Here is a 141,887-nt window from a genome sequence, read left to right as displayed (position 1 = left end):
CTTTCATTTTAACCCCTTCTGCTTTTTTTTCCCCCCTTTAAGGGTTTTGCAATCTAAGTAAGCATCCTTAACAACCATCATTTTGTTTCTTGTCTTCCTGAACTTCGTTCAGTGGAGCCATATAGGCTTTATTCTTTTGGGTCCGGCTGCTCACACTTGGCCCTGCTTGTGAGATTCGACTGCTTCATTGTGTATAAGTGTAGTTTGCTTTCGTGGCTATATAATATTCCAACTTACAAATATAAATATAAATATAAATACACCACTATCTACTGAACTGTTTCACTGTTCATGGACATTTGGGCTCTTTCTAGTTGGGGGATATCACTGGGAGTAGTCCTGCTCGGAAATTCTGGTTCATGCCTTCTGGTGAACAGGCTTGCCTATCCATCTGTAAGGCATACTCCTAAGAAAGGAATCGTTGAGTCCTCATGTAATAGTTTATGGTCAGCTTCAGGGGATGGTTTTCCTTAGTGGTTGTACCCATTGCCACTCTAACAAGCAAGGTAGATTTCTCTTCTCTTTCTCCTCCCACTCTATCTCCCTCTTCCTTCCCTCTATTCCCTTATCCATCCAAGCCACACAGCCTCTGGGTGAGGCCCTGGGTAGGTATTTCATGGTGAAAAGAAGTCAAAGAGTGTGGCTCCTCTTCTCCCCCAGTTCAGTAGGCAGATGGATGAGAACCTCTCAGCACCACCCCGGGCCTCAGAAGGTCGGAGGTAGCACCCAAACCCTCCCTCCTGGGAAGCCAAGTGGCAGGGCTTCTGGGGGTGCCTACCCTCCCTCCCCCGATACTTGAGAAAGGGCCCTGCTCCCATACCAAGGGAGGCTTACTCCCGCCCCCACCCCCAGGAGCCAGCAGGTTAAATGTCTGACCGCAAGGGGTGGCCGCCCTGTATTTTTAGGCACCTTATTTTGATCGTAGTTGCAGTTTCGCTCCCTTCCTTCTGATAGGCCCTGGAGGTGGGGGGGGGGGGGGGGGGAGGACGGCCACAAGGAGGCCTCCTTCCGCCCCTTTGGGTCCGCGTGCTGCAGCAAGAGGATGCGGGAGCAGAAAAGGGAAGTGAGGTCCTGAACCCCAAGTGAGGGTCCTTGGTGGGGGGGGGGGGGCGAGGGGGACGGGTGGCAGAAAAGGAGGCAACGAAACGTCAGCGTCTTCCCAGCAAAACTTTCTTCTTAGTATTATTTCAAACCCCTTCGAACGGTTTTTCAAAGACTCCCCCCCGCCCGCCCCCCTCCGCCCCGCCCCTTTGGGAGAAATGCTCAATTTCCCTTCGGTTTCGTTCCTCCAGCGCTGCGCGGAAGCTCCCGGAGCCGCCGGTGTGGCAGCGCCATCTGCTGGCCGCTTCTTAAATTGCGGGATGAGATCCCGCCTCGGTCCCGCCTCCCTCCAGAAGTGCCCGATGCAAGGGGGGGGAAAGAACATTTCAATAACCTTCAGTACAACGAGAGTGACCAATAAGCCTATGACAAATGTTCATACTAACACCAGGGAAATGCACATTAAGCCGTGGATACCACTTCTCATCGTTCACACTGGAAATAGTTTAAAAGAGCTACCGTCCCAGTGCTATGGAAGGTTCACGGAAACGGGCATCTCTCATACTCAGCTGGTAGAGGAGTGAGTTAGCACAGACTCTCTGGAGAGAAATTAACATTACCAAAACCATGGAAAGTGCTTATGATTCAGAGACACCACAGTTAGAAATTGCCTCGAGAGTGTACCAATACAAAAAGACACTGCATCCAGGGCTTTGTTGTGGTGTTGCCTGTAATGAGGAAAATTACATTACAAGACGGTTAAAATAAATAAAAAACACCATGGAAAATGTTATATATTATAGTAAAGTGCTCATGATATATAAATAAAATTTAATCATACTCTAATCATACTTTAATTTTATTGTATGCGGTATGATACCATAAGGGTGGATACATGTCAGTGGGTGTTACATTCGTCCAAACCCACAGAAAGTGCAACACCAAGAGTGAGCCCTAATGGAAACTATGGACTCTGGGTGATAATGACGTGTCTGTGCAGGTTCATCAGTTGTAACAAATGTATCACGCTGGTGAAAGATGTGATCATGGGGGAGGCTATGTGTGTGTGGGGATTGGGTCTATGTGGGAAATCTCCATACCTTCCACTCAATTTTGCTGTGAACTGGAGACTGATCTAAAAAAACAACAACAACCACAAAGTCTATTTTAAAATTTGAAAAGCAGCTTACAAAACAATATGTTAAGACTTATTTCTGTTGAAGGCTGGGCAAGCTCACTGTGGTTGCCGGACTTGGGGGCAGGATCTGCCCTGCCTGGCCCCTCAGGAAAGGACATGAGGGTGTTTGGTATATATCCTGCAGATGAGGGGTTTCACAAGGCCTTGGAGGGGGAGCCACTGGGGTTGCCAAGAAGGGAGCCTAGGAGCCTGCTGTTGCTACAGCTATCTTGTCACCAGGAGGAGAGCTTGTCGAGAGAAAGAGGCAAAGCAGGGAAGCAGAACAGAGAAAGACAGAAAGTGAAAGTTAGAGACCAGATGACAAGGTTTGATTCTTTGGATCCAACTTGGCTTGAAGCTCGTCTATTCCTAGACTCTTCTGATAATAAATTCCTCCCCTGGCTTTCTGTTGCTTGTAACCAAAAGGGTCTGTGCTCCCTAAACACAAGCTCCCAGCTTGCTCACTTTGCAACGAGCCAGTCACTGGAGATGGATGATGGCACACATGTGGCTTGCCAGGCGTTATTTGGCAGCACTTGGAACCCTTCCTTGCAGTGGGTACCGTCAGCGTGACACATCGGGGAAGGGGCATCCTGGGCCTGCCCCCTTTCTGGGCCCGGGGCCTCAACTAAGGGTCCCCAGGGACAGAGGAGGCTCCTGCTTAGGGGTGCTTCTGCTTTACCTCTGCTTAAAATTCTCCCCTCCCCATGCTGCAGTGTCTGCCTCCTTAGCCTTCTCTGTGGCTTCCTTAAACACCTCCTCTTCTGAGAAGCCTTCCTTGACTACCTGGCTGAGGGAGACCATTCTGTCAAACAGAGCTTCTGTTTGCTCTGTGAGTGACTCCCTTCTAACCTCGATAAGGTCAGCACAGGGGCTGTGCCATTCACCGCTGTGTCCCCAGATCTTGGCAGAGTCTAGCAAAACAGTGGGAGTGTCATCAATCACTGTTTACCGAGAAAATGAGAATATGCACAGATAGATGGATACGGCTGGCAAGAGCCTATTCTGGGTGCAGACCATGAGAGTAGGGCTCTGTGCAGGGCCTCTTTGGGGGAGCAGTATTTTCTTGTTCATACCAGGGGCGCACAGTGACACCAACCAGAGGACATACTGCAGCTTCAGGTTTTGACTGAGACAGAATTTTCCTTCCAGTTGGGGGGTCTGACCTGAAATCAGGTATGAAGCCAGGAGCTGGAGCCTAGGTATCGCCTTCCAAGTGGGGTGTTGAAAGCCGAGGATGTCAGGGCGCCTGGGTGGCTCAGTCAGTTAAGTGTCTGCCTTTGGCTCAGGTCATGATCCCAGAGTCCTGGGATCGAGCCCCGCATTGGGCTCCCAGCTCAAGGGAGAGCCTGCTTCTCCCTCTCCCTCTGCTGCTCCCCCTGCTTATGCTGGCGCGCGCTCTCTCTCTCTTTGTCAAATAAATAAATAAAATCTTAAAAAGAAGAAAGAAAGAAAGAAAGCCGAGAATGTTAACAAAAGTCAAAATCAGGCCCACAACTGAGGAGCTGGAGAGCCAGCAGGGCTGAATACAGGGCTGGGGGTGGGGGACCAGGGCCACGGGCCCAGCAGCAGGGAGCAAGACCCAGATGGTAGGGGATAATGCACAGACAACATCGAACGATCCAGTCCACATGGTCAGAAACTTCTTTCCTCTTGCAGTATTGTCCAGTCCTTCTGAGTAAATCGAAGACAAGTCTCAACTTGGTGATGACGGGTCCTTAACACCTGTCTCTCTGTCTCTTTGAACAAAGAACCTCTGGCGGCCTCACCTTCAAGGCCTGTCGCAAAGGCCTGTGAGGTGTACTAACGGCAATAGGTTTCATTGTGAGGATTTTTAGAGCTACCTTCCTAATTATAGCAAGTGATTCTGATTCTGATTTTCCATCTAGAGCGGTAATCGGAAGTTTCTTTTTCAAAGAAATTTACATAAGCGAAAGGGGGACTGCTGAAAGGAAAATGGCAAGTGGATGATGGAACAGGTGGTGGCATTGTGGGGCCCCAAGGGGAGGGGGTGTGTGGCTGAGTGGGAGGATGCCAGGAAGGCAGCGCTTTGCTGAGTTGCTGCAGGAGGGACAGGAAGCATCTGGAGAGCCCCTGAGCAAGTACCCCTCCCCCACCAGCAGGTGGGATTGCAGCTCCCGGGCAGAGTTACAGCCAAGGGAACTTCCAGAGCGAGGGGCATGCTGGGGAGAGCCCACCCTGAACTGAGCCTCCTGGCTGGCCCTGGCCCAAGCTTCCAGACTGATACTGCGCCCCCAGGTCTTGCTGGGTGACCCCCAATGACCTCTTGGAATTCCAGCCCGGGATCATTCTGTCTGCCCTGCCTGCCAGACCGCGTCACTTGGATGTGGACACCCCAGGCCTGGTCCTAGAGCTGTCCCTGTCTCCCTGGGTGACCTTGAGGGAGTTCCTTCTCCAGGCCTGTTTCCCACCTAGAAACAGAGATGAGAGAAATGATCTTTAAGGGCCCTTTAAAGATGAGAGGACCAGGGACATATCCCTACCGCCTCCTCTCCTCTCTCCCCTCCAAAGTCGGGCTCAGTGGGAAAGGCACAGGCTGGGGGTCACACCGGCCTGAGTTTAATTTCCTGCTCTACCCATTGTGAGCTGTGGGACCTCGGGCAAGTCACTTCAGCCATCAGGGTGTCTGTGTCCTCATCGGTAAGATAGGATAAGAATATCTCCTGAGCAGAGCTGGGCCGGCAGTGATGAGGAAAGCCCGGGACACACAGCTGGGCTCCAATAGTGCTGGGGAGCTCTGGGTTTTCACACGCAGTGCCATCCTCCCATCCTGGCTTGGGGTCAGGCAAGAGACCCGCATCCCAGGCACATGGGCTCACCAGGTAACTTGACCCCAGCTAACAGGAGGCCTTCATGGGAACAAGCCCCCTCAGGCTTAGGGCCTGAGTGCCCAGAAGGGGGTTCCTGGACCTGGGTGAGGCTGGCACGGTGCTCCCACCTGGCGCTCCCTGGGTCCTGGATGGGGGCACGCGGACAGGAGGAAGCCTGGGAAGGGAGAAGACACCTCTCTGCTTGAAGTACTGTGCACCACACTGTATGTGTTCAGACCCCAAACCTTGCAGTTCGGATTTGAGGAGGAGATTCCCGCCCCTCACCTCGTGCCAAATTTGATTCCCGCCTTTCTTGATTGTCCCTTTCTCTGAAGCTGGTTTCTCCCACATCGACCCTTACGTGGAGAGCTACCTCTTTGCTCTCCCAGCTTCTTGCTGGAAACTCCTATTAAACTTCCCGGATTGGGCATTTTTTTCCTTCTGAGTGACTATTTGGGGCACCTGAGAGTCGAGGTGGCATTTTACATTTGATGAAATGACTTACACAATCAGGAAGGTCTTCTTTACCATTGCAAATAGAGTCACGGCCTTTTATTTTTCCACTGAACACTTTAATTTTCTCTATGCCCAGATTTTCAAGAGGTCCAACGTCTCGCACTCAAAGTGTCCTTCTCCTGCAGTAAATTGAGAGACCTGAGGCTTTCTTTGTCCCAAAGTGTCAGGCTGTTTCTCGCCTCCAGAGCAGAGCCTGATTGGGCCACTCCAGCTGCTGCCACACGGTGTCGCTGTTGAACACATTCTGGTGCAGTTTGGTGAAGGCCCCTTCCCTGCTACAGGGATCCCTTTGCTGAGCCTGGATCCCTGCAGGGGCCAAACTGGTGCCCCGCATGAGGATGCCAAGTTACAGGCTCTTTATTTCACCCTGATAAGCTCAGCCAGATGGTTTAGGTCTTCAGGGACTTCCAGCCTCAAGCACATATTGCCCCAAACCAGCCTGGACCATCGGCTTCAGGCCCGGTGTTGAACCTAGGTTATAGGTCCAGGCTCCCCCTCCACTCTGGGCTCCTGGTGTCCTTTCCTGATAGCAGACTTCAGTCAAGGGCATCCCAACCCATCAGAGGGGTTCCAAGAACATTGCTCCTCAAATGGGAAGGTGTTAAGCATTCAATCTCTGTTCTTCCCAGAGGCTGCACTGGGTATCATCCCCCACCTCCTTTGGGGGCTATGTCTATATAACTCAGGGAGCCTCGTCAAGGGCCAGGTGCCTTATAAATGAAAACCCACCTGGACACTGAGTTATAGCATCCTACCAGAGAATTGTTGGCAACTTCCTTTCCTAAAAATGCCTTGTTTCACAGAATCTTATGACAGGATGACGTTCTAGCCCAGTATCCTCCCACCTTTGAAAGGGTAACATACACCCCACCCCGGTGACAAGCTGGCCTTGAGGAGCCATGGGTGAGCTTTTGTTTTGCTGAGCCGGGTCTACAGGCTAAGAGAGAAGAGCTAGAAGAGTTAGGATGATGGTGGGGATCTTTGCAGGCAATGCCCAGGGAGGAGGAGCAGAGAGGAAAGACAGACAGCTGGTGGGGAGAGCTGCCTGGAGGAAGTGGGTTAAGCTTTGTCCAGGCCGTGCAATGTAAACCTCCCCTCCAGTGACGCCCCAAAGCATCAGGAAGCTGGATCTTACTGTCCGGCATTTTGGCAGCTGGGTTTGTGGTTTCCAGACGAGGTGAGCCTGGCATCAAAGGGACCCACGACGCAAGCAGAGGCTTCCGAGGAGCCCCGGGGAGCACCTCCGATCCACACAGATGGGGATGCGGAGGACCAGAGGAGGGGCTTGTCCGAGGTCACCCAGCAAGTTAGAGCCTCAAGTGGCTCCTCCCACTAAACACGACCCCCCCCCCCCAACAGCGCCGCGAGCCGCGGCCATCCGCAGTCTCTGGCCCGCCCGCCAGAGGGGCTCAGTACAGATATTCCCGGACCGTGAGCTCCTTCAGCGTGAAGCCCCAGGGGCTGGGCTTGCGGAGCTGGCTCTCCTGCAGCTTTTCCTGCAGAGACACGAAGTCCTTGCCCAGCGCGTAGGCCAGGCGGAGCATGGCGTCCAGCAGCGGGGCGTAGTAGCGGTGACCCTCCCGGGCCTGCAGGCACTGGAGCGCCCTCTCCCCGGCCGCGAACGCCTCGGCCGGCCGCTCCAGGTCCCGGTGGCAAACGAGCATGGCGCACAGCGCCGGGACCAGCATCACGGGGCAGTGGGCCGTCAGCTTCTCCTGCAGGGGCACCACGCGCACCAGGATGTCCAGGGCCCGGCCGTACTGCCCCCCGCGCAGGCAGCCGAACGCCTCCCGGAGCTCGGGGCGCGTGAGGAAGTCGATGAACTCGCGGGAGCGCCGCACGCAGCGGATGGCGTAGAGCAGGCTCAGGTACTCCTGGAAGGCCAGCTTGCGCTCGGAGATCATCTCCTCGGTGAAGTTGCCCATCAGGTGCTTCTTGGGGAAGACGATGTCTTCGATCTCTTCCCTGAACGTCTTGAGGAGGCTTTTCTGGAGCATCTCAAAGTCTGAATAGCGCCGTTCCAGCACGGCTTTGTTGCTGTCAAAACTCCCTGTCTGGATGACGACGATTTGGTACATCTGCAGTGGAGAGAGAGAGAGAGAGAGAGAGAGAGAGAGAGAGAGAGAGAGAGCGTTGACTACATCCTAATGGAAGGTTTTCCCCGGCAGATAAAAATAATGATGATGATCATTTAAAGCGGAGCCCGAAAATGGGTTACCGTTCCATGCAATTCCTTTTTTTTTTTTTTTAAAGATTTTATTTATTTATTTGACAGATAGAGAGCACAAGTAGGCAGAGAGGCAAGCAGAAGGAGAGGGAGAAGCAGACTCCCCGCTGAGCAGGGAGCCCGACGCGGGGCTCGATCCCGGGACTCCAGGATCATGACCCGAGCCAAAGGCAGTCGCTTAACCGACTGAGCCACCCAGGCGCCCCCCCCGTTCCATGCAATTCTGTTGTAAATTGCTACCAGCATTGGCTGAGCTGTACAAGCGATTGGTGACAAGAGGCCACGCGAGAGTAACAAACACAGCGGCACGGAGGCGGCTCGTGGGACTAGGAGCACAGAAGCAGGTGACGCAGGGCGCCTGGGGGTGCTCCGGACTTTCATCGTCAAAACTGGGCCTCGGGTTCCTGAACTGGGGAGCTTGGGTTCGGTCTGCGTTTCCCGAGCCGGCCACACGGGAGAGGTGGTTTTGGGTGGTATGCTCGCGGTGAAGGTCAATGGTAAGGAGATGATTGCTTTTCAGTTCTCTTGCAGTTAGAGAATACTAATGAGGGCTCAGGCTCCTTGGGTTATAATTCCAGCCCCGCCACGGTCTAGCTGTGTGGTCTTAGGTGGGTACTTGAACAGCAAGGGGCCTCAGTTTTCCCGTCCAGGAAATGAGGATAGTAATAGTACCCCCCTCGCTGGGTGAGGATGAAATGAGTTAACGCTCTGCAACCACGGGGGACTGGATTCAACTTGCAGTCAGCACTTAGCCCCCACTATTGCTATCCTGGTCCCAGTTAAGGGGCCAGGAGGGGAAAAAGGTTGAGCGTGGCTCCTACTTGGACCTGCACACCCCCACCGCCAAGGGCTCAAATTCCATTTTAACAGAGAGCAGCCCCCCAAGCCCAGAGCTTGCCGCCAGCCATGGCGTAACCAGCTAGAATCTAATGACAGCATTTAGCTTTCCTTGCCACTTATTTACTTTCAAGATTACCTTTTCTTTATGCTATGTGATACTGGTTTCCCTTTGAAAGATAGTGATTTTGTGTTTTTAAAAAAGCAATCAGATTTAAAGAAAAAGAGGTTAATTATTATCTATCATTATTTTATGCAATATATAATTATTATTAATAATATAAATGAGTGGGGATACCAAAAACTGTGGCGAAGGGACACAGCTGGCTAGTTCTGGCTGCCGTGGAATTCATCTGGGCTAGTTCCTTCTCAGGATCAGGGACCGTGACTCACTCCTCTCCAATTCGCACAGTGCTTAACACAATGCCCAGCGCAAAATCTTGCTTTCTGACCGTTGTCTCTGTTAGAACTCTGTCAGTCAAGCTGCGTCGGCCCATTTCATAGTGGGGCAAGTTGAGGCCCAGGGCCGGGAAGGAAGTGGTGAAAGGCTCGCCCTCCCTGTCTGATCTCAGCTTACCACAAACTTGGAGACTTTTCTCTCCTCGATGCGGGCGGACACGACCTCAAAGAGCAGCTTGACGCGTCTCCAGCAGCGCTTCTCCTTCCGCCAGTACTCCTGCAGCTCCCCGGTGGTCATGCTGGAGTTGGGGCTGGGGCCGCCGTGAGCGTCTGGAGGGACGGCACCCGTCAGCACTTGCACCAGGCCAGTGCACTTTGGGGACAAGGGTCTGGGGAGATGGCTGGGTCTGTTGGGGATGGGAAGTCCGAATCTGGAAGGGCCATGCCTTTCCCGCTCCCCGGCCCCGCCCACCCAGACTCCTGCGCCCCAAACCCCACTGCAGCCATCCCACCACCCGCAACCTGAAATAGCCCCGCATCCCCCAGCAAGTTTCTCCATCGGGAAATGCCGCACGTGTGTGTCGCACCAGCCACCTCCGGCCTGCAGACTGGCCACTGTGAGACCCATGCTCCTGAGAAGCAGGGATGGTGACTGTTCCTTTCTATACTCCCTAGGGCACTGACACGGTGTCCTCGCCCGGTGGGGGGGGGGGGGGGGGGGCGGGAGCCTGAGCACAGGCCTCAGCGACCAGTGGAGGGAGCCATTGAGGATGTTGGGCTCCAGGCTCAGCCTGGTGGGCCCCTCCCCACTGTCTCATCTCCTTTCCCACGTTCCCTGCTTTTGTTTGCACGTGCTACGCCTTCTGCCTTAAATGCAACTCTCCTATTTCCCTACCTGGAAAACTCACAGCGTCTCTTAGCCCTCAGGTGCCCCGGGGGCCATTCTGATCATCTCGGGAAAGATTAGAATCCTTCCCCACCAAAATGCACCAATCATTGTGCATTTTATTTCAAAGGATGTGGGGCCCCCCGGGGGGGCGGGGTGTCCCTTCTCCGTGGTGTCTTTCAAGACCCAGCACACATGTCACTTCGACTGTCCCCTCGCATTAGAGTGAGAGCCTCCCACCTTTTCCCTACAGCCTTTCTGGTGACATCTCGAATTATTTTTCACAGATCTGTTTCCCCACCAACCTTGAGGGCCAGCAGTGTTGGATTGGTTCCTGTTTCCCCCCGGGGCCAAGGACAGAGCAGGCATAGGCTCGGACTGAACCACCGCATGAATGAGCAAATTTTGCTCCAGGAGATGGCGCTGGGGTGCACACAGCGGGGGGCTGGGCTGCTTTGCACTCAGTGCTCTGCAATGTGTCGTCCCCCCCCACCCCCCCCCCCCCCCCCGGCTTCCTACTAGAGGCACCTAGGGCTCTCACACAGGGGGCTTTCTTGAGCTAAAGCAGCCTGTTCTGGAGCTGGATGAAGGATGGGACTGGCGGGCTGGTGGGTAGTAGCCTGGCCTCCTGGCCTCCTGGATGGGACAACTCTGAGATACGTTCCTACGGCTTGCAGAAGACCCCCGCTGGGACTGAGCCCAGTTGCCCGCAGCAGTAATCAACACCTTACTGGCTTCCTGCCCTTTCTTTCCTCGATGTACCCTTATGATTCCTGGGACCTTCTCCCAGAAAAACAACAGGCACCAAGTTCTTGTGCCAAGTTGAGAAAGCTACCCCCTCTCCCATGGCACCTGTTGAAGTACCCAATGTTTGGATTCTGAATATCTTCAAACCTCTATCTCTGACCAAGCCCCAAACCCACCTAAGTGCCCTTCGGGTCCTGGACACGGGAGGTCTCGGCCAGCGGCTGATGCTTCCTGCTTGGTCCCAGCCGTGCACTTGGCTATGGGTCCCGTCCATCCAGGGCACCCCGGGTGCTTGGGACTTGCCATGCTCCAAGGCTGCCAGGGGGGCAAGAGACAACAGTGATTTCCCGCTCACGTTGGGGTTCCTGGTGGGTCCTGGGGTGCTAGGATCTGTGTCATAGTCCCCATGGCTGAGCCCTCCCCTGCCCACCTAGCTGTCCGCCCAGCTGTCACATGCGAGGCTTGGGTCTGCTGCCCCTTGGCTGGATTGATCAGTCCGAGGCCTTCTCTTATTGTTACAATGCTTCTATGATCAAGTTCTCTGAATTTTAAATGCCGTGATTTCAAGCCAAGGTAGTGGCTTTCAGGATTACTTGGGAGAAAGATGCCGGCTTGTCCTGAAGAACATTCCAATACTCCATTTATGTTCCACGTGTAAATAAAATCTCAGTGCCCAAAGTAGGGGTCCAGGGATGTATCCTTCCCATCTCTCTCTCCCTCTCTAAGCAAACACTTACTGACGACTTGTGGAACACACTTCATAGACACCTAGGTTCTTCACATCCACTTATTTCAGGCCCACAAAAATCTTTCGTGACTCCCAATCACAGAAGAGGAAACTGAGGTTTAGCTCACGGTGACGTGGCTGGTGAGCCTGGCCCACAAGCAAAGCCGAATGTCTGTGACGGGTCAGTTTGTACGCTCTGCCTTCAACACCCACTCGCTCACGTAACTGACTCCATGTGCAGAAGGAGTCTTACCTCCATCTTACGATAAAGGAACCAAGACTTGGGGCTACCCATGATCCGAAGGCTAGTAGGTGAAGCACAAGGATGCAGGTGGAACCCCTCCTCGGGGCCAGGGGAGGGCAAGCAGCAGGAGGGCCGGGGCTATTTTATGCAGTAACTCTGTGACCCAGATCCGTGAACGAGAGGACCTGGTGCCTGCAATTCTCTGTGCCTCAGTTTCCCATAAGATGGGTATAAGAACGGAACCTGCCTTCACGGGGCTGGCGTGACGGTTCCAAGTTGGGGAGACCGTGCTCAGGGCTCTGCACACACCAGGCGCTGTATAATAGTCTCTGCTATTGATATTGGACACCTGATAATACTTGGAGAAATATTTGAAAATCAGTGATTCTAAATTAAGGTGTAAATTGGAATAGACAAATTAGAAACGGGATGATGAGAATATTAGCTCAGATGGAGCGAGTAGCTGGAGCACCCCTTTGGCACAGAAATCTGCAATCAGAAGGGTGCAAGCGATCTTACGTCCTTCTTCACTCGATCCGAGGGAGGAGCTGCAAGGGGCACACGGGGCAGAGCTGGGACGCGAACTCTGGTCTGCCGGGTCTGCTGCATTCCCGGCCCCGTGTCTGAACCCTTCTGCTGACTATGGCCTAGAGGGTGTGGGATTACTGCTGCCGTAACAGAGTCCCAGCTCTGTCCCTGGGTGTGACTGAGCCCATCCCACCTCCAGGGCTGAGGGGTCCCCTGGACAGGCCTGGCTTGGGGAGAGCTGAGGTCAGCGGGGGCCAGGGTGCCTCCTTCGGGGGGCAGCTCTTGCTGGCTCAGGTGAAAGGAACCCTGGGCCATTCTCCAGGTGGTTCTGTGCCATTGCCCAGCGCGTGTCTCCCCGGGAACCTCCGTCCAACCTTACTTTATATAGATGGGGAAACTGAGGCACAGAGCAAGGGCATGGCTGGCCCAGGGCTGCACACACTTGAGCCCGCTAGAGCCTGCACACCTCGTTTCTGCTTCTCTCCTTAAGAAGTCAGGCCTTCCATCCTGACCAACTGTGGGTCCGTATGCAAGTTATTTAGTATCTCCAGGCCTTGGTGTCCCCACCTGAGAAGTGTGGTCTCAAGCTCTGTCCTGCCGACAAGACAGTGGTTGGTAGGGGACAAGTTCTCTATATCCTGATAGGTGCCCTGGCAAGGTGGTGAGTGGTCTGCATGCTCTATTACATAGTGGACTCTGGGTGGCCAGGGTTCTTGGAAGCCCAGTGTTTCCTGTGGGCACTCCTATGTCCCTGCCTCAGTTAGCTCATCTGTAGAATGGGTGATGGCAAGCCTCAGTTGTCCCAGCCCTTCCAGCTCTGCTGTCCTGTTCAGGCGGCTGGTGCCAGGTCAGAAGCAGGGCACAGTTCTCCCAGAGACCCTGTGAGACCCCAGGAATCATGGCCTTGGCTGGATGTACCAGTAAAGACCTGGGAGAGCTGAGTATGAACCCAGGGCTTTGAATAAAAATCAAATTCAGCAGCCAAAGCCAGTTCCCTTATGTTTTCTCCTACAGGGTTGTTTGGGAGTCACCATGAGGGGAGTGAAAAGGAGAAAGTCATGCACTGGTGCCTGCATGGAGACTTGGCCATCTTCCTGTTCCTCTCTAGGCCTCAGTCTCCTCATCTGTGAAATGGGGAAAACAGCCTGTCACTCCAAAAGCTCTTCGGGGATAATGACACATGGGGTTCCATGGGTACTTCTCTCCCCTCCCATACCCTGTATAGCAAAGATTTCTAGATTTGACAAGAAAATCCTGCAAATGTTGGTGCTCTTGGGTGCGGGTCCTGTGCTCAGCCCAGGAGACAGAGCAGCTTCCCAGCCCCCTCCCCATCCAGCCCAGCCCCCTCCCCCTCCAGCTGTGTGTGTGTGCAAACATTCTGCTCCTTCCCCTCCCAGGCCCTGAGCACCACTCTTCCCTCTGAGGGCTGCCCCCCATGGCCAGGCCTTCTGATGGCTACACTGGGCTACATTCTGAGCCCATGCTATCTTCCTGAGGGGGCTGCAGAGGACTTTCCATCGGACTGAGACACTGGGTGGGCACACTCACATTTGGGAATCCCCCAGGGGGATGGGGGTGCTGGGAGATTGTAACAAGCAGGTTTCCTGGCTCTTGACATCAGAGAGTGCCATCTGGCAGGTCTGGGGATGGGCCCTGGATTCTGCCTGTTGCACTGGTCCCCCGGAGCTATACTGACACTGGAGTTCTCTGGCACCAATTTTTGAGAAATACCGGTGTGATGACTTATTCCCCAGCCTCAAGAGGGGTCGTCGAAGTATCTCAAAAGAATTGAGGTGATGGAGGGTCAGGAAGCTGCTTCCTGCTCTACCCCAATGAGCTAAGGAGAGCCCTACACTTAGAGGCTGTCACCAACCCTTCCCTACCCCGCCCTGCCCCCAACAGGTAGTGAGGGAGGGCCACAGGGAGAGGGGACTCAGACCACGGGGTGGGGGCGGGCAGAGACTCACTGAGGTTGGGATCAAACACTGACCTGAAGCTTCTCTGGCCCTGTGTGGGTCCAGGGGTCCCGGAAGAGTATCACATGGCCGTCTTCAGCTCCCCTCTGTTCCAGGCTCCAGCGAGCTGCAGCTTCTAAGTTCCCCGTTTGAAAACAGGAAATAGGCTGTGTGACCCGCTCTTGGTGCCCCAGCCCATTGGCTGATGACAGACAGTACGTTGAACCCTGCTGACGGGGTCCCACAGGGCAGGGGCAGGGCAGAACAGGGCAAGGCAGGACCAGGCCCCGAGAGCCCTAGTTCTGAGGGATCCAGTTGGGCCTCACACAGCCTTGCAGCTAGCTTGGCTGTCCCTCAGAGTCCCAGATAATCTCTGGCATCCCAACAGTATCCCCCATCCCTCTTTAACATTCATTATTCTCCCCTATGAGCTAGGCCTGATGGGGGCCCTCATGCTTCACTGACAAGTGGGGAAACTGAGGTTTGGAGTACAGAGCCAGTGCCTCACGTGGAAGGGAAATGGGGTAAGCTCTCAGTTCCATTTGGTGCCTTTCTCTGAGCAAAACTGCATCCAGTTCTCCCAACAGAAAGTACCGGGGAAGTCAGACCTCTGGGCTGTGATGTGATTCATGGCCACTAGTATTTGTGACCTTGAGGACAGGAGACTGGGACAAAACAACAAAAAAAATAGATAGCCCCCAAGAAGGCCACCATGTGTCTCTTCTCAGCTATGATCCCCTTCTTCCCCATTAGAGGCAGTCCCACTCCGAATTCTGACTGGGGTCACTTCTCTGCTTTTCTTTGTAAATTTACGATCTTTGAATAGACCCCGAAACAATAGAGCTTAATTTTCCCTATCTTGGAATTTTATAAAATTGAACCACGCATAGTGTTTGTATGCTTTGGTGTCTTGCTTCCTTTGTTCAACATTTCTGTGTATAAGATTCATCAATTTGTATGTGTGTGTAGCTAGAGTTTTTTCATTTTTGTTGTTGTGTTGCTACATTATTTGAATACATCATTATTTCTCCTTTTTTCTTTTTTTTTTTGGTCTGTGAATGCACTTTTGGGTTGTTTCTAGTTTGGGCCATTGTGATCAATGCTGCTGGGAATATTCTTCTACGTTTATCCAAGTGCACATGTTTATGTAAGGTGAAATCCCTGGGTCTTAGAGTATGAATTGCTGAATAGCTTTCAACTCTCCTGGATTATGGCAAAGGTTTCCTCCCGTGGCTGTGTTTCTGTGCTCCCACCCACCGCCACAGTGCCTGTGAGTTCTAGGTGTTCCACAACCCCACCTACACTGGATGTGGTCAGTATTTTTTTATTGTAGTCATTCTAGTGGGTGTGTAGTGACGTCTCATTATGGTTTTAAGTTGCATTTCCCTAATAAGGAGTGATGTAGAGTATCTTTTCATGGGCTTAGTTTCAATCTTTATATCCTCTGTTCAAGTCCATTGCTCATTTTTATTTTTTTTATTTTTTTTATTTTTTATTGTTATGTTAATCACCATACATTAGATCATTAGTTTTAGATATAGTGTTCCATGATTCATTGTTTGCGCATAACACCCAGTGCTCCATGCAGAACGTGCCCTCTTTAATACCCATCACCAGGCTAACCCATCCTCCCACCCCCCTCCCCTCTAGAACCCTCAGTCTGTTTTTCAGAGTCCATCGTCTCTCATGGTTCGTCTCCCCCTCCGATTTCCCCCCTTCATTCTTCCCCTCCTGCCATCTTCTTCTTCTTCTTCTTTTTTTTTTTCCACTTGGGTCTTTTTTTTTCTTAACATATACTGCACTATTTGCTTCAGAGGTACAGATCTGAGATTCAACAGTCTTCCACAATTCACTGCGCTTACGAGAGCACATACCCTCCCCAGTGTCTATCACCCAGTCACCCCATCCCTCCCACCCCACCCCCCACTCCAGCAACCCTCAGTTTGTTTCCTGAGATTAAGAATTCCTCATATCAGTGAGGTCATATGATACATGTCTTTCTCTGATTGACTTATTTCGCTCAACATAATACCCTCCAGTTCCATCCACGTCGTTGCAAATGGCAAGATCTCATTCCTTTTAATGGCTGCATAATATTCCATTGTATATATATATATACCATATCTTCTTTATCCATTCATCTGTCGATGGACATCTTGGCTCTTTCCACAGTTTGGCTATTGTGGTAAATCCATTGCTCATTTTTTAAAAATATCTAAATGATTAATTAATTTAGGGGAGTGGGGCAGAGGGAGAGAGAGAGAATCTCAAGCAGACTCCATGCTGAGTGTAGAGCCTGATGCAGGGCTGGATCTCACAACCCTGAGATCATGCCCTGAGCTGAAACCAAGAGTGGGACTCTTCACCAACTGAGCGCCCCCCTCCCCTTGCTCATTGCTTATTTTCTTCATGGTTTGTAAGGTCTTTGTGGTTTTCAGTATTCTTTCCCATCCTGTGGTTTGCATTGCACTCTCTAAATAGGGTCTTTGGATGAATAGAAATTGCCAACTTGAAAGTATTCAACCATATCAGTCTTGACTTTCACAGCCCATGTCATACCTTAAGAGAGAGATTAAGGAGAGATTTCTCTTCTTTTGTTCTTTCTCGTTGCTTCTGCAACCACTTGGCAAGCCACTGAGTGGCTTCTGCTGAGTCACAATGTGCAAAGCCCTTAGAACAATGCTGGTCCCTAGCAAGCACTGAAAAAGGTGCTGGCAATTCCTGCTGTTTCTCAACACCTTTCTAGTGTGCCTTTCTCATTTGGGGTTCTCCAATGCCTGTAGAGTAGATGTTCGTGTATGGCGTGAGGTAGGGAGGCCCAGTGCTTTTCCCTCCACGTTTACCGGCCTTGTTTACTGAAATGGCCATCCAATCCCACAGCTCGGCAGTGTGGTCGCTGTGAGAAGGGTATCGGCGTATGTCAGGGTCTGGGGTGTCCAGGGGGAGTGGCCTGAACGGTGTGCCTCTGGCCCGCAAGCCCGTGTGCAGGGACCGACCCTCACTCACCTCTGCCCCCCACCGCCCCACAGAGGGCCTGGCATGGCCGGGGTGGGGGGGGGTGCTGGGGGGTGGGGGTGGGGAACGCTTCCTCTGTGTCGAGCGTCGCTGGAAGTCCTTCTCCCATCTGCCTGGGCCTAGAGTCTTCGAGCCTCTCATGAGGCAGCCAGCGGATAGGGGGAGGGGTGTGTGGAAGCTACTGCTTCCTCTTCTGGGTGAAGGAGGTGTTCTCTGGAAAGTCCCCAACACGCAAGGGTGTCTGGCTGCCGTGGAAGGGACCTAGCTGGACCAGAGTGGCCATGGCGGGCCCCTTACCGGGTGTCGGCTCTTCTGTGCTGCACAGAGCTGTGTGTTTTAGGTAAAGGGCAGGCGAGGCCCCGCTGACATGGGGGGCACAGACTGGGTGTCCCCCCACTGCTGGGCTGACCCCAGAGCCTGAGGAGTGGGCACCAAAGGGAAATGCTGGTGTCTCAGAGTCTGGGTGTCTCTTCTAGAATTCAGACGGCTTGGACCTTTCAGTGACTTCCTCCCTCAGGCAGAGTAGGTTCAACCTCTGTCCGGAGGCCTCCGGACCTGCCCCTTGCTGGTTTCCTGACCTCGTCTCGCCCGGTGCCACTCCCAGACTTGCCACACGCCAGCCCGCCCGGACCGCGCTCTCCCCGCAGCCTGCCTCGTGGCCTGTCCTCGCGGTCCCTTCAGCCAGCAACGGCCCTCTCCTGGTTCTTTCCACAACTGGCTCTTTCTCATCCCACAGCTCGGTTGTCTCTCCCTGGCGTGGCCCTCCGTGACCCCTCTGTTAAGACCTACCATTGTTTTGCTTCTTTGTTTACTTGTTTATTGCCAGTCTCAAAGGCCATGATGACGGGGTCTTTCCTGTGTCAGCATTCTGTCCCCAGTGCCGACCCCAGCGCCTGCCACGTAGTGGGTGTTCGGCAATTGTGTGAGGCACGAGTGAGTGGGTGGGTGAGGAGCAGGGGCGATTGGATCCATGACTCAGCCGTGTGACCTCGGCAGGCCACCGCCCCTCTCTGAATCTGCTTTCCCTAATTGCAACGTGAGACTAACTGAAGGATCCTTCTAGTATCACTGGGCAAGTAACTGAGTGTTGGCCAATGCCGCTCACCACTGAAACCTCTGGGTATCTGACGAGCTCGAGACTCCAACACTGACATACCCCCTTCGATAGAGGTGTGTCCGCACAAGTGTGGCAAAGAAAACCCAAACAGATGAGGTGTTCATAGGTGATGTAAAATCTGGTCATGTCAATCTTGTTTTTCCACAGCTGGGTGGACACACATAAACCTTTTAAAACTCTCAAAGGTTCTGGGGCGCCTGGGTGGCTCAGTCGGTTGAGCATCCGACTCTTGGTTTCAGCTCAGGTCGTGATCTCAGGGTCGTGAGATTGAGCACCATGTCAGGCTCTGCACTCAGCTCAGGGTCTGTTTGAAATTCTCTCTCCCTCTCCTTCTCCCCCACCCCCCATTCACACGGGCTCTCTCTCTAAAAAAAAAAAAAAAAAAAAAACTCTCAAAGTTTCTACTACCATATGATCCAGCAATTCCACTTCTGGGTATTTATCTGAAGACAATGAAAACACGAATTTGACAAAAGATCTGCATCCCATGTTCATTGTAGCATTATTTACCACAGCCAAGACATGGAAACAACCTAACTGTCTGTGGATGGAGGAATGGGTAAAGAAAATGTGGGATCTGGATACAATGCAATATTATTCAGCCACAAAAAAGAATGAGATATTGCTATTTGCAACAACATGAGTGGACCTTTCACATGCTATGTGGAAAAGATCAGGCAAACACTGGGCGATCTCTTATATGTGAAATTAATACTGGAAAAAAAGCTCATAGATACAGAGAATGGATTGGTGGGGGTGTGTGTGAAATTGGTGAAGGGGGTCAAAAGGTACAAATTTCCAGTTATAAAATAAATAAAGCATGAGGATATAAAGTACAGCATGATGACTGCAGTTAATAATACTATATCATACACTGGGAAGTTGTTAAGAGAGTAGATCTTAAAAGTTCTCATCACAAGAAAAACAATTCTTTCACTATGTTCTATGATTAGACTTATTGTCATCATCATTTCATAATACATACAAACACTGAGTCATTATGTTGTGCACCTGAACCTAATATTGTTATAAAAATTTTTTTTTCAAAAAAAAAAAAAACCCCTTCAAAGGGGCTTAATACTGTGGAATTTTTGAAGTTTATTTATTTATTTTAGTAATCTCTACACCCAATGTGGGGCTCGAACTCGTGACCGGGAGATCAAGAGTCAGTGCTCCTCAGACTGAATCAGCCAATACTGTGGGATTAAAATTGGGGCCAGAGACTGGAGGGGGGTGGGCACTGCTATGGTTATACTGAGACATGACAGGTCATGAAGATTCACACCTATACCTACTTCTACGAGTTTTTTGTTTTAGCTCTTACATTTAGGTCTTTGATCCACTTTGAATTAATTTTTGCAGATATGAGGCGGGGGACCAAATTCATTCTTGTGCACGTGGCAAATGGTGCAATTTTCCCAGCACCATTTGTTGAAAAGACTACTTTCCCCCCTTCGCTTGTCTTGGTGTTCCTGTTGAAAAGCAACCTACTTTTTAAATTTAGCCGAATATCATGATGTCTCACCATGCTAAAAAGCATACCTCTGTAGCGTCTTTTAAAAATAAATTTCTATTGAAATACAACAAGCGTAAGGGAAAATGCAAATACCATAAGTGTTTAGCTTGATCAGTTTTCACAAGGTATTCACACCCATGTAACTGCCACTCAGATAAAAAAAAAATAGAACATATTAGCACCCCAGAAATCCCCTTTGTACCCCTTCCTGGTCACTACCTCTGACCTCTTCCCCTGTTGTAACCTCTATCCTGGCTCCTATCACTGTAACTTGTTTTTCCTGCTTTTGAACTTTATATAAATGATACCAGACAGTATTATGTTTTTGCATCTGGATTCTTTCACCCAACATGATGTTTATGAGGCTGCGACCCTTGTGGGCTATAGTATCATCCACTTTCCTTGGTTATTAGAATAGAGCATCATTGTTGGTACATTCACTTAAATATTTATTGCATGCCAGGTCCTGTTCCAGGCCCCGAGATAACACAGGGACCAAGACAGAAAGGTTTCTGTTACCTTGCAGCTCATGTTCTTTTGGGTGAGAGACTAACATCAAAGACAATAAATAAGGAAATATATACAGTGTGTTGTATACAGATAAGTGCGCTTGAGATGGGAGAAAAATACAAAATAAAGCAGGGAGAGGGTTGCCGGGGGAGGGGTTGCCGTTGTACATAGGATGGTCAGGCTTGAAGACCTCACTGAGAAAGTCACATATAAGCAAAGGCCTGAAAGAGGTGAAGGAGGGAGTCATGTAGATTTCCAGAGGACAAGCATTCCAGGCAGAAGGAACAGCAAATGCAAAGGCCCAGTGGTGGCAGCAGGCCTGGCATATTCCAGGAACAGCCAAGAGACCAGTGTGGCTCGAGCAGAATGAATGAGGGGGTAGTTCAGAGAGGTCCCTGGGGGCAAACAGTAATTATAAGGACCTCCACTGTCTTTTACTCTGAGATGGAACTCAACGGAGGGGTTTCAGTGATATCATTTCACTCTTTTTTTTTTTAACCGGCTCACTGCAGCTGCTGTGTTGAAGAAAGACTGTAGGTGGAATCATGGACAATAGCCGGGAGCTCCTGCCAAAACCAGGTGAGAGACGTCAGAGATTTGAACCCAGGTGGTCATGGTGGATATGGTAAGAAGTGGCTGCATTCTGAGTCTATTTTGAAGGTCAAGCTGGAAAAAGTGCTCCCAGGTTGGACATTGGGTAGGAGAGAAGATGAGTCAGTTCAGCTGGAGGTTCAGTTGCTCTGTCAGTGTTCTTAAGTAATCTGCTATTATCCAGCTTTTCACTGTTGTAGATAAGAGGGTGGTGAACATTCCTGTAGATAGATCTGTGCACTATCCGGAATGATTTCCCTGGGCTAGAGGCAGTCCTTCTAACTCAGCATTCCCCAACCAAGGCCACTGCATGCCACCTGTGCAGGGATTTACCTGGAGGCAATGTGGGGTAGTGGTCAGAGCCAGAACTTTGGTGACAGGGGGGCAAATCTTGGCTCTGCTGTCTCTACTTGGATAGGTTAATTAACGTTTCTGTGCCTCAGTTTCTTCATCTATAAGTTTTAAATAATGATAGCCAACACCCCGTAGCTGAGATTAATTGGGTTAATGTAGGTAAAGCCTGCCATATAATAAGCACCACGTAAAAATGTCAGATATTTTGCTTTACATGAGAAAATTTCCAAATACGAGTGTTTTAAAAGGAACGTTTTAATACCTTCAATGGAAAACCAGTGTCAGTTGCTCGGAAGAATTGGAAACCATAAACTGAAATAAATTTAATTTGATGGAAACAAAACAGTGCTGTTAAATTCTAGTTAGATGTTGTAGAAGAGCCAAGTAGACCAGGCAGTGTTAGAGAGAGGCTCAAGCCCCATTCGTTCCAAACAGAGAGGGCTTGCTTCAACTTAAACAGAAGGCTTGCAGGAGAAAGGAAAAAAAGAGGAACTTGAAGTGCCCCGTCCGCTCTCACCTCACATGTAACCCGTCACACTCTGGAAAACACTGTTCTGGGACTTCACAATATTAAGGCCTCAGATGACTATGGACTTACTGGCTGCCAAAGAGTGCTTTGGTTAATACTGGCTCCCACAGCTTTCCTAGCCTTTCCTTCCACAGGATGTCTGGGGCGTGTGTCTCGGGAGGGGGCCTCTGGTTCCCTCTAGTAGAAAGGTGGCTCACTAAGTGGGACACACTTGGCCCCGGGTCCAGTTGACGGGCTGTCCAGGCCTGTTCCTGTTACCCTCCTGCCCAGTCTCGGGAGACCTCTGGGTGGCCCAGGGGTGGCCGCGGGGCGTGGTGCCAGGACGGGGGGCGGGGGGGCCGGAGGGGGTGTGGCCCGCCGGGCAGGATGGGTGGGCTCAGCGCGGGGCGGGGCGCCCGGACCGGAGGGGTGTGGCCCGCGGCGCAGGGTGGGTGGGCAGAGCGCTAGGGCGGGGCGCCCGGACAGAAGGGGCGGGGCCTGAGCGGCGCAGGAATGGGAGTCCGAGCCTTGAGTTTTGCGCCCAGACCGCAGGGAGGAATTGGGGCGCGGGTGACTGTGCGGTGAGTGCTCCTCTACCCAGCACGGGAGCGCGGGGAGGGGCTGGGCGCCGAGGGGAGCTGTCCCCGGGTCCCGGACACTTGGCTTTTGAGCCGTCCCGGCCGTCGGGCTTGGGGGAAGGGGATGCCCTGGTTTTCCCTTCGGCAGTCCCGGGGTCTAAATGGAGGTTAGAAGGAAAGGGGGAGTCTCGAGGTAGCGGAGCCCCCTGGCGGGCAGCGGCTACAGAGACTGAGTAGGCTTGGGGGCGTGAGCAGAACTTCCAGGCCCCTTGAGCCTTTGAGGTCTGGAGAGAGGCTGTGTATGGCGATCCTGACGGGTTTGAAGGGAGAACCCGCAGAATGAGAAGTCCCGAGGCACGGGGCTGGCCTGGGAATGAGATTTCAGTTCTTAGAGGAAGCCTCCTCAACTCTCAGTCGAGACTCCTCCTCTCTCTGGGCCTCAGTTTCCCCATCTTCATCATGCCTGTGAATGGGTGGGTATAGGTGAGAGAGTGCCTGGATGATATCTAACCCTGCCTGTGGCCTTGTAACTCTTAGGGGAGCCTCCTGCCTCCTTCCCTCCCTTGGTGGGTGTGGAGACCCTCCTCATTCCCATCCCTTCCTGCATGGACCCACACCAGGGCCTGCAAAGCCTTGCATTCTCTGTGCCTTCTGCCCTGTCCTTTGGTCCTCATGTTGGGGAGCAGCCATCTGGTCTTACTTGCTTTCCAGCAGACTAAAAAGCATCCCCAAATCTCCTCCCACAGTTGGATGACTGTTTGTCTGCTCTTGCTTCTCTCCCTCTTTCTGAGCCCATAGGATTCTCCCTCGTGTGGCCTTGATCTCCCCATGGGCTGTTCTTGTCTGCCATGTCACCTGTCCCCTTGGCAAAGACCAGAGTGACACTCCCATTGCCTCTGCTCTCCTGTCCCAATCGCTCTGGCCCTAGGTTTGTTGGTTACTCAGATCCCTTTTGCCAGTCTGGGACCTGAGGCTGGAGGGGACCCCTATTTAGCCCACCCACCTCCCACCTGCTGCATCATCCCTAGTGATGATGACTTATGGGGTGCCTGTTCATTGTCCTGCAGCTCTCATTACACTGAGCTAAAATCGATGGCTTGCAGGTTTCCACCGCTCCGTTCCACTTCTGCCTCCTGGAGCCATGCAGAGTCAATTCATTCTTTTACTCATTCAAATGATCTTTATTGATACACTGGGTGAGACCCTGGGCTATAGCAATAAGAAAAAAAAAATCGGGCAAAACTCCCTGCGTTAATGGAGTTCGTATTCTAGAAAGGAGTAGGACAGCAATCAAGTACATACATGATCTGCCAGGCAGGGAGAAGTGCTATGGAGAAAAACAAAGCAGGCAAGAGGGGGTGAGGGCTGGGCTTGGGTTTGCAGTTTTATAAAGCATAGGCAGGGAGGGCCTCTCCGAGGTGGTGACAACCTGAACAAAGCCTTGAAGGAGATGAAGGGTGAGCTATGTGAATATCTGAGGGGAAGGACAGTGCACCCGTGGAGGGAAGAGCACAGAGCATGTGCAAAGGCCCTCAGGCAGAGGCGTGCCTGGTGGGAGCAGGTCCAGCTTGTTCCAGGAACGAGGGGAGAGGGAAGGGGTGGGGAAGTGGGGGTCCATTGCCTGGGGCCTTGAAGGCCACTTTGGTTTTTACTGGGAGTACAGTGAGAGCCATTGGAGGACTTTGAAGAGAAGAGTCACCTGCTCTGACTCAGGAGTCAGCAGACTAAGACTGTAGGGAGGTGAGGGCAGAAGGTGTGTGTGTGGGGGGGAAGCAGGGAGGGGACCACTGTCATCATTCTGGGGAGAGACCCTGGGGGCAGAGAGGCTGTGGGAAAATATCCGATTTTCCGATTTGGGGTCAGGAGGGTTTGGATGTGAGAGAAAGGTGGAGTCAGGGATGACTCGAAGGTGTTTGGCCTGAGAGTCCGGAAGCTTGGAGCTGCTGAGGTGGGAGCTGTTTAGGGGGAAGAGCCGGAGCGCTGGTTTGTGCTTGTTATGCTCGAGATGCTCATTAGGCGTCCACTGGGAAGATGCCCAGTGGGGGGCTTGCGGGGGCTCTGGAGCTGGAAATAAAATTTGGGGCTGGCATTTAGAGCTGTAAGAGCAGGTGGGCTCAGTTAGGGAGAGAGTGGTATGGAGGAGAGAGACCCAGCCCGGGAGCGCTGGGGCTCCCAGCATCAGGAGCCAGCCAAGAAGGAACGGCCAGCAGGCTGGGAGGAGAAGTCAGAGTTGGGGTGAGGGGGGTGCTGCAAGGAGAGGGAGAGCCATTCTGATAGACGCCTTTGGCCAAGCCAGCTGGTCCAGGGCTGAGAACCCAGCTGAGACAAGAACAGTCTGGGGGGCCCAGGGGGATGCGCCTGGAAGACAGCAGTACAGACCACAGACAGGAGTCCTGCTGTGGAGGGGGTCAGAGAATTGGGGTTCGAGCTGTCTGAGGAAGAGAGGGCTCTACTCTCCTGATGGAGACACTACAGTCTGGGTGCTGGTGGGAAATGGTCCCCCAGAGAGAAGCTCAGGGAAGGGGGTGGAACGGAAGAGGGGCTACAGGAGGGGCAGGGATGGGTCCAGTGCCCCGGGGAAGGCTTGGCCCCAGCTGAGAGTCAGGACAGTTGAGAAACCAAGCTCCCCTGGGCCTCCCTCCTTCTCTTGTCTGCAGGGATCCAGTGGGCTGAGATTTCAGCCCTTAAGCCAATCAGCTGGTTCAGAGCTCCAGAGAAAGTCGGCTGGCTGTGGTCTCAGGAAGGAAGGAGGTGTGTCAGGGCTTCGGCCTAGACCTGGGTTTAGGGGTAAGGGAGGGCCCACGTGGGTTGTCCCTTCCACTTGACTCTGTTTCATGCCTCTTTCTTGGCCTGGGCCTCACCTTCCTCAAGGAAAGACTGTTAAGGACTCCAAAGTTGTAGTAACTCAAGTAAAGAAAAGGCAGTAGAGATAGACTGATTTAGTTAGACTGAAGAGGGGAAGTCTGAACGGGTGATTCGGGGGCCAGAAGCTGGATTTTTAGGGACAATTTTCATGAAATAGGGGATGATTGGTCATCTGTTTTCTCTCACTCCCAATTGAAGCTAAAGCAGGAGAAACTTAAGTTAGACATGATGAAGAACTTCCTGAGCTGGTTATTTGAGGACTGTAGCAAGGCCAGGTCCTCCCCCTGCCTGTTTACAGTAAGAAAGGACAATGTCTGCTCAGAGACAGGGGTCCAACCAAATGGGTCCTTGGGGATTCTTCCTGCTCTGAGGTTTCTGGAAGGAAGCCAGGGAAAAGTTGGGACTTTCCAGCTGCTGGTGAGCATCAGCCTTTAGGGCTCAGGCCTGCTTCTCCTTCCTGGTGTCCACAGATCCTCGATGTTACCAGTTGGGTGTGTGTGGCTCAAGCATTTGTCAGCTGCTGCGGACTTGGTGTGTTTGGGAAGGGCCCCTGCTTACTCCCAGCTTGTCCCCTTGGGGGTGAGCACAACTGTGGGTCTCTCAGTGCAGGTCATGGTGGATGCACAGAATGTTCCAGGGCTTTACACCAGAACTGATGAGAATTACCTAGTTCTGCACAGTGGCTTGGCCACCTCTGGCTTCCAGACCATCCTTTCGGGATTTTCCGGGGAGGTGGGGTCTGTAGGTGAATCTAGACCTGGCAGTCCTGTGCCACTCAGCCTTTGCCTTCCTGCTCAAGGCCGTGCCCGCTCCACCAAGCCTAGTAATCTTTGCAGGGGGAGAGTGTGGTCTAGGTTCTCCTGATGCCGACGAGGGGGCAGCTCTCCGTCCTCAGGCATCCTGTGGATAAAAGGAGCAGGTGTTGCCTGGTCTCATGTTAACCTTGCAACATCTTTAATTCCTGGCTGCACACATGCCATCCAGGCATGGGGTCAGAGAGGGAGGGCCCACCCCATGTTTGGGCTCTTCCCAGAGGGAGGGGCGGGTGGTTCTTTTCCCCAGGTCCTGGACAGGGGTGGCAGTGGGGCTGGGCTTTCCACAGCCGAGAGCCATGCCAGGGCCAAGCCCAGAGCTTTTCCTACCTGTCCTGTTCTCTCCTCTCCCCCCTCCCATGTCTACCCTCCTGACTCCTCTGCCTGGCAGTGGGCACAGGGTGGAGGCCTGCTTGGCCAGAGAGAACTGCCCTAGAGCAATCTCTGCGTGGGGAATGCCCTCCCGAGCTGCCAGACACGCAGGCAACCTCTGCCATGCCTTTGTCTCCTCACCTGGCCAGCCCAAGGCTTCCATCCTGAGTGCTAGCAACAGTCTGAGTTGGAGACATCTCCTTTCACTTCCCTTGGCTGGCATGAGGGCAGGCACAGAATGTTCCAGGCCCTCCTCTTCCTCGGTGGATTTTTGATTCATGAGCATTCCCATCATGCCTCCCCGAAGCCCAGCCCTGTGCCAAGCTTAGGGAGGCCAGGATGAGTAAGACCCAGGCTTCTACTCAGGCCAAGAAGGGGGAAAGACACATAAACAGCAAATAGGAGAGATGCAAAATCTCCAAGCACCTTGGCGTCTGCTCCCTTGAGTATCTCAGAATGTCCCTGTTTTGTAAAAAGAAGGAAGTGTTCCTCTTCTTTTTCCCTTTTGCTTTCACTTTCTCTGGGCACTGTACCCGTCCACGTCCCTGGTCCCTGTGACAATCGCGGAATGGCTCCCACTGAGAGATCTTCTCTGCTGCTTGGGGACGCTCCCGGGGCCTGAAACTCAGAGAAATCACTTCCTCTCAAATTTCCAGAGCCCAGAGTCTGAAGGCTGAGCCCAGAGTAAGCCCCCCGACAGAGATGACAGCATTTAATGTGTGGTGGCGAGGGAGTGGGAGGGAAGGGAGGGCCTGGGGGCAGTTGGGAAGGAGGCAGTGACAATTGGGGTCCGTGCTCCCCTGAGCTTTGAAATGACTTAGTGTGCGCTCTGATTTTTGCTTCACCTGGGCTGAGTTCTTTATAGCAATGTTCTGGTCTGCCCTCTGGGGTCGCAGCAGGTTACCCTAGCAGGCATGGGTTCAGGGGCACCCCTGTGGTGGAACCCAAATATGGGGGAATTAAGGGCATGCATTCTGGAATCACACTGCTTGGGTTCAAACCCCAGCTCCACCTCACCTGACGGGGAACCCTTGTACAAGTCACTTGGCCTCTCTGTACCTCGGTTTCTTCATCTGTAAAATGGGGCTGATCATAGCAGCTCCTTCAGAGTGCTTGGGAGGGTTGAATGAATTCCCATGCGGAAGCGCTTAGACTGACTGACAGCACTCTGCATGTGCTTAGTAAATATCAGCTGTTACTGGAGAGAGCAGAGCCGTCAGCCTGAATCCAACCAGCAGGGGGGAGCCCTCTCATAAGGTCCCAAAGAGAGTTAATTTCCAAATCCCTTGGGAGTCATTGCTCGACTATCAGCTCAAGACTTACTAAGGCTTCTTAAGCCAGGGATGAAGTGCAGATATGGAAACCAGGAGCCGTGATTGAACTCTCTGTGGGACCTCGAGCCAATTTATTGCCTTTTCTGGGCCTCAGTCTGTACATCCGCACAAGGGGGAGCTTGGATTGGGTAATGTCCTAGTAGATCCATGGCCTCCTCGGATTGGGGTGGGGCTGACTTGTCCTCCTCCCCTCACCCCACTGCCCCCTGCCTGCTTTCAGAGGAGTCCTGACCTCACTGTCCTCCCCAGGTTATGAAATGTGCACGCAGGAGGACTTCCAGGCTCAGAGGAGTCAGCTGGTGGGGCTGTTGGTCTCAGGGTCCCTGGAGGGCTTCGAGAGCATCCTGGACTGGCTCCTTTCCTGGGAAGTCCTTTCCTGGGAAGACTACGAGGGACTCAGCCTCCTGGGCCAGCCCCTCTCGCACTTGGCCAGGCGCCTCCTGGACACTGTCCGGAATAAGGGCGCTTGGGGCTGTGAACAGCTTGTCGCGGCCATCCGGGAGGCCCAGACCGACTGCCAGGCCCCAGAGCTTTCTGGCTGCTGGGATCCCCACTCGCCCCACCCAGCCCGTGACCTGCAAAGTCACCGGCCAGCCATCGTCAGGAGACTCTACAACCATGTGGAGGGCGTGCTGGATCTGGCGTGGGAGCACGGTTTCATCAGCCGGTACGAATGTGATGAAATCAGGTTGCCCATCTTCACATCCTCCCAGCGGGTAAGGCACTTCTGTCTTGGGTAATCAGAATTCACAGGAAAAGGGTGCTTAGTCACCAGGACGGGTTTGTCTTTAGGGAGTCAGCCCCGTGGGGAGACAAAGGTGCTGGCCTTCCCCCTTACAAGGTCACCAGGCAGGTAGAAGTCGTTCAGGGCCTGTTCTCTGTGATGCTGGGGCTTCTCTGTGGAAACTCTCCCTCCTTAATCTCCCCTGTCTCTTCTCCTCGTCTGTGAAATGTCAGTAAGGTTCTCAGGAAAAGTCAGTGAGTTGATTCATGTAACCCTTCGAACAGTGTCTAGCGCATTGTAACCACTCGTTAACATTCCCATTGGCCACCATTTGTTGTGTTATTGGTGATATTCTGTACTTGCATGCTTTTTGGCTGTCTTAAATTAACAGCTTAACATCATCAAAATTCATTAAGTTGTCTTTGTATTTCATAGTTAATTATTACATTGTATTTAATAGATACTTTAACATTTAATTACTAATCGTTAATAATTAGCACACTATGGACCACCGTTGTTCACATGTCTACATTGGATTTCTGATACGAACTTGCAATGGCTCATAGACGTTCAGAGTTGGGGTGTAACTCCCTCTGAAAACGCATTCCATTAGACCAGAAAAGTGTCTGTTGGGTAGTTTTGAAATTCCTTCTTCATTTTACCCCAAATAGCAACCCTCTGGGCTCTTGTGATACAGATGGAACCATCACTGACATGCCCCTTTATATATTGGAGAACTGATGCCCAGAACAGTAGTTTGATGGCATGGAAGTGCCGTGCTGGACCTGGTACCTTGACTCGCTTGTTCATTGTTCATTCATTCATTTATTCAGCCAGAATCTATTTATTTATTTTTTAAAGATTTATTTATTTATTTATCTGAGAGAGAGAGAGAGAGAGAGAGCACAAGTGGGGAGAGGGCAGAGGGACAGGGAGAAGCAGGCTCCCTGCTGAGCAGGGAGCCCGATGTGGGGTTCAATCCCAGGACCCTGAGATCATGACCTGAGCCAAGGTAGACGCTTGGCTGACGGAGCCACCCAGGCGCCCCATTGGCCAGAATTTATTTAGATGCTTAATATGTGCTGGGCTCTTAAAGCTTCTTGTCCTCAGTAAATAGGCACTCAATAAATACTTGTTGATGAAACACCTCAGTTATTGAATGAATGAATAAATGAACTGGAATTAAATGGCAGTGTTAGGATGGGCCAAATTGGGGGGTTTTCTAGTCTTTATTCTAGTCTTTTTTCTATTTAAAAAAAGGTCTGGTGATTAGGTGAGTCTAGGTTGAGACTGATGGGATAAGCCAGTGCATCCTTAAGGCTGGCTTAAAGTGGCTGCGTATTTACAGAGCACGCGTGGTGTGGGCCCCTCCCGTTACTCACTAGTGCACATGAAACCTACAATTCTACCCTGAGCACCAGCTCCTTGAGCCTGGCCCTGTGGGGATTACAGAAAACATGTTCGTTGTTGCACCTACCCTGGTGTCTTTGTGATCTGTTGTGGAGATCGAATCAGCCCATACGGGAAGTGAAAGGATTGTGTCTTGTCATCTTTGATCAAGTGTTCAACAGTGTGGTAGTGTGGTCCAGCCTGGATGCTCTGAGCAGTTTAGAGAAGGCAGCCTTGGGCCTAGAGGAGACAGGGCATGCATAGAGGAAGTATTTGGATTGACGAAAAAAGAAAGTAGGGTAACTCATGGGCCAAAGAAGAAATCGTAATGGAAATCAGAAAATAATTCAGAACCAAACAGTAATGAGAATCTGACTTATAAAAATTTATGGGGTACAGCTAGAGTGGAACATAGAGGGAAATGTATAACCTTAAATGCTAGTATTAGGAAAGAAGAAAGGCTGCATTTTAATGAGCTAAGACTACATCTTAAGAAAAGGCCAGGTGGACAGCAGAAGCACCCATCACTGGCACTGTGCAGAGAATGTGGCCGACAAGACCTCTGAGGGTCGTAGGAGTTTCCCGAGGGACTGGGCGGCCTGAGGTTTACATTTTTGGAGTCCAGCTCTCTCTGAGCCTTCTTTGAGGTCTGGCATCCTTTGGTTCTCTAACTTGGTGGCTTGCCTTCAGTGGTTGAATTTCTGATTCAGGGTGGGTGGCACTGTGGTATGTCCAACCAACATATCCTCCCAATCCAGGACTGCCTTGTTTACTCTTGTAGCTGACCTTGTAATTTCCTATAAAGAGGCAGGTGTCATGGATTGCAGGTTGGGCACCCAAAAATGCTGTGGAATGAAACAAAATGCAAGTTGAAGAACTAGATCCCTAAAAGACCCACTGCTACTATTTACTGAGTGAGTGCCAGGCATGGTCCATAGCCCTCGACGGTTGTGATCTCTAAGCCACACTGTGACCTTCTCAGGGTGTCGTGTTGGCTCTGCTGTTTTTTAACAGTGGAGAAACTGCCCAAACCACCCGTCTGGGAAGTGGCCCAGCTACAGTTTGAATCCAGGCCTGATTGCCCCCAGAGCGAATGATCTTCTCTTTCTGACCTGAAATCTGGGGCTTCATGTGGTGACCTCGCACAGTCGGGTATAACATTGCTAGCAGACCTGAGGCTATAAAGCCAGCTCTCCATCTGACTCATGCACCTGCTAAAGTTGCTAGGGCCAGAGTGTCAGACTGAAATGCTTGACTCTTTTATGACATTAACTCCAACACCTTTAACTTGGGCAATGTAGCATGCCTGCAGAAAAGTGTATAATTTCATATGTTGTGGTATAAACACATTCCCATCACCCACATGAAGACAGAATGTTACTAGTACTTTCCTCCATTGCTACCCCTAGCCTGACTTTTGTGTGAAGTCATTTCTTTGCTTTTCTTCATAGTTTTAACACCTTACGCAATAATTCTCCAAACAATGTGTTTTGTTTTAAAAAAGTTCTAGCAAGCACAAGCATAGCGGTGTCAGGGAAGGGTAGTCCTGCCTCTCCTTCTTGGAGGCAGGCTCCCAGGAGCACAGAAGCTGAACAGGGCCTCAGGGACTTGGTCTTGGCTTTACCATTTGGAGGCTTTCTAAGGGCTCCTGCTGGGAAGTCAGTGGGCAAGGTCATTGAGTGAGTCCCGAGAAACAGAGCATTCACTACAGCTGGAGGATCTGGTAGGGCAGGTCTGAGTCAGAGCCAGATGTCCAGGGATAGTCAGAGGAAGTGGGCTGCTCTGTAGGGTCAGTTGTAAGCTTGTCCAAGGCTCTTCCGGCTCCCAGGAATAGGGCCAGGCCAAACACTTCTGCGGGGTGAAATGAGTGTCCTCCACTGACCCAGGCCACAGGGGTGGAGAGAAAGAATGATATTAGCCTGCGGTGCAGACAAGCCAAGTATAGATAAGGATTAGAGCCAGGCCTGCCTGGACATCTAGGAAATAATTGTCCTGGTCCTGTGTGAGTCTTGAGTCACGTTGCTCCAGTCTGCCTCAACTGGTGGCCCTTTGCTTATGGTAAATCCATCATCCTGAGATTTCCCTTGATAGTCCTCTTGTGTTGGTTTTCCTCTATCCTGAGTAATCTGTCTTCCTTTTTCTTGGTTTGTTCTATTTTGGGAGATCGTATCTCCCCCACACTGTAAAATGAGTATATGGGAGTTAAATTTTAAGCTCTTATATAGCTACAAGTTTCCTCGTATTTGGTCAATAATTTGGCTGGGTATAAAATTCTGGGTTGGTCATCATTTTCCTTCAGAATTTTGAGATTATTACTCTCTTATCTGCTCTCTTCCAGAGAAGAATTGCTAAAATTCCAAAACTCTTTTATAACTCTTTCTGGACGCGTGTGGAATTTTCTTTTGGCCCCCTAACATTGTGAAATGTCACAGTGATGTGCCATAGTGTTTTTCCATTGTGCTGGGCACTCAAGGGGTGCTTTGAATCTGAAAACTCAGTTTCTTTTATGTTCTGGAAGATTTTCTTGATTACTTTATTGATGATTTCTTTCTCTTTTTTCTTTTCTCTCTTTATGGAACTACTCTTTGAATTTTAGGACTCCTAGACTGATCTCCTAATTTTCTTCTCTTTCTTGCCCATTTTCTATCTCTGTGTCCTTTTTTATCACTTCCTCTATAATATCTTCCACTTAATCTTTAAACCCTTGTGCCCTTGTGTTTTTCATTTTTGTGATCACTTTTAATTTCTAAGAGCTATTTTAAAATGTTTCTTATTATAGCATCCTATTCTTGTTTCATGGATGCAATTTCTTGTCTCACTTAAGGACCATAATGATACGTGGTTTTTTTGTTTGTCTTGTTTTGTTTTTGGTGGAGGGCAGATTTTTTCCCACCCTGCGTAACCTTTTTATCCCACAAGTTGCTTTCCCCTTCCCCACTTATTTGGCCTCAATCTCCCATATGAGATACTTTCTTTGGGCATGTGGTGATCCTTAGTTGACCGCTCATGACTGAAATATACTCCCTGAATCTTACTCTGGAAACTCAGAGCCTACAGGTGAAACTTGTCTGCCTCAAGTTTCACTGTAGACATTTTGGGAAGTGATGGTATTTGTATCTTTAGACCTTTCCTCCTAGGTTGGTCAAGTTACCAGCCTGGAGGTAAAGGTCTGACTTCCAGAGTTGTGAGAACCCAGTGAGTAAGAGGGCTGGGTGGTGATAGTGGTGGGGAGAGGTCTCTGCATTCAGCACTCATTTTGCACATGGTCATTTAAACCTGCTTTGGGGGCATGATGCCCATCTCCTTTATTGTGCCTGGTACCTCCCAGTCCAGGGACCCTGTTTTAGCCTTTCCAGAATATAAATCTCCACACTTTGCCATGGCAGGGCAGGAAAAGTTGTTGTTGGCTTGGAGTGGGTCAGGGGAACCAGAGATCTGTTTTATAAACCATGTTGACTCAACCCTCCTTACTTTAATCATTTCCTTTGATTATGGAGGTACCTGATGCTCTTAATTCCAGAGATCTTTATAGAGTCTGAGATGCACATTGTGTGGTTTTCAACCCACTGTTGGCTTAGGATCTGGCTTTCTGGGCTCTTCTAAGAATATTACTATTCATTCCTTTGGCAAGTCCTTGAATGCATGCTCTGTGCCAGGCACTCTTCTAGGTGTTGAGGATACAGCAATGAGCAAAATAGACAAAAATCCTTGTCCTGGAGATGCTCATGTTCCAGTGCAGGGAGATGGATAATAAGCAAAAGGAAGCAAGTGACAGGGCATGCTGGAAGGTGATGGATGTGCTATAGAGAATAGCAGAGTGGGTCTGGGGGTTGAAAGTTACAGGGGGTGGAGGTAGTGATTGCAATTTTAAGTAGAGTGGTCAGGGAGTTCTCAAGAAGGTGATATTTGAGCAAAGGCTTAAAGGAGGTGAAGGAAGGAGTCATGTGGACAGCTGGAAAAAGGGCATTCCAGGCAGAGAGGACAGCCCCAGCAAAGGCCCAGAGGTGGGAGCATGCTTGATGTTTCCAGAAAACCCGAGGCTGGTGTTCTGAGCGGAATGAGCAGGGGGAAGATCAATAAGAGGTGAAGTGAGAGACGTTAAGCAGGATCCTGAGGGTCACAGACAGCACTTTGGTCTGTTTAGAGCCTTGTAGGTTACTGTTGAACTTGGGCTTTTACTCTGAGAAAATGAGGGAAGTGCTGGGACATTTGTAACAGGAGAGGTATGATCTGACTTTTATTTTTAAAGAATGACACTCTGCCTGCGATGTTGAGAATAGATTCTGGGGACAGGGATGGAAGCAGGGACACAAGTTAGGCAGACTTTGCTGTTTTCCAGGTGAACAATGATAGTGGCTTAGACGGTGGCATAGAGGAGGGGACAAAAAGGGGCAGGGCTCTCCAGCTGTGCATCCAGTGGGGTAGACACTGGCCACATGTGGCTATTGAGCACTTGAAATGTGGCTGGTCTGCAGTGGCATTCTGTTCTGGAGAACGAATGTAAAATAGCTTAGTAATTTTTTATATTGATTACATGTGGAAATGGTGATATTCCGGCTATCTTGGGCTAAATAAAATATATGATTGAAATGGATTTCATTTATTTTTACTTTAAAAAAATATGGCTACTGGAGGACTCAACATGACAAATACGTCTCGCATTTGTGTCTACCCTCTGGGCAGCGAGCATTATACTTCTACTGTGCTGTTCTGGATATGTGGTCAAGCCAACAGGGTTTGTTGGTGGATTGCAGAGGAGAAGTTTCCAGGGTGATTCTAGAAGTTTGGGGCTAAGCAACTGGAAGGGTAGAGTTGACATTAGCTGGAAGGAGGAAGGCTGCAGGTTTGGGGGCGGGTGTAGACCAGGAGTTTAGTTGTGGATATGTTAAGTCGGAGGTATTTAGGGGACATGGTGGGCAGGCAGTTTTGGGTGTGTGTGTCCAAGGTTCAGGGGAGCAGTTCAGGTTGGAGATGAAAATGTGGGGGTTGTGCTCAGTGATGGTATTCCAAGCCTTGGGGCTCCATGGAATCACCTGTCTTCCAAATGATTTCTTGCTTCCAGAGTTGTTTTTCCTATCCTTGCAGGTTTATGGATTTATGTCCTTTTCTCCTTTTTAAGTGATTCCCTCTTTTAGTGAGAGACAGATCGGGTGCGTGTTTTCCAGTGCTCGCTTCACCACGCAGCACCTAGTAATGTCTTCTTCAAACTCCTCTTGCTTTGGGGTGTTTTTCTGGCCTCTTATTGTGGTGGAAGGGAGATGCCTAAGAAACTGTAGTGATCGGTAGAAACCTTCCCATACCGTCTCCATCCACCTTTCTGGAAAGATACTGACTTTTGCTCTCCCCATAGGCAAGGAGGCTCCTCGATCTTGCCACAGTGAAGGTGAATGGGTTGGCTGCCTTTCTTCTACGTCATGTTCAGGAATTGCCAGTCCCGTTGGCCCTGCCTTTCGAAGGTATATACTTATATGTTCTTCTCAGTTCATCAGAAAGGGAAAGAAAGGCTGTACGGATTCCTGGTTAAGGGCAGAACTCCAGAGCAAGACTTGTCCTAAGTTAGAATTCCACCTACTGGCCCTACGGGCCTCCCTACGGCTCAGTTTCCTGATTTCAAGGATAACACCACCACCACTGACTCACTGGGCTATTGGGAGGATTGAGAGGCTTACCATGTGTAATATTAGGGTTATCTTTTGTTAATTCCCAAGCTGCACCATGATAACTGGAGCCTACTGTGCCATGAAGCTAAGACAGGTCTTCCTCACCAGCCAAACTCTTACTATCTGTCCTGAAAGGGATACACTTTTGAGATAGGGCTGTTACCTCTTGATTTCTGCAATTTAACTACTCACTATGAGAAACTCTGGGACCAAATGGATTTAGATAACGTGGTAGCTCTCTCGTTGCACATGGCCACCAACCCAACCCAGGGACGGGAGGGGCTCGGATCCCACAGTTGGCACGTGGTAGGCATCCTTGCAAAGGCTTTATTTACCATATCTGTCCTTTGCAGCAACCTTGAGAAATCCGTGTCATTTTTTCCATTTTACGGATGTGAAAACTGGGGCAAGGAGAGCGGGGGTCGAGGTGAGGAGGATGTGTCTGGTTTTAAACCGTCTCCACCGTCGCTTCCCCTTTTCTTGGGAGGTGAGATCATTAGTTGTAAAGAGAGGGCGTGAGCCTTGTATGTCTTGTTCCACCATCACCATAGGGATTGCTCATTGGCAGTGAGGGCCCCTGACCTGTGGGTGGTGCTAGCGGATAGATTTACCACCCTGGGCTCTACCCTCAGGGCAGGGAGCATGCCTGCAGGAGGGATGGCTAGAAGCTTGTGCTTCGTACCTTGGTGTGCACCATCTCCCTGAGAACAGGGCACAGACATCAGTGTCCAACAGGGGCTGCTCATCACAGAGCACTGTGCCCGGGTTGGGCCTTGGTTAATGACTGCTGTTGATACCATCAAGCCCAGCTGGCTTTCATGCATTGTAACTCTGTGACATGGGGTCAGATTCCCCAGAGTGACCAATCCAAAATGGACGACTGACCTGTGTTTGTTTTTCAAATGAGAGATACCTGTTTTTCTGGAGAATTTTTTATTGGTGGGTCGTGTCTGGAAAACCTGCATTAGAACTCAGGGAATTAGAAAGGCAGGTGTATATTTTATGGTATCTACATTCAGTGCTCCTGGTATATCCAGATTTAAGAGCAATGATGACCATCAGCTCTGGGAACAGAAGACGGAACACAAATACGGGGCAACTGCTTTGGATGACCATAAACATAGCTTCGGTATGCTAAGTATGCTCTGTGAGAATTACTTGTTAGCTTTTGAGGTGAGGACAAGGGGGCTGGTCTTTGGTTGGGAGCAGCGAAATCATGATGCTCGAGTGTCCCCCCACCCTGGGGGCTCTGGACTACCACTTCCCCATTCCCTGAAAGAGGAACTAACCCCTGATACAGGAAGTAGTTTGCTCACATTGGTTATTAGGATGGTAAAGGAAAAGCAGTTGCCTTGTGGACACACCCTACGTGCAAGAGGGTTGCCGAGGGTTATGTGAAGAGGATGGGGAAGTGAATAGTGACCAAGGACTCTTGTCCAAGTGCTTGACCCAGGCACCCCGCTGCCCCTGAGACCAAAGAGTGCTAGGTCCACCTGGATCACCCAGGATATGTCCCTATCTCTTTAGTTTAATCACATTTATCTAGTCCCTTTTTTGTAAGTAAGGTGATATATTCACAGATCCTGAGGATTAGGACATGGTGCTACTGTTATGCCTACCAAACCCACCAGTATCGCGATAATAAATACCATCTTTCAAGAGTTTACCATATGTCAGACATTCCTCTAAAGTTTATCTTATCTCATTTCCTCCTGTAACAATCCTTCATGGTGTGGATTGTCCCTGATTTTGGAGATAAGTATACCGAGGTTGAGTGGCTTGCGCAAGCTAATGATGGAGCCAACTTTCAAACCCAGGCGTATCTGACTTCAGAAACTGGGCTGTCAGGCTCATACACCTTGTATTTTTCTTTAGAAAGACGCAGCCGAGATTGAGTGGTGAAGAGGCTTCTCGGAGGCCATCTAACCAATATGGTGGGACAGGCATCGGAGTGCAGGTCCTCTGATCCCAGCCCAGTGCTCCTTCTAAACTACAGCTCTTCCTGATGTCAGTAGTAATAATACCACTAGTTAATATCTTTTGAGCTCTGTGTGGGATGCTGAATGAAGCACTTGACATGAATTATCTTAATTGCTCCATGTAAACCCTATAAGGTAGGGACCACCATTTTCCCACTTCCCAAGGTAGGGGGGAGGGGGTGGAATTCCCAGGCTTAGGAAGGTTACATGACTGTCATCAAAGCCCACAACCTGAAAGTGGAGAAGCCAGGGCTGGCACGTGCTGGCTCTTCTTTCATGCATAACATCACACTCCCCCATGCAGCCCCCTCTCTGTCAGATCCCATCCTCCCCACCGTCCTACCTCATTCGCCTCTTCTTCGGTCTTCCAGATGCCGCATGTAAGAAGTACATGTCCAAGCTGAGGACCACGATATCTGCTCAGTCTCGCTTCCTGAGCACCTATGACGGGGCTGAGAATCTTTGCCTGGAGGAAATATACACAGAGAATGTTCTGGAGATCTGGACAGAGGTGGGACTGGCCGGAGCCCCGCAGAAGAGCCCTGTGACCCTGGGCCTGGAGGATCTCTTCAGCACCCGTGGCCACCTCAATGAAGATGCAGACACTGTGCTGGTGGTGGGCGAGGCGGGCAGTGGCAAGACCACGCTGCTGCAGCAGATGCACCTGCTGTGGGCTGCAGGGCGCGACTTCCAGGAATTTCTCTTCGTCTTCCCATTCAGCTGCCGGCAGCTGCAGTGTGTGGTCAAGCCGCTGTCTGTGCAGATGCTGCTCTTTGAACACTGCTGTTGGCCTGACGTTGGCCAACAGGACGTCTTCCAGTTCCTCCTCGACCACCCCAACCGTGTCCTCTTAACCTTCGATGGCTTTGACGAGTTCAGGTTCAGGTTCTCGGATCGCGAGCGTCACTGCTCTCCCACCGACCCCACCTCTGTCCAGAATCTGCTGTTCAACCTTCTGCAGGGCAACCTGCTCAAGAATGCCCGCAAGGTGCTGACCAGCCGACCTGATGCGGTGTCCGCATTCCTCAGGAAGTACCTGCGCTTGGAACTCCACCTCAAGGGCTTCTCCGAAGAGGGCATCGAGCTGTACCTGAGGAAGCGCCATCGTGATCCGGGGGTGGCCGACCGCCTCATCCGCCTGCTCAAAGGGACCTCGGCCCTGCATGGTTTGTGCCACCTTCCTGTTGTCTCCTGGATGGTGTCCAGATGCCACCAGGAACTGTTGTTGCATGGCGGGGGCTCCCCAAAGACCACCACGGATCTGTACCTGCTGATCCTGCAGCATTTTCTGCTGCATGCCTCCCCCCCAGACTTGGTGCCCCGCGGTCTGGGATCCGGCCTGCTTCGAGGCAGACTCCCCACCCTCCTGCGCCTGGGCCGGCTGGCTGTCTCAGGCCTGGGCACGTGCTGCTACCTGTTCTCAGCCAAGCAGCTCCAGGCGGCACACATCGACAGGGAGGACATTTCCCTTGGCTTCCTGGTGCACGCCAAGAGCGTTGTGCCCGGGGGCGCCGCCTCCCTGGAATTCCTGCACATCACCTTCCAGTGTTTTTTTGCAGCCTTGTACCTCGTGCTCAGCGCTGACCTGTCACCGTCCTTGCTCAGACAGCTCTTCAATTGTCACCGGCCGCGCAGCTCGCTGCTGGCCCGGCTGCTGCCCCCCATGTGCGTGCCGCGCTCAGAGGGCCAGGAGGGCGGCACGGCCGCCTTGCTGCGGGAGGCCGAGCCGCACAACCTCCGGATCACGGCAGCCTTCCTGGCGGGGCTGCTGTCCCGGGAGCACGGCGGCCTGCTGGCCGAGGGCCAGGCGTCCGAGAAGGCCCTGCTCCAGCTCCAGGCCTGCACCCGCGGCTGCCTGTCCCGCAGCCTCCACGAGCACTTCCACTCCATCCCCCAGGCCGTGCCAGGGGAGGCCAAGAGCATGCACGCCATGCCCGGGTTCATGTGGCTCATCCGGAGCCTGTACGAGATGCAGGAGGAGCAGCTGGCCCGGCAGGCCGTGCGGGGGCTCAAGGTCGGGCACCTGAAGCTGACGTTTTGCGGCGTGGGCCCTGCGGAGTGTGCCGCCCTGGCGTTCGTCCTGCGGCACCTCGGGCGGCCCGTGGCCCTGCAGCTGGACCACAACTCTGTAGGGGACCTCGGTGTGGAGCAGCTGCTGCCCTGCCTGGACGTCTGCAAGGCTCTGTAGTGAGTGCGGGGCGACGCAGGCTGGGTGTGGCGCTCGGTGCCTTGTGGGAGGTGGGCGGGGCGCGGGGGGGAGGGGCCGGGTGGCCAGCCCCCCGCCACCCCTCCGGGGCAACCCCAGCCCCGCCCCTTCCCCGCTGGGGGGGGGTGGGGGCGGGGCTTAGTTTCCTGGTGATGATGACAGCCATGCGTATGGAGTGTCCCGCGTGTCAGGCGCTGTGTTACACGCTTCCTGCAATTAATTCCTTTCATCTCGGTGAACACCCGGGGCCGTCTCCCCGTTATCCTCCGTTTGAGGCCCAGAGAAGCAGAGTCACTGGTCTGGTGGGACACGGGAGATGGCAGAGCTGGGTTGAACAGATCACATCTTTCCTGTGACAAGTCCTTGCTCCCCACAAGCAGCCTGCCCGTGGACAGGTTTCGGGGCTCCACGGGAACCTTGAAGTGACACGCAAAGTTCTGTGTCATATGTGTGTGTTATTAGGAACCCCCCACAATTTAGAGGTGACTTAGGCCCCATGAGAGATTTTAAAATCCCAATGAGATGCGAATTTCAGGATCCAAGAGCTGGAAAGTGGCTGCAAAGTTGCACCGCATGCCCCCCACTTTTTTTTTTTAAAGATTTTATTTTTCATTTGAGAGAGAGAGAGATCAGGAGCGGGGGGGGGGAGCTGCAGAGGGAGAAGCAGACTCCCCGCTGAGCAGGGAGCGCAATGTGGGGCTCGATCCCAGGACCCTGGGGTCATGACCTGAGCCAAAGGCAGATGCTCAACTGACTGAGCCACCCAGGCGCCCTGCACCTGCCCTTTCATCCTGCATGCAGTGCGGCACCCATGAGGGTATGCTGTCACCCATACTGCTTCCGGACCCCCGTCTGGAGGTGTGAGGTTTCCTTCCCCCTTTGGAACGTCCGTTCCCGCACCCACAGGGCCTCTCTCCACGTCTAGGGCCAGGTGAGAGCAGAGGGCATGGCCGGGTCTGGCAGCCAGCTGGCTGCAGGCTCCCCCACTTTCCTCCCTGCCTTGAAAGGGCATGTCCTGCTCCCTATTTAAAACCTCCGAGAAAGCAGAAGTGGTAGCTTAACATTAAAATCTACTCACAGCTTTCTGGGGCTTTTGGTCTATCCCAGATGACCTTATTTGACTCTAAGCAAGGGACAAGCCTCTCCTTGAATCTATTAAGATGACACACCTTCTCTGGGCCAGAGCAGCAAGATTTTTTTTTCCTCTGGAGCAAACATATGCCTATCTATTAGAAACTTGGTGGCCTGTGTTATCCCTTACATAGGGTCCATGTCATAAGTTTATAAATGTAAAGTAATAATAATAATATGTAGCATATTTTATATAGTTAACATGTATATTATAGATAATATATGTTATGAATATATCAAGAGGATATAGTGTTGACACATTTAAATTGGGTCATTTGCAGAGAGTTTAATAAAGGGAGTGTTTACAGAGGCTTGGGCAGCAGTTAGGAAGAGCCAGAAGGGACAGGGCAGGGTCCTGGGGCCAGTGATGGTGGGGTGGGGACGGGGCTGTCACCCTCCGCAGGCCTGGAGAGGCAGGGCTGGGGGGCAGGTGTGGAGAAGGCTGCCTGGTAGGAGCTGAGACTACAGAAAGCTGGGAGAGTGGGGGTCCTGGCCTTTCCTCCCCTTCCCACTCTTGCCTTGACCAACCAACCGGGAGTTAGCTCAGGGTACCTGCTGCTGTCATCCGTGGGCATCAGCCCCTCAGGACCGAGAGCCAGGCAGAGAGGGGAAAGTGGATCTGGCCAGGCAAATGGAAGATGGCCAGCACCATACTCTATTTCCCCAGGAAGGAGGAATCCCCATATTTTCACTCAGGAAGTCTGAGACCTGTCTGTGGAAGTCATTTTCTTGATAAAATATGAACGTGCATTTTTCTGAATAGTGGACCCGTCATCCTCAAAGGGGTCCTCGAGTCCCAAGAGGTCGGGAACCACTGGCCTGGATGATCCTTATAGACCAGTCCATCCTTAGAATGAACGGACCCCCTCTCCTCAGTTAAGGAAAGCCCACGTCACTCCCAGGATGTGTCAAAGGGCTGAGGGGAGGCTCGAGGTCTGTTTTTATTCTCAGAAGAAGGTTCCAGTGCTCTGCTCGTAGGTGAAAAGGAGCTTGTGGAAATGCAGATTCGAGGGCCCATCCGCAGTGGTTCTCATTCCCTAGGTCGGGTGGTTTGTGGGAACCAGCTTCATTTTCCATGAGCCGTAAAAGACCTTGACCAAGTCCCACTTCTCTACTCTCTGTACCGAAATTGCCAGTGCTGTGTGGGAGGGGAAAGGACCTGGAGGTTGCTGCTTGGGCATTTCCTGTGTGTGTGTGTGTGTGCGCGTGTGTGTGAGACAGAGACAGAGAGACAGAGAGACAGAGACAGAGGCTAGTGGACAGCGGGAGGACTCCTCTCCCCCACAGCCATACTGCCTCTCTCCCACTTGAATTGTTTCCATGCCAACAGAAATGCGCAGCCTCCAGGAAACCTGTCTACAGAGTGTCCCCATCTAGGTTTCTTTAGATGCTGGCTCTGACTCTAGGCTGCTGGCTTTCACAGTTTTTGGGCTGTGGCCCACCGTGAGAGAGAAGTTACAAGCAGGCACACAGGCATCTAAGACTGAAACAAAAACTTCACAAAATGACTTTCCGGTGTAAACTCGGATGCATTCTGCCCTCTTCTGTTCTTTCTCCCTTTTCAAAATGCTGCTGGGCTCTTCAGAGTTGATTTCATGACCCACCAGCGGGTCACGACCTGCAGCCTGAAAATCACGGCTCTAGGAGCCCCTAGAAGGCCTGGGGGGAGAGGCAGGGGATGTCATGCTCAGGGGTGGGGTTCGGAGCCAGACCTCCCTGGTCCAGATGCTTTAGGCGCTGTGCAACCTTGGTGCTGTCACTCCACTTGTCTGTGCCTCAATTTCCTTCCCCTTAATAGACATCATGGTAGTACCTACGTGGTGAGCTTTTGTGAGGATTAAATACCTTTACTTTTGGGAAGTGCTTAGGTGAGCACTCCATGCACGCGAGCGGTCATGATTATAGGGAGCTTCTACCCATTCCAGGTGCTCACAGGGCTTTATGTGCACTGTCTCTTTAAATCTTACTCTACAGCCAGGTGGGGCTGGGAATACCATCCCCCGCTTTTTACTGAGGAAGGGAGCAGCAAATAACTAGTAAGTGGCTGCTAAGGATCCGAATTTCCACTGAGGGATTCCAGAGCCCACGTTGTTAACCTTTAAGTTAGGGTGTCCCCGATCTGCCTGAACAAGGGGATCATGGGCACAGTTGTTAACATACACAGATCCCTGGGCCCCGCCGCCCCACACATACAGAATCACCAGCTCCAGGGGAGGGGCCTGAGAGTCTGTATTCTAGAGAGGCTTTCTGAAGATCTCGTGGCATCAGGTGAGTTTGGGGGATGCTGCCCTCCAGTGCCCACCATCACCTCCTGCGGGGGAGGGGGCTGGCTAATTCCCACCACATCCACCCACCTCGGGAACCTTCTGTGAGGCCGCTATGAAGATCATTTCTGTGTTACAAAGCTGGAAACCGTTCCTTGGACTAGGCCAGTGACCCTGAGGATTCCAGTGTTCTTTAGCAGGAGCTCTGGGTCCCCGCTTGCTGAGCTGTCCCCCACCTAGGGCATGGCGTTGGCACCCAGACCAGGGATGGGGGCATCTCCTCTGTTCTGGGGTGCTCAGTGCTTTGCGGTGTTTTCCAGAAGCCCAGACGATGGCACTTTGGGCACGCGTGCAAATCTCTCCGGGAGTCTTGTTTATTTGATTTTTCTCTCGTCAGCTCCATTTTCAAATTTATTTGTTTTGTCTTCTGTTCAGCTTGCGAGATAACAATATCTCCGACCGAGGTGTCTGCAAGCTCGTGGAGCATGCGCTGCAGAGCGAGCAGCTGCAGAAGTTAGCGTAAGTCGGGCTTGGGCTGCGGACGTGGGGCCTCGTGCCCCCAGCCATGCTCCAGGCCGTGCCACCGGGGCCGTGAGCCGGGCCAGGGGAGGTCTGCCTGGTCGGAGGGTGCGGGCGGCTCCTGTGCTGAGGGAACCGGCTACCCGGCTACCCGGGGCTTGGGGTGGTCACTGACTGCCGTGCTTGGTTTCCATGGCTCCTCCCTTTTGGAACTTTCCAGGCTTTTCAACAACAAACTGACCGATGGCTGTGCACAACCCATGGCCAGGCTCCTTGCATGCAAGGGGAACTTCTTGGCATTAAGGTGAGGGCTGCCTTTCTGCTGCACAGCTGAGTCCGCTTGGTCTGGCCTTGGCCCTGGCCTTGGCCCTGGCTCGGCCTCTGCTGGGCCGCTGATCTCCTGGCTGCTTTACAGGGCCAGCGTTGCCTTGGAGCAGGGTTTCGCCAATGCTCTGACCTCCCCAGCAAACTCTGGACCGGCTCTGCTCGGCTGAGGGCTTCCCGCCTTTTGACCTTTAGCCCCAGGGCTGAAGAGGGTTTCCAGGGCCTTTTCCTTCCCTGTGTCTAAGAGTGTCACGAGCTCTCTGGGGTTTCCCAGCTCACTGATGCATGTTGAGCACAGGCTGTGGGCAGAGGTGCGCATCAGTCCCCTGTCCCCACGGCGGTGGCAGCCAGTCGCCGAAAAGCTCTCAGAAGGTCCTTTCAGTGCTTGGCAGGTCCGGCTTTGTACTCCAGTCTGTGAAGTCTGCGATTCTGCTGCTCTTGGCCCTCCTGGCTCAACTGGAGTCTCTCTCCTGACACCATTAAATCACCTCTCCTGCTGGCCCCTGGCTTGGCCTGGCTTCTCTCTCTCTCTCTCTCTCTGGGAATGTCTTGCCTCCTGGATTTCTGTGGATGAACAATTGCTATTGTCCATTCTTTCTACCTGCTGGGCTGGGTTTGGGGATGGGAGCCTCCATTTTTAAATTGCTAACCATGTAGCTCAGTCTCAGGCAGGGCTGCTGAGGCCAACCCCAGAGGTGCCTTTCTGTACAAAGGACTCTGTTCTGCCACCACCACCTGCTCCCCCAGACTCAGAATCCTGAGAACCGCTGTGGCCAGGGGGAGGGCCATGTGGTGTAGCGGGAAGGTGCTACACTCGAACCTGAGGCCTGGGTTCTGGGCTAGAATAGCACGATAGTTGAAAGCATGGGGCTCTGGGGATCAGACCGACTGAGGTTTGGGTCCAGGATCCCTGAGATTTGAATCCTCATTTGCTGTGTGACCTTGGGTCAGCCCAGTGTCTCTGTGACTCTGTTTCCCCTTCCGTAAAATGTGGATAATAATTACAGCTTCCTCCTAGGTCGTTGGGATGACTAGATGAGTTAACATATGCAGAGACCCGACACAATAAGTCGGTGCTTTAAGCAGTGAGCTCAGTGGCTAAAAGATGGCGAATAATCCCGAAAGTTCTCAGTATGTTTGTCCAGTAGTTCAGGCCTCTGAGGAGGGATTAGATGTGCAAGAAATTTGTTGGGGAAAATGCCAATGAGGGGCAGAGAGGGAAGGCGCTGGGGGAGGCTGGGCAAGTCAAGTCTGACCCTGAGTGAGGGGGAGAGGGAAGGAAGAGGGCTGGGAGGAAGTGTCCTGGCCTTCAGTGCAGTTCTGAGAGCACAGACGGTGGCGGCCAGTCCTCCAGCCAAGTGTGCCCAGCTGGGTCTTGTGTCTCCCTTGTGTCACTGGCTGGGAGCCGCCTGTGGGAAGCGGGCCTCGGTACAGAGGCGCCCTTGGGTTTCCCAGCCCAGCAGCAGGGGCCCTTAATCACAGGGCCTGTGGTCAGAGGTGTGAGAGGCCACCACACTCCTTCTGGAAGGGGATCACAGTGCCTGCCTTGCAGCATTATGAGCTAGAGTGGTGTCAAGGGCCTGAAAGTTCTCTAAAAAGAGGAAAGTGTACTATTAATTCCAGGAAGCCTGGGGTTGTGGGTGAGAGTTCTGGGGACCTCCCTGAAACTCTCTGAGGTACCTGGATGTGGCTGAAGCCTCCCCCCTCCAGTCCCTGCTCAGCAGGATCCCCTTCCCTCTCCCAGCGGCCAGGGCCTGCCCTCTTTCCAGAACAGGTGAATGCTCCTTGCAGCAACAGTGGACCCAGGAGAGCTGCAGGGGGGCATGGAGTCTAGCACCAGCCAGTGGCTGACGCAGGAGGAAAAGGTGTGATAGTGAGTCACCCTCCCTCCCCTGGGGAAGCCACCTCCTCGGACACCTGCCTATTGTGCATTCTGCCCGTACCTGTCACACTGCTTTGCAAAACAGGTTTCCCCCACTTCTTTCCCTTTGCAGCTGGGAAATGAAGTAGTGGGAGTCCTTACTAAGTTCCCCCAAACAGGAATAGAAAAGCACATACGCTCACTGTTGGGCAGGCAGGAGCTAGAGGACAGGCTCCTGCGTCCTGCAGAGAGCTCCTCAAAGCTTTTCTCCATGTTTCTGTGTCTGGGACACACTTTTCCCAGCAGGCCCGGGCTTTCTGGGCACTCACATCTCCCTGTCCCGCACACTCTTAGCCTCCCTGCCTTCCCTTCCAGGCTGGGGAATAACCATATCACTGCCGCAGGAGCCCAGGTGCTGGCCGAGGGGCTCAGAGCCAACGCTTCCTTGCAGTTCTTGGGGTAGGTTGGATTCTGGGGCAGAGGGACCGCGTGGGGGTGGGTTGGGGGACTTAGAGGTAGGTGACACATTTCGGCCAGAAGGCCCCAGAGGCAGTGGGAGAGAGTGGGTGGCCCTTGGCTGCTTTGGTGTTTGTCTTTCACTCAATAAACAGGAAGCTCAGGAAGAGCCTGTGGTGGCAGGAAGCTCTCTGGTCCTTGCTGGATCCAGGGCTGTGCCTTTCGCCCTCGTGAGTCCATCAGAACCCCTTGGGAGCTTCTGAAGAATGCCTGGGCCCCACCCTAGACTAATTAAATGAAGCGCCCGGTGCAGGGCTTAGGAATCAGTCATTTAAAAAAAAAAAGCTTGGCAGAGGTTGTGCGGCCAGGGGTGAGAAGCAGGGTAAGAGATGGAGGTGGACAAGGCTGGAGACTGGCCCCAGGATGGGAGGGGGCTTTGCCGGGTTCTTCAGAGCGCGTGTTGCTGTGGGGTCAGGCCAGGCCTTCCAGGGAGGGCAGAAGAGTCAGACGCGGGCTGGGAGGGCAGTCCCACAGACCACAGGTCCCCACAGAGTGTTGCGGGGGGCGGGGGGAGGAGGGGGGCATCCTCTGGTTGCGGGGCAGAGTGACCACCCCCCAGGATGGCATCCTTGCAGTCCCCCCCTCCCGTCCTGCCTCCCCTGGTGTGACCTAGGGTCCCTTGGACGAGAAATGCGGGTTTGAGGACCCAAGACTGTAGGAAGAGAGACTAAAACCTTAGGGCCCAACCCATTTCATAGGCAGGCAAGCTGCCCACACGCTTGGGAGATCAGCACCTTTCCAAGCCGCGTGCCTAGCCCCACAGAGTCCAGCACAAGCGCGGCCCAAGCCCTACCAAGCTCTCTCCTGCTCGGGGTCGCAACTAGTGGATTGGGGCCGTTCTCTTTCAACACATATTTATTAAGGCACCTGTCTGGACCAGGCACTGTGCTCAGACCTCCAGATGCTATCCTCTGGTACAAACTGTTCTGAATATTGGTTTTTTCTTGCTTAACAATATATCTTTCATACCCTAATGACCTCATTTTTGAAAGACAAGCCGCTTAGTATTCCATGGGCTGGATGGCTGTAATCTCTTTAACCCAGCTCCTTTTGAGACACATTGAGGTTGTTCCAGGTTTTTTGCTGGTTGTTTGCACTCTCCCCGGGGCACAGAGCTGTGCTGGTGCAGAGCCGGGGCTCAGTAAATATTTACCTGATGAATGAAAGCGCAGTGAACCTCTTAGTTAGGCCACCTTTGCTCACGTGTGCCCAGCCAGGTCCGGGCTCACTTCCCGTGTGTAAAACAGCCAGGTCACACCGTCTGAGCCAGGCCCCACCTTTGAAAAGGGAAACATCCATCCAAACTGCAGGAGGTCTCGGAGGATGACCCCGGGGGTGAAGGAGTTTGACACCATGAAGGAACGGGGATGCTAGGGAGGAACAAGAATGACCCCGGGGTGAAGGAGTTTGACACCATGAAGGAACGGGGGACGCTAGGGAGGAGCAAGAGAGAGAGAGCTGGCTTGTGGGAAAAGAGTGAGACTTGTTTTGGGTGGTCCTGGAGGATAGTTGAGGGCTAGGGGGTAGCAGTCCCTGGGAAGAAGGGTCAGGAAAAATGTTAACCCTGTGACTTGTCACTGAGAGGGAGTTCCCTGTCCCGGAGGGCATGTGCTAGGTGGGCCTCTATTGTTCTGTAAATCTGACTGAAAAATGCGAGTGTGGTTTGGCCATCGCTCTAAAAAGGTAGAGGTAGGACCACTTTGCTGGGACCTAGGAGCCCCACTGAGACCATTCTGGAATTGGGTGGTCGTAGCCCCTCCAGCCGGGGATGTAGAGAGGAAGGGCAGGCTTCATGCATGTCTAGAACACACAGCAGTTACTCACTGACCGACTGACAGAATCTGTTGGCTTTTTTAGGTTGTGGGGCAACAAGGTGGGTGATGAGGGGGCCCAGGCTTTGGCTGAAGCCTTGGGGGATCACCAGAGCTTGAGGTGGCTCAGGTAAGCTTCGGGGTCTGCATGGCCGTGGGGAGCGGGCATGAGGAGGGAGGAGCCTGGGCCAGTAACTCCTTCCTTTGCTTGAACTTTGTTTTACATCCCCCCCACCTCCCATGTTAGGCAGTGGGATGAGAAAAAAAAGACCCTTGGATTTGGAGTCAGGACATTTGAGTCTTTCTGGGTGACTTTGGAGTATCCCTTCTTCTCTCAAGGGTCTTGATTCTCAGAGGCAACTAGGTGGCTCAGTCCCTTAAGCATCCAGCTCTTGATTTCGGCTTAGGTCATGATTTCAGGGTCGTGAGATCGAGCCCCGCGTCCAGCTCTGCGCTCAGCACGGAGCCTACTTAAGATTCTCTTCCCCTCTCCCTCTGCCCCTCCCCATTCTCTCTCTCTCTTTCTCTTACTAAGAAATATTAAAAAAAAATATTCTAAAGTGGGTCTTGATTCCCTATCTATAAATTGAAGATTTGGGGCTGCATCAGATATATTTTATCTCAAGAACCAACTCCAGTCCATTAATAGTGACTACCCAGGACATCATGTCGGGAGGGAGTCTAAGGCTGCTTCCTAGGCTTCATGGAAAAGAGCACTGTAATCAATCAGTCATGTCCGAAATGAAGCCGACTAGGAAGCTGGGCCATAGGTGTCGTGCATTTTGCCCTTCTTGGCTTAGCTTCTCCCTGAGGCCCCTCCCTGCCCTGACACGTCGTTGTTCTTTGATTCCATTCAGCCTGGTGGGCAACAACATCGGCAGCATGGGGGCTCAAGCCTTAGCATTAATGTTGGAAAAGAACATGGCACTGGAAGAACTCTGGTGAGATCGGCGGGTCCCCTGCTCTGGGGGGCAGATAACAGCCTTTCTTCATTCCTGGGCCTCCTCCGTGGAAGCGGATAAAACTGAGCTGGATAATCAAGCGGTTGGGCTTTTGGGTTTGTTTTTCTCTATGACCCGGGTGGTGTGAAGCGTAGAGAGCCTGGCCTGTAGGTGCTGATTCTTTTTTTTTTTTTTAATTAATTAATTAATTATTTATTTATTATTTATTTATTTATTCTTATGTTAATCCCCATACGGTGCTGATTCTTTTTATTAATTATATTTATGGGTTTGTATACTACCTCCATGTGGCATAATGGTTGAGAGCAGAGACTCTGGAATCCAGCTGGCTGAGCTTCCAGGCCTGCTGTGATCTCAGGCAAGTCATCTAATAATCTCTGCATCCCAGGTTTCTTACCTGTAAAATGAGGGCATGACTGCTTCCAATGGTAAAGCATATGTTATCATTCTCATAATGTTTTGTTATTTCTAAGTCGAGTGCCTAAGAACACCGGAGAGTAGAGTGAGGGTCACCTTAGAAGGTGGAGTGGGGTTTGGAGCAAGTTCAAAGGTGACCCATAAATTGTACTCGCATTGTTGACCTGAAACTGATTCTAAGTTTCCCGTCCTTTCGATGCCACTAGTCTGGTCTTCGTATGACACGTTCTGGGAAGTCCCTGATTATATCAGGGAGATCGAACGCTGCTTTCTCCAAGAAGTGGAAGGGCATTGAAACCTCTGATCATTGTCACAAAATGGATATTGTGGTGGCCTTGTCCCATTGATTATACCCCGACTGGACTGTACCACTCGGAAATTCTCGTTAGAGGCAGGTCTCACCCTTGGATGTATCAGTTATGACTACACGATTAGGCTGCAGGGGAGGGAAAAACTCCATGTCCAGTGGCTCAAACCAGTAAAGGATTTATTTTTTTCACGTCCGACCAGTCTGGAGGTCGGCGGCATGGGGCCGGCGTAATGGCTCCACCAGGCCAGCAGGGGTCGGAGACTCTGTCTCTCTGTCGCTTCAGATCCTCAGTCTGTGGCTTCGCTGTCAAGGTTGGGTGCCGCATGGTCACCAGAGGGCTGCTGTACCTGCACTACTATTTCTGTGTCTCCAGATTCAGTCTGTATATCCAGGAAGGGCAGGAGGCACAGGCCAGTGAGGTCTCTCTCTTTGAAAGAGCATGTCCAGGAGCCCCATCTGCCGGGTTCCCCTTGTGTGTTAATGGCCATGTGGATGTCACCGGCCAACCCCGGCCATAGTGGAGAGTGGGAAATGCAGCTTTTTTTTTTTTTTTTTTTAAATCAAGCACAGGGTTGCCCAAATGGAATGAGGCTTCTGTTAATAAGGAAGGGAAAATGGCTATTAGGTCACCGGGACATGAGGAAGCCTGGGGTGAATTCTCTCCCAGAGACACCCCTGGGATTGAAGACCCTCACACCCGACTCTCCCGGTTCTCACTTTATCTGTAAATGTAGATTTTCAGAAGTTGGCTTCTCTAACTGGGGGGCAAGCAGGTTAATCCGTACTGACATCCTCTTCTATAATAAATGTTACCATATCAACCGGATTTTCTCTCTTGTTCTTGCCAGCCTGGAGGAGAACCATCTCCAGGATGAAGGTGTGTGTTCTCTTGCCAAAGGACTTGAGAGGAATTCAAGTTTGAAAGTTCTGAAGTAAGGAACCCGTAAGCGGGAGCCGGGATGATAATGACTGGCCCGGTGGGGGGGTCGGCGGGGGGTGTCTCTGGGCAGCTTCCCACCTGGCTAACTCACCCAGGGTGACCTGGCAGAAATCGGCTGGTAGGGTCAGGGATCCCCCAGACACAGATGGGGATTCAGTGCAAGTTGTTTACCGGGGAGGTGGTCCCAGCACGCACTGGTGAGAGGTCAGTGAAATGATGTGGGGGAGGACAGGGATCCAGTAACAAGTATGTCATCAAGCAGTTATCACCCCGCTTATCACCGAGCCCAACAGCGGCTCAGACCTGCTGGGGAGCTCCAGGAGCCCCTACCCAACCGAGGAGCGAGGCAGCAGGGGTATTTAGCTTGTCCTTCATTGGTGTGCTTGTGGGGATATGAATTTTCCAGCACTTCCAGTTTGCCCTGCACGTGGCCGAGCATGCTCCGGGGCGTCCGTAGAAAGGCCTCAGGCAGAGAGTGGAGGTCTTCCCAGCAAGCAGCCCTCAGAGTTAGAGGGGAAAACTGAGGGCATATGGGTGGGTTGCCAATGGCATCTGCTATGGGGCTTACAGGACATGCCCCCTCTCCAGGGGCCATCTCTAGCTCTGGCAGATGTCTTCTTCCATCATCTCTGGTGGGTTCTCTTAGGTTATACAGGTAGGCGTGCTTGCATTTATTCATGTGTGCATTCATTCATTTCTTTGTTGTATATCCATGCCTACATTCATCCATTTATGTTTTGATGCAAGAAATATTTCCGGAGCGCTCACTGTGCCAGGCGCTATTGGAGGCCCCGAGGATAGAGTGGTGGAAAGAACAGAGCAGGCCTCAGCCCCCTTAGCTCTTAGATTCTAATGGGAGAGGCAGATAATGAACAAGTAAGCAAATACACAAGATTATTTATAATAAAGGCTCTAAAGAGAAGAGAATTCAAGGGAAAGATGTGTCAGGGAGTGTCTGGAGAGGCAGGGTTGCAGCTGCCTGGGAAAGGCCTCTCTGGGAAGGTGGCATGGGAGTTGAAACCTTGAATAATAAGAACAGTTATCGTTCTTATAATGCTGAGGTCTCAGGAATGCACACTCTAGGTGGCCCGAACAGCAAGTGCAAAGGCCCTGTGGCAGAAACAAGCTTGGTGGTTTTGGGAACAGCAGGCAGGGCGTGCATGGTTGGACTGTATATAGGGGTGAGGGGAGGGAGGAAGGGGCAGGGTGAGGAGGCCACATAGGCCTCAGAGCCATGGGAAGGATTTGGAGCTTTATTCTAGGGGCCTTGAGAAGCCTTTGGAGGATTTTAATCTGCGCAGTGACATGATCTGATTTACATCATAACAAGATCATGCTTGCTGCTTTGTGCCGAACAGATGGGGAGGAGGGGTAAGATGGAAGCAGGGAGACCAGTCAGGAGCTCCTGCTGTCTTCCAGGCGGGAGATGAAGCAGAGAGACTTGGATCAGGCTGGTGGCGGAGGAGAAGGCTGGTTGAAGGCGGGTAGGCGCTGGTTGGAGGTCCTGCGGAGGGAGGGTCCGGGAGCCGGAGGGCTGGAGGGCGGCAGTGCCGGCCGGAAGTGGTGGCGAGCCCTGGTGGTGGGCTCAGCGGGCAGGTCCCCACCCACGAGGACCGGGACGGCCGACGTGAGGAGGAGCCCAGCTAGGGATCATCAGGGGCTTGTGCGCGGGCTCTCCGAGGCTGGCGCCGCACCTGCCGGGGTGCCAAAGGTCTCGCTGGAGAGGGACGTCAGGGCATCCTCAGACGGCTCCTTGTGCGACAGGAAGGGTGGCATCTGCCCTGGCAAATGTGGCCCGTGGAACACGCTCGCCTTCAGAGGCGGGCAGACAGCTGCCTCTGGGAGAGTGTCTGCTTTGCTGCCAGCCCGCCAGCCACTCTGGCAACACTTGTTTGTATTGCTTTGCAGGGGCGAGGAAGTTGCCAAATGTTTGGGGAAAACACTTCCGCCCGTCACTTGGGTGAAACCGGGCTGGGAGGCCTGGGGGACGCCAGGACTGTCTAAGTGGGGACGCCAGGCTTTGCACATGGGGGGCCGACGGCATACCTGGTTTAGTAGTAACCAGGTGTGACACGGCACGTTTGTCCTCCGTCGCTGTCACAGACTTAGCCCCGTCTACCCTGAGGGCTGCCAGGTGATGGCAGCAGGGCTTGGCCCACGCTGCCTAGTCCAGAGCCTTAGCATTAAGCACCACTGAATCCATCAGCCCTCGCTGTTTCCCCTTCTTGGGGCGCCTGGGTGGCTCATTCAGTTAAGCATCTGAGTTTGGTTCAGGTCACGGTCTTGGGGTCCTGGGATGGAGCCCTGCATTGGACTCCCCGCTCAGTGGGGAGTCTGCTTGTCCCTCTGCCCCTTCCCCCTGCTTGTACTCTCTCTCTCTCAAATAAATAAATAAAATCTTAAAAAAAAAAAAATGGGGGGAGCTTCTTATGTACCTTAAAAAAAAAAAAAAAAGCCTGCATCCTTCTTTTTCCAGGCAGAGTGGCTGCCAAATGTTGGTTAAGTGTGTGGGCTCTGGCACCTGGCGGGTTGGGTTTGGACCCCAGCTCCAACGTTACCCTCTGTTTCTCCTTGGTTTTGTGCTTCAGTAGCATTGAGTGTAAAGGGAGGTAGTAATGGGACCCTGCTCTTCGGGTTGTGAGCGTCACTGGGGTGACAGAGGTATTGAGCTGGCACATAGTAAGAGTTCAGCAGATATTGGCTGTTATTATTATCAGCGCTGGCTTAGGGTCAGCTTCCTGGGTGGTCCTGAAATCCTGGAGGTGGCAGACACGTCGTGGAGATGTCTCGAAGGCCAAGCTCTGAGCTTAAAAAGAACAGCAGGGGGTGGTGGCTCTTCTCTGCTGTCTCTGACAGTGCGCCTTCTCCCCTCCCAATTGCCAACCTCGTATTTTCTCGAATCCATGTCCCTGTGCCCCCCATCCCCACCCCACATGAAAATATTACTGTTCATTGATTATTTCCCATCAGTAGAGTACGGTGCCAAATGCACCACAGAATATGCCATTCTTTTGTTTAAGTCTTAGACTCCACGAGGTAGGTGCTCTTTAAGTCTGTCTTACAGATGAGGAAGTTGGGATTAATTTGCCTGAGATCAAAAAAGATGCGGTGTAAGTTGGATTGGAACCCAGGGAGTAAAATGCACATACTTAACCCCCATGCCATAGCCCCTTCCTAAGGGAGTAGCTACCTAACTAGATACATGAATCTGGGGAACAGAGGAGAGAGGGGTGCATTTCCTTGTAGGCCTTGAACCTTTGTGGATGAGCTTGTTGGGAATCTCAGACAAGGGAGGGACATGTCAAGGGGGCAGGTGGGCTTCTGTAGGCTGGCCAACTGCCAAAGCCTCCTTTAATTGCACAGGCCCAAGAGGAGAACCAAGCATCCTTGAAGTTCACCTTTCAGTCTTTCTCTCCAGGCTATCCAACAACTGTGTCACCTACCTTGGGGCAGAAGCCCTCCTGTGGGCCCTGGAAAGGAATGATACCATCCTGGAAGTCTGGTAAGGCCCCTGGGCAGGCCTCTTTACCTCTCTGAGCCTCCCTTTTCCAATCTGTAAAATGGGGCCAGGAAAGAGGGGGACCTCATTTTCCCTCTGGGCTCTGACATTCTGTGACATTCTGCATGCAATGGATCTAATTTCTCTCTGGGGAAGATGTTTTCACGTCTCCAAGCATGGATCAGGTGGTTCATTTTTAAACCCTGAGTAGTCAGGAATGTTTCAGTCCAGGTAACAGTGTAGGAGGGGGTGTGGTGGAAGACGGACACGGACACAGGAATTTGGGGGCATTGCACCTGCCTTCCCAGGTTGGGGCTGTTGCCTCTGGGGGAGGTGACATTGGTGGGGGGGGACGGGGAAGGAGGTACTGTTGTACAGTGTTTCCAGGTCTTTATAATTAAAAGCCATGTTCTTTCATGTGTTTGAAAAAAACATTGAGTCACACCTTCAGAGATTTATGCTCCTTCTTTACAGGGATGTATTTATCACTCACAGAGTAAGTATGAAGGTTTCCCCTATACGTGTTTCAGGCACTGGGCTATAAGCCAGTCTTTTAAAACTAGGAGATTCCCCCATGGAAATCTATATTTCTGAGTTTTCTCCCCAAAGTTTCCAACTCTGGGTCTGAACAGAAAATGCCAGGAAGTAAGTAGAGTAGAGTAGGGCTGACCCCACTGAGCTCTTGCCGACTGCACACCTAGCAAGCTTGGCGTCCTGGACCAGGCCCCTTTGACTGCCGTATGTCTCATCCCTGCGAGCTTGTGACCCCTGCTTCGCAAATGCCGACTGACTGGTCCCTCCCTTAAAAATCAAGGCAGCAGCAACAATACGTATTAGATGATGAAGTTAAAAATGAAGACTTGTCGGAGTCTGCCCTGGGAAGAGATTTTTCTTTCTGTATAATTGTGTAATCCCTGTAGGCCATGAGGTCCTCAGGTCCTGGGCAGAGTGTGGGTTTTTGTTTTTGTGTTTGTTTTAAACCATTGCATGGTCATAGGAAATGTCACATTCTGCGTCTGGGGGGGCGGGGGGTGGAGGAAACTAGCATCATGTTGATATTTTAAGGGTTCTGATGTTATTTGCCGCCTGTTGGCAGAGCTTGGGAGGGCATCAGTGTTTGCTCATTGCATTCTTGACGGATTCTGCTGTTGCCTTAAAAAGAATCACCAGCCTTGGGGAGTCGGGGCCGGCTGGGTCCAGGGTGGGTTTTCTCTGCAGAGTCCCAGAGGCTTGCTTCATCACACGCAATGATTCATGAGCCGCCCTGGTGGACCAAGGCTAACACCAGCATGGGAGGGCTGCAGCTGGGCCCCAGGGACCAGGCCATTGAGGCCCAGGTTTAGGAAGTAGCAGCTTCCAATTAAAAGCACCACCCTGGCTCAGCACTCATCCAAACCTCTCTTTGCTTTATCCCCTTTAGGCTCCGAGGCAACACTTTCTCTCCCGAGGAAATTGAGAGGCTCAGCCAGAGGGACACCAGACTCTTGCTCTGAAGCCTGGGGGCCAATGTTTATCTCAGTTTGTTTGCGAACAGGCTGTGGGTTTAGATCCCAGGAGCTGGATTACATCTGGCAGCAGCCCATTCACACAGAGCCGTGTCCTGCCCAGGGAGGGCTGGCGCAATGGGTCATCTTTGTTCCGGCAGAGGAAGGAGCCACGGTGCCCTTCCGAGCAGACTTTTCTGCAGCCGACTTTTGCATCCGGTTCTTCCCACGATTCAGTCCATGGAATGTAGCAGAGGGACAGCTCCTGCCGCCGCCTCCAGCTGATCTGACGTGGGTCAGTGGGGCCCGTGGATGTTACTGCGTGCCCGTCACTGTCGAGACCTGGACCCACAGGAGAGGCCCCTTCCCACCTGCCTCGCAATGAGGAGGGGGACTCAGGAAGCAACTTTCTGCCGGGTTTTAACCCCTGGGTTGTCATCTCTCCAGGCTCTTCCCCACATCTGGTCCCTCCACCCATCCTGGACCCCTGCATGGGGCACTTCCTCTGTGGGGAAGGACCCAGAATACTGGTGTTCTCAGCTTTGATATTTATAGCCTCCCCCACCCCACCCCCCACACATACGCAGGGTGGGAAGGGCTATAATTTACCTGCTGCCCTTCCTGATACTTGACCTTATTGAAAGGGGACATGTGACAGCCATTTAGTTCCTCCAGCCATTCTAGATTTTCACTTGCTCTTAGCCAAAAGGCTGAGAAGCGATTTTCAAGAAAAATAAGACCACATTACAGCTAATATCATACGCATACTTTTATTTCCGATGAAATCAATTAGTCTTCAGTTAAGCCTTTGGAAGCCACTCTCCACCCAAATGCAGTTTTTTACAATCAGTCCGGGCCAGAATTTTGAGCACTCCCACCAGGGCTCTGGTTGATGCCTGGGAGCTGGACTCTGACAGCAGACTTTTCAAATATATTCATAAGAGATGGTTCAGTGTTATGTGATAGAAAGTTATGGATCAAAAGTTTATAGGGGCAAAACCAAAGACTTTTCCTTATAAGGCAGATATTTTTCTGGATTTTTTTTTTTTTTACCAAATGATGCATGTCGAAGCCTCTGTAAATGGTAGGTGCTGTACAAGTGTTATTATTTAAACATTATTATTTGTGAACACTGGTTAATATTTATAAGCCACTTTGTTTTATTCTCCCCAGTTTGTTTTTATAAAAAACACAACCATGGATTTTATGCTGTAAATAGTCACAGAGAAGAAAACTGTGGAGAGGCCCCCAAAGCTGTCTTCACTGTGACCAAATATTTAAAAAAAACATTCCTGAACGTTGCCAGATATTTAAGCACAGTTTTCTACTTGGAGGGGGAAGAATGATGTTTGGACCAGAAAATGTATTGGTTAGGGCAAAAGCAGTTCTTAGAAATAGGCTTGCAAAAAAACTCTCTGGGCTTTGGCTTAGAAAGGTCTAACCCTGCGTGAAGTCTGTGCAGGAGCCTTGTGGTGCCCCTCATGGCTGCAAGGCAAACGTGAGGAGGCCTCTGGGCCTCCCTTGATTCTCTCCCCATGGCTCCAGGAGTCTTTAGCAGGAGAAGGATGGAGAAGGTTCGGGAATAGCTCTCCTCAGCAAGCAGCCTCCTGGGTAGGCCTTGTTGAAATCATTCTCAGCTACATTTATTTATTTATTTATTTATTTATTTATTTATTTATTTATTTATTTATTTATTTATTTTAAAAGATTTTATTTATTTATTTGAGACAGAGAATGAGATAGAGCATGAGAGGGTCAGAGGGAGAAGCAGACTCCCTGCCGAGCAGGGAGTCCGATGCGGGACTCGATCCCGGGACTCCAGGATCATGACCTGAGCCGAAGGCAGTCACTTAACCAACTGAGCCACCCAGGCGCCCTCTCAGCTACATTTAACGAGCAAGAGCTCAGGTAGCTCCTCACCGAAGTGAGATCCTCTTCCTGGGAATGTTTTGTGTGGGCCTGGCTCGTGAAATACTGCGGCATCTCCGTGGGCTCCTGTGTGTGAGCTTGCCTGTGGGCTCTCTGTTGGTGGTGGTAGTTTCTGGCCAGTCCACTGTTCTGATACAGAAGATCAGGAGGAAGGTGGAGATCGATGGGCCTGCTTTCCCTGAGGAGTAAACACAGCAGTCCATGTGTATGGCGGGGACTTGGATTGTAAATTTCGTTTTCCTGAAATTCATTCAGCCATGATTTATGGGCCAGATATGTTAGGACCATCGGTGGATGAACACAACAGACGGGATCCCTGTCCTCAAAGCACTTAGGTTGGGGAGAGGTGGAGAGGTGGGCAGAAAACAAGTGAACTGGAAGATATAGAAAATAAGATCCACTGTGGTAAGTGATAGGAAGGAAATAAACAGGGGCGCCTGGGTGGCTCAGTCGTTAAGCATCCACTTACAGCTCAGGTCATGATCCCAGGGTCCTGGGATTGAGTCCTGCATCAGGCTCCCCGCTCGGTGGGAAGTCTGCTTCTTCTCCCACTCCCCCCAACTCATGCGCCTGTGTGCTCTCTCTCTCTAAAAAAAAAAAAAAGAAAAAAGAAAGGTTCAAGATAGAGGGGAACCTTCAGATTGGGGATTGGGCTGAGACACGTAAGCTGGGACCCTAAGAATGAGAAGGGTCTGGCCTTGCAAGAGTGAGGGGGCTTGTTCACCGAGGACAAGCTGCATGAAGACCCTGTCATGGGGAAGAGCTTGGTACATGTAGTAGGTTGAATAATGGCCCCAAATATTTAGCTCCTCATTCCTTGAGCCTGTGAATGTTGCCTTACGTGGCAAAAGGGACTTTAAAGAAGTGATTAAGGGGCACCTGGGTGGCTCAGTTGGTTAAGCATCCAACTCTTGATTTTGACTCAGGTCATGATCTCAGGGTTGGGAGATCGAGCCCCACATCTGGCTCCGTGCTCAGTGGGGAGTCTGCTTGAGATTCTTCCTCCCTCTCCCTCTGCCACTCCCCCCCGCCCCCCCGCAAGCTCTCTCTCTCTCAAAAAAAAAAAAATGTGATTAAGATGAGGATCTTGGCTGGGGTGCCTGAGTGACTAATTCGGTTAAGCGTCTGCCTTCGGGCTCAGGTCATGATCCCGGGGTCCTGGGATCGAGCCCCACATCGGGCTTCCTGCTTCTCCCTCTTTCTGAACAGAAAAAGGAGAGACCACCTAGGAGCCATTGCAGGTGAGAGGCAGTTGTTTTAACGTGGTGTCAGCAGAGGTGGAGAGAAGAGGATGGATTCCAGAAACGTTCTAGGAGTCGATTCCTGAAGGTTTACAAATGGAATGGATGAGAGAAGAGGGGGAGGGGAGACTCAAGGCTCCTCATTTTTGACTTGAGTAACTGGGGCACACCATCCTGGAGGTCAGGTGGGAAGACAGATGGGAAGCCAGCTTGGAAGTAGGAGGGACTTTGTTTTGGATGGTCAAGTTAGGGACACCTGAGTGATGTCAAGTGGAGACACCAAGTTATGCTGTGAGTCTGGAGCCCGTGGGAGAGGTCATTGCCAGGTTTAACAGCATGGATGTCCTCAGCCTCTAAAGGGGAATGGGGTCATTGGGCCTGGATGTCATAACCCAGGGAGAGATTAGGGAGAAAGAAGAGTTCAAGAGGGCCCAGGGAAGGGTGCCGCCGGGACCTGGATATGTGCTTACCGTCAGAGCTCAGAGTAGAGGCTTCTTACATTTCCAAAGTCCAGCAGATCCACCAAAAGCATTCTGGGGCTGGGCAGGTAACTTGCGAACAAGTTAGCCGACTTTCCAGAAGTCATTTGCAGAACAGGAGCAGACACATTTTAGATTTGTGGCTGAAAATACATAATTCTTATGTGCAGACAAAAAAAAGTACCAGAGCAAGAGAATTTTTTAAAAGAGCTTCAGGCTTTTAATTATATTCACCAACATCCTAGAAGAAAAAAAAAAAAAGTCAATCTGAGTGCTACCCCCCCCCCCCGGCCCCCCCTACATAGCACCAAAATCAGATACTGGAACGAATACACCCCGCAGAAAGTGTGGGAGGTAGAATCACATTCTAAGCAGGCTGAGTTGAGACTACATACAGCATCATTTCACTATTGCACCAACACATCTTCACGCCTCCGTCCCCACTCAGGAGATGGGTGCAGCCCAGCGGGTGAAGCACGCAGCGGTGGGGGCATACACTCTGGTAGTGCCCGCACCCAATGGAACACATAGGCTCGGGCCCTGGGTGGCAGGTTTCAGGTGAGTGACATCAGGGCCATCCTTCAGCTGTGCGGACAGGAAATCCGAGATCGGTGGATTCTCCAAGATTCCTTTTTTTTTTTTTTTTTGCTCTAAATTTAATCCCATCTATCATCACTTCCAGAACAACCCACAGATCCAATCCCCTAGGCATCATCCCTCCCTTATCAGTCACCCTGAAAATCCCTCCCCTCCCTTTTTTTTTTTTTAAGATTTTTTTTATTTATTTATTCATGAGAGACAGAGAGAGAGAGAGAGAGGCAGAGGGAGAAGCAGGCTCCCAAGGAGCAGGGAGCCCGATGTGGGACTCGATCCCAGGACCCTGGGATCATGACCTGAGCCGAAGGCAGACGCTTAACCATCTGAGCCACCCAGGCGCCCCTCCCTTTTTTACTTGGAACAACTTTCTTGACATCTTCAGTTCCTCATGCCCCCCCTCCCCATGTGCTCTACCCCACCCCCAGGAAAGACGGGCCTCCTTAGGGGCCCACCCTTACCTGGATTACTGCATCAGTGTCTTAACTGGCCTGCCTACGGCACCTGACCCACGTCAGCCTGTTAAAAGGTAAGTCTGATGAACCACTGCTCTGATCAAAATGCTCCGGAACTTGCCAATCTAGCCCAGGGTGAAAGTCAAGGTCCCCTCTTGGCCTGGCCCACCCCTGTGTTTTCACAGACCTCCCCTTTGCCACTCCGACTCCCGTTCCCTGCGCTCCAGCCACACGGCTTCTTGGCCGCTCCTTGACAACGCAAACTGCGTCCAGACCTTTGCATTTGCCTATTTTCTCTTACAGGAACACTCTTCCCGAGATAGTGGCCTGGTTGGCTTCCTCATTTACAGCAGGTCTTTGTTCAAGTGTCAGCTCATCAGGGGACTCCTTCCCTGAACCATTTACCTCAAATAGCCATCCCTGACCACTCTCTCCTCCCCAGCCCTGCTTAATAGTGTCTTCCCAGCACACACCACCTGACGTACATGTGTTTCTTCCTTCCCCTAGAATGTCAGATCCATGAGAACAAAAGCCGTGCTTGTTGCAGAGTCCTCCAGGGCTAAAATAGTGCCTAGTGCATAGTCGATGCTCAGATATTTGTTAACCGAATGGAGAATCAACCTGCCTAAAGGAGGCAGAACGTAAGAAGTTGGGGAGGATTATAAAAATGAATCGCCTCTTTCCCAACACCATTGGTATCTCCTTCCTAAGGGAGGAAGGTTTCCTGCCACATGAGATCATTCCTAATGTATTTACTGCCCCAAATGGGATTCCGGAGGTAGCACAAAGGTCCCAACGAAGAGCATTAGACCCCTTTTCTCTGTGGGTGTGTTTTTTAAATCACGCAGAGATCATTTGTCATTGATAACAGCAAATAGCTCAAACGGGAGCATGGATTTATAGTTCAGCAGGATTAGGGGAAAGATGATTAAAGTAATCCCTTTTATCTTATCAAAAAGAGCTTTAGGGTGACCAGAGTAAAAGCCCCCACACAGAATGTTCAGTTGTACCTGCAGATCCACCCCCCCCCCAACCCCCCACCTCTAAGAGACAAGCACATCCTTGGTATGGTGGACTCTCCACTCATCCAGTGATTGAAACACCGTGCTGGGCGGTAGGGAGAAAGCGCCCATGCAGTATCCTTGCCTGTGGGGACGCCTGGTCCAGTTAGCCCCGTGGTTCAGAGCTTATTCATTAGCCCCATGGTTTAGAGCTTATTCTGAATGCCCCTATTCCCAGGAGTGGTGGGGAAATGGCTGGAAGCATGGGAAGCTGGATGAACAGCTAGGAGTTGCCATTTCCTGGGATGGGGAAGGCAGAAGGACTGAGGTGGGAGTGGAGGAGCATCAGGAGTTCACTTTTGGCTGTGTGGGGTGGAGGTGCTGAGCAAGCAGTAGGACCTAAAATACTGAATTTGGTGAGGCTGGAAGTAAGAGGTAGCCTGTGGTAGCCATTTGGGGAGCACGGGGCAGGGTCTAAGAAATGATGGTTACTTGTGCTACTGAGATTTGGTTGGGTCCTGGGTAGGTGTTACTCCAAGTCACAGGTCCCTACCAGGTGACCAGGTTTCCAGCTCTTGGGGGAGAGAGCTCAAATTAATCCAATGGCTTTTTGTTGGGTTCCTGCTGTGTACAAAGAGAGCTATGGGAGACAGTTTAGAATCAGTGTTAACTACCCTATTAAAACCCTTCAGCGGGATCCTGCTCTTAAGCTAAAGACCAAAACTTGACTCCCAAGGCCCTACCTGAAGGGCTCTTTTGTGCTCACATTTACTGTGCTCTGCCTCTTTCAGTTCCTTCAATATGTCATGCACAGTCCTGTTCCCTTTGCCGGAAGTGCTCCCTTTCCCCCTTGGCTGCTAGTCGTCTTTCCTATTTCATCTTATAGGTGACTTCCTCAAACAGGCCTTCCCTCAGTGCCCAACCACATCTTATGTGTGCTCAGCACAGTTCTCCTTCTGGGGCTCACCCTGCCCTCCGTAGTTTAGTAAGTGATCTTGTAGCTAGTCCTTTAAGGTCTGCCCTTCCCTGCCAGAGGGTATGGATGGCATCTCTCTTGGACACCCCTGGGTTTCTTGGTCCCTGCTCGGTAACCCAACCAGGAGTTGTGTGGATCCAGGCCAGGCTGAGTGGAACAGGCTGTGAGGTGGTGAAGAAACAGAGGGGATCAAGCAGGGACTGGAGCCATCTGCAAAGACCCTTGGAAGAGGGTGGACTTTGGTTAGGCCTGAAACAAAGGGAGGATTGGAAAGCAGAGAGGATAGGCATTTCAGTTGGAGAATCTGTTTCAACAGAGCTGGAAAGAGCCCTGACTTGAAATCAGGAGAACCAGAGTCTCAGCTCATCTCCTGGGTGACCTGGGACAAGTTATATTCCCTCTCTGGACCTTAATCTCCTCTCTGTAAAAGGAGAGACTGGCTTAGCAAGGATTGCAAATAATAGCACCATGACACTATTCCCCAATCTTATCCCCTGGCAGACATCTCTTTTCCCTGAGAGCCTGAATACAGTTTTAGAATTGTTTTCAACACAGTGTTCTAGGCAGTCATTACCAATTGATGGGAGATGGTAATTGAGATAAGCCCTGTTTATCGGGCCTGGCTTGGAAGAGTATCTCTTGGATGAAGTCAGGCTTTGACACTGTCTGATTCAAGGAATGGGTCACAGGAGGACTGAGCAAGGCTCTGACAGAAAGCAGCGGGCTCAGCAGCACCAAATACCATCATCAGAAAAGGCTTGAAGATGTCTTCGTCCTGTGGTGGCAAACTGACCTTTGGGGGCCAGTAGAGAACGTAAAGGAGAGAAATATGCCAGGTGAGTAAACTAGGGAATGGTGAGCAGTGTGGAAAGGGAGACTGCCCTGTCTTAAAGGATTCAAACTCTTTCTCTCCCATTCCACTTCCTCTTCTTCCTCCTCCTCACCGTATAGGTCAAGCAAGAATAGTCTTCAGGCTGAATTGCTCGCCCAGACAGCCAGATGGTGACCTCTGAGTCCTCCTGACTTTATTGGAGAATCTAGACCTGGGAGGGAACTGTGTCGCCTAAGGCCACACTGTGAGCCAGGCCTGTTGATTTCCATTTTATTGCTTTCTACGGCACTGTGGCCTTGAAGCTTGAGACACAGGATAGGGAAGAATGAAAGAGACACAAGAGTGGATTGAGGCTTAGGTTTTCAAAAGATGTCCATTTCATCCTGGGTGCTTATGGCAAGGGAGGTGGGTGGCCTGTTTACTAGTACTGTTAGTAATCACTCATGTGACTTCTTTTATGTACTCACTGGTTTAAACTGCCCAGATCTTCAGAAATGTCACTTTCCACTAGGGAAATTTTCCCTCTCATGATTAAATACACACACCCCTCTTCTTTCCTCAGTATTAATCACCTTCTCCTATAATTGGTACTTAAAATGTCAAAGGAGAAGGAATTAATTAACAGGAGTATCCAGTGCAGCAAGGCATGCTATGCGGCAAGGCTCAGGGACTGATTATAAAAAGCACTTCCTTAAATATTTTGAGCACTTTTGGGAATCAGAAACCTCCCTTCTAATTGAAAGATCCTTAACTACACCCCAAGTCCTGGCTGGTGGCCAGGGGTACAGAGCTGAGTGAAGCAGCGAGTGGAAATCCCGTCTTCGCCACCCTAGGGAGACCTCCCTCCAAACTGGGATAGGTGACAGCAGAGGTCCCGGGCCGAATCTGAGGGAGGAGAAGAGATTCAACACGACTGAGCTCCTGCTGTGTATCGGGAACTTTACCTACGGTGTTTGGTGTTTCACAACCGTTCTGTAGGACCCGTGATGACTATCTCCATTTTACAGATGAGGATACTGAGGCTTAGCGTGGTCGTGAGATCCTCACGTCACGAGGCTACTAATTGAAAGCGCAAAGGATTCAAACTTAAGTCCGATTCTAAAGCTTTGCTTTTTCATGGAATCCTGAAATCCTATTCCCAGCTCGTGTCACCCCAGCCCCAAACTCCCCGCAGGAGTTTTGACAGCTAAGCCGAGAGCCAGGACCCGGGCCTGGGAGGTGGAGCGGGGAGCAGCACAGCGCCCCGCCCCGGCTCCGGTATCGGCCAATGGTAACGCGGCACCCGCAGTCTTCTGTCCAATCAGCCAGAGCTCCCCGCCCACCTCCCCCGCTCCACCTCCCCTCCCCTCCGCTTTCCCTTTGGCTCGACCGAGCTTGACGGAGCGGAAAGTCCCTTCAGCCGGCTCCGGGCCGGCAGCCATTGGAGGAAGGTCTGTTACAGGGCTGCCCAATCAGAGCGTGCACAGAAACGCATCTCGGGCTACGATTGGTTAGTGCGGCGGTTGGCCCCTCGCCCCCGCTCTCCCTCTCTCCCCCCGCCGGGCGGCTCGGAGGCGGGGCAGGTGGGGGCGGGCCCAGGTAGCAGGTTCGGCTGCGCCGGGGCCGCGCGTCGGAGGTAAATATTAAGGCGGTGGGTGTGGGGCGCCGGGCCGGAGTGGGACGCGGGCTGGCGACACTGGGGAAGGGGCGCTGCCCCGCCGCCCGAGGTGAGTGAGTGAGCGGGCTACTGAGGCGGCGAGCAGCGGACGGCTGGGTCCCCTCGGGCGTCCCTCCCCGGCCTCGGGGCGCCTCCAGCCGCCGCCGCGGCCGTCGGGCCCTCGCCGCCGGCCCGTTAGTTTCCCTGGCCCGGAGCCGGCAAGGCCTGCGGGGGTGCTGAGCCCGCTGACGTCAGCCCGGGCTTCCCCACCCCCGGAGCTTCCCCCCCACCTCCCCCGCCGCCCGGGCTTCCTGAGAGGGCTCCCGAAACGTGGGAGCGTGGTCGCCGCCGCCGGGACCTCCGGAAGAGAGAGGACTCGGGTGGGAGCCGCGCAGGAGACCGTCTCCCCCGCCGGCCCCCCCATTTACAGATGCGGAAACTGAGGCGCGGGCCGCTGGCCGGCTCCCGACGGCCTCCGTTGGCCTCGAGAGCCCTGGGCTGTAATATCTCCTCCTTCCTAGCCGAGGGGCGTATCGATCGGTCGGTTTGGGGGTGTTTGTGGCTCCTGTCCAGGAAGAGCAGTCGGGGTTCTGGCCTCGTTAATGGCGTGTTCTGCTTTTTCTTTCAGTTTCCCCCTTTCCAGGGTGAGGAGGATGGTCTTCTACAACAACCTGGAGTTCTTTAGTTGAAAGGTGCGCTCTGTCGAAACGAGGTATTCTTTCCCTTCCTTTTGTTTTTCTTTATAATGTTAACGATCTGTGGGGAAATCGGCAAGTCTTGACAGAAGATAGTGTTCCTGAATTTGTTTCTCAGCTGGGTCCGCTGCCCGGTTATTCATGTACTTGGCATCTTTTCTATTCCACCCTGTGGCATTTGCATGTTTCAGGATGGTTGTCATCTTCCAGCCACCAAGCCTTTCAGTCTCTCAGCTCCCACCATCCCTGCCCCCATCCTCTCCCCGGTCTCCCTGGAAAGTTGGATCCTTAGCTCAGCTAAGGAGCATTCCTTACCTTGCTTTTGAATTCGGGCTAATAGAGATCTTAATAAGATTGTTCTTTTTGCAGTCATTGGCTCCCGGAGAAAAACCCAGGCCTTGAGGGAGGGTGTTCATTCAAGTGTTGGTTTTCTGCACACCCCCTCACGCCCCAAGTAGACTGAATGGCCCTGAGGATTAGGCTGCCAATTCCCCACTGGGTAGTGGGTGGATTTGAACTAGAAGTATTAGGAGAAAATGATTTGCTGGGAATTCTTGTGGAAGTTCGTGTACTGTGCATGTTGATATCACCCAGAACATTCTCTTATGTTCTGCTGCAAAATGTTATAGTATTCCTGTGAAGAAGCCTTCCTGTGGACGGTAACTTTTGTGAAGAGCTGATAAAGCCAGGGCACTATTATGTAAAACAAACATTCAACAGCAGTGATTTCTCATGGTCTGGCATGCCTGAACTGTGATTTTGCTTGACTTACGGAAGTCCTTATCATAAGAAGACAGAAAGGATTAATTATCCTATTCATCAAAAGATGAGTATTTTGTTCCTGATTTCCACACATTCTTCTTAAATTTGTCAAGGTATTTTCATTGGCTACACAGAATTTATAGGCATCACACATGATGTGAAGATCTAGGAAACCAGTTTCAAATGAACCTCAAAACAACTTGTTTTGGTAATGGTGAAATTTGTCTTGTTTCTTCTCCTATGTGTAACAATGCAGTGGTGGTAAACATTAACCATGACTTCATTTATTCTGAGAAGTAGTATATATATATATTTTTTCCTTTTTAACCTGGAAGATACGCTTTTAATCACTTAAAACAATTAGGACGGGGAAATGGAATTTTGGCTTTCACTTTTATCACCTGAGTTAACCAAATCATTCATTCATTTCACACGTACTGAATGCCCTTACATGTCAGACAGTGGTTTGGCACTGGAAATACAAAGATGAAGGATATGAGAGGTTCCAGTTTGGAAGTGTAGCGGCCGGGCTTAACTCTACGGAGACTTTGGGGTTCCTTGTTCTTCCGCCGTGAATATACACGCAGATGCAGGAGCCAGACTCTTTTTTAACTTTATAAATCCCGCTTGTTTTAGGGACGGAATACTTGTGCGCTTGGGACACAGTATGTGAGGAAAGATAAAGCTGACTCTCTTTTCTGGTCATGGAATCTGTTTTTCTGTTTTTAGCTGTTTAGTGGTATAACAACTTGTTCTTTTAGTGAGAGAGATTCTTCCTTAAAATGGTGATTATTCTAGCCATCTAGACGCTTTTGGAAAAAGTCCTGTGTGTCTTCTTTCTTTGATATTCATGCTGACCTCCCTGTCTCTTTGCCGCCTTTATAATTAGGAGCAGAATTTTAGAATTGTAAGTTTTATTCTGATTTAGGTAGTCTTGTGTGGTTTTTAAAACAAGTTGGGATATTTGAGAAGATGCAAAAACGTTCTTGAATTAGACCTATCTTTGTTTTCTCTAGTGAGGTTCTATGAGCAGTATAACCTGATAGCCTGAGAATTAAAAAGACATTGTATTTTCTAGACAACCATTGTCAATTGTATGTAGCTAATGCTGTTCATGTGTACTGTATATTATCTTTTAGAATGTGGTAATTCTGACCTTTAATATTTTTGTATAAAACATATTTTTTGACCCATCTTTTCATTGCATTGATAGGAAACTGATAAATATTTGTGTCTTTCAACCTTCATCTTGGTTTAATGGCTTTATTTTAATACAGTTAAACTCTGATTTGTTCAGAATCCAGACCCTCAACAAGCTCAGATAACCAGATGTATTTTCAAGTCTTTGTGACCCTGAACCATTCCCTCATCTCGAATGTCGTCAAAGGAAAGGCCTTTTCTGTTCAGTATGGTTTAGGGTTAAATATGTCATTTCATTCCACCTCTTTGGTAATTTTCGTTCAGTACTTAGAGTAATGATCAGGATATTCATAATCACTCAATTTTCCAGCCTGAAATAAGTGCAGAGGCATTTAGATGAATCATGTGTGATATATTTACACTCAAAGTGAAGTATACTATTAGAGGCAATTTTAAACCAATTAGACCTGAAAGGTAGTAAGAGAACATAAAGTAGGGCAGTTATCGTATCTTAAATCTGCCATACTTCTCAGCATCTAACACTGTGCTGAGTGCACAAAAATACTAAACAAACTAACAAACCTTGACTGATAAAGAACTCATTGACAATGTCATTTAAATCTTTCCCATATCGTCTTTAGTTTTTATTGCTTGGGGTTCTTAAGACTTAATCTAACTGTTGTGCATATCCCAGTGAAAGAAGAACGTTGTCATTCTATTCATTTCTACAGCGGAGGGAAGTCTCTTTATTAACCTATTTCTGCTGTAATGGCAGTATATTGAGATATTCATGGCCATTAAATTTATTATCTTGTATAGCTCTGGAGTCATAAAGTTCCCCATTCACCTTTCTCGAACTGTCAGTTGCAGTGATGAGAATCAGTGTTTAATACGGTAATTCCAAACTTATTCTTTCTTAATGTGTACTTTCTAAAAGAGGAAAGGCCACAGTCTTTTTATTTTTGGATAATGCTTTTTAAATGTTTTATAAACTTTTGCTCTGGTTCTTCTAGTGGCCTAACACGACCCCTGCTTTTGTTGAGGTGAAGCTCACTCCCACTTGTGCTAACGCCTGTCCGAGCAGAGCTGCTCCTGTGTGTTTACTGTAAACTGTGGTTCTTAATAATGATTGTTAAATTGCCTTCCACCTTTTTTATAATCCAAAGGAATTACATTAAATTTTACTGTGGACTGTCTCTTAAATGATTAGCAAATAACACTTCTGTAATCAAATTCATTTAAAATGGTGTGCTAATGCATTACATACAGTAATTTAATTTTGTCTTGGTAATATTTCATTATCCACTGGTGGGCTTTGTTTTAAATCATGACATGACTTGTTAAGCTGGGGAACCAATGGAGTAGAAATCATGGGCATATAATATTAAGATTTAAGGATGTTCTTAATATTTGAAGGTGTAACTTTTAGGAATTTTAAAAAGTAATTTCTTTTCTAAATAGAATTACCATACTTGAAAAGCAATTTTTGGCCAAAAATATTTAAATACATTTAGAAAGAGAACAAAGCAGCTCCCTTTTTTGGAAATTGCTTTGTGACCATCTCCACCTCCTGGGAGTAACCCAAACAAGTCCATGCGGTAAAACTTCTGCACTTCACTCCTAAAAGACTGTTCAGAGTTTACGTATACCTCTTTAGTGATTGTTGTGTTTTTTTTTTTTTAAACACACAAACATATTTCATCCCCTGGCTTCTCAGAACTGATCAGAAGCCGTAAGGTGGAAAGCAACAAGGCCATAAAATGAGTCAAATGCACCCTGGAGGAAACCACAGAAAATGGCTGATTGCAAGGGAAAATCAGGGACTGTAAATCTATAGAAAGCAGACACAGGAACTCAGAAAGCATAACGTCAAGCCTTTTAACAAAGTCACAAACATCTTTGCGTTTTGAGAATCACATGAGAGCTTATATTCATATTGATAATTCGATGATTCAGAAAATAGTATTTCCTTGTTGACATTTGAGAAGAATTTTAGTCAGAAATAACACATACTTCATTTTGGTACTTTAAAGGAATAGAGCCAGTTTAAGGGTTTAGGTCTCTGTCTGGGTAGCCTTCATGAGGGATTTTGTTTATAATGGTGCCAAGATAGGGGTTTCCACAGGTGTCTTATGTAAGTGGCAAATATAAACTGATTCTCTTCCTGCTGAAGTAGACAGTGCCCTCAAGTGGAATTAAGACAAACACATTATAAAGAAAGGAAAAAAAAGAGAGAGAGAGAAAATCACTTTACACCAGCTCTGCCCCCTGCCTTTACTGGATGTTGCACAGATATTTCAATAATGTTGGTTTAAAGGGATGCCAAACTTTTTATCCTGTCTCGGGTAACTTACATGTCTCATTCTGGGTTGTAGAGGGACAGACCTTTAACAAAAACTCAACCAATTCCAGAGTACTTCATTATCTAATGATGCATTCCATGTGTAGATTTGCCAGATTATTTAATCATTATGTTAAATTATTAAACTTAAAATTTGGTTCTTTAGTTTTAGAAGTACTTATTTCTAAATTCCAAGAATAAAATAGACAAATACGATAGTGCTCTCAACTGCTGCTGTGAAATGGAATGGAAATGGATACCTCTACCTCAAAGAAGGATGGAAGGGCTCCTGGGTGGCTCAGTTGGTTAAGCGTCCGACTTTTGATTTCAGCTCAGGTCGTGATCCCAGAGTCCTGGGATCGAGCCCCACGTCTCTGCTCAGTGGGAAGCCTGCTTCACCCTCTCCCACTCCCCCTGCTTGTGTTCCCTCTCTCACTGTCCCTCTCTCTCTCTGTCTAAATAAATAAATAAATAAATAAATAAATAAATAAAATCTTTTAATAATTAAAAAAATAGCCTTCTCAGCCCTACTTTAAATGATGGTTAAAAATGATACAATTTCATCAAATCAAAATAAGATTTAGTTCATTATCTTAATAATTATCTTACTGAAAAAAAGTTCTTATGTATTTTCTGTCACATGAGTGTGGCCATTTGGTTTCTAAATACAGTTACTTATTCCATCCTTCTTTTTGGGGAGGGGCACAGGGAGAGGGAAAGAGAGAGAGAATCTTAAGCAGGCTCCATGCCTAGTGCAGAGCCCAATGCAGGGCTCGACGACTGAGCCACCCAGGCGCCCCGAGAAGGCTATTTTAATTGTGAAAGATTAGTATTGTATAAATTTTAGGTGAAAATTTGAAACTGAAAAAGAAATAATCTTTTTGTATTCGTTTCTAGGATAACATAGTTAAAATTGTGGTATAAAAATTTTTGTATTTGTTACTGTGTTAAAGTTATATTCCTTGTTACATAGTCCAAGTTTTAGTGGCTACAAAATTGATTTTTTTTTTAAAGATTTTATTTATTTATTTGAGAGAGAGACTGAGAGAGAGAGAGCATGAGGGGGGGAGGGTCGGGAGGGTCAGAGGGAGAAGCAAGACTCCCTGCCGAGCAGGGAGCCCGATGCGGGACTCCATCCAGGGACTCCAGGATCATGACCTGAGCCGAAGGCAGTTGCTTAACCAACTGAGCCACCCAGGCACCCTACAAAATTGATTTTTAAAGACCTCTTTACTATAATCAGATTTATATTATCTGAGATTTTGAGAAATTAGATGATGGCTCTGATTAATATGATTAACATTTGCCTAAGGACAAAATGTACATGATGAAGGAGATGAAACTGGATCAGAGAGCAAATAAATGATCCATTATCAAAATATGGAACACAGATAAATGAATCGTGGTTAAAGTTTCAGAATATGATTGATCATTTTTTTTTTTATAAAGGATGTTTATCATAATAATTATGGTGGGTAACTTTTTACTTAAATGGTGTGTACAGAAATAACAGCCTTTTTGATTTATGTGTGTTTTGCCAAAAAGAGCAACTTATTCATTTAAGTTAGGCAGGATCTGTTAAAAATGCTACTTTTTAAAGTTAAAAATATATATATTTAAAAATGTATATAATGTTATCTGTTACTCGAATTTCATTGCCTTGGAAACAAGCATTATTGTATTGTCTTTGAAGACACTTTACAATTGGATCTCCTTAATTAAAGATGCAAAATTACGGTAGCTACAAGTAATGTGTGTCTTTTAACCTTTCTAGGTACTTTTGGAAGTTTCATTTATGTGTGTGTTTTTACTAATCGAATGAGATCTTAAGAAGTCTTTAATCTTAATTTTAGCTCATGTAGAATAAAGTGTAAAGTTTCTTTTTGCTTGTCCTCCAGGCATTTTGCTTTGCTGTCTTTTTACAGCATGGACACCAAATTGCTAAAAACGTGCTTTGGGACTGCCAGTGAATTTATCTTTTGCGGTTTTACTACAAACTTAGTAGTTCCCTTTTTTTTGAGTTAATGTTTTGGAGTTAATGTCACAATGAGTTCAGGCTTATGGAGCCAAGAAAAAGTTACTTCACCCTACTGGGAAGAGCGGATTTTTTATTTGCTTCTTCAAGAATGCAGTGTTACAGACAAACAAACACAAAAGCTCCTTAAAGTACCAAAGGGGAGTATAGGACAGTATATCCAAGATCGTTCTGTGGGGCACTCGAGGATTCCTTCTGCAAAAGGCAAGAAAAATCAGATTGGATTAAAAATTTTAGAGCAACCACACGCAGTTCTCTTTGTTGATGAAAAGGATGTTGTAGAAATAAATGAAAAGTTCACAGAGTTGCTTTTGGCAATTACCAATTGTGAAGAGAGGTTCAGCCTGTTTAAGAACAGAAACAGACTAAGTAAAGGCCTCCAGATAGATGTGGGCTGCCATGTGAAAGTACAGCTGAGATCTGGGGAAGAAAAATTTCCTGGAGTTGTGCGCTTCAGAGGACCCTTATTAGCAGAGAGGACAGTGTCGGGAATATTCTTTGGAGTAGAATTACTGGTAAGTTTGATAAACTGTTTTAGTGGGCTGTGTGTGTGTGTTTCTGTGTATATTTGTATGCCCACATGTATTTTTTTTCCCCTTTAAATATAACCAAAAAGTTTTTCCAGAAATCTTCTGTAATTTTTAATATTCATAATTCTTAGGATTTACTTTCTAATGATAAATTGAGATGATGCAAAGACGATACACTGAAAACTTTTTAATAAACAACCTACTGTGGTAGGAAATACACATAGATCGTGTAATTATTCAAGGCTTTCAAATCTTAGAAATTTTAACATTGTCTATTTTAAAAATGGGGAACTTTACCAGTTATAACTGAATTACTCACCTCACAAATTGTTAATTATCTTGTGACATTAGCATCTGTAGGTTTCTCAGTTTTTCTTAGCGTGTGCTGTTAAGTAATGTAATGTAGCTCTAAGATTTTAGAAAAGTAAGGTGCAGCGATTTAAACGTGCTTTTGGTCGTCCCTCATAATGTATGTGAAAATTGTCTTGGAATTTGTTTCTACTAAAGAGAGAACCAAGAACTCTGTGATACATTTCCAAAATTAATATTAATTCTCAAGAACTTAAATGTCAGTTACATTTTTACATTCTTGCATATAGGATTTCATGCCTTATTTAGTGATTAAAGTTTTTAAAGCAGTGATTGTAAAACAGTTGGAGATTTGAATCCCAGTTATGCTATTTACTAGCTGGGTTGCCGGCTTACTTAACCAAGCCACTTCCCTAAATCTGCTTCCTCATCTGTAAAATAGTGAAACCAGTACATACCTTGAAGTGTTTCTGTGATAGGCTGATTCAAGAGTTAGCGGGGTGGCTGGCCCATAGTAAGTACTCAGTAAATGGAGCTAATGTTATTGTTATTTTAAAGTGAATTTTTCTTTTTACGGCAAAATTATTGTTCAAATCACAGTGTAGGATCTGGCCAGGCTCTCTCACAGTGGAATTATGATTTTTAATTAATTAATTAATTAATTAATTGTATTTCAGCATCACATACAGCTTCTTTATTCTTTTTTAGACACTTGAAATTCAGTAGCGGCTGCTAATAATAATATTTTTTGTATGTGTCATTTAGAATTTTCCCAGTGATTTCCCTGAAATCCCCAGAGTGGATCTTTTTTCTTCTGGATCATCTTTCTCCATCTCTTTATCTATCAATCATTTTTTTTCCCCTCTCATTTGAAAACTAGGAAGAAGGTCGTGGCCAAGGTTTCACTGACGGGATATATCAAGGGAAACAGCTTTTTCAGTGTGATGAAGACTGTGGAGTATTTGTTGCGTTGGACAAGCTAGAAATCCTAGAAGATGATGACAATGGATTGGAAAGTGATTTTGCAGGTCCAGGGGACACAATGCAGATGGAACTTCCCCCTCTGGAAATAAACTCCAGAGTTTCTTTGAAGCTTGGAGAAACTATAGAGTCTGGCACAGTTATATTCTGTGATGTCTTGCCAGGAAAAGAAAGCTTAGGATATTTTGTTGGTGTGGACATGGTAAGAAACTTTTGGAGTATATTATCTTTATGGGTATATCTGTTTTATAAGCAATTTTAGGTACAAATTAAGCACCCCGAATATTTAAAATGGACTAATTTGGAGTAACTTAAAAACATCTTCTAATTTATCTTTGGTAAAGGAACATTGGTATGGGACAGGAGTCTAGATATAGAGTTGCACTTACTCTTTTTTCCAATTTGAATAAGCTGGAATAATGTTTCAGTCCTTAAATTTCCTCTGTGATAGCTGACCAATAAACAGAAAAATAAAAAAAAACAAAAAAACCCCCACCCAAGTGTGTTATCTGAGGTCTTATTTTTCTTTATCTTGCAAAGGTTGTTTTTTTCCCCCCTAATCTGTGATTCTCTTTTTATGGTATTTTGCAAAATCTTATTGGCTGATCTTATTTTAATGAGTAGTGTAAACATCATTTATGGGAAATACGTGCATAGAGGAAGAGCACATTGCTTTAGAGGAAAAGATGATTAGAGTATCTCCTTATTTCTTTTCATTGTGGTTAAATATATGTAACATAACATTTACCATTTTAACCATTTTTAAGCTTATAGTTGCATGGCATTTAATTTCATTCACACTGTTGTGCAACCATCACCCCTATCTCCAGAGCTTTTCATCATCCCAGACTGGAACAATGTCCACATTAAATGCTAACTCCCATGACTCCTCTCAGCTAGTATTCTGCTGGTAGCCAGCATTCCACTTTCTGTCTCTGTGAATTTACCTTTTCTAGGTACCTCATGTAAGTGGAATCCTACAGTATTTGTCCTTTGTTCATTGTTTTGTGTCATTTTTAATGTTACCTTGCAATCATACTTGTTCATAACGGAAACGTTATAATATGACAAGTTGAATGTTACCTGTGGGCATTAAGGGAGGGAGAAGAAAGAGCCTGAGAACATTTTTATTACAGATTGGCACTATGGACAAGAGTTTGTTAGGTAGAAAGAAGTAACTCATACAGAATTATTAAACACTAGAATGAGTTAGGAGAGACCATGACTAATAGACTCTTGTCTCATGATGGGTTTAGTGATTATTTTTATCTACTCAGGCATACTTTTTGGGAGGGTATGAATGCTCTAGCATCAGTTTATCTTGTGCTTGGAAATTCTAGGAAATTCTATTTGATACCCTTTAGTTCGACAAACATTACTATGTTGTTTAGACAAACATTTACTGAACATTTGCCATGTGAAAAGTTAGAGACTTAGGATCACACTATTCTGTGTGGGTCCCTCAGGATAGTTAATGATAAAGCACACCTTTAATATTTACTTAGAGGAGAGATTGTGAGCTGGTTGGAGGGAGGGTTGGAGAAAAAAAGGCCATTGGCCATTGGGGTTAGTGTCTCTTGCTTTGGCATCTGGGCCTCCTACTTGGTAAAAGCCCTGTAGGCCTTCCCCCTTCTTAGATGGCAGTCCTGAGGATCATCTTGTTTACTCGGGGCAGGCTGCCTAGAGCTTTGCCCCACCAGCTTCTCCCCTGCCTCTGTCTGTCCTTCAGTTGGCCTGTGCAAGTGTATATTCCAAACCCCTGTAGTGTGCTCTTTGAAAAGAAAGTTCTGGCAAATGCAGTATTCTTCATCTGCTTCTGTTTCTGATGACAGCATGTTGTACACATTGGTGTTCAGGGCAGTTGTCTGACTGGCCCATCTTTTAATCTAGCTCGGGGAACAGCACTGTACTACTTGGTGTTACATTGGAATATAAAAGAATTGAATGTAAAAATCTATTTCAGAGGGAATTCTTGCATATCCCTACAATGTCAAAAGAACAATAAAAAATAGATTTGCTATGTATAGAACGGCATAGAGGGGTTCAAATGGAATACTTAAGTTAAGCTCAGGGAGTGTAGGAGTGATTAGAACAAGCTAGGCTTAATTGGGGGCAGATTTCTGGGTGAAACAATGTGTTACTAATAAGTCTTCCTGTGCAAATGGGTATTACCGTATAGACTAGCATCTGTTGTCCAGTAAAGCATGACCAATAGTTTCAATTTCTTGCTCATCTATGAGCTTACTATAACTTGATTATTCTTGGATCTCATTTTTACCAAAACAAAAGCAAAAACCAAGTAAACACAAACAAACCAAAAACTATTACTGTGGCCATTATTTCTGATACATTCTTTTCTCTTTTAGGAAAAATAGTTGAAATTGGCCCGTGTAAAATCTTTTGGAAGATCATTTTCTGGAAAATAGAGATTTTCATACTCATGTTTTATTGAGAAGGGTTTACAACTTTATTCTATTACTTAATTTCTAGGATAATCCTATTGGGAATTGGGATGGCAGATTTGACGGAGTGCAGCTTTGTAGTTTTGCAAGTGTTGAAAGTACAATTCTCTTGCACATCAATGATATCATCCCAGGTATGTTTTCTTTGTGTTTTGTATATTATATATTTTATATAAATATAAGGCAGAGTTTCTAGGCTGTATTTTGTTTTGAGGATGTAAATATAAACTTCAAGATGCACTTTTGGAACTTGACTTTTTATGTTATGGAATTGTTATTAAATAAAATATCCTTTCTTACCCCCAAATGAAGACAACACTTACAGATTTTTATTCCAAAAGTCGGTGAGTGTGGCTTGGCATTTATACGTTATCATTAACTTTTCATCACCTGGTTATTCTAAGTGGGAGGAAAAAGCCCTTTCTGATCATTAGAAGGGTCAGATAATACAAGTGAGAAGCTGGTTTTAAACTAGAAGCCTTTAAGCAGAAGTTGGCCATGTAATGTGATCTGATCTACTGTGGAGAGGATTCTTGCTGGATGCCCTATGAGATTTCTCCCAGTTTTGAGATGCTGGAGATTCTCTCTCTCCCCCCCTGTGCCCTCCTGCTCGTGCTCTCTCTCTCTCACTCTCAAATAAGTAAGTAAATCTTAAACAAACAAACAAAAAACAAAAACCCAAACCATCAAGCAACCTTTTATTTTACCTCAAACATGTGGCACCTAACAGCTGCTGTCAACTAATTAATAAATTCCTATTGATGGAGAAATCAACAGCATCTTCCCCCTGCCTTTAGTAGAATTCCATTTACAGGCTAGTCAGCTGATAGCATGTTAATCATGAACTGACAGGCATTCAGAGGTGGCACTTTTTATTGAGCATTATGCAACTATGAGTAAATGTCAGAAAGCCTACATTCAGTAGCCACCAATGTATGAATCCATGAATTAGATGACTTGTACTTCTTTACATTCCTGACAAATTTATAAGGTCTTAATTATTCCCATTTTGCTGATAAAAAACTGGGGCTTAGCTAGGACTAAGATTGGCTAGGATTCAGTAAGTGGTAGAGCCAGAATTCAGATCCAGACCTGTCTGATTATAAAGCTCTGCTCTTTTTAGTACCTCCTCACCCCACATCCTGTGTGTACACTTCGGATGTGAAGACTTGCATAGAAAAGCATACTTCTCAGCCTCAGATGGATACTTGGGAATATTGTTTCCATGGAGATGTATTTTTTCTCTAATTCTATAAAAGCTGAATTTTCCTATAGCAGGGATCATAACCGAACAAAACGATTTTTCTGCTTCCAGTGTTTTTCCCTTCTTCCTAAATTTGACACAGAACACTTTTGCGTTACCCACAGGTCATTCCAGGTCCTCAGTATCTTTTTTGTAAAAATGAAGGGGCTAATGCTAGATGATCCTTAGGATTCCTACTAGCCTGCGCTGTTTGCCCTTCCTGTTCCCTGTTGGCTTGGCAAGTAATAAATGCTTGTTTCGCTGAGTTGGGAAATGCTTTCTACTTTAGCTTTTAGTTTTACAGCAAGAGGACATTAATTTAATTGGGGGTATGGGATTCAAATAACAGCTTTATTTCGATTTTGCTTTGTAAAAGTCTGACATACTTGGCTTTTCTTGAATTTTAAACTGAACATTCCTATACCTACCACCTAGATTAATAAAATGGACATTTTATTGTACATGTGGTGTATATGGGCCAATTTAGTCCCCCCTCGCCCAGATAGTTACCCAGTTGTCCCAACGTCTTTGATTAAAAAGTTCATTTTTGGGGCGCGTGGGTGGCTCAGTCGGTTAAGCGACTGCCTTTGGCTCAGGTCATGATCCCAGAGTCCTGGGATCGAGCCCCACATTGGGCTCCCTGCTTGGTGGGGAGTCTGCTTCTCCCTCTCTCTGCTCGTGCTTTCTCTCTACTTCTCTCTTTCTCAAATAAATAAAATTTTAAAAAATTTCATCTTTTCCTACTCCTTTGAGATGCCACTTTTACCATACTCAATTCCCACATATACTATCATGTATTTCTGGACTTTCTATTCTGTCTGCTCATGCTTCATTCAGTACCCCGTTGTTTTTAATGATTCTTTATAATATGTTTTTGTATGAGCACTAGTCTTGCTTCATTGTTCTTCTGAATTTTCTGCTATTCCACATTGTCTTCTAAAAGGTTAATAGATACATTTAAGTCTATAATCCACCTGGATTTAATTTTGTGTAGGATGTGAAGTACACATACCCAATTTGATCTACCATGCTTGCTGCGTATAAATCCAGTGTCAACGTACTATACATGGATCTCTTTCTGGGCTCTACTCTTTCCCTACACTAAGACCTTTAGGCCTTCATTATCCTAGCTTGACAAGAAGCCTTCTAGCTGTAAGAGTACATTTCTCCTCTTGTTCTTTTTTCATAGTGAGTGTCTTGGCTGTTGTTGGCCCACGCGTCTTCATTGTCAGTTTAACAACCGGCTTCTCAAATGTTATAGGAGAGTTCCATTGGGATTTTGATTGGAACTGTTGAGTCACTTGAGGAGAACTGACATTTTTATCCTGCTGAAATTTCTAATACATGAACATCGCATTACCTTTCATTTACTTAATCTCTTTTTAGTACAATTGTCTAAGTTTCTCCATTTCTTGCATGCATTCTGATACGTTATAAAGTAAAACGTATTTTCTAATAATTTTTTGTGGTATATAGAAATACAGTCAACTTTAAAAAAACAAGTTGTATTGAAATCTAATTCATATACCATATAATTCCTTCATTTAAGTTGTACCGTTCAGTGTATTTTAGTATATTTACAGATACATGGGGTCATCACTATAATCAGTTGTAGAACATTTCCGTCACCTCACAAAGAAACCCTGTACCTTTTACCTGTCCCTCCACTATCCCTTCCTTCTCCTGAGTCCTAACCGACCACTAATCCACTTTCTGTCTCTGTATGTTTATCTATTCTGGACATTTCATAGAAATAGAATCATGTAGCATGTGGTCTTTTGTGACTGGCTTCCTTCACTTCGCCTAATGTTTTCAAGGTTCATCTGTGTTGTAGCACGTGTCAATACTTTATTCCTTTTTATGCCTGCGTCATATCCCATCGTATGGATGTAACACATTTTGTGTATCCGTTTGTTGCTGGACACTTGAATTCCTTCCATCTTTCGCTATATGCAGCGCTGCTACAGCATTCATATACAAGTTTTGTGTGGATGTTTGCTTTTGTTTTTCTGGGCATATATCTGGGAGTGGAATTGCTGGGTCATTTGGTAACTCTGTGTTTAATCATTTGTGGAACTGTCAGACTGTTTTCCAAAGCAGCTGCACGACTTTACATTCTTACCAGCACCGTGTAAGAGTTCTGACTTCGTCACACCCTTGCCAACATTTATTATTATCTGAGTTTTTGGTTCTACCCATCCTAGTGAGCGTGTTATCTCAGTTGACTTGTGTCTGCTGAGTTTTGTTGCAACAGTCTTACTAAAATCTCATTAAATTCTCAGTTTACCCATACATTACTTTTTCAATAATCAGTCATTATCATCTGCAAATACTAATAGTTTAACTCCTCCTTCCAATCCTTGTGTCTTTTATTTTTAAAACATGGTTTCTTATCTTACTGTCCTAGCTCTAAGAACCTTTTAGTACATACTGAATAGAAGTGGTCATATCAGCCATCTTGGTCTTGTTCCTGCTCTCAAAGGGAGTGCTTTCAGCGTTTCAACTATAAAGTGTGATCTTTGCCCTAGGATTTTATTGTTGCAGCCATCATTTATCAGGTTTGAGAGGTTACCTACTGTTCCCTGTTTTCTGAGAGTTTTATCATGAATGGGTGTTGAAGTCTATCAAACTTTTTTGTCTGTTGACATAATCTTGTATTTCTTTTCTTTTAATCTAATTTCTTAATATTAAATCAGCCTTACATTTCTGATGTAAATCTAACTTCATCATATTCATACATTGCTTGGTCCAGTTTGCTAATCTGCATGTGTTTAAAAAATCTTAAAAACAAATTATAAAAATAGTTTGTCTTTAAATTAAAATTATTTATTTATTTATTTATTTATTTATTTATTTATTTATTTATTAAAGATTTTGTTTATTTATTTGACAGAGAGAGACACAGCGAGAGAGGGACACAAGCAGGGGGGAGTGGGAGAGGGAGAAGCAGGCTTCCGGCAGAGCAGGAAGCCCGATGTGGGGCTCGATCCTAGGACTCTGGGATCATGACCTGAGCCGAAGGCAGACGCTTAACAACTGAGCCACCCAGGTGCCCCTAAAATTTTTTTTTTTTAATAGTGGTAAAGTGCACATAACATTTACCATCTTGAACATTTTTAAGTGTACAGTTCAGTGGCATTAAGCACATTCATCTTGCTACCATTCATCTCTGCAATAGTTTTCATCTTGTAAAACTGAAACCCTACACCCATTCAATAATAACTGCCCAGCCCCCATCCTCAGCCTCTGGCAGCTACTTAATCTACTTTTTGTCTCTATGATTTTGACTGTTCTGAGTACCTCATATAAGTGGGATCATACAGTATTTGCCTTTTTATGACTGGCTTTTTTCATTTTGTGTAATGTCCTCAAGGTTCATCCCTGTTGTTACGTGAGTCAGAATTTCCTTCATTTTCATGCTACATAACAGTCCATTATATATGTATATGCCACATTTGTTTATCTGTTTATCTCTTGAGGGACACTTGAGTTTCTTCCATGTTGTAGTTATTGAGAATAGTGCTGTTCTGAACATGGGTGTAAAAATATCTCTTTGAGATCCTGTCTTCAATTCTTTTGGGGATATACCCAGAAGTGGAATTGCTAGATTATATGGTAAATAGATTTTTAATTTTTTGAGGAACTACCACAAGGTTTTCCACAGTGCCTGAACCATTTTGCATTCCCACCAACAATGCACAAGGTTTTCAGTTTCTCCCCATCTTTGCCAACATTTATTTTGTTTTCCTGATAATGGCCATTTTAATTGGTGTGAGGGTGATATCTCATTGTAATTTTGATTTGCATTTTCTTAGTGATTAGTTATGCTGAGCATCTTTTCTGTATTTATTGGGCATTTGTATATCTTCTGTGCTGATAATGTCTGTTCAAGTCCTTTGCCCATTTTTTAACTTTTTTATTTTTTTGCTGTTGTTTTAGGCATTCTCTATATATTCTGTATATTAATCCATTACCAGATATGTAATTTTAAAGTATTTTCTCCCGTTCTTTGGGTTTCCTTTTTGTTCATAGTATTCTCTTATAATCTTTTTTATTTTGGTGGAATCAGTAGTAATGTTACTACTTTCATTTCTGATTTTAGTAATTTGAGTTTTCTCTCTTTTTCCATCTAGCTAAAGTTTTCTCAATTTTGTTGATGATTTAAAAAATCCAACTTTTGGGGCGCCTGGGTGGCTCAGTCGGTTAAGCGACTGCCTTCGGCTCAGGTCATGATCCTGGAGTCTCGGGATCGAGTCCCACATCGGGCTCCCTGCTCAGCAGGGGGTCTGCTTTTCCCTCTGACCCTCCTCCCTCTCGTGCTCTCTGTCTCTCATTCTCTCTCTCAAATAAATAAATAAAATCTTAAAAAAAAAAAAATCCAACTTTTGAGCTCATTGATTTTTCTCTGTTGTTTATTTTGTATTTTGTTAATCTCTGATCTAATCTTTATTTCCTTCTGCTATTTTGTAAAGGTCTTGTAAACTAGCTTGGTAAAGCTAGTTGTAAAGTTAGGTTGTTGATTTGCGATCTCTCTTGTTTTTCAGTGTAAGCATTTATAGCTATAAATTTCCCTCTTAATACTGCTTTCACTGCATCCCCTAAGTTCTAGGATGTTGTGTTTTTCTTTTCATTTATTTCTAAGAATTTTCTAATTTCCTTGAGATTTCTTTGATTCATTGGTTGTTTAAAAGTGTTGTTTAATTCCCACAGATTTCTGGGTTTTCCGATTTTACTTCTGTTGTTGATAATTTCTTCCTCTTGAGAAGATACTTCATATGATATCTGTCTTTTTAAATCTATTGAGAATTTGTGGCCTAACGTATGGTGTATCCTGAAAAATGTTCCAGGTGAACTTGAGAAGAATGTGTATACTGGTGTTGGGTAGAGTGTTTTGTGTTATGTCTGTTATATCTAGTTGGTTTGTTGTGTTGTTTAGGTCCTCCATTAGCTTATTTCTGTCTGGTTCTATCCATTATTGAGAGTGGGGGATTGAAGTCTCCAACTATTATTGTAGAAATATTTTTCCCTTTAATTCTCTCAGTTTTTACTTCATAGATTTTGCTGATTACTTATTAGGTATGTAAATGTTTATAACTGTTGTATCTTCTTGCTGCATTGAACCTTTCATTAACACGTAAATGTTCTTCTTTGTCTCTTGTAATCTTTTTTGACTTAAAGTCTATTTTGTCTGATATCAGTATAGCCATCACTGCTCTCTTTTGCTTACTATTTGCTTTGGATATCTGTATCTGTCCTTTCATTTTTAATCTCTGTGTCTTTGGATCTAAAGTGAGTCTGTTATAGACAACATATAGTTGGATCATGTGTTTTTTTTTTTTTTAAGATTTTATTTATCTGAGAGAGAGAATGGGAGACAGAGAGCATGAGAGGGGAAGGGTCAGAGGGAGAAGCAGACCACCCCCCCGCTGAGCAAGGAGCCCGATGCGGGACTCGATCCCGGGACTCCAGAATCATGACCTGAGCCGAAGGCAGTTGCTTAACCAACTGAGCCACCCAGGCGCCCCGGATCATGTGTTTTTATCCATTCAAATTTGTCTTTTGATTGGAGAGTTTAATCAGTTTATACTTAAAGTAATTACTGATAAGGAGGAACTTATTTGCATCATTTTGCTATTTGTTTTCTACATGCCTTCTAGTTTTTTTTCACCCTTATTTCCTGCATTACTACTGTCTTTTGTGTTTAGTTGATTTTTGTAGTGAAATGTTCCTTTTTCATTTCTTTTTCTGTATATTATAGCTATTTTCTTTGTGTTCACCACAAGACTATATTTAACATCATAAATTTTTAACACTCAGGTTTAAATTTGTACCAGCTTAACTTCAACAACATACAAATAAACTCTTTTCCTTTACAGCTCTACCTCACTTCTGAAGGACAGTTTTGCCAGATATAGGATTCTTGGTTCACAGTATTTTTCTTTTAGCCCTTTGAATACATTGGCTCACTGTCTACTGGCCTCCAAAGTTTTTGATGAGAAATCTGTATATTTCTTTATTGAGGATTCCTTTTATGCCAAGTTGATTCTCTCTTGCTGCTTTTAAGATTCTGTTTTTTGAAAGTTTGATTCTAATGTGTTGCTGTGGGAGCCTCTTTAATTCATCTTACTTGGTGTTTGTTGAGCATCTTGGATATTTATATTCATTGCTCTCATCAAATTTGGGGTTTTCACTCAGTATTTCTTCAGATAGTCTCTGTTTCTATCTCTCTCCTTTTTGGGATTCCTACGATGTGCATATTGATATGCTTAATGGTGTTCCACAGGTTCCTTAGGTTCTTAATTTGCATTTCCCTGATAATTATTGATGTTGAACACCTTTTCATATCACCTCTTGGCCATTTGTATGTATTTTTTTGAAAACTGTTCAATTCCTCTGCCCATTTTTAAATCATGATGTTAGTTTTTTTGCTGTTAAGTTGTACAAAATCTTACATATTTTGGATATTAACCCCTTAGTAGTTATATTATTTGCAAATATTTTCTCCCATTCTGTAGGTTGCCTTTTTATTTTTTATCAGTTGTTTCCTTTGTGCTCTGCAGAAGCTTTTTAGTTTGGTGTAGTCTCATTTATTTATTTTTGCTTTTGTAGCTTGTGCTTCTTTTGTCCTGTCTGGGAAATTACTGCCAAAATCAATGTCAAGGAGCTTTTCCTTATGTTTTCTTCTAGGAGTTTTACAGTTTCAGGTCTTACACTTAAGTCTTTAATTTATTTCAAGTTCACTTTTGTGGGGGGTGTAAGATAGGGATGCAGTTTTATTCTTCCGTATGTGGTTTTCCAGTTTCCCCATTACCACTTATTGAAGAGACTACCCTTTACTGCACTGAGTATTCTTGGCTCCTTGGCAAATACTAATTGATTGTATATACATGGGTTTATTTCTGGGCTCTCATTTTTGTTCCGTTGGTCTATGTGTTGATATATGTTTGTAGTTTGCAATCAGGAAGTGTAATGCTTATGCCCTTGCTCTTCTTTCTTAGGATTGCTTTGGCTATTCAAAGTCTGTTGTGGAAGTGTTATTTTTTTAATGAATTTTTCCATTTAATCTTTGTTTTTTTTTAAGTTTTTGGCACAACATTCTTAAGCTCTCTTATTTTCTTTTAAATCTCAGCAGTATCTGCAGTTGTGTCCTTGTTTTCATTCAAACAATTGTGTCTCTAGAGGTTTCTTTCATTTATTAAAAAAAAAACACCTTATCTTTTGGCTTTCTTAATCCTTTCTAGACATTTGTTTTCTATTTTAGTAATTTCTGTTTTTTTTTTATTATTTTTTTCTTTGGATTTTTTTTGATTTATTGTTTTTCTTACTACTTTAAACAGTTTATTAATTTTTAGTTTTTCTAGTATAAAGCATCTAAGGCTATAGATTTTATGTACTCATCTACCTACATTCCACAAAATTTATCTAGTTATCTTGTTATTAAATTTGAAGCATTTTGTAATTTAGTTTATGATTTCTTTTTTATGTAACCCCTGAACTATTTTAAAATATGATTTTAAATTCTTAGGTAACTTTTTTGGTCATTATTATTTTTTTAATTCAGTTGCTTTATGGTAAAAGAATAGGGTACCAATCCTTTGACATTTGTTGGGGCTCCTTTATGGCCTAGTACATGATCATTTTACAGAGATGTTCTGTGTGGACTTGAAAAGAATGTGTTTGCTCCAACTGTAGCCTGGATGCATTGCATGCATATTTTATATGTCCCTTAGATCAAGCTAATTTATTATGCTACTCAAATTTTATGTATCATTATTGAGTTTTTAATTGCTAGCTCTATCAGTTACTGAACAAGCTATGTTAAAACTTCCTAACAATGATGGATTTGTTAATTTCCTCTTAATTTTATAAGTGTTTATTTTGAAATAGTTATTTGCTGCATACAAGTTTAGAATTTTTTTTTTTTAAAGATTTTATTTATTTGAGAGCGAGAGAATGAGAGAGCACATGAGAGGGGGGAGGGTCAGAGGGAGAAGCAGGCTCCCCGCTGAGCAGGGAGCCCGATGCGGGACTCGATCCCTGGACTCCAGGATCATGACCTGAGCCGAAGGCAGTCGCTTAACCAACTGAGCCACCCAGGCGCCCCCAAGTTTAGAATTTTTAAGTACCTAGAGTTCGGAATTGTTATATCTTCCAGGTAATTTGAACTATTTATTGTTGTATAGTCTGTCTTTATAGAGAGAGAATGAGAGGGAGAAGAAAAGAGAGGCACTATCTTCATTGCTAGTAATTCTTTTTGCCTTAAATTCTATTTTGTATGCCGTGGATAGGTTTTCTTTTGGTTAGTATTTTCCAGGTATTTCTTTTTTCAATCACTTATGTTTAAGGTATGTCCCTTGTAACAGCATGTAGTGGGATATCTTTTTTTCTTAATCTAGTTTGGCAATTTTTGTACTTTGAAGATTTAATCTATTAATATTTATCATTACTGATATTTGGATTTATTTCTACTGCCTAATTGTTTTCTATTTGTCCTAATTTTCTGCTTTACCCCCACTGTGTTGTTGGATTGAGATGTTTTCTCTCCCTTTCCACATTTCATTTTCCCATTCATTTCACATGCTTTTTTTTTTTTTGAGAGCATTTAATTTAAAACATCTATTCTGATGATCTTTGTCTTTTCATTGTTGTGTAATCTATTAACATTTAGTGTAATTATTGGTATTATTGAGTTTAGAACTATAATTTTATTATCTATTTTTTATTTGTCCCTGTTTTTCTTTCCTCTTACACTCTTTTTCTACCTTTTTTGCAGATTATTTGAAAAATTTTAAGAATTCTATGTTAATCTATTGGCTTTTTAACTGCCTATCATTGTCCTGTTGCTTTTAGTGCCTTCTTCAAGGATTACAGTATATATTCTTAATATTTTAGTGTAGTTAGGATTAATATTGTACAGCTTTATGTAAAATATAGATGCCTTGCCACCATGTAAGTCTTTACCTCTTTGCCATCCTTTATGCTATTGTCATGTATGTTACATCTATGTACATTAAAAACTCACAAGAAAATGTATTTTTTGCTGAAATCATGTATATTTTAAAGAAATTGAAAGATCCGAGTATCCACCTGTTAACGTTTTCCTTCATCCTGAAGAACTTCTTTTGTTGTGTACTGAGGTATGGTTCTTCTAGAAATAAATTTCTCTTAATTTTCTTGTATCTGAAAATGTATCTATTTTGCCTTCATATTTGAAGGATATTTTCAGTGTATATAGAATTTTGGTTTGCTATTTTTTCTTTTCGTTCTGTTTTCCAGTGGTTTTCTAGCATTTTCTAACCTCCATAGTTTCTGGTGAACATCAGCTGTCATTTAAATCATTATCCCTCTGTATGTAATGCAATATGTTGTTTTTCTTTTGGAGCTTTGATGATTTCTCCTTATATTTGGCTTACAACGGTTTAACCAGGACGTCCCTTGCATAGTTTTCTTCATATTTATCCTGTTTGGAGTTTACTGAAGTTCTTGGATTTGTAAATATGTATCTTTTAACAAAGTAGGAAATATTCTGACCATCATTTTTTCAAGTGCTTTCTTTGTCCCTATCAGCCTTCCCTCTTTCTGTGGCTTCAGATGGATATATGTTAGAATTTTTGGTATTGTGCATGCAGTCCTTGAGGCTCTGTTAATTTTTTCATACTTTTATGTATCTGTTCTCCACATAATTTCTACTGTTCTATCTTGAATTTTACTGACTTCCCCTTCTCTTGTCCACATTGTGTTTTTAGGGCTAAAATTCATTCATCCAATGAATTATTTTTTCAGATATTGTCTTTAAGTTTTTAGAAGTATTTTTAAGACATCCATCTTGTTCTGACTCATTTGTTTCTTTAAATAGTTTTTATTTCTCTGGTGAGATATTGCTATCTTCTTCACTTGAGCATATTTTCTTTTTCCTCATTAAGCGTAGTTATAATAGTTCTTTAAAATTCTTCTTCTCTGCCAGTTCCAACATCAAAATAGTCTATGGATTGGTATCCATTGTGGTTTTTTCTTTTGAGAATGGGTCACAATTTTCTTTCTTTTTTTTTTTTTTAAGTATGTTGAGCAATTTTGGATTATATCCTTGTATTGTGCCCTTTTTAAAAATTTTGGGTTTCCTTCATAATCTGCCTGTTGGGTTTTCTTTTTTTTTCTTTTTCTTCTTCACTCTCCAGTGCCTGCAGGTAGTTGTTTTTATGTAATTTGTCAAATTTTAAATCTATTATTTTAGGAGAGGAATTCTGGTGTGAGCTTACTTCATCATTACAGCTTTATTTTTAAATAGATATTTTGGAATGTGGAAAGCATTTATTCAAGAAAAAAGGGAGTTTCTCTGGGTAGGTATGATGAATTTTATTTTATAGTTTTTTCCCCTTATTTTCAAGTTTTTATTTTCAATTCCAGTTAGTTAACTTACAGTGTACTACTAGTTTCAGGTGTAGAATTAAGTGATTCATCATCTCCATACAACACCCAGTGCTCATCACAACAAGTGCTCTCCTTAATAATACCCATCACCCATTTAAGTTTCTGATTGTTTGAAATACAGTATTGTTTCACACTATAACTATTGAATTTTTAAGTTTTTTAAAAAATTGTTTTTAAGCTTTAGTACAAAATGTTTATAAGAAGGTCATTTCATTTCTAAGCCAAGCAGTTTTCAACCTTGGGTGATTTTGACCCCAGGTGTCTGAAGACATTTTTGATCATCACATGTGGGGTGGGAGTACTACTTTGAATCTAGTGGATAGAGACGGGCAAATTCTGTGAATTATGCTACTTTTATAATGTTAACTTGCCGGATGCCTAAGGAGAATCCTTTGTAAAATAAAATTTCTTTCATTATTAAAGTATTCTTACAGGGGTAACCAATTCCGTGCTAATGTTGTTTCTCCAAAATCACATGGATAAATGTAATTTAACTTGTCTTACCAAATCAGAGATATTTGTGGGTTTCATAAAACAGACTCTTAACTGTAAAGAGCAAACTGAGGGTTGCTGGAGGGGAGGTGGGTGGGGGATGGGCTAGATGGGTGGTGGGCATTAAGGAGGGCACTTGTGATGAGCACTGCCTGTTGTGTGGAAGTGGCACATCACTCAGTTTCTACCTGAAACCAATATTACACTATATGTTAACTAACTGGAATTGAAATAAACTCTTGAAACTACACAAAAAGTTTCCAAAGGGTGCTTTTGAAAACTCAAAACCTTAATAGTGTAACCATCCTTTTTACCTACCTTCTTTGAGTTTTGCATTTTACAAGTGAGTATAATTCATTACATTGAGTAAATTGAGAGACTAGGGAGAACACTAGTTTAGTGTTATAATTTGAGAAAGGAAAAGATACCTAAAATATGAAGTTGGCTTCTGTATAATTGATTGTGTTTTTCTTAGTCTGCAGTAGAATAAAGATTTGAAATGCCTCCCCCTCCCCCCCTCCAAATTCTAGAGCTGTATTTCTGTATATTTTTTCCATGTCTCAGTTTGGTTTGAAATGTAAATGATCTTGGTTCTACACTAGCACAAAAAGAAAATGAAAGGAAAAGCTATCATTTCTATTTTTCCTGTAATTTTCCTCTAATTTCCAGAGGAATTCTTTAATACTATTTATCTTCAAAAACATTTACAATTCTGTTTTATTTAAATAGTGATGTAGGATCAAAATAATAAGAATTAGTTACATGAATCTCTTGGGAATCACCTGTCAGGCACACTTTGATCTTCTAGATCAGTGGCTCTCATTGTCATTATTATTGGCTCTCAGAGCAGTGACAAGAAAGGAAAATAGTACTTTTTATTCTCCTTTTAAAGCTTGATTTCATAAACCTTGAATAGAAGATAATTAAGAATGATTCCAGCTTTTATAATGTAATAATACAAGTTATACTTTTTGCCAACAAAATAAAGCTCACAAATAGACTTAAAAAGTAAAGTTGTCTAAATGAAAATTAGTTGCTTTGAATGGGTCTTCGTCTGTATTTCATGTCATCATTAACACCCTTTTTTGGAGAGAAAAAGAGAGTCATAGTGTCTCTTTTAGTTCCTTAGTTTCTTTTTCTTGCCCAATTACCTTCCTTTGTAGGACAAAATTAATATTCCCAGCATTTAAAACTGTTTTGAAGCAGTTCAATGGCTGGTGAGATTAGGGGAGAATTCATCTCCATCAATTCCTTGTTACAGTGGGCTTCTGAGGAGTCCCTTTGACTCCAAGATGCAAGAGTCTTAATCTGTTTCAAAAGTTTTTCTCTCTTCATTTCTGCTTCAAATGTTAAAAACTCTAACATAGCTAATTTGATGTGTTCACGTTCTTAAAGCTGTTGTGCTGGAGCAGATCATTTAGTGCTACCCCTAAATTATACATTTCTGCTTTTCTAGTCCAGCCTGTGTCTTCTTTTTTTAGTGTTGGAGGTTGGGAATGTAACGCTAATTTGGCTTTTTAGATTATTCAGTGCATGCACATTTGCACAGAATTTTAAAAGGCTATGTGAGATCTTTCCCTCCCAACATTGACCCCCAACTGCCTACTTTCCTTCTGTATCCTTCTTCTTTTTTTTAAGTTTTTATTTAAATTTCAGTTAATGTACAGTGTAGTATTAGTTTCAGGTGTACAATTTAGTGATTCAACACTTCCATACATCACCTGGTGCTCATCACAAGTGCTCTCCTTAATCCCCTTCACCTATATCGTCCATCCCCCCACCCCCTCCCCTCTACATCTACAGTTAAGAGTCTGTTTCTTGGTTTGGTTCTTTCTCTCTCTCTCTCTCTTTTTTTTTTTTTCCCTCCCTTTGCTCATTTGTTTTGTTTCTTAAATTCACCACAATCAAGATAGCATACCTATCACCCATAACGATGCCCTTTGTGATTATTTCCTCCCACTTTTGCCTGCCCCATCCCCCCCAAAATCCAGGCAACCACTGATCAATCATCTTTGTATCTGTATACATTTGTCCACATTTTCTGGAATTTTATATATGTGCAGTAACTCAGGATGTACTCTTTTTGTCTGATTTATTTCACTCAGTATAATTCATTTTGACACATTCATGTGTCTTTATTACTGAGAACTATTTCATTCTGTGGTAGTATGTAATTTTATGTATATGTTTTATAAGTATATTGTTTACTATATATTAATATATAGCTTAGGTGTATTATTTAATGTATGTTAATACATTGTAACTATATATTAAATATATTTTATATATATCCTCAATTCTTGCTTATATTTAGTCTTTGACCTGGATTCCTGACCCAGAGCTCCTAAATCCCTTGGAATTTCCTGGGTGATAGGAGTGCCTTCTGTTCTAGTGAGATGACTCTTGGTGGCCTCCTGGATGGGGGCTGGTCACTAGAAAGACCAAGCCATGATTAGAAGCTTGAACTTTCAGCTGCAGTCCCTATCCTCTGCAGAGGGGAGCAGGGAGAGGAGCTGGAAATGGAGTCAGTAATTGATCCTGCCTACCTATTGAAGTCTCCATAAAAATCCCTAAAGTACAGGGTTTGGAGAGCTTTCAGGTTGCTGAACACATGGAGGTGCTGGGAGGGGTTTGCTCCTAGAGACGACACAGAAGCTCTGTGCCCCTTCTCCATACCTCGCCCTAAGTCTCTCTTTATCTGGTTATTAATCTGTATAATTTATTATATCCTTTATAATAAAATGGTAAATGTAAGTGTTGCCCTTAGTTCTGTGAACCAGTCTAGCAAATTATGGAACCCAAGGAGGGGGTCCTGGGAACACTGATTTCTAGCTGGTCAGTCAGTAGTACCACAACCAGGAACTTGTGACTGGTGTCACAATGAGGACAGTCTTTCGGACTGAGCCCTTAACTTGTGGGATTTGCCTCTGATTTTCTCCTGAGTTTTTAAAAGTCAAAATATAATTCACACAGCGGAATATTCACCCCTTTAAAAAATGTACAATTCCATGACGTTAAGAACATTCACAATATTGTGCAGCCATCACTGCTGTCTAGTTCCAGAACTTTTTAATCACCCCAAATGGAAACTCATACTCAGTGCCTGGCAAACACTGATCAGTTAGTTCTCTGTCACTATGATTTGCTTATGGACATATGGACTATATGCTGCTATATGGACATATCATATAAACAGAATAAAAAATATGGCCTTTTTTGTCTGGCTCCTTTCACTTAAGCATAATCTTCTCAGGGTTCATCCATGCTGTAGAATGAATCAGTCCTTGAGTTTTTCTTATGGGTGTACAATATTCCATTATATAGGCATAGTGCATAGTTGACTCTTGAACAACATGGGTTTGAACTGTGTGGGTCCATGGATTTTTTTTTTTAAAGAACAGTAGTATACATGTATTTTTTCTCTTCCTTATTTTCTTAACAATATTTTCCTTTTTCTAACTTACTTCATTGTAACAATACAGCCTATGATACATATAACATACAAAATATGTGTTACATTGTTAACGTTGACTATGTTATTGGTAAGGCTTCTGGTCAACAGTAGGCTATTAGTAACGTTTTGGGGAAGTCAAAGTTAAATGCAGATTTTCAGCTGCATGGCAGTCAATGTACCAAACCCCCCTGGTGTTCAAGGGTGAACTGTATCTTATTTACCCATTCATCAGTTGATGGCCATTTGTATTTCTAATTTTTGATTATTTATGAAAAATGTTGCTATGAACGTACATGTTGTAAGTTTTTGTGTGGACATACTTTTCAGTTCTCTTGGGTTCATGCCTAGGAATAGAATTGCTAGGTCATATGGTAGCTGTATATTTAATCGTTAGTAGAACTGCCAGGCTGTTTTCCAGAGGGGCTGCACATTTTACGTTCCCACCAGCAATATATGAGAATTCTGATTTCTTCACATTCTCCTTTTTCCTTTTATTTTTTTTAAGTTTTATAGTTTTTCATCTTACATTTAACCCCATGGTTCATTTTGAGTTAATTTTTTATGTACAGGTATTTTTCTTTTTCTTTTCTTTTTAATGTCTAATTGTCCCACAACCATTTGTTGAAAAAGACCTCTTCCACTGAATTGCTTTTGTACCTTTGTCAAAAATCAGTTGGGTATATTTGTATGGGCCTATTTTTTGATCATTTTTTTCTTTTGAGAACTTCCTCTAGATCTGCTGGTGACAAATTATTTTAGTTGCCCCTCATCTGAGAATGTCTTGCTTTCCCCTTCATTCCTGAAGGATATTTTCACTGATTATAAGATTCTGGATCAAGAGTTCTTTTCTCTCAGCCCCTGAAAAATACTGTGCTACTTCCTTTGGGCCTCCCTGGTTCCTGATGAGAATCTGCTCTCATTTGAATTGCCTTTTTTTCCTCTCCTAAATGTTTTGTTTTTCTCTGGCTGCTTTCAGGAGTTTCTCTTTGCCTTTAGCTTTCTCAAGTTTAATTATGATGTGTCTTGGCATAGAATTCCTTTGGGTTTATCCTGTTTGGTGTTTGCTCAGCTTCTTGGATTGCTGAGTTTATATCTCTTGCCACATGTGGTCAGTTTCAGCCTTCCTTTCTTTGAGTACTTTCTGAGGCCTGCCTCTTTCTCCTCTCCTTTTATGGAGAAAGCCAAGTCTGGTGCCACCACCTGATAGTGGGTGGGGCCACTCTAATAAATGTTAGATCTTTTGTGAAGTCCCACAGGTCCCCAAGTCTCTCTTTTTCTTTTTTTTCTTTTTTTAAGTCTATTTTCTCTTTGTCGTTCATACTGACTAATTTGTATTGTTCTATATTCAAGTTCACTCATGATTTCCTGCGTTTCCTCCATTTCGCTATTGAGCCCATCCACCGAGCTTTGTATTTGGGTTGTTGTTTTTTTCACTTCTAAGGTTTCCATTTCACTCTTCTTTGTATCTTCCGTTTCTTTGCTGAGACTTTCTATTTCTTTGATGAGGTTTCTGTTTTGTCATTTTTTTCCAAGTGTGTTTCTAATTGCTTATTGAAGCATTTTTATCATGGCTGTTTAAAATCTTTGTCAGGTAATTCTAACCTTTCTTTCGTCTCAATGTTGGCATTTATTGACTGTCTTTTAAAATTCTTCTTGAGGGACGCCTGGGTGGCTCAGTCAGTTAAGTGTCTGCCTTTGGCTCAGGTCATGATCCCGGGGTCCTGGGATCGAGCCCCACATCGGGCTCCCTGCTCAGCGGGGAGCCTGCTTCTCCTTCTCCCTTTGCCATTCCCCCTGGTCATGCTCTCTGGCTCTCTCTATCTCTCTGTCAAATACATAAAATCTTAAAAAAAAATTCTTCTTGGGATCTTACTGGTTCTCAGTATAATGAGTGATTTTTATTTGAAACCTGGACAGTTGGGTATTATGTTTTGAGACTCTAGATCCTACTAGATCTAGAGCCAGCTTTTAGCCAGCTTTCTCTGACACTGCTCTGGCCAGGGAAGAGGAGGGTATATGCCACCTCATTACTGCTGGGTGGAGGCAGAAGTCTGTTCCTCCCTTGGCCTCTGTTGATACCTGAAACGGAAGCTCCTCATTCCTGCTGGGTAGACGTGTGCGTTGGTTTCCAGTGACACTGTGATGAGTGTGGCCTCATTGCTGCTGGGCTGTGGAGAAAGTTCTGACTCTCCACTAGACCTCCTTTGGCCCCACCCCAGCAGGTGGACAGAGACGGAAGTCTAGGCTCTCCATGTGTTCTCCTCTGACACCAAGGGGTGGGAGAACTTGGTTATCAGGTGGTGGCTCCAGGCTTGGCTTTCTCCAATATCATGCAACTGGGGTGTTGGAGTACTTTGTAACACCCTTACACGAGTGGAAGTCTAGGCTCCCCATTTGGCCTTTGTTGGAGTGGGTGGGGCCACTGTTTTTTTCTGTGGTGTTTGCCTGGTGTTGAGTGATTATTATCTAATATTTTTCTGTCTTACTAGGTTTCCTCTTTTCTCATCCTTTGACTAGAGAGAGCTGACTTGTTGGGGCTTTCTTTTGTCTGTACCCATTGGCGTTTCCAGTTTGCTGGCTTCTTCAGTGCTAAGAGGGATACATGAGGGAAGAAGAAAATCCAGAGAATTTTCCACCGTGTTGTTCCTTAGGTCCGGAGCTCCTCACCGGGTCTGCCTTCTCCTCTCCACCTTCCAGGGTCTTCTAATTTCTGTTTTGCATGTTATGTCCAGAATTTTTATTTGTACTTATCAGGAGGAATAGGAAAAGGTATGTCTACTCATCTTTCCAGAAGGGGAAGTTGCACCTGTTGTTGTAAGTTAACAATAATAGATCTTAGGCATCGTTTCATATTAGTATATGAATTGCATACTTAGTCTTTTGTTTAAATTATGCATTGTATTTCATTTTATGAATGTACCATAATTTTTTTAACCAGTTCCCCTACTCTACTGATGGGCATTTAGGTTGTTTTCAGTCTTTTGCTCTTACAAGCAGTGCTTCAGTGAATAACTTCATGTATATGTATCAGTTTGCATGTGGTCCAGTATAGCTAGAAGATAGCTTCCTGTCTTACTATCCATATCTTCTTAGAGAACTGTGTATACATTTGATAGAAGAGTCACTGTTGCCTAAAGGAAATCAGAATATTTCATTTTAGATGGATCTGATTGTGAAAAAGTCACTCCCTGTATGAATGTGTGCTTAGATCTACTTTCCTACAACTTCATGCACTGATTCTAGTTCAGGGCTGGTGATCAAGATAGGACAAATCCAGCTCCTCTTCCTTACAACAATCCTTAGATATTCAAAGCTGGATGTCTTTGGAACCTTCATCTTCTGTTCTCCATCCTAAAAAGTTTGAGTCATTTTAGCCATTGCATGATTTCCAGATACTCTTGAATAAGACCTGGTTTGTTGAAGATGCTTTTTTTACACTTGGGCACCTAGAGGGAAATGGAATACTATAATCAATATGTTGGCTAATGGTTGCTAATGACAAAAAAATTGACCCCAAAATTTTGGGGACAGCCCTGTCACAGTCTGAATTATATTCCCAGAGACCACTGTAATGCCTTCCTTGCATTATGAATGAATGACTGCATCTATAAATCAATAAATTAATAAATACTGAGCTTACTCTTGACTTAAATCCCCAATTTTGTTCATGCATATGTCTGCTTCTGATCTGTGCTTGTACAGTTGATTTGGAGGGCATCAGCTGGACTTTGCCTTTGGCCCTATAAAACTTTATGTCATCAGAGCCATCCAGTCTTCCAACATTTTCAGATCATTGTGGATACTAATTGTGTCCTTGCATGTATTGTTTCTCTCTCTCAACACCATGCCATCTGTACTCATCTGACTACGTAAATGGGATATATTTTGCTCATATTCATACAAAATATTCATAAGATATTTTTTAAAAAGGTAACTTCCTGGAAGTAGAGTTGCCGGGTCAAAGGGTATGTGTATTTACGTTCTGATAGAGAATGCTAAATGGCCTTCCACAGAGATCGATTGTCCGTCCGAATCACCTTTAATTTGACGCACTAGATCTGAGTATGTAACCCTGATGTCATCTGATGGGACCTTCCACTTTTTTTTTTTTCCAACAAGTTTTCATATAAAATAATCTAAAATATAAGGACAGCATTTATTGTGATCAGCCACAATCCTGCCTCATGAAGACATCTTTGTGTAGTGTTATGTATCGTACGTTGGTATCTGGTTTTATAATACCTCATTTTACCCAAGTAAACTTGTATTTTCTCTAGTAGCTTTTTCTGTGGATATTAAACTCTCACTTGGGTCTGAATTATGCTCTTGTGGCTGATGATGTTAAGCAGTACATCAGTTAAGTGATTTTTCTCAATTTAATGGGTCATTCAAATTTCTTATGGTTTGATGGTTATTGTTCACTAGTTTATTGTCATGATTTCAACCCAAGATTCTCCAAGAGATTTTTGTTTTTCTGATTAAATTAACAAGAGTGATGGATGAGCTGCTACTTTATAACTTTTTATTGAATCATAATTGATACAGAATATTATATTAGTTTCAGTTGTACAAGATAGTGATTCAGTGTTTTATACATTACCAAAAAATGATTGCCATGATAGGACTAGTTACCATCTGTCACCCTACAGATTTATTACAATATTATTGGCTCTATTCTCTATGCTATACATTACATCTCTGCGATTTTTTTTTTTTAAATAACTGGAAGTTTGTACCTCTTAATCCCCTTTACCTATTTTGTCTGCCCACTTCCCCTTTCCCCTGGCTATTGCCAGTTTGTTCTCTGTATCTAGGAGTCTGTTTCTCGTTTGTTTTATTTATTTTTTTAGATTCTACATATAAATGAAATCATATAGTATTTTTCTTTCCCTGTCTAACTTCTTTAACTTAGCATAATACTAGGTCTGTTCATGTTGTTGCACATGGGGATTTCATTCTTTTTTATGGCTGAGTAATAGTCCTGTGTGTGTGTGTGTGTGTGTGTGCATGTGTAACACATCTTCTTTATCCATTCATCTGCTGGTGGACACTTAGGTTGCTTCTGTATCTTGGCTATGGGATACATACATACTTTCATCATTTTGAATGTAGTCCTGCTTTGTATATATAATGGATATTCTTCATCTGGTTTCGTTTACTCAACCCAGTCTCTGTGTTGTATATATCAGTAGTTTATTCTTTTTTTTTTATTGCTGTGTAGTGTTCTGCTGTATGAACAGATTACAGTTTGTTTATTTTGCTTAGAATGGATTATTTCAGCTTTTGGTTATTCTGAATGAGATTGCTGTGCACACTTTCGTACATGCCATTTGGTGGACGTATCACACTATCTCTTTTAGTATCTCTTAGGCATAATTGTTTTAATCTCACAAAATTGTCTGCCGGATTGATTCTTTATTTACTTTCCCATACCGTGCTCACTTTGGCAGCATGTCTACTTTCCCATACTTACTTTTCCTGAGATGGTAATCTCCTAAAATTCATTTAAGGTAGAAGGCTTTGGTTTTGGATCATGAACATAGCAGTGACAAAGAAACAGTATTTGGTATGTCATTGCTGGAGGGCAAGTTAGATGTGGCATAGCATTCTGTAGGAATGTCTCTTCCTCAAACTTGGTGTTTGACATTCTCTCAGACCAAGTCTTTGGCAGAAGATAACCACTGTTTACAAGTCCAGTACCGTGTTCCCAGTCTTTGGAGCCTTCCCCTAATCACCCCCAGAACAGCCACCAATGGCTCGTCCATGTGGCCCTCTGTTACTGCCAGCCTCTGTTAAGATCGTTTGCTGCCTTCCTGGTAATCCCACTAACTGTATCATGTATGTAGGATATCACGTGCATGTGCGTATCTTTCGAACATGGACTTACATGTAGCTAGTTACAGTTAATAGTGGGAATTAGCTTTCTTTGGTCAATTTATATGCTATCATTTGGGAACTTTTTTTGCCAGTGACTGAGAAATTTTACCTTCCACAGTAGCTCTCATATACTTGGAGACTTGGAGATACTTGAATGGCATCATCATCAAAGTATTAGTAAATAGCTTTTACTATATCACTTGGTTGAAATCATGGCTATTTAGTATAATTCTTGAATTAAAATAATTTTTCATTTGATCATATTCTGACACATTTAAGATACAGTTTAACACTGAAATCTTTTCTCCCTCCAACCATGATTTATATACATTACCAAGCATGATTTATATATGATTAATTCAGTATTATTTCCTTTTTCTAAAAAAGTGGCCTTTTCCTTATGTTTAAAATGTAAAAATTTTCCTATTTTTTTCTTCCTGTTCTCAAAAATCTACTGTGGGTGCTATTGTTTTTGCTGATATACAGCTTTATCAGGTATGACTCCTGTGTCATGTTGGACTTGACAGATATGTTGTTGAAATTTCCCGGGGAAAATCTTTCCAGATTGACTCTCTACATTTGCTTGATCAGTATTTGTGAATATCTTATAAAAATTGTTGGCCTTTAAGGTATAGAGTGGTCTATCAAAAACAACTTTGCCAAATTTATTACACCTATATTCCAAAAAGAAGTTTTGAGTGTTTTCTTCAAAAATATTGATATTTTTCTCTGGTTTTCTTCACCATTAATCTGTGTATAGTTCTCTGCATTTTTCCTGTTTATACGCGTACATGTTTGTATACTTGTCAGTGTTATTCTTAACATACATGATTTTTCAAACTGCTACATATTTCTGACCAGGTTTTTTCCAGACTGTCTTCCATGAAATACATTGGTCTGAGATGCTAAAGAGAATGGGACAAAAAATATTATAAAATGTTTACTATATCCTTCTTTGAGAGATTCACCATGCACATTAACATATTAAAGGATCTGGTGTTATGCGGTAAAGAAATTTGTTTACCTTTGTTGATCTCAGCATCTTCTAGAAATATTTGAGTGTAGAACACTTCATAACACCCTGGGTGTTGTGGGGATACCCACTGGGGAACTCTTGCAAAAGACTGAGTAGAGTTTTCTCTGTAATGTTTTAACACATCAAGTAATAATTGATTAAAAGTGATTGAATTTTCAAGAAGTTAAAACACTTAGCTGAATTGTATTTGGGTTGTATTTTCTTGTAGAAATTACATTTTGAAATACAGCATTGATTTTTTTTTTTTCCTGTATACTCTCTTTCAGTACTTGTGTCGACCTTTAAACATTCGTAAAACTACAGTAAAAATGCTGCTTTTTTGTAGGAAAGAGGTTTTTCTGGTTGCTGTTATCATGTTTGCTCGATTGCTTCTCTTCTGTAAGAATTTGCTTTGATCCTTAAAAAATATGTTTACTGTTTCAGATAGCGTGACACAGGAAAGGAGGCCTCCCAAACTTGCCTTTATGTCAAGAGGTGTTGGGGACAAAGGTTCATCCAGTCATAATAAACCAAAGGCCACAGGTATGGGTCAGGAGACTACAGTTCTTAGATATTAACATGGTATCTGATTTGCCATAGCACTGAAAGGAGGTTGAAAGTTTTTACTCAGTGTATATGTAGGTTCTCTTCTTCCAAACGTTTTTAGTATTTCACTAAAAATTTTTTATAGATGCTCTTGCTTAAGCCAAGAGTTCCCAACCTTTTTTAGTTGATGAAAAGCTTTCTGTGAAAACCTGTGTCTTTTGTTGGTTTGTATCAGCTGCTTTTTGGAACCCCCTACTTGTAACATTTGTATGTAAAGTTTAGAGTTGCAACTGTACAAAATCACCTTATCTGGATAATGTTAGAGAGGGTAAAGTATATAGAGAGTAATTATGTGGATTTTGCTAACAAAATGTGGCACAAGATAAATTCCAAACTGCTAAGCAAAAATTTTTGTCTCTCTTCCAGAAACTCCCTCACAATGCATGTGGAGTTTTTAGCTTTTTTTCTTTAGCTTCCACATATTTCATAGTTTTAAAGGATGGTGGTTATACAAGCTAAACAGCTCATTTAAAGAACTGTAAGAATGTTTGTTAACTCAGATGTGGGTTAGGAGCAGAATATTTTTTCCTCCGTTATCTGGTGAACAAAACTACTTTGGCTCATTTTAAAGGAAATTGTATTTTAAGAAGTATTTTATGTGACTTTGGACCCTGGGAGACTTATGATTAAATGGGAGACACAAGTAATCATTATTTTTTGTGTTAACTTATGGATCTAGATAGGATAGCTCACACTTGTTATTCTCACTTAAATATAAATAGCCTACAGATTTTCTGAAGACATGTGCATTACTTGTGTTGTAGCAGATCTTAGTTATAAGCATAAAATACAGAGCTATCTGCTTTAAATTGAAAAAAAAAAAACAAAACACCCAGATTTTGTATGGGTTCTAGAAGCGCCCTGCTCTTACCTACAGCGTGTCTTCTTAGTACTGAGGCAGGGTAAGGTCTTGAAATGTCGGTGACAGGACTACACTAACTCTTTCTTACTTTAATTAATATAAAAAAATAATACTGCTTCAGGTTTTCAAAGGCATGAAGAAATGAAGCAAGGAATTTGATGATGAAGAATTCCAAACTGTTTAAATTTTTTAAACTTAATTGGCACACTGATTTATGTATACAACATTTGAAGATAACCTTCTTCTGAAAGAAACCGTTTTAAAATAACAGGTTAAATTTGGGAGCCAACAGGTTCATCACATGAAATTGGGGAATGGTGATGTTGACACTTGGAAATAAGCCATAGAAGGTGAAATAATTTTTAAAAGCAGTTTGTCTTAAAAAAAAAAAAAAAGCAGACTCTTTTTTTAACTTCTTCCTGTTCCCCTCCTATATTGATTCTTGGGTGGAAGAATTTTTTGACATTACCAAAGTGGTTGAAAACGCTAATAAAATACATTGTGTTTGTATACCTCTATTGCTTTCTTAAGCAATTGTTAACGCTGTATGCATGTTAATTTCTCTTAGGGAAAAGCTTTCACACCATATTGACTTTATTTTTAAAAGAAACTTTTCTTGATCCATAGGATCTACCTCAGACCCTGGAAATAGAAACAGATCTGAATTCTTTTATACTTTAAATGGATCTTCTATTGACTCACAACCACAATCCAAATCAAAAAACACATGGTACATTGATGAAGGTAATCTATAATTTTAGTGTCTCTTATAATGATCCTCTCCTTTTAGCTCATCAGGGAAAAAAATAAAGGCTTTTTCACTAGCATATCTCATTTTTGGAAACAGAATGAATAGGCCACTCTTCAGTAATATGACTGAACTAAAATATTTTGTACAATTTGAACTGTACTGCTGTTAAGATTAATACAACATTCAGAAAATGTATTAGTAGCTCGTTTTCTTCCCTTAGCTGATCTTTAGGGTAGATCTCTAGAATCAGTTGAATCATTTAAAGTCTTACCTGTCTGGGTCTTTCTTTACCTCTTTAAAACACTCCCTTTTTACCTTTCTTTGGTTCAGGGACATCATTTTCTTCCGGTTTATTATTTTCTTTGTTCATTCCTTCAGTAAATATTTATTGAGTGCTTACAATGTGCCAGGCACAGAGGTTACAATGGTGAGTGAAAAACAGGGTCCTTGCCCATTCTCACTTCATGATCAAGTTATTAAAATGGACATTAATCAGACCATCACAGAAGCAGATCTAGAATTGCAATCATGGTGAGAACAGTGAAGGCACGTGATGCTGTGAGAGCATATAAAGGTGGATTTTACCTACGGGGACTCGGGGATGTTTCTCTGAGGAAGCAGTGTGAGCTTAAATTTACCAGAGGAGTGCGAGATAACACAAGGAAAGGGACAAAGAACCTTTTAGGCAGGGGGAATAGCATATGTAAAGGCCTCGTGAAAAAATGGAGCTGGTGTTTGCCAAGGACTAAAAAGAGCCAGAGTAGCTTGAACAAAGAGAGACGCATAACATTTTATGAGAAAGGCACACAGGGCCAGGGCATGTGGAACCTGGTGTGCCCTATTTAAAGGAAATGGGAAGCCGCTGAAGGATTTTCAGCAAGGGATGACATGACCAAGTTTGCCTTTTGAAAATCATTCTGGCAGCACCGTGGACAGTGGATTGAAGCAGGGACCGTGTGGCTATGAGGGCACCATTGAAGGTGGTTGCAGGGCCCAGAAATAGATTATAGCAGCTAGGGCGAGACTTGTTGGGGGAAGGGATGGGGAAAGTGGATGGTGTAGGAGATATTTAGGAAGTGACTTGATAAGACTCAGATAGACTGAAAGTGAGAGCTGAGGAAGAAAGAGGTATCAGTGATACTCCAGATTTTCTGGCTTGTATACTTCTGTGATTATAGAGGAAGGTGATGAATTTGATTTTGAATATGTTGAGCTCCAGGGGCCTTTTAAACTTCCCAGAGGTGATTTGTTAAGTAGACAGTTGGATATACAGGTCTGGAGCTTAGAAGAGAGTTAAGAGCTGGAGAAGTAAATTTGCAAGTTGCTCCCACATATTTGGTGATTAAAGTCCTGTGAATAATATCACCTTTGTTGAGAGTGGGGGGCGGGGGATGGAGGGTGAGGGATAAGACCTTAGTGGCTGGGAGACACGGGAGACAGAGAAAAAGCAACCGGAGGGAGGTGAGGAGAACCAGGAGGTTGTTGGGTTAAGAAGCTGGGGAGCTAGCGGACAGCAGTATTGAATGCACCGAGGAGGGCAAGGAAGATGAAGACCACACGATTACCTGCTGGATTTAGCCAACGGGATCCATCGATAACCTCAGTTGGTTATGCTTTCGTGGAGTGAGGACATGGAGACATGAGTCCAGCTGCCTAAAGTGGAAGTTTAGGCATCATCCTGGACTTCTCTCTCATTAGTCACATCCAGTTGTCACCAAGTTTTCTGGAGTTCCTCCTCTTCAGTATTGCTAGAATCTTTCCCGTCGTCTTCATTTCTGCAACACTGCCTTAGTTCAGGTCCTTTGTTGCTGTCTGGTTAGTATAATGGCCTTCCAACCGGTTCGTCTGCCTCAGCCTTGTTCCTTCTGAATTTATTCTGAACAATAATAACCGCCCTCACCGTCATCTTGATCATTGCTACCATCATCACTGTGGCAACTTACTCTGGACAACTTACTGCACGAGGCATTGTGTTACACGCTTTAGATGCATTACTTTGTCCTCATACCAGCTTTATGAGGTAGGTGTTTTTACTTTGTCTCTTGTTACAGTGGTTAAATACCTTGTGCCAATGTTGTACCCCAAGTCTGCTTAACACCAGACCTGCCGCTTTGGATCACTACGCTGTGTTTCTCTTCACATTACTCTGTGGTTGATTTTTCTGAAGCTATATCTGCTCATGTCTCTCCTTTGCTGGATATCGATTAATTTTCTGCTGGCCCTTGAAGATAAAAATCCAGATTCCTTACTTTGGCCTGTTGGACTCTTTTACGGCATGGCTTCTTACTTGTTTCTGTCATTTGTCCTGCATTCTGGCTCTATCCATGCTTGGAGTGGGGCCATTTTGGAACGTGCCATACTTTTCTCTTGGCGCCTGTTGTTCCTCTTGCCTGGAAATCCTTCTTCCTGTTCCTCCCACTCCGTGCTCAGGCTTACTTCTATCCATCTGTTCAATCTCAGCTTGGGTATTATTTTCTCCTTGGAAGCCTTTCCCGTCTCTCCTGGGTTAGGTGAGGTGCCATCATAATTGTTTGTCGCCTGTCTCTTCTGCCAGACTGGAGTTCCAGTTGCCTTGCACAGGGCTTGGCATGGAGTACATTTCGTAATTGTTTGCAAATTAAATCAAAATAAGAATTGAAGAGTACGCTAGAACTCTGTAATGACTTTTTAGTTATATGGATTATTTATATTATACATAAACAAATGTAACAGTCTAAGTCTACTGATACCTCCCTTGGGCTCAGATAGTCCCTTGGGCTTAGATACTCATAGGAAATGATTTGAGTGAGCTCTCTGATTTCGCCTTCTCTGTGCCTTCGTTTCGACTTGGGTAGGATATTGTGAAGATAGGCAGGCATAGGACCTCATCCCCAAGAATTCTTCCTATAGCCATAGAGCAGGGAGCTTCCTTCAGTGATGCTTCTCCAAGAGGGTTCTGTCTCCTGAGAGACTACTTTGGTAGGTTTTGGCCCATATGTTAGCAGTTATCCGCTCTCTCAAAGATCTTGGGAGTGTTGGGGCACCCGGGTGGCTCAGTTGTTAACGTCTGCCTTTGGCTTGGGTCATGATCTCAGGGTCCTGGGATCAAGCCCCACATCAGGCTCCCTGCTCTGTGGGAAGCCTGCTTCTCCCTCTCCCACTCCCCCTGCTTGTGTTCCCTCTCTCTCTGTCAAATAAATAAATAAAATCTTAAAAAAAAAAGAAAAGAAAAGAAAAGATCTTGGGAGTGTTGAGACAGCAAGGGCCTGGCAGGGTCCTTTGGTGAGTCACAGCCCTGCTGGCCTCTGCATGAGCATGGGGACTGTCCATGGTGGTTATGGCGCAGCCCCACTCTCTCCCTCTGTTGTTACTGGTGGCTTTGGGAATGCTTTTCCTATGAGCTTCTTTCTTTCTAAGGAAAGGAAACTAGTAAAACCGTGGGTTTGTCATAACCTAGGTGACATTAATTCTTTAAATTTATGCTATGATTTTATTCTTATACAGTTTCTGTAGTGTGGCAGAATATTTTTAACTTTTTGACTTTAGTCTAATGCTAAGTGTATACTAAGTGTATATAAGAATGTGGGTCCTAAACGGGATATATAAAGTCATGAAATCTATATGGAGTAGGCCTTCATCCTTAAATTAGAAAACAGAAGTAATTTCATTGTAAAGGAACATTTCTTCTCTATAATTAATTTCACTTATATATTTAAAAAGCTTTTTTTCCTACAACATTTGATTCATGTATTCACTTTTTTCTTAAATGTTGAGTATTTTCTTGTGTTAGTGGCTATACCAAGTGCTGTGGATTCAACCATGAAGCCTCATGAAAAACCATGAAAAAGACAAGCAGAATTCCTGTTCTTATGGAGCTTATAGTCTGGTTGGTATGACAGACAGTAAATATGTAGACAGACAAGGTAATAATCAATGGTGCCATGTGCAAGAAAGACATGAACAGGGCATGATAGCATCCGGTGGGAAGCCAGCTACCGTAGAGTGTTGTGGAGAGGTCTCTTTGAGGAAAGGATATTTGGGTTGAGATCTGGATGTTGTGAGTGAACCCGTCAGAGAAAGAGCTTGGGAAGAAGATTCGAGGCAGAGGAGATAGGAAACGCAAAGACCTGAGGGGAGAAAGAGTATGTGAAGAACAGGAAGTAGGCCAGACTGGCTACAGCATGGTAAGCAAGGAAAATAGATATATGAAAGGAATTTGGACAGGTAGGTGGGAGCCAGATCATCCAGGACCTTGTAGATCTTGGTGAGAAATTTAATATTTATTATAAGAACACTGGAAAGCCGTTGGAAGTTTTTAAATAGGGGGATGATAGAAGATCATGGAAGATCTTTAGATTTTAAAAAGGTCTCTCTCAGAGTTGTATGGTGAATAGTTTGGAGAGGGACAAGAAGGTCAGATCAGGAAAGAGACTCATTACAGGGTGAAAGATGATGGTGGCTTGAATTAGGGAGATAATAGGGGTGAAGAGAAGAGGATGAGTTTGACATATATTTTGGAGATAGAACCAAATGCTTTGTGGATTTGGGTTTTGGGCTTGAGGGGTTGAGGGTTTGAGAAAGAAAAGAATAACTTTTAAAATTCCTATGTTAAAGGGGATCTTGGGTGGCTCAGTTGGTTAAGTGTCTGCCTTCGGCTTAGGTCATGATCCCAGGGTCCTGGGATCCAGTCCCGTGTTGGGCTCCCTGCTCTGTGGGGAGTCTGCTTCTCTCTCCCTCTGCCTTCAGCTCCCCTGCTGTGCTCACTCTCTCTGTCAGATAAATAAATTAAGTCTTAAAAAGAATAAAGTTCCTATGTTAAATATCATTACTAAAGAATCTTAAATGGATAAGATAGATAGAATAATAAGGTACAAAGTACAGTGAACACTCATGTAGTCACTACTCACTTTGAGAAAAAAACTATCCTCGTGACCTTTGAAATTCCCTTGGAGGCTCTTCCTAGAATCCTTCCCTTCATGCTCTCCTCTGAGCTCCTGTCATCTTTAATTCAGTGTTTATCATTCTCCTGGTTTTCATGATAGCCTTATAAGTTTGTACGTCTAAACAGTATACTGTTATTTCTGCATGTTTCTGAGCTTCCTATAAAGGAATCAGACTGTATGTATGCTGTAATTTCCCCTCAATATTATGTTCCAAAGATTCATCATAGTAGTAGTGTGATTATAATTTATTTGTTCTCATTGCTGTATAGCATTCCATTCTGTTTCATTCAATTGCTGTGAAATGTCTAAATATACCACAGGATATGTTTCCAATCGACCACTGATGGACATTTGAATTGTTTTTATTTTCCTGCTATTATTAACAGCTCCGCTATTAACATTCTTACACGTGTCTAGACTGTATACTTAGAAATGGATTCACTGGGTCATGTCATATGCACATCTTTCCTTTACTAAATCATGCCACAGTGTTCCCAGAGTAGTTGTACCAGTTTACACTCCCATCAGCATTGTGTAAGGGTATCATTTGCTCTTGACATTTATCTGACCAATAGTTAATGTTCTGAGACCTTGAACTTTTGAAATATCTCACATTGCTTTTGTCTTTTTTTTTTATCTACTTACTAGTGAGAGCAAGAATCTTTTCACTGATGTGTTGGTGATTTGGGTATCTTTTTCTGAGTTGCCTTTCAGGCCCTTGGACCATTTTTTCCTAGGTTTTTTTTTTTTTTTTTGTCTTTTTTATATTGATTTATAGGCTTTTGTTCAATTTTAATCCTTTGTCAGAAATATGTATTATAGGGGCACCTGGGTGGCTCAGTCGGTTAAGCGACTGCCTTCGGCTTGGGTCATGATCTCAGGGTCCTGGGATCTAGCCCCGCATCGGGCTCCCTGCTCGGCGGGAGGCCTGCTTCTCCCTCTCCCACTCCCCCTCCTTGTGTTCCCTCTCTCGCTGTCTCTCTCTCTCTGTCAAATAAATATAAAATCTTAAAAAAAAAAATGGATTAGAAGTGTTTTCTCCTTGTCCGGCTCATATTCTTACTCTTGTTATGATGCCTTTTAATGAATAAGTAGCTCAATTTTAATATCATATTTGTCAGTCTTTTCCTTTATGGCTTGTATACTTATATTCAAAAAATTACTCTCTGGCCTAAAATCACAAAGAACATTCTTGTATATTGTCTTCCAGAAGCTTATAGTCTTGCCTTTCACATTTGTCTTTGAAACACCTGGAAGTGATTTTTGTGTAGAGCATGCAGTACAGCTTCAGTTTAATTTTTTTTTAAAGTTCCGGTAACTGATGATCTCAGTATTATTTATTGAGAAGTTTATTCCCTGCCCTTCCCTCCATGGTCTGCAGTGCCTGCCTGGCATCTGTATTAGTTATCTTAAGGAAATAGCTTTTGGCTTTCTCTTTTTGTATGTTGGTTTTGTCTTAAATTAGTTCCTGTTTTTGTAAATTTATCTGGTTTTGATTCTCTTTGCTGTATGTTTGTCTTCTCTTTCATTAATTCCTGTTGTATTTATTCTTTTCCTCTGGACTGTTTTTTGGGAGGTTAATCTGTTCTTCCAACTTCCTAAGTTGTATTCTGAGTTCATTAATATTCTTTTTTTTCTAAAATAAACTGTATTAAGTCTGTACATTTCCTTTGTAAGTACTAATTTAGTTGTGCTCCACAAGCGTTTGTTGCTTCTTTCTCTTTTTTCTTTATTTTAAAAATTTACATAATCATTTCTTTTTTGGTCCTTTAGTTACTTAGAAGCGTCTTTCTAAATTTTTTGGTATTTTTTGGTCCTGTTTTCTAACTTAATTGTATTATGGACAAAGTAAAACCTATTTAATACCAATCAATAATAGATTTTTTGGTTTGAACAGTTGGGTGCCATTTACTGAGGTAGAAAAATCTGGAGGTGGGAGGAGAATCTAGACCACTGTTTGGAGAGATTAAGTGTGCAGTGCTTACAAGAATCCTTCTAGAGTCAAAATGGGCAGTTGGACTAGGCGTGTATATTAATTTTTAGAGATATGGGCGTATTTAATATTCTTGAATACATTTTTCTAAATAAAAATAATTTTTTATAGTTGCTGAAGACCCTGCAAAATCGCTTACAGAGGTATCTCCAGACTTTGGACACGCTTCACCACCCCTGCAGCCTCCTTCCATGAACTCATTATCCACTGAGAACAGATTTCACTCTTTACCATTCAGTCTGACAAAGATGCCCAATACCAATGGAAGTATTGGCCACAGTCCACTCTCTCTGTCCGTTCAGTCCGTGATGGGAGAGCTAAACAATGCACCTGTCCAGGAGAGTCCACCCTTGGCCATGACTTCTGGGAACTCACATGGTCTGGAAGTGGGCTCTCTGGCTGAAGTTAAAGAGAATCCGCCTTTCTATGGGGTGATCCGTTGGATTGGTCAGCCACCAGGACTCAACGAAGTGCTAGCTGGACTGGAACTGGTAATTTAATTTGACTTAAAAATTGCAGTTCTTCTCTGGAGTTCTGTGTATTTTTTTCCCTATTACGCTTTTTTTGTCAAAATGTTTTGTCAGAAAGGCATCACTAGAGAAAAATTTTATTCCCGTGTCACCCAACTTCTTTGCCACCCATGAAGCATCTGACCCACTTGTTCCTGATGTTAGTTCATCTATGTTCAACTAATGAAAACAGATTTTTAGACTAATGTGTTTAGGCTCATTACATTAAACAGAATACAGTAAGGAAAGCAAATCTGTTATCAGCTTTCTTTTTCTTCCTCAGTCTCCCTCCCCTAGTCAGTTCTAATATTTATATCATCGGTTTTAAGATTAATTGCCATTTTTAGAGATTTTTTGTGATCTTTATTAGAGGGAAAGATTTTCCCTTTGGAGACTAGGAAAGCATAACGTTTGGCCTTTCATGATCTGGAAAGGATAATTTGAGAACATTTAACTTTTATCTATAAAATATATTTCTTAAAAAATTTGTTTGCATGCCAGTGAATGCTACTTTTGGGGAGGGGCAGTTGTTAAAATAAATCGCCTCTGCCCCTTAGTTTCAGTACTTGTGGAAATGGTGTGGGAAAGTTGGTTAACCAGGGAAGGTTTAAGCACACATTCTAGAAGAAAATACATTGAGGACTTCATGTTGGATTAAGGAATTAATTTCTTAAATGATTGGTTGTGGGCTGAAGCACTGGTTAGTCGATCCTTTTTTTTCTGATGGAGTTCTCGGGACAGGCGTGATGAGGGAATTCTGAGAAAGGCTGAGCCAGAAACACATCTTAGCAACCTTCGTTCCTTGTATGCTATGTTGCAAGGTGCAGAGTAACACATACCGAAGCATTTCTTTTTCAGGAAGATGAATGTGCGGGCTGTACGGATGGAACCTTTAGGGGCACTCGGTACTTCACCTGTGCCCTGAAGAAGGCGCTGTTTGTTAAACTGAAGAGCTGCAGGCCCGACTCTAGGTTTGCCTCTCTGCAGCCAGTTTCCAATCAGATTGAACGCTGTAATTCTCTAGGTATTTGGATGCCTTTCGTTTACTTTACCAATCTGGAGTGACTCTGGTTCTGATCTCAGGCCATTTTGCAGTAGGAGGCAGTGACAGCGTTTATACATATTTCTTGCCAATGTTCATCAGCTCGTAAATCAGTAAAAATTGCTACTTGGTGTATAAGAAAGTTACAGTTGTCCCAAGAGGGGACTTTTGAAAAAAATATCAGGAAAAAAAATGAGATTTGGAAAGTGAAAAATAGTGGGACTTATTTTTCTCTTCCTGTTGGTCGCCAGCATTTTTTTAATGTTTTTAAAATATTTGTTTGACAGAGAGAGGGAGAGAGCACAAGCAGGGGGAGCGGCAGGTGGAGGCAGAGGGAGAAGCAGACTCCCAGCTGAGCAGGGAGCCCGATGCGGGGCTCGATCCCAGGACCCTGGGGTCATGACCTGAGCCAAAGGCAGACGTGTAATTGACTGGGCCACCCAGGAGCCCTGGTCGCCAGCATGTAATTTTTAAAAACACAGAGGTGGAAATTGAAAAGTGGCCTTCTTTTGGTGTATCGAGTACACCAATAAACATAGCTTATCAAGGAGTCAGCACTGTTACACGAAGTAGTTTTAGATTGATTCATAGAGGACAGATCCCCTCATCATTCATAACAGGGGACAGTTTCCTGATGCTATATCCCTTTCCAGTTTGGGGTAATAGTTCTGAAGCATCTTGACAGTTAAGCAACTATCAATAGGAAAGCCATCTTTATGAAAAACATTTTTCCTTACAGTTGAAGTAGTGCTGTGGAATTTTTTTGTTTTCTTTTTCGACTTGAAGATGAAACATCTCAGACAAGTTATAAAATATTCGGGGAACAAAATATTTTATTTGGCAGATGCTTTTTATACAGTACTTAATACCCTGAAGTGTTTTTTAAATGGTGGAGGAAGTGAGGTTGAAATGAGCAGTAGCAGTTTTACAAGCCAAGCTGAAGAACAATGAACCCAAACCTACCTTTTACTTAGTTTTAAGTCATGAAACAAATTTTGCCTCAGAATACAAAAATGTATTTTAAAATGAAGAAATATATAGGAGTACATATTGTAATAGTTAAAAAGGGTACTTTGGCATTTTCATTTTTATGTTTGCAGCATTTGGAGGCTACTTGAGTGAAGTAGTAGAAGAAAATACCCCACCCAAAATGGAAAAAGAAGGTTTAGAGATAATGATTGGAAAGAAGAAGGGTATCCAGGGTCATTACAATTCTTGTTATTTAGACTCAACCTTATTCTGGTAAGTTTCAAATTAATGCAATAGGGATACAGTTCCACGGGGGCAGAGGCGTGTGTGCGTGTGTGTGTGTGTGCGCGCGCGCATGCGTGTACATGTTGCATGTGCATGAAAGAAACTGCTAACTGCCTTTGAGTGGCTGGGGAACAGGAAAGAAAGGGAGATTTACATTTCATTATACCCTTTGGAAGCTATTGAACGTGGTCTCGTGCTCATATCCAAAAAAATTACTATAAAAGTAATGCTGTGAGGGAGGAGTAAGACTGATAGTGTTACGGGGGGACAGATATTCTGGGAAATCGTGTGACTGAAGAGAATTAAGAGAGTTTTTTTTAAAGACTTATGTTCCGTAGAAGCACAGTTGCCCTCATATATGTAGTTTATTCCAAAGTTGAACGACTTAACACGGCAAGAAGTTTTACACTGAGATCCAACCAAGTTCGCCGCTAGTTAAGTTGAATGTAACTGACCAGCTGTCTACAGCCATGTTGTAAGAATTAGGAACTCAGTGGGGTGTTAACATTTTAAAAGTGGGGAGGAGAGCAAACGTGGTGGGCCATTCTTTTTGGCAGAATACTTTACATCTCGTGGGTATATAAGGATAAAAACAAGCCCTAAAGAACTGATAAAAGACTTTTTAGATTTCCTGATAAAAATTTGTATTGGCCAAATTTCCTTTTTCTTTGATCCTAGCAAGTCACTGCTGTTAGTCGCTCAAGTGATTTTGGCACAAGTGATTTTGGCATTTAAAAGAAATTTCTCTCTCTGCAAAGGGGTGTGTGGGGAGAGAGGTAGGATATCCGGAGTGGGTTATATACTGTGTATGTGTATGCCTTGGGAAGTAGTTTCAGACATCCTCCTCTGTTGTCTGTCTGTACTTCGACTCAGATTTGTAGGCCCCTTTTCAGCTTTTGCAGAGAAGTTCACTTAATATACTTGAGGCATGTTTTTATCCTTTAACACTGTCAATCAATAGTTTGTTTTCTCAATATTGGTATTTTTAACTTAGAAGGATCTCTAGACCCTGATGATTAAACGATGGGAAACTTAACGGGTGTCTCTGGGACCTGTGTTAACGGAAAGCACTAATTTGTATGTTCCTTGTTCTCCAGACTTTGTGTGTTTTCTCTTCAATTCTCTTTAGTCTCTGTTTCCCAAAAAGTATCATTTTAGTATCTGTTCAGTATCTTTTTAGTATTCTGTTTAGTATCTGTGGTACGTGTACAGCATGAGGAAAAATACTCCTTTTATTTTACAGCTTGTTTGCTTTTAGTTCTGTTCTGGACACTGTGTTACTTAGACCTAAAGAAAAGAATGATGTAGAATATTATAGTGAAACTCAGGAGCTACTGAGGACAGAAATTGTTAATCCTCTGAGAATGTAAGTAGAAGATCTATACTTATTTTGCCTTTAGATGGTGTCCTATTTGCTGTTTTTTGGTCTAGTAATTAATTTATACCTGCTTTCATTTATTAAGGAATGGGTGAAAATTTGTTGATGAAGTATGATTGAACCTTTACTGCCTTTACTTATTTAATTTCTAAATCTGGTTAGGGTGTAGCACATAGCGTATGCCATAAAATGATGAAACCATTTTGGTAGAGTCCAATTTAGTAATTGCAGTAGGTTTAGAAAAGCTGATGTAAGGTACGTGGTACTCTTATCTTCTGTTATAGCTCATTCCAGCAGTTACCTCTAACAGTGATCATTCTCTCTGGTCCAATTGGCATAGTCTGGCTTCTTAAACTTAATTTTATCTGACAAAAAAGGAGCAAAGGAAAATTTTGATTTGTAGAATAGCTAGTATTTAGTACTCTTGTATTAGAAACAGATGAGATGTATTTTATTAACACCTTTGTTGGTTACAGGAATATATTTAGGCCTCCCTGCACATCCTTTAAAAAGTGATGTTTTTGGTCATTTCTTAGTTTATGAATTATAAATACGTCTTTCTTTGATCACAGAAAGCAATTTGTGATGATATAAGCTCAAGTGACGAGACATCTAGTAGAGACATTTCGTAAGTGGTAGTAGTGACGTGTGATAATTTCACATTATAAAATTTAAACTATGAAGAGTTAGCTAAGGCCCTAGACTATGAAAGAAATCTGTTCACTCAGGAATATAGAGAACAAACTATGTAATTTAAAGTCTATATTAATTTGAATCTTGGGACCCTTTTCTTATTTAACAGTTAAAATTTAAAAATAGTCTGATAGAAGATTTTGATGACAAAAATGCAGAAGACTGAATAATAAAGGAGGGCATGCAGAATGGCCTACTGTATAACATGGCTAGGAAAGTAAATTATAATCTCCCTCCTTCTATCTTTTCTTTACATTCTGTAATGAAAATGACTCTAGTTTTCATCCTTTAAGGTAATTACGAGTCTTGATTTTGATATCAGTTATTTTATCTGATGCAAAGTTTTAAGTTTACTGTCCATTTCTTCTCCCAGGTAATTGATAATGGAACAAGACAGATCAAATCCAAAACTCTAGACCACTTCCTTCTCTCCTTCCCAAACATCTTAAGTCCATTAACAGAAATTATTATTATTTGGATACTGTTGTCCAACCAGTTAAGAATCATGATTAACCAGACTCTGTCACCCTGTTCACAGCAAGGCCCTTGGCAGATGCCTTGTTGTGATCAAGATTCCTTGTGTCTGCAGCGTTCCTATCTCCATTATAGCTGACTGGTTTTATCTGTTACTGAAACTTCTGCTTTCTCCGTTTCAAGCTCCTCAAAGGCAGAGTCCCTGTTTTATCACCTTATTCATTTTTATATTCCCAGTGGCTGACAGGTTAGAGTACTGTGTTCAGTGGTGGATGCTCAGTGTATGTTAGTTGCAGAGAGTCAATGAGTGAGTGAATAGTCAGTATACAAAATGGGTATTAGCTTAGCTAGTTTCGACTTGCTCTTGTTAAGCTTGTGATGGCCTCCCAGGTTTCTTCCAAAGGCATTTTTAGCGTTAGAATTTTGTGAGGGATCCCCGTGGAATATACTGAATGTGTCCTGTATTCAGATAAAGATGAGAGACAATGTCATGCACTTGATGACCAGCTTGGTTGCACTTTCAATTTTCAGTTTTTTATCAAGGCCCTTTACCATTCATTCCCTTTGGCAGCTTTTTCAGTGTTTAATATTAAAAGGACTTGCTCTCAAAGTTGTTTTTTTTTTTTTTTTTTTTTTAAGTAAATGCTTTAATTTCTTAAGCAAATAGAATCAGAAGATCAGTCATCGTAATTTAAAAATGCTTTTTCTTAGATTAGTATATGACAGCTATTACTTAGGCATGATAGTGTCTGGGGTAATTCTGATGCTAGATTTTTAATTTGTAAACCTCAAGAAGCAGCCTATAACTGTGATTTTCAAAATAATTGTCTAGCTAAGAATTTATGTATGACATACTGGAATTATATAAGAACTGTGTGATTATCAAAATGGGTTATACTAATTTGATATATATGCCAGTATTAATTGTTTTTTACTAATGTAGATACGGATATGTGTGTGCAACAAAGATTATGAAGCTGAGGAAAATACTTGAAAAAGTTGAGGCTGCATCAGGATTTACCTCTGAAGAAAAAGGTGGCTCTTAATTTATAGGATATGCATTAAAAATAATTTGAAAGCACATGCTAAATTATTGGCAGAAATGCGTGTCTGTGTAGTTTTGGGGGTTTTATTTTAAACTAGAAATTCCTTTCTGTGTGATGTACAATTTTTTTTAAGTTCTTTTTTTAAGCTTTTATTTAAATTCCAGTTAACACACAGTGTAATATTAGTTTCTGTGTAACAGACCGTTTTGCCCCCTTTTTGTAAATACTTTCTTCTAAAAGTGAGTGATATATGGGAAAATGAATCCCTTTGAGAAGCTGCCTAGTTGTAGTACTTTAAGTTAATAAATAGTTTTTGTCTTTCCTTACAGCAATGGTATTCATCATTGTTTCCCTTTAGGGGTGAAGGGTTGCATTGGGTTCATCCCCATTTTTCCAGTTAGCTTTCCTTGTTATAAAGGGACTAACATGGCAAACTAGAATTAAGTTTATGGTCAGAGACCATGTTTTAATCTATTCTTAGCTAATGGATTTCCTTAGAGATTCAGCTCCTGACTGTGAACATGTTAGCAGCATACTGTAAGCAGCTATGATGTTTAGAGACTTGGTAATTATTCAAATAACAGGAAACAACAAGATTATATTTCCAGTTTTATTCTGCTTAACCCCCCAGAAGAAATTAAAATTATTTCATTATACATGAATTTACTATACCTTTTCACACACAGTAAAGTTATAACAAAATTGGACTGTCCTACTTTGTCATAACTATTAAATATCCTTTATAGTTTTCATTAGGCAGGAAAACTTGAGAACTATGCTTTTAATTGAAAAAGTATCAGTTATGAAAGTGAATTTAGAATCAGAATATAACTATTATAAAAAAATAGAATGATTTAAAAATTTCATCTATGACTTATTTTTTTATTTTCTCCTAGATCCTGAAGAATTCTTGAATATCCTGTTTCATCATATTTTAAGGGTAGAGCCGTTGTTAAAAATAAGGTAACTTTTAAATTGTTACAGAAGCATTGGAAAAAATAGGCGATCTTCATTTTCTCTGCCATCATTCCAAAAAAATGATTTCTTTAGTGATTATTTAATATTGTATTTGTTTAGGAATCTTAATATGCTAGGTTTCTATGATGCAAATTTAACCATTTAATTATGTAATTAATTAGTTTAATTGTTCTCCCCATAGTATCATAGTTAACTGGAAGAGTGAATCCAGTGTAAATTTGTGCTTTTAATTTTAACCATAGTAATAAATATTATTGCAAATCATTTTCTTATAAAACTGTATATAAATATTTTTATAATTTAATTAATGAAAGATCCTAAAGGAAATCAAGATTTTAAGAGAATCTTATTCTTGGAGCGCCTGTGTGGCTCAGTCAGTTGAGCATCCAGTTCTTGATTTCAGCTCAGGTGATGATCTCAGGGTCCTGGGATGGAGCCCCACGTCTGGCTCTGTACTCAGTGGGGAATCTACCTGAGATTCTCTCCGTCTGCCCCTGCACCCGCTCATGCTTGCACTCTCTCTTTCTCTAAAGTGGATAGATTAATCTTAAAAAAAAAAAGAGAGAATCTTATTCTAACCCAGTCAAATACCATGAGAATGCTGTTTTTGATGATCCATCACTCAGAATTAGTTTAGCCTCATATTAGCTCTTTTGTTCCCAGTTTTGTAACTTAGCCTTTTTTTCTCCTCCATCTTGAATGAAAGTCTTGAATCTGATGCACTGAAGTTCTTAGTGAGATATTCTAAATGGATGAACTTTCCAGGTGGTTTAATGATCACAGTCTAAGTGCTGGACCCTTTTATACTTTAGCTTGGGTTCCTCTGTTGAAAATCTTGCTGATTTACTATTACTTCCCTAAGCTGGTCACGTACAAATACTCTTACTCGTCTTTGTGTCGTAAGTGATGTTGTTTGATGCCAGTGTTGAATCCTTCTGGAAGGGAAAGGAGGACAGTACCACAATTACAGTTTGATACTGTTTTGGAAGTTTTATCTAATGAAATAAGACATAATACATAAACATCAAGAATACATATTTATTCTCTATTCAGAGATGGTAATAGCTATATGAACATCTAGAAAATCGTAGAGAATTGTTCAGAAACTACTGGAAGTAACACAAGAATTTGTAATTTGGCCATGTAGACAATAATCATGGAGAAATCAATAGCATTTCTATATACCTTCTAGCAGATATGAAAAGGGAATGCTTTCATACTTCATGAAAGTATAAAATGCCAAGAAATCAATTTTATTGAGATGGGTTTTTTTAAAAAGACTTGCCCAGAGCTCAAAGGTGAGTTAATTAATTAGTGAGAAAGATTGTGTTCCAGTTAAGAATAGTAAGTTACTTAGAGATGTTAATTTTTTACAGAATGATTTGTACATAAACAGGATCTTAACTTTTTTTTTTTGAACTCAGTAAAGTGATTTTAGAGTTCTTTACAGGATGAAATGGGTGAAAACATTGAAGTTTGAGGTTTTTTTTTTTTTTTAAGAGCTCTATTATAAGCTGTAAGGCAAAGCACTAGACATTAAACAGTGTGATACTATATAAAAGTGGACCAATAGACCTGAATAGAAAGCTCAAAAATAGAATCTCAGTATCTTACAAGTCAGCTTTCAGACACAAATGAGGAAAGAAAGCTGTGTTTAATACATGATGTAGGAAATCTAACAGGCAATTTGGGAGAAAAAAAGTTACTTTTGTTTTCCTCTGGAAGAGCTATATTTCAGATGATTAAAACAATTGTCTTTTTTTTTTCCCCCATAGCCCAACACCCTTTGTGAATGTCATAGACTCTCAGTAATAACAAAGATGAAAACAGCTGTGATTCTCGGGGGGTGAAGAGGGCTGGATACATGTAAGAGTGCATCTCGGTGCTTGAAGGGCTTGTGGGGTTTGGATAGGGCCTTGGGAAGTTCCGCCACCCCTCAAAGGGGTCACTGTTCCCCTCCCCTTTCAGTGGCCTCTTCATATGGGGAGTCACTCGTTTAAAGATTGTAAGAAGATATAAAAAGATACTTCAAACGTTAGCTTTTCTGTCCCAAGTGTCATTCTTCACCTGCACGAGCCTTTCTTTCTGAGGGAGAGTCCGCTGATGTAACAACTAGGAAGAGGAGTACCGTAAACTCTAAAATAGTGGAACAATCTGAGAGACTGCACAGAAGTCTTACAGGACTGACGAGACAAAGGACTTTAGCCACCTAGGAGGATAAATGGCGGATTAGATAACAAACAAAATCAAATAAACAAAAACAGAATTCCCAGAAATAGAGATTAAAAATGTCTATCTCTGTATATATGCTTTATGGCTGGGAGGGGATGCGTCACTGGATGCAGTATGTATTGCTGAAGAGAGAATTGCTCATTTGGATGATAGATCTGAAGAAAGTACCTGGAATGTAGCCCCAAGGGAAAGAAGTTGGAAAACGAGAGAGGATAAGAGACGTGGAAGACAGATTCTAAGTGCAGTTCTAGGAGACACTGGAGAGAATGGGGAAGAAGCAATAATTTTGATAGATAACAGCTGAATATTTTCCAGAATTTTTGGCAGACTTAAGTTCTAAGAAGAAAGGTGCACAGGATTCCTGAGCAGGAAGAACCAGGACTAAATCACCTAACTCAGAGACTTACTACAGAATATACTTTAGAAAGACAAAGCTGAATTTAGAACAAAGGAGTAGTATGCTAGAAACAAGGAAGAATCAAGGTCATAAATATAGGTAAATTAAGCCTTCATACTCAAAAAACAACAATAACAAGAGTACTGGTAATGATGACTCGTGTGGGGTGTTAAAGAGAAGGTAAAACTGAAGTCATAGCCACTTGTAAGAGAGGATAGCGCACAGAGGCAAAGAAAAATTCCAAGAAACAGAATAAAATTGGCAATCAAGGGCGCCTGGGTGGCTCAGTTGTTTAAGCGACTGCCTTCGGCTCAGGTCATGATCCTGGAGTCCAGGGATCGAGTCCCGCATCGGACTCCCTGCTCAGCGGGGAGTCTGCTTCTCCCTCTGATCCTCCCCCTCTCATGCTCTCTGTCTCACATTCTCTCTCTCAGATAAATAAATTAAAAAAAAAAAATTGGCAATCAAGAAGCAAAGATACAGGGCAGTTTCAGGTTGAATTACTGAATACTTCTCGTTATAGAACATGGTCTGGGTATTCTTATTACATGGATATATTCTATTCCACAGTGCTAGATAGCCCAGAATCTAAAGAATTTTGTTTTTATCTTCTCCATAGATATATGTTTTCTTTTAAGGTTAATGCAACATTTGTACCCTTGTGCTTTTAGATTTTCTTAGTGGAAAACGGCAATCTAAATTGTACGGTTCTGTGCCATCCCACCAGCTTTGTTGTAATTCTTGTGTCTGTGTGCCTTAATGACCCGCTTATTACTTTAGGGTTTTGGCCTTCTAAAACTGTGGTAATGAGATTTGAGTGCTTGTTTTTTTTTCTCCCCCAGCCCCCTCCCAGGCTCCTAATCCATCTGCCTCAATATCGCAAAGCTGTTGGTCTTCATCCTCATTTCTGGTTCCCTTCTCTCGATGCCTGCTCTTGGGTTCCCATCAACCACGATTCCCCTTCTCCCCTCACCATTATTATGTCTAATTGTTGCAACTACTGACCTCGACCACTTTATGCTTTCTTAGTTTCCTGTCCTATTTTTTTTTTCCCTGTTACCTGTAAGTTAAATTTTTTTGTGCTTTTGGCTTTCACAGAAAAATGCTGGTCTTTTATAAAGTCATCAACAACCAAGTAAAATATTATTGATAGAGCATAACCTTCAGGTTTTTTGGTTATCATTTGTTTTTATTTGTTGTGGGTTCTCATGAATCTCCTGGCTTTGTTAACAAGTAAGTTTTATTTATTTCAGGACATAAGTTGCTTGGAAAGCTGAGGGCTTTGAAGGTTGGTCTCTGAACAGCTGTTTCATTATGGAAACTATGTTAATAAGTTTCTATAAAAATCTTGAAATCTAGCTATAAAAATAGGTTGATTCTGTACCCAGAAATTCTGCTGGGAAGGTAAATAGTACACATAAAGATTATTAATCCTTTTGGTAGAGTTAGTTTTTTAAAGATTAATGGCATTCTATAGTAAAATATTTAGTTAGTTAATTTAAGATTTTATTTATTTAAAGAGGAGAGGGAGAGCATGTGTGAGCGGGGGAAGGGGCAGGGAGAGGGAGAGAGATCTCAAGCAGACCACGCTGAGTGCCGATCCCGACATGGGGCTTGATCTCCCAACCCTGAGACCATGACCCAAGCCGAAATCAGGAGTTGGACTCCCAACGGACTGAGCCACCCAGGGGCCCCTGTTGTAAAATATTTGAAAGGGAAAATGTATAATATATTGGTAACACTGTGACAGGCATATAGTAGGAGCTTACTTGGTATTTGTTGAATAAATGAGTGACCACCTAAAGAGATAGCATGCTTTCGTGGAGAGAATAGTCAGTGGTTGATAGGACACCTGGTTTCTACACATGGCTCTGCTTTAAGTTGCCGGGAAGCGATGATTATTCTTTCCTAGAACTCAGGGCCTTCATTTTAGAAGTGAAGCGTTGAGTCTGGAAGGTCTCTAAGGGTCTGTCCCATTCAGAGACATAAGAATTTATTTTCCTGTTTAAAGCATTAAATGCCTTTTAGATTTTAAACAATCAATAGTTTAATGGATTGCTGATTAAAAATCCTTTTTAGATTTAGACAGTTAAGTTGAACCAAGTAATTTTAGCTTCCGGTTGTTACTGTTCACACAGTGCTTCTCGACTGCAGATGTTATTCCATTATTTTTCTGCTGATCCCTAAGGGGACTTTTGGATATGAAAACTAAAATAAGAACTCATTGTTAAGGTTTTATGCAAAGTACATTTAATTAATTAATCTGCATTATTGTTTTTCACCTGTTCTGATGACCCAGGGGCACCGTCAATGCCGTAGGTTTTTCTGGCCTCAAATACTGCTGGGACAGCTTCACGTCCTGACTTAAGCATTTTGGAGAAAAATGATGTTTCTTTCTGCATGTTTTTAGATCAGCAGGTCAAAAAGTACAAGATTGTTACTTCTATCAAATTTTTATGGAAAAAAATGAGAAAGTTGGAGTTCCTACAATTCAGCAGTTATTGGAATGGTCTTTTATCAACAGTAACCTGAAATTTGCAGAGGTTAGTGATTATTATATTTTATGTGACATTCCTTAGTAATCTTGAGACTACTACTAGATTTAATAACTGTTAATTTTACCCCACTGAGAACATAGTAACTGTTAACAAAACACAAATTAAGAAAAAAAAAAAAAGTTCAGTGTTTCAGTTGTGTCCTTGCAGAAAATGCCTTAGAATTAAGATTAGACTTTCTGGATTTTCGGTGCAAAAGAAAATATAAAGCTAATTTGTAACTTGAAAACTTTTAAGTAGTATTTGAAGCAAAAGGAAGAATTGTGTTTTTTTTTAAACTGTCATTTTACCCAGTTTAACATTTTATCTAAGCATATTAGCCAAACATATCAAAAAAGAATGTTTACTTTTCCTTCAACAAGAGACAAAATAAATTCACTTCTATTGGTTTGTTAGTGAACAAGTGATAGGAATTATTTTTCTTTTATTGTTTACTGTGTTTTCATGATCTTAGTGGTACGTGCTTGTGGTTTATTTTTATTGAATTTATTTCTGAAAGAATGTTCTGGTAAAGCTTTTAATGGCTACAGTTATTTGTTGAAATAGAAGGAATGGTGTCCTTCAGTGACCACAGTTTCTTTATTATACTTGCCAAAACAATCTTTCTAAAATGTTTGTTTTAAATATAAACCCACAGTGGAGTGTTACTCTAGATTGTCATCGTATTGTTAGAGACCCAGGGTTGTTGACCTGCCTGACCTCTGGGTGTCCAGGAAATGGATCCTGGACCACTTGAAAACTTGTGGCTCATTGGTTCTCCCCGCTCTGCATTCACGCTCGGATCCTGCATACAGGCCGTTGGTATTATAGCAGAACCTCTGCTTGGCATGGTGACCATGACTGCTTCGGTTTCATAGGGAGAATTTTGTTCAGCACTTTGATTCTAAAAATACATGTATCTTGTTTTTAGGCACCATCATGTCTGATTATTCAGATGCCTCGATTTGGAAAAGACTTTAAACTGTTTAAAAAAATTTTTCCTTCTCTGGAGTTAAATATAACAGATTTACTTGAAGATAGTAAGTATAAGATTTTTGTTTGTTTTGTTTATTTTTCACAAATAGGCCAGTCTCATTAATTATGAGTCAGAGTCTAACAGGATACGGTTCTTCCAAAAAGCAATTCAGGATCTGAAGAGCCTGAAATACTAAGCTAGTACTTTCAGTTTTAGGTATTCTGAGAAAATAATCAGAGATGCAAATAAATATTCTATATACAGATGTATTTATTGTCACATGATTAAGAAATCAGGAACAATCTATTTGAGAGAAGAGTAGTTAAATGAATTATGGTGTATCTGTACAATGGAACTACTGCCATTGAAATTCATGTTTGTGAAGGTAGTTTTAATGTAATGTGAAGTGAAAAGGTAAGTTGGTTCTTTCTATAAGAGGACCCCCCGCCCAATGCACACGCACAAATGCACACACAGGGTTACATAAATCTGCAGATATAAAATTATTGGAGAAAATTCACAATAGTGTTGACAGTGGTTATCCCTTGCCAACTGAAATTGTAGATGCTTACAGTTTTCTTCTTTATATTTTTTTCATTCTTTGAATTGTCATCAGTAGACGTTTCATAATTGTGTAAAAACACTCTAGAATACACTGTTTTTAAAAAATTGTCACTTGGGGCGCCTGGGTGGCTCACTTGGTTAAATGTCTGCCTTCAGCTCAGTCATGATCCCAGGTTCCTGGGATCGAGCGCCAAGCCCCGAGTCAGGCTCCCTGCCCAGCGGGAAGCCTGCTTCTCCCTCTCCCTCTCCCTGCCCCCTGCTCGTGCTCTCTCTCGCTTGCACTCTCTCTCTCTCAAATAAATCTTAAAAAGAAAAAAAACAACCTGTCACTTGATCATAGAAAATGTCTTTTCAAAGATATCCCGAGTCCAAGGAAATATAACATTTATGGGGACAGGGAGGGGTGGACTTGTTGATGCTAAGTCCTCAATAAAGCTTACCTTTTCCTTTTAATTTGTTTAATGGAAGAACACATGTTTAAAGGCCCCATAACCTGTCTCCCACCCCTACCGTTTTAGCCCCCAGGCAGTGCCGGATATGCGGGGGACTCGCCATGTACGAGTGTAGAGAGTGTTATGATGACCTTGACATCTCCGCTGGAAACATCAAGCAGTTTTGTAAAACCTGCAACACTCAAGTAAGTGTGACGTCACTTAATGGATGTTCTCTCCTGAAATAGGAAATTATTTGTAGTTGGAGTTGGAAACATTTTGGAAACCTTTCAAAACCATTATTAACTTGAATTGATAATCAAATGGTATTGCTCATGCGTCTTCTGTTTCGTCGGTGGACTGTTGAGAAGTACTTGGTTGCTGTTGATCGGGTTGAATTGAGTTAGAGTAAGTGGGGCCCATTTGCAGGAAACACTTGAGTTTGGCTCACGAGTGACATTCCCTTCATGCTCCGTTTCAGGTCCACCTTCATCCCAAGAGACTGAACCATAAATATAACCCGGTGTCACTTCCCAAAGATTTACCTGACTGGGACTGGAGGCACGGCTGCATCCCCTGCCAGAAGATGGAATTGTTTGCTGTTCTCTGCATAGAAACAAGTCACTATGTCGCTTTTGTGAAGTATGGGAAGGATGACTCTGCCTGGCTCTTCTTTGACAGCATGGCGGATCGGGATGGTATTTTGTTTTGCTTTGTTTTTTTAAAGATTTTATTTATTTATTTGAGAGAGAGGGGGAGAGAGAGAGAGAGCACCAGCGGAGGGAGGGGCAGAGCGAGAAGGAGAAGCAGACCCCCTGATGATCAGGGAACCCGATGCGGGGCTCGATCCCATGACGCTGGGATCATGACCTGAGCTGAAGGCAGATGCTTCACCAACTGAGCCACCCAGGTGCCCCCGGGATGGTTTTAAGAACTTTTCTTCTACGTGTGGCACCGTTTTAGTTTGCAGTGGGATAGTTCATAGCGGATAGTCTGTTCTGAGTCATAGAGTAGTGTATGTGGAAAGCCTCTCAGGAGTATTTTGGTGACATAGTCTTTATATCTTGAAATGCATATGCAGCCCTGTTACTAAATTAAGGAACAGTATCATTGTGATATTTTGACACACGTGGTTTTTATTAAAAGAAGGATCCTAAAATTCTTATTTTAGGGCTGAGAAGTTTTTGTTTCAGCTTCGTCGTCTTTTACTCTCAGGCCCCTCTCCGTTTCGCTACAAGCCGTAGTCACCATTCATGAAGCGCCTACGCGCCGAGCTCTCTGGGAAGTACGTTGAGTCATTGTCCCGAAATCCCTGCAAGATGGGGGACTACTCCTCTTTTCCTGTTATTAAAACTGAAGTTAAGGTGCCTGAGGTCACATAGCTTGTATTTAACTCCATCTTTCTGACCTCATTGCTTCTGTCTTTTATACTACGCACGACATTGTCTTCTAAATGATGAAGCAAAGAATAGAAACAAATATCTTCTTTGGAAAAATAAGCCTATTCTGCGTGTAATATTTCTTCCCGAAACGGGGAGTATGCTGCACCTTCTCAGCCATGTTCGAGGACGCTTAGGCATTGTTTAACCAATACATAACGAGCACATGTCCAGTACCAGGGGCTCTCACGTAACTGAAAAGCATCTGGGGGTCGGACATTTGGAAAAGCCTTTGAGGGGTTGGGCCGGGAGCACCTAAAACCACACCAGTGCCCTCATTCAGTCTGATGATATGTGAAGCAAAGCCTTGCACAAATATGTATTTAAAAATTAGGGAAGTGGAATAGTATTCATTTTGCTAGATGTGCTCTAAACTGGATGATCTCATGGTGGAGCGACCGGGGTCCTTCTGTCTGGGAGGGGACACGGGATGTGAGGAGTTGGATGTTGTGTGATTACGCATATTATGGAACACTATTCCCTGAATACAGAGAAGCCTATAAAGTGGGTTTTGGACTTTGCTCAGGATATGCTTCCTTTTACTGGTTTTATTCCATTGGTCCCAGAATCCTTTCAGAAACCAAGAAGTGAGAACGCTGTCAAGACTTAAAAGGAGCCTTGAACTTCTAGGAGTCAGAAGTAAAATAAGGTCCTTCAGATCTTGGAAATCAGCCTCCACTAAATTTAGAGTCGCAGAATCGCTTTAGTAGGCCGGGGCGGCCAAAGGGGTTAGAACTTGGCTGCCCTAACTAGAGCTCTTCCTCCTTCCTCAGGCGGCCAGAACGGCTTCAACATTCCTCAAGTTACCCCATGCCCAGAAGTGGGAGAGTACCTGAAAATGTCTCCGGAGGACCTGCACTCCCTGGACTCCAGAAGAATCCAAGGCTACGCACGGAGACTTCTCTGTGATGCGTACATGTGCATGTACCAGAGCCCAACCATGAGTCTGTACAAGTAATCGGGGTCGCGTCTGGGCAGGGGCAGCGGCCGAAGGCAAGGTTGTCGTGTCACACTGACCCGAGCTAGCAGTTCTGTTCTGCGTCCATTGCCGGCAATGGATGTCTTTGTGGTGGTGATCCTGCCGAAAGGGAGTCCTGTGTTTAAAAAAACAAATTGCTTTTGTGTTCCTGAAGTATTTAATAAGAAGCATTTTGCACTCTAGAAAGTATGTTTGTGTTGGTTTTTTAAGAAGTCTATCTAAATGAAGTTATTAATACCTGAAGCTTTAAGCTAAGTGCATTGATCATATGATATTTTTGGAAGCATAAAATTTTAATTGTGACAGTTTAAAACCTCTTTTAGTCCATTGGGAATGTAAATAAATGTGTCTTCTTTATGGACCAAGGATATGAAATCATTTTTCCTTTTAGCTAATGGTTGCCTTGAGGAAGAAGTATGTTGGTTTTATTAAGAGTCTACTTTCAATCCAGTTATGAAAATTGTACTGAGTTTGATTTGTTAATTCTCTCCTATATAGTGCCGAGCCCTGCATGCCCGCACCCCACTGAGCTTCTCTGTCTCTGCAGTAGTGGCTAGAAAAGTACTTAAATCCCTTTAATGGTGTTGTTTCCTATTTGTTCTGGTTTTGAGGTATCTTAGTGATTTTTGTCATAAAACGTCTATTTTTGATGTAATTTTCCTGGGGGGTTCGAATATACAGCAATTGAAGCTCTTCATTCACACCAGTAACTGTCAGCTGAGAGGTTTGTTTGGGTGTTTTTTTTTTTTTTTTTTTTCCGTAAGGCTCTCTAACTATTTTGTGGAACAGGGCACAATGAATTTTATTAAAGGGTTGGGGTGATAAGTAGATTTCTACACAAATATATGGCCCATCAGAAAATAAATTTGAATCTGGAATACTCATTAAAATCTCCCTGAAGAGATGTATTGGCTTTCTAAACCTCTCCTGTTGTGAGGAAGACCGTCCAGAACGTAAGTGAGGTCAGCCAGTCTGCTCACTAAATGCAGCTTGATTTCATGGGAGATCATGGCAGTTACGAATCAGATACGTTACTGAAATGTTTGCAGCAGCTTCATCCTCCTTCTGGTGAAATAAGTAGAACATGGATGTGTTCTTAGCTCATGTTCACAGCGTGTGTCTAGACCATGAGTGGATGTTGTAGACTAGAACCGCAGATTATAAATGTCAGTGCCGTGGAACGTGCTTTGGTCTGTGTTTTCTCCGAGTGTCCTTTTGTGGTATTGTTGTCCTTGTGGAAAGACTTCCTAACCATGCAGAAAGACAAAAGAGTTGTCATGTGTATATAGCATGTGACTTCATAAATCATTTAATGTAAAAAAAAAAGAAAGAGTCTTTATAAACCCTGCAATTAGTTTTTTTAAAGTCATGTTTACCTTTGGTTCTATCATTCCATTTTGCTGATACTTATTAGCTTTATAAATTGTAGCAAGGTAGAAAAACTCTTTCATCTTGTAATTTTTTCATTTTTGAAATGAAAAAGCACATAAATTTTGCATGAGGTTTTGCTAAATGCTTGGGTGGGGCCGGGAGGCGGATACTGGGTCAGGGGTTGGGGGTGAGGAACCCAGGCTATGGGGCTGGTACCGCTCCTGTCCACCTCGGGTAACAAGGGAGGGGCCTGGGGTGCACGATATCTGAGGTCTCTTCCGGCTCTCACCTTCTACAAGACCAGTCACCCCTTAGTAAAGCGGTGTTGAGTGAATAAATGGATGAATGAGCTTATCAGTGTGATTTTAAAATGATTATCTGGAGGAATGACCAGGAATCTCTATCTAGGTAAGAATGAATTTAATGGTTAAAAAAGAGGAGAAAGTTCCTTTTCTTTGAAACAAAATGTACATTCAAGAAGGTCTGTCCTCCCTGGCCTCTTATGGCAGAAGGCTTGAAGAAGACCCATATGGATGCATGCACAGGTTTCCCCCTCTGGGATATGGAGGCTCTTTCCAGGGGGAGGGGCCACATCCATAAATTATTTCTAAGGATATTTCCTTCAAATAGAACCTTATGTCCTTTCACTGTTACCTGGGGGAGGGAGCGCTCAGTAAGGGGAAGCCCGGGCCAGCCGTGGCGCTCTCTGTGGAGGGCTGAGGCTCTTCCCCTGGCCCTGGATGGTCCCTCGCCCTGTCCTAGCAGAGCCTGTGTGGCAAGTGGGCACCCTCAGGGCTGGGCTATATGGCCCCAGTGGCTCATGTACCTGGTGATTTGTTTAATTTGTAGCCTTAAATTTCCTTTAATACTTTCCTGTTGGCTTCTAAAATGTTTTGGTTCTCCCTTTTCCCATATCCTATCTAAAATCAAGATGGCAATAGAGTAGAACTATTTATAACATGGTGTATGATTCATAGCTACAAATAGAAAATGTAACAAGTCCTGTTCGCCCACCTCCCAACTAAATTCACACTTGTAAGTTTGTGTGTGTGTGTGTGTGTGTGTGAGAGAGCGCTGGCGTAGGAGTGGGAGGGAGACGGGGCCGGGGGGAGGGAAGGGAACCGTGTCGTGAGGTAGAGACTAAGTGTGTTTGTCCCTCACAATCAGCTTTATAAGGGAGTTATAGTTTGACTCCATCCCCGAAAGAATGTTTTATAAGACTGAGAAAACACATGGAAAGCCAAGAGAAACAGTAACAGAAGTCACTAACATATAGTTGTTATAATTGCTAAGGATGATCTCCTATTAGAATAATTTAGGATTTTTGTAATTCACATTTGCCAGAATGTTACAGGTAAATGACTTCTTTCTATCCCTTGGATTCATTTATTTTTTCACCTAACACATAATTCAGGAACAAGAGAAAGACGTAGTAATTAATCTTATGCATCTTGTGTCATCATGCCGAGTCCTGTTGTTTGAACTTGGCGTCTTCCTAAGTTCAAGCTTTACTCCCCTTCTCAGGTAGATTCCCATATCCAGCTAGATAATGTCGCACCTGCTTGGCCGATCGGAGACAGAGAAGTGAGCCGGGAATACAGCATTAGGCCTTAGCTGAGCGACTGCCCACCACCGAGTATTTACTGGACATTTATTACTGAGGACTGTGTCAGAAGGAATAGGAGACAGGGTTCCTGCCTTCGAACAGCTTAGCTCTTACTTCTGACCACAGAATCCCCACTCCTGGTGGCTTCAGTGGAAGGGCACCAGGTCTCAGGGACGCTCTGGGACTCAGTAACAAAAAAAGGAGTGACCTGGTTCACCCCTTTCTCTGGCTCTTGCTCTGTTAGAAGCAAGGGAGAAGATGACTGCTTCACTACTTTGGACCTTCGTGTCCTCTGTATAACAAGGGGGTTGGAATATCACATTTTATAGGGAAAAATACAAACTTCTGGGTCCCACGCCACACCTGCTGGATCTTCATGAGTGGAGCCGAGCCGAGGGAATTTGCTAGTAAAAGGCTCCACCGGGCAAGCCTGATGACCAACCAGATTTGAAAACTACTGAGCTAAAAGATCTCAAAAATACCTTTTCTTTATGTGATTGTGTGATTGATAATGTTATGGCATTCATTATTCTACCTAAATGTAGGTAATTGGATGTTGATCACATTGTCTGTGTTTACGTATGAATTTATATAAGAAATGCATTTGAGTATATATACCTCAACCCACTGTTTCCTAGAGGTTTTAGCAGTCTTTGGAACACACACATATCCTAAGAGGATATTTGATATTATTTACCTGGACATTTGTCTCCCATTTTATTTCTTTAGGGGAAACGGAGGCTCTCTCTGGGTACCAAAGAAATGGAAAAACGCAAACTCTTGTGCAAAATTAAAGAAAACATTATTCCGTACTATCTGCTACTTGATGAAAATCTTAACATCACATGAGAAGATTTTTCGTTGGGGTAATAGGTCCTCTTATCATGAAGCAAAATGTCCTTGTTAAAGTAGGTGGAGTATAATGTTTCAGATTAAAAATAAGATCTCCTTCTCTGGCAGTTAGTGATGTTAACAACACACCCACGATTCCCCTTCAATGAAAGTAATACTCGAATCCCCCAAGGCACGTAGGGGGAGTGGAGGAGGAGAGCATATTAAAATGGAAACCAGTGTGCACATGGGAGGGTGGAGGACGACAGAAGGTAACCCCCTCCAAGCGGATGTGGTGCGTGGGGCCCCGTGAAGGCAGGGTCTCTGTGCACCTCCTGGGGTCCTTGTCACTTGTCCGAGACTAGGCTTGTGGAGTGTGAGGCTCCCTGCAGGGGGTTTCCCTTGCACTTGTCCGTGCTCCTTCCAGAAGTTTCACTGGAGGGAAAAGAGAAGAAAGGACACTTCATCTTATTCTACATCCTGGGGCAGCTGCAGGGTCTCTCTTGAGTCAGGGAGCAGTGCTGAACAGCCGACCGGCAAAGGTGGCCAAAGATAATGGAGACGCAGGGAAGGAGCTATTCCTTCTTCCTGATCCTGGTCAACACTGGCGTTTGTAGGAGGCCACTCCTGGAGCCTGGGTTGGTTTCTTGACCCTCAGTCTTGGCCATTTTTGTTCGAGCACATGTCAGAGTCTCTCATTCTCTCACATAGGTTGGGGGTGTGGTGGGAAGGGAAGGCCAGTTACGGGGGAGGGTGGTCCCCCCAGGCACCCCACACCTCAGATCTCTCTCTCAGTCTTAAACACTGTCCACTCTGGCTTTGTACATTTTTTCTAGAGAGATTATATTGGAGACTCTACTGTCTTTGGTTTTGTTTTTGAAATGGCTTTAACTCCAGAGAGTCTCGTGTCTTGTCACGAACATTCACTTTTTTTTTTTTTCAATCCCATTTGAAACGTCCCAGGGAAGTTGTGGTTATTCATAAATTGGTATAAAGGAGCACATTTTGTACTACATTTCGCATATCTGCTATCTTGTTTGGCGTTCTTTTCTTTTTCTTTTTTTTTTTGGCCTGAAGAACAGCCTGTATTTATGAAGATATTCTTTAAAAATAACACCCCATAAAATACCCCTTTACTATCAGATTGCTCTGATTTAGCCTTAATTTTGTTAAATTTTTTAGAGATGAATGAAGTGCTGCTGTGGAAAGAAATGTACTATATACTATTTCTGTATCATTAAAATTAAATTTTTATGGTTCCTTTTCCTTGGATTTCTTTGGGAGAAGGGTTTTGGGTGACGGGAAAACTGGGGTTGACTACAACCTCTTGCACTGTTGCGGGTGCCAGGCAGGTGCCCACTTTGGGGGAAAAGCTGTACCTGGAAATGCAGCCTCCACCTTCATGACGACCGTTCTAGAAAACCTCGCGGATTTCTCCTGCTCTGGGCAATGTGCCAGTGGGTCGCTTCCTGGCATCACGGTTCCCAGTAGCTTCTCAAAGTAACTGGGCATTTCTGGGCTCTGGCCCCGATGAAAGCTCAGTTCTGCTGGTCTCTAAACCACTCCCACTAGCAGCCGCCCTCCTGAGCCTCATCGTCTCTAAACGTGGGCACAAAGCTGTCGACTAGAATAGTGTGTCCCGGTCTCCCATGGCTGCCAAGGAGGCGGTTCAACACTCTGCTGTCCTGTCTGACCCAGAGAAGTGATCACAGGATGCTACATGGGCTGACACTCTCATCTCCTAGGTACCCATAGAACAAGTCCTCCTCAAGAATTCCTTGGAGTTCGGGGTCCCTTGCTACCAAGGTAGGAAAGCCAGAATGGTCTACATGATACTGAAAATAGTACATCCAAGAACCTTCTTGTTTCAAAACCCTATAGCTGAATGAACACATTGGTGATCAAGAAAACGTTGCCATTTTAGCATCCTTCGGTCAGACTCCAGGGTTTGTGTACTTCGTCCTAGGTGCCCTTCGTAGGGAGAATGTTAGCATGGCAGTGAGGATGTAGGCTCACTGCGGGTAGGGACCACCCGGTGAAAATGAGTCCCGGGCGGAGGAGAGCTGAGCGGCTTGGCAGAGAAACCGCCAGCCCATTCTAAGCCTTCCTTCCTGGGGCCAGGCTGGGTGCTCTTCTGACTCTCGGAGGCAGGTCGTCCCCCACTAAAGCCTGCCGTTTAGACCAGCAGCTCTCATTCCAGCTGTACGCCGAACTCGAGCACGGAGACTTCAGACCTAGAATGCCTATGCCCGCCCAAGCGATTGGAATCTGCAGACAGGGCCAGCCAGGCACTGGGTGTTTTTCAAAGCTCTTTACACCTGTCCATCGTGCAGCAAGATTGGGAGCCGCTTGTCAGGAGGACTGGGGCTTTTTGAGAGATGTAATCTACTTGTCATTCCCCGGTGGAACTTTCTGCTCCGGGAAAAGACAGAGGATCGTGGACTTGGACAAGCTCCCGAGGGGAAGTGGAAAATCTCTTGTGGGGCTCCTGGCCTCGCCTCTTGAGAAAGAGCCTTGGAAATGTATGTTGGACATGTTCTGGAGGCAGGAGAAAGCATCTGGAGGCAGGATGAATTTCACTAATTCTGAACGGAGGACTTTGAATAGAGTATGACGAAGATGCTCTTCTCTCCATTCAGGGAATATTCCAGATGGTGTGTAAACTTAGATGTCATAAACAAACAAGAAAACGCACCAGGCCAACTGGGTAAGAAGTAGAGGAGTGCTCAGGAAGAGACTCGGATTTGGGGGGGCAGCCGTCGCGCTGCACCGTGGACGATCACGTCCGTGTGCCTTGCCCGCTTTGGAGGACTGTTCCGCAGCGCCGAATGCCGCCGGAGGAGGAGGTAGTTTCTGAGGTCTAAGCCAAGAGTCAGGTGAGCGAAGACTGATCCGGAGAACGGTGACCTTCATCACAGACGCAAATCGTATCCGCTGCCTGGACTCCTGAATTTCATCCAGCAAACCATTCCCTTACAAATAACCCCTGTGTCTGTTTTAAATACTGCTTCTTCCAAAGTAGCTTGCGGTCGCTGACTTTGCCCGGGCTGCCTTCTTGAGCCCCTCTCCCCCGCTTCTCCCCACTTTGTGAGGTGTTGAGTGGGACCTTGGAGGTCTAACCGTGCGGGCACCAATCAGCGCCTGGCGCGGTCTCATCAGCCTGTGGAATAAATGAGGTCAGGCCTTGGACCATGATCCGTGGCTTCCTAGCTGCCCATGCTAAATAGCTAAAGAGAGGGGTGCCTGGGTGGCTCAGTTGGTCAAGCGTCTGCCTTCAGCTCAGGTCATGGTCCCAGGGTCCTGGGATCCAGCCCCGCATCAGGCTTCCTTGCTCAGTGGGAAGCCCGCTTCTCCCTCTCCCACTCCCCCTGCTTGTGTTCCCTCTCTCGCTGTGTCTCTCTCTGTCAAATAAATAATAATAATAAAAAAAAAGCTAAAGAGAGGCAAAGCTGTTCCCTGGAGTGTGGCAAGGTGGGCTTACCATCTTGTCATCTACATTCTACGTATTTTAGAGCTTTTTTTTTTTTTTATTTGAGAGAGAGAGAGAGAGAGAGAGAGAGAGAGAGAGAAACAGCATGAGAGGGGATAGGGTCAGAGGGAGAAGCAGGCTCCCCGCTGAGCTGGGAGCCCGAAGTGGGACTCGATCCCAGGACTCCGGGATCATGACCTGAGCTGAAGGCAGTCGCTTAACCAACTGAGCCACCCAGGCGCCCTACATTCTACGTATTTTAAAGAAGTGTGTGTTTTACTCTTTCTGGCCATCTCTGCAAACTTTAGACTATTTTGTTTAGATGTATTTCCAACTGTGCCCTGTAGGTCGCCCCTTGTGGGTGGGACGGGCCGCCGCGGGTGGAAGGATAAAGTGCAGTTCAGAGTTTCTGCTCAGAGGTCAACTCCTCAAAGAGGCCTTCTTCACAGCCCACATTAGCTGGTGCTGTGCTGGTAAATGATTAACAACCGGCTCTCCAGGGAGAGGGGAAAAGCCCTGATCTGTAGCCTTTGCTGATTTTGTGGTGTAAATACTCTCACCATGGCCGATGGCAGGCTACCAGTGTGTCGTCTCTGCAGGTGGATTTGGAAAGAGATGCAAGTAGGATTGCATGTACATATGTAGCATTTCCACTGAACAGATAGAGACCTAAATACCTGAGCACAGACCGGGGGCAGGGGTCACAGCCCTTAGACCAAACCCAGCTCACCGCCTGTTTTTGGAAATATTTTATTGGAACACAGTCCTGTCCGCTCATATTACGCATCTACGGCTGCTTTTTCCCAGCAGTCACCATGGAAACTGTATGCCGCACTCAGCCTAAAATATTTACTGTCCCGCCCTTTACAGAAAAAGTTTGCTCAGCCGCAGCATAGATAATTGTAAAATGTAAGAGAATTCAGAAGTGATGAGTTTTAAACAGCTTATTAAATTTAATGATAACTTTTAAATATAACTTATTAACTGTGAGCTTATGTAATTTAACTCTGAGACTAGATGTGTTTAAGAACTGGCTCTCTCAATTCCAGAAAATCCAGGCATCGGCTTCTGAGAGCCAGCTCCGGTTACCAGTGACGTCTTCGAAGATGCACCTGTGTGCTCCGTGTGCGCCCAGCACTGTTCTTTCTCTCCACGGCACCTCTGGTGCCCGACCTAATGGTTTATTGTGGTCTCTTTGCACTAGAAGCAGGGACTTTCTCTAGATCCCTTTGTTCCTTTCCTTAGCACCTTAAACAGTGCCCCGCACAAAGTAGGTGCTCAAACATTTGCAGAGTGAACGAAGGAAATTTTAGCCTTGAATGCGTGGAAGCCAGCCCGTTCACTATTGTGGATGTGGCCAGAATTAGACCACTGTCCCTACATCTTTTGAGATGAGACAAGAGGGCCCGGCCTCTGGTTCCGCACATACTGCTTCCGCTGAGAAGTGGAGATGTCGTAGAATTTCCCTCATAAGTCTTTATGAACTTGAGATGAACCCATGCATATACAGTGCTTGGCACAGCCTGGTACCCAGCAAGCCCGCAGTCAACGGTCGCCCCCAGCAGCCGCAAGCAGTCGTGGTAGTATGATCATGAATTTGAGAGACAGTTTGCAAGTCTAATCAACACGTCTCTCTCCACCTCGCTTCTCCCTCCCCGATCTTATTTTCAGGTCATCTGCTCAAGTCTTCCTTTTTTTTTTTTTTAAAGATTTTATTTATTTATTTGACAGAGAGAGACACAGCGAGAGAGGGAACACAAGCAGGGGGAGTGGGAGAGGGAGAAGCAGGCCTCGCGTGGAGCAGGGAGCCCGACGCGGGTCTGGATCCCAGGACCCTGGGACCATGACCTGAGCCGAAGGCAGACGCTTAACGGCTGAGCCACCCAGGCGCCCCATCCGCTCAAGTCTTCAGATTGCTTTTCCAGATTTAGATTTTCTTATGCAAAGGTGTCCTCTTGGCGCAGCACCGCCATCTTGTGGTCATAATGGGTTATGGCAACGTCCTGGATCTTGACTCCCCGCTCCCCGGGCAGCCAGGTCCCAGGTTAGGGAAGCAGCAGGTGATTGTTGAAAGCAAATGTGGCAATGAGTCAGGGTTTACACGCCAGGTTACAAATGACATCCAGGAGGGTTTAGGCTTCGTCTGTGTCATTTCAGGACAGCTGGCTAGTGGGGGGCATTTCTGCTTGTTGCCTGTCTTCTCCCACTCTCTCCGTCTTGTCCTCTCTCTATCTCTCCTTCTACCTTGAGCTTTCAGGTGGATTTCTGCTTATTTCAGACGAGTTAGTGCCATCTACCGGGCAAAGGCCGCAAGGTCGGATGTGAGGTCTCTCAGGGATCTGCAGGGGAAGGAATTACCCACCTGTGGCTTTATGGGAAGAACGTAGGCAAAAGGATCCTGATGTCAAGCCCCTTAATTGTTGCAGATTTCTTCACTAGAAGCCTTCTTCTATGAGGGAAGGAGGCGCGGGGAAGGGCTGACGTTAGTAAAACTACACTTGTCAGGGTCTCTGTGTGAAAACTGGTCACACTCTCATCAATTTTTCCTAAAGGGTGGTCTGCAGACCACCTGCATCCGGGTCATCCATGGTCTTAGGAAGGCAGGCTCAGAGTCCACTGCCCTCTCCCCCCAAACCATGCAGAATCATACTCTCAAGAGCAGGAGTCTGGAATCTGCATTTTGAGCACCCCCCCTCTTTATCCCAAGTGAATCTTATATGCACTGGAGTTTGAGAACCACTGTCCTAGACCCTGCCTTTGTAGAAAAGACTATTTTATTTCTGCAAAATTTGGAAAGAATTTGCCCTTGGATTAAGGCTTTAGTAAACTGCTTTGTGTGCTAGGGAGAGCACCCATCTCTTCACAAAGCCATGGCTCCCGCCTTTACTCATTCTGTGTGGTGGATTGTTAACAGAGCCCAACAACCCTGGGCCAGCGCCTGGCCCATCACAGGTGATCCTCCCAACTCTGCTGCCCCTGGCAGCCATGTCCCACCCACCCTCTCTCACTCCACTCTGCTCTGCAGGTGGGGTAAGCCCCGGCCACACACCTGTGCCCAGGCTTAGCACGGGGCTGTGTTGGAAAGATTCTAGAACTGGTGGTCACCACCTTCCTAGGTGGCTTCTCTCTGAGCCTCAGTTTCTCCATCTGTAATACAGGGGGTTGGGACTCTAGTCTCTCCTGTCCTTTCCAGCTCTGACATCCGGGGGTTCTGCTGCTTTATAAGCCCCCTCTCCATGTTGCACTCATGATGCCAGTTGGGTCTGGTGTGTGTGCAGACGCCTCCTCAGACTGCTGACTTCTCTTGTTTGGTTCTTCCTCGGCCCCCAATCCTAAACAGTTACACACAGATCGTGAATGACATGGGTGTTAAGACATGCAAGCTTTTTTTATTTTTAAAGATTATTTATTTATTTGATAGAGAGACAGTGAGAGGGAGAGCACAAGCAGGGGGAGCGGGAGAGGGAGAAGGAGAAGCAGACTCCCTGTTGAGCTGGGAGCCCGATGTGGGGCTCCATCCCAGGACCCTGAGATTGTGACCTGAGCCAAAGGCAGACGCTTAACCAACTAAACCACCCAGGCACCCTGAGCTTTTTTTTTTTAAAGCCTTAACGTTTTGTATGCCTTATACTCAGGAATTCTATTGCCAGGACATTTTTCTTTTTCTTTTTTTTTTAATATTTTTAAAAATTTTTTATTTTATTATTTTTGTGTGAGAGAGAGAGAGAGAGAACGAGCGAGGGGGAGGGGCAGAGGGAGAAGCAGGCTCCCCGCTGAGCAGAGAGTCGGATGTGGGACTCGATCCCAGGACCCTGGGATCATGACCTGAGCCGAAGGCAGACACTTAACCGACTGAGCCACCCCAGGACATTTTTCTAAGGACATGATGCTCACAGGAGTGGCCGAGATTAGCTCTAAGACTGTAGGCAACATTGTTTATAATCGACAAACTTACACGTGTAGGACCTTGACCAATTCAGGGTATGGCTGGACTATGTATGCAGTGCTCTGCAGCCATCCAAGATTCTTCTAGAACGTCATCTTTTTTAATGACATGAGCAAAGGTCTACAATGTATTAGTTGCAAAAAAGCGGGTTATAAAAACTTACATAACACATCTGACTTGGCTTATAAAAAGATTTGTGTGAATGTCTTGAAAAGTTTGCAAGTGGGGACCCCACTGACTGCCCCGATCGCAGTGACCGCCAATGAGTTTTATGTTTCCATGTTTCCCCAGTTGAGACCCGCAGCTGACTGACTGACAGGGCATGCAGGGAGGGTGGCTGGGCAGGGGCCGTTCATCATACGGAGACACTGGATGTGGGAAAGTTTGGGAGCTGTGAGTCCAACGCCGTGGGGCTATTTGGGAGTTTGGGGTGGTCATCTGGGAGGTCATTTAGTGTGATGAAAACCCAGGTGCATTGCCACCAATTTTGCAAGCAGATGACCTCCTGGCAGCCCTGGCAGGAAGGCCCCTGCGAGTGCATGGGAACTGGGAAGGAAGGCGGGAGGGGCCCACGGAGCCCGGAGGGCTTTTCCCACCCCAGGGAGGGAGTGGACGGCAGATGGCACCCGAGGGTGAGGCCGCCAAGACCTCAGCATATCAGAGGTGTGGCTGGGGGCACCCCGGGGGTGCTGCCCATGGCTGGATCCATGCAGAAGCTCTTCTTCCCGGACCAGCGAGCCTGAGTGAGGGGCTCTGCGCAGGGCAGCATAAACCTCCAGGATCAGCCTGGGGAGACTGAGGCAGCTGAGCGGTCGTCCGGTGCGTGGCGACGAGCGAAGAGAACTCTCTTTGCTCTGTGCGTTTTGGTGCAACGCAGACTCAGGCGACGGCCCTCGGGCCTTATCTGCTCCGCTCTCTGCGGCGTGTTCCATCACGTAGAAAACACCCTCACCGCCTTCCCCTCAGCTGCCGAGTGGCCAGAACACACACAGAGAGAGGTTCATTTTAGAGGTGGAGAAACTGAGGCCAACGGGATCTGCTGTGATGCTCTGGGAGCGTGAGCCCACCTCTCCCGGGGCCCTCGGCCAAGGCCGCGAGCACAGAGCCTGCTGCCTGCTTTGCAGCGGAGAGTGGGGAGGGGAGAACGAGGGCAGCCCCCCACCCCGAATGGCAGTGCCCCTTCCTGGCCTCGTGTGCTCAGGGCCCGGGACGGGGGGGCCCTCCTGACCCAGGCAGTGTGGCGGGGGCCGCGAGAGGGGCATTGCGAAGGGCTGCATCGGGCAGGACCGTGTGTTTTGGGCACCAGAACAGGGGGCCAGGAAGGAAGTGTGGGGCCGGCTGCATTCCTGCTGGTGGTCCAGGGGCCTGGAGTGGGAGTGAGGGATGGGGGGCACTGGGGGGGGGGCGCTGGGGAGCAGGACGAGCCGCACAGGACTCTGCAGCCAAGGGTCCTGGTGGGAAAGAGGCTCGGCTCTGCCCTGAGCGAGGCATGTCTGCGCCCCGGGCCTTGGTGTCCCCGCTTGGCGAGCATCGGGCCCTGGGCTAGGTGCTTCCTATGCGCACTCTCTCATGCTGGCCGGAACCTCCTCCCAGTTCCCAGATGAGGACCTCGAGGCCCGGGCAGAACCAAGGGGATTTGAACTCGGGGCCACCTGGCTCCGGAGACCTGGCATTGACTCTAAAATGGGGGTAGTGTTGGGGAGGGAGTCCCAAGACCGTTCCCTCGGCTCCCACCTGTTCCTGCTGGGTGCCTGTGGGTCTGTGCTCCAGCCAGCTGCCCCCCACCCCTCCCCCACTGACAGGGCACCCTGCCTGCCAGGTAAGGGCCCGATTAGATGCTCTGTGGGTGTGGCCTGGTGTTTGGGACCATCTGGTCCATGGTGCAGAGAGCACGCCACCACCCTGCCAGGGACCGGCACCCCTTCATGGCAGCGCTGAGCTGGGGTGGTATTGAGGGGTCCCCAGGCCACCTACTGCAGGCAAGACTCCGTGTGGCAGCTGAGAGCAGGAGCCCGGGCCCCCAGACCTGTGTCAGGCCTGGGGATGCTCTCCTGCTCACCCCCCTGCCCACTGGGTGCAATGTGCATGGGCTCCGTGATCTCCCTTCCAGCACCAGGCAGCCTCCCTCTGCTCCCCGCAGTTCCTCCTCCTGACCCCAGCCACAACCATTATTTTGACTTCGGTCACCCTGGCTTCATTTTGCCAGGTGTTCGTGCCCGTGTGAAGGGAGACGCAGCTCCTATACACTTCATGTATGTCTGTGATTTTCATCCACTCTATTGCACAGCTCCGGAGTGCCCTATTAGGGGAATACCCCATAATTTGTTTATTAACACGGATGGACATTCGGGTTGTTTCCAGGTTGGGGCTATTATGGCTATGTGGCCAGGAACCCTCCTGAGCATGTTTTTTGGGGGCACTCACGTAAGCCCAGCTGTGAATGCCTGATGGTGGATCCGCTGGTCACGGAAGACAGGTGCTTGTTGAACTAGCAGATCCTGCCACATCGTTTCTCAAGGCGGCTTTCCCATTTGTGCGCCCTCCTTTTCTTATTTTTCTCAGCCAACCTTACGGTAATGAAAGAAGGAGACCATTAGACGGGGATGCTCGGCCTCAGTGAGCCAGCCAAAGCCCAAGCCAGAGACCGTGTGCTGGGCTCGGAGGACATGAGACCCAAGACCTGCCAATCACAAACAGCCAGCGAGCCTCCCCCAAACCAGGCAACTGCCCAAGCGGAGCCCTCACCAATCACAGCGGGGCCCCCCTTTGCCTCTGCACCGTCCCTGCAGAAACCTCTCTCCTAGGCTGGGGCGCCCCTAGCCACTTTTGTTTTGGCGCTCCCCGATCTGAATGGCTGGGCACTCCAATAAACCCTTCAAAATTGTTATGTGCCTCAGTTTACCCCTGAGCACCGACTTCACAGAGCTGTTGTTTTATACAGAGTATTTTAAGGAAACAGATGAGTTTTGACAAACTTTCTCTTTGTGTTAAAGTTCAGTTACTTTGTTCAGTTACCTCCAGCTCAACGGGTGTATGTGTGTGTGCGTGTGCATGTGCGTGCGTGCGTGTGTGTGTGTTCCCCCTTTTTTCTAAATCCAGGCCCAGCGCAGAATGAGAAAAGTCTCCAGAAGTTCAAGTTTGCAAGCAGGCCTTGTCTTCAATACCATTAACATCAGGGGCCTGGGCCTTCGGAGCGGTTGAGATTGGGTCCAACCCTTCATTTTAAAGTTGCGGAGCCTACAGTCTATACCACGGGGCCCTCTGATGCTCCCGGGGCATCTAGTTCATGCGGTGAATTGGAGACAGAGCTGGACTGGAACCCAGACGTAGGCCGGGCCCTTTCACCCTGGATGTTCTGTCTGCGCCGGGCGGTGGGAGAAAGTGGAGTGGGGCCGGCGCTTGATCCTGAGCTATGTTGTCCCCATCCCCTCTGCACCCCTCGCAGGACGCCTCAAGCTGTGGTGGGGGGGCGGTCTCTGTTCCCTGAAAGCCTGAGTGATCCACATAAAGGTCCTTCTTCATGAGCATCTCCCAGCCGAAGGTTCTTCCAGGCTCATGTTATTTGGGGTGTCAGAACTTTCCTCCCTGGTGCCCCTTCATCCGCAGGCCTCAGAGGGCCCATGTCGGGTAGGGAAAAAGTTTCTCCACCCTTCTCCAGCCCAACTGGAAGAATCTTGGGTTAGCAGGCCTCAGCCTGTTGTTTTCAGCTGCAAACATCCAACACGGGGGTGTGGGTCCATCAGCACCCCGATGTTTCAGGACTCCACGAGCCTGATTCATCTCACACGGTCCCCTCCTGCCAAGCCCCACCCGGCTACGGCAGGGAGAGTGTCCCCTCGTGAACAGGCCACCTCCCCTGGGGCCCTAACTTGGCCTAGATGCTCTGGGAAACCAGCCAACCTCAGGCTGCTTGGAGTCGGTTCACCATATGCACCTTGATGGGCCTCAGTTTCCCCACCTATACAATGAGGCAGGGTCCTAGACCAGGGCTCCTCAGGGACCAGGGAGGTAACAGAAGGAAGGGAAGAGGGTTGATGCTGTGCAGGGAGTGGGGGAAGCAGAGAAGCAGCCCAGGGGAGTCTGATTTTTCAAAGTCAGGAATTTCCAAAAGCAGTGAGCTCTCGCGGTTTGTGAAATGCTGGCAAAAATTGAGTGTTTGGGTTTGTTTTCGGACACGATATGGGCCCCCCTTTTGGGAGCACTGGCCCAGACACTGGGTCCCAGCCCCTCTGAATCTGGATTCCTTCTGTCCGGGGCCCTGGCTGGGCGGCGGCAGGCTGCAGAACCCCGAGACTGGGGGCTTGAATTCCGACCGCCTCTCACCCCCGGCCCTCCCCCCAGCATCCCTGTTGTCACATCTTAGCACCCCCTTAGCAGGGTCACCTTCCTTCTGGGGTGTTTGATCTGGCACATGAAATTCCGATCAGATTGCCTTTTGAATGAGTCGACTGTCAAGAATAATAGGGCAAAGGGCACCAGCATTGTGTCCTAACTATAACCGTTCCAATTAATTATGGGTGTAATTAGCATAGAGCGGGAACAGCCCTGGAAAATCATACTTCATGGGTTACGGATACCCTGGCAACTCTTACATGAAGGGTGATACCGGGCTGGGGTAGAGATAGTTATTAATAAATTACTCCCATTGTTGGAGACCCTTATTCATACAAATTAGCAGGGGATACATAATCAACTTTAACTGTATAATTTATAATAATTGATTTCATTTTGACTGACCACTAGTCGGTTACCAAATACCCTCGGAAGAAAAATTGCCCTATTAGGGTAAGTTTAATCCTAAACATAGCTAATGAATCCTATTACTTTAAGGTCATATTTGAAGCTTTTGTTAATTGTCAGAACCATTTTAAATTGATTAGAGTTAAATTAAATCAATGTAATGTTTAGAAAAACAATATTTCTAATGGATGAGGCCAGGCTGACCTCGAATAAACATATTTATCAACCGATTCCCGGTGACGAGAAGGGGAACAGCTGGGCCCATAATTCACATTTGTCTATAATATAGGAAATGTCACCAGGCAATTAGTTATGTCAGGTAATGAATAGGGAGCATGGGGACTCCCCTCTGGCAGCTGGGGCGGATGGGGGTAGAATGTTCTGGACCCAAGCTGCTGCTCCCCTCTGGATGGCTTCCCTGTCCCCCAACCTCAGCGCAGGGCTCGCCGGCTCCCTCACCAGCACCTCTCACCCCTCCTCAGCACTCAGGGTTCACGTAAGCATCATAGCCGCAGTGAAGCCTCACTTGACCCCACAGATTCCATCAAGTCCCCCAGGTATGGGCCCTCAGGGCAGCGTGGGCCCCCGCCCCAGCTGTCAGACTGGGTGACTCTCTGATGGCCATCGTGAGCCGCCGTGTGGCTTTCCCTGGCACAGGGTCCCACATGCGGACGGCTAACAGGTAGTCCGTGAAGACTCGCTGGATGAATGAAGGAAGGAGCGACATAGGACGCTGGCCTGCCACTCCGCGTGTCCTGGCTGGAAAGAGAAGGGTGCCGTCTAGTACTCCCTGAACACTTACCGAGGCCACGTGCCTTCCATGTACGCCACTAGCTTTTGTTAGGTGGGCGCTGGTACCCCGTGGTACAAAGTAGCTAAGTCACCCACGTTTTCTCGGCCAGAACTCAATCTCAGGTGCAAGAGAATCTGGAGCCCTTTCTGGGGCCTCTGTCCAATCAGGAGGGCTGCCTGTAGGAGGTGGTGTGGGGAGCCTTGAGGGAAGGTTTGGAGTTCCCCAGGGGGCAGGGGGGATGCTCTAGGCTCATTCCTGAGGGAACAAGATCGAGGTGGGAAGAGCAGAGATGGAGGAAAGGAAAGAGATGGGTTATTCCAGTGGCCGCCGGCTTACTTGCCCAGCCCAGTCTGCGGCGGGACGGTGGGCAGGCTGGAGTTCCTGGGGGGGGGGGGGGGGGGAGTTGGGGCGGGGGATGTCTAGACCTGGCGTGAGTCCCTGGTCAGAAACTTATTCAAAGTGTTGACTTGGGCAGTTCACT

The 141,887-nt window shown here is 45.5% G+C and overlaps 3 protein-coding genes across 23 annotated transcripts; 2 read left to right on the top strand and 1 right to left on the bottom strand.

The window, feature by feature from the left end:
* Window positions 1-6,876: 6,876 nt before the first annotated feature.
* On the bottom strand, window positions 6,877-14,266 carry SNX20 (sorting nexin 20). Its single transcript, XM_045890326.3, has 4 exons — window positions 14,151-14,266; window positions 10,838-10,976; window positions 9,207-9,358; window positions 6,877-7,643 (listed from the first exon to the last, which is right to left on the bottom strand). The coding sequence occupies exons 2-4, from the start codon at window positions 10,965-10,967 to the stop codon at window positions 6,975-6,977; spliced, it is 951 nt and encodes a 316-aa protein (XP_045746282.1). The 5' UTR covers window positions 10,968-10,976; window positions 14,151-14,266; the 3' UTR covers window positions 6,877-6,974.
* Window positions 14,267-22,207: 7,941 nt separating this feature from the next.
* Window positions 22,208-56,885, top strand: NOD2 (nucleotide binding oligomerization domain containing 2). 6 transcript variants are annotated; one of them, XM_045891140.2, is made up of 12 exons: window positions 22,208-22,307; window positions 27,937-28,403; window positions 35,151-35,256; window positions 37,811-39,626; window positions 43,476-43,559; window positions 43,780-43,863; window positions 46,120-46,203; window positions 48,118-48,201; window positions 48,929-49,012; window positions 50,609-50,692; window positions 54,119-54,202; window positions 55,620-56,885. In XM_045891140.2, the coding sequence occupies exons 2-12, from the start codon at window positions 27,945-27,947 to the stop codon at window positions 55,690-55,692; spliced, it is 3,042 nt and encodes a 1,013-aa protein (XP_045747096.1). In that variant the 5' UTR covers window positions 22,208-22,307; window positions 27,937-27,944; the 3' UTR covers window positions 55,693-56,885. The 6 variants fall into 6 exon arrangements, 5 of the variants coding, with proteins under 5 accessions (XP_045747096.1, XP_064437998.1, XP_045747100.1 ...); XM_045891139.2 differs by lacking the exon at window positions 22,208-22,307 and adding an exon at window positions 26,882-27,037; XR_010408316.1 differs by lacking the exon at window positions 55,620-56,885 and having other exon boundaries at window positions 48,929-49,391; window positions 54,119-54,171.
* A 7,847-nt stretch (window positions 56,886-64,732) lies between these two features.
* On the top strand, window positions 64,733-129,717 carry CYLD (CYLD lysine 63 deubiquitinase). Of its 16 annotated transcripts, none has more exons than XM_045891132.3 (18): window positions 64,733-64,805; window positions 65,455-65,538; window positions 71,663-72,314; window positions 73,519-73,821; window positions 76,110-76,215; window positions 99,035-99,133; window positions 100,686-100,802; window positions 107,836-108,215; window positions 109,092-109,257; window positions 110,376-110,517; window positions 111,773-111,895; window positions 114,018-114,109; window positions 115,017-115,083; window positions 120,138-120,270; window positions 121,193-121,301; window positions 122,320-122,438; window positions 122,714-122,930; window positions 124,445-129,717. In XM_045891132.3, the coding sequence occupies exons 3-18, from the start codon at window positions 71,811-71,813 to the stop codon at window positions 124,627-124,629; spliced, it is 2,862 nt and encodes a 953-aa protein (XP_045747088.1). In that variant the 5' UTR covers window positions 64,733-64,805; window positions 65,455-65,538; window positions 71,663-71,810; the 3' UTR covers window positions 124,630-129,717. The 16 variants fall into 16 exon arrangements, 14 of the variants coding, with proteins under 14 accessions (XP_045747088.1, XP_054367307.1, XP_045747090.1 ...); XM_045891134.3 differs by having other exon boundaries at window positions 64,751-64,805; window positions 65,455-65,518; XM_045891133.2 differs by having other exon boundaries at window positions 64,757-64,896; window positions 65,455-65,518.
* The last annotated feature ends 12,170 nt before the right edge of the window (window positions 129,718-141,887 follow it).

The sequence above is a fragment of the Mirounga angustirostris genome, unplaced genomic scaffold (assembly GCF_029215605.1).
Source record: "Mirounga angustirostris isolate CCGP_5_RB_7025 unplaced genomic scaffold, mMirAng1.0.hap1 SCAF_16, whole genome shotgun sequence".
Lineage (NCBI taxonomy): Eukaryota > Metazoa > Chordata > Mammalia > Carnivora > Phocidae > Mirounga > Mirounga angustirostris.
Note: the sequence above shows the minus strand (reverse complement) of the source record. Positions and strands in the feature narration are given on the sequence as shown.

Coding starts and splice junctions, on each gene's coding strand:
- SNX20 (XM_045890326.3), bottom strand. CDS start 10,967: ATGGCAAGTCCCAAGCACCCGGGGTGCCCTGGATGGACGGGACCCATA. Junction 9,359..10,837: donor AGGACCCGAAGGGCACTTAG/GTGGGTTTGGGG, acceptor CCGTCCCTCCAG/ACGCTCACGGCGGCCCCAGC. Junction 7,644..9,206: donor GAAAAGTCTCCAAGTTTGTG/GTAAGCTGAGAT, acceptor TCTCCACTGCAG/ATGTACCAAATCGTCGTCAT.
- NOD2 (XM_045891140.2), top strand. CDS start 27,945: ATGTGCACGCAGGAGGACTTCCAGGCTCAGAGGAGTCAGCTGGTGGGG. Junction 43,560..43,779: donor GAGCAGCTGCAGAAGTTAGC/GTAAGTCGGGCT, acceptor GGAACTTTCCAG/GCTTTTCAACAACAAACTGA. Junction 54,203..55,619: donor GATACCATCCTGGAAGTCTG/GTAAGGCCCCTG, acceptor TATCCCCTTTAG/GCTCCGAGGCAACACTTTCT.
- CYLD (XM_045891132.3), top strand. CDS start 71,811: ATGAGTTCAGGCTTATGGAGCCAAGAAAAAGTTACTTCACCCTACTGG. Junction 111,896..114,017: donor ATTGTTAATCCTCTGAGAAT/GTAAGTAGAAGA, acceptor TTACTAATGTAG/ATACGGATATGTGTGTGCAA. Junction 122,439..122,713: donor GTAAAACCTGCAACACTCAA/GTAAGTGTGACG, acceptor GCTCCGTTTCAG/GTCCACCTTCATCCCAAGAG.